At 37.5% G+C, this 144,179-nt stretch overlaps 6 protein-coding genes across 12 annotated transcripts in view; 2 read left to right on the forward strand and 4 right to left on the reverse strand.

The window, feature by feature from the left end:
* Positions 1-469: 469 nt before the first annotated feature.
* On the forward strand, positions 470-5,382 carry LOC310741942 (aquaporin-4). The gene is made up of 6 exons (XM_083570359.1): positions 470-514; positions 1,814-2,008; positions 2,103-2,264; positions 4,494-4,658; positions 4,896-4,976; positions 5,120-5,382. Exons 1-6 carry the CDS (start codon positions 500-502, stop codon positions 5,333-5,335), a joined length of 834 nt encoding a protein of 277 aa, XP_083426485.1. The 5' UTR covers positions 470-499; the 3' UTR covers positions 5,336-5,382.
* A 3,086-nt stretch (positions 5,383-8,468) lies between these two features.
* On the reverse strand, positions 8,469-45,159 carry baz2a (bromodomain adjacent to zinc finger domain, 2A). Its single transcript, XM_083521597.1, has 30 exons — positions 44,894-45,159; positions 40,945-41,745; positions 36,795-38,369; positions 36,000-36,137; positions 35,491-35,838; positions 34,853-34,913; positions 34,459-34,567; positions 34,100-34,207; positions 33,006-33,234; positions 32,779-32,840; positions 32,059-32,124; positions 29,872-30,207; positions 29,034-29,288; positions 28,523-28,737; positions 28,324-28,398; positions 28,039-28,210; positions 27,228-27,290; positions 26,522-26,666; positions 25,474-26,120; positions 25,098-25,245; positions 23,580-23,735; positions 19,926-20,086; positions 19,590-19,655; positions 18,795-19,081; positions 16,860-16,995; positions 14,674-14,820; positions 14,340-14,557; positions 14,033-14,176; positions 10,415-13,804; positions 8,469-10,265 (listed from the first exon to the last, which is right to left on the reverse strand). The coding sequence occupies exons 2-29, from the start codon at positions 41,729-41,731 to the stop codon at positions 13,645-13,647; spliced, it is 7,014 nt and encodes a 2,337-aa protein (XP_083377723.1). The 5' UTR covers positions 41,732-41,745; positions 44,894-45,159; the 3' UTR covers positions 8,469-10,265; positions 10,415-13,644.
* Positions 45,160-55,873: 10,714 nt separating this feature from the next.
* On the reverse strand, positions 55,874-69,634 carry edem2 (ER degradation enhancer, mannosidase alpha-like 2). Of its 2 annotated transcripts, none has more exons than XM_083521213.1 (11): positions 69,408-69,634; positions 66,145-66,255; positions 66,000-66,039; positions 65,786-65,891; positions 63,673-63,798; positions 62,303-62,514; positions 59,172-59,313; positions 58,914-59,038; positions 58,633-58,777; positions 58,315-58,436; positions 55,874-56,572 (listed from the first exon to the last, which is right to left on the reverse strand). In XM_083521213.1, the coding sequence occupies exons 1-11, from the start codon at positions 69,500-69,502 to the stop codon at positions 56,123-56,125; spliced, it is 1,674 nt and encodes a 557-aa protein (XP_083377339.1). In that variant the 5' UTR covers positions 69,503-69,634; the 3' UTR covers positions 55,874-56,122. The 2 variants fall into 2 exon arrangements, with proteins under 2 accessions (XP_083377339.1, XP_083377340.1); XM_083521214.1 differs by lacking the exon at positions 69,408-69,634 and adding an exon at positions 67,487-68,177 and having other exon boundaries at positions 66,145-66,620.
* A 3,471-nt stretch (positions 69,635-73,105) lies between these two features.
* The window catches only part of LOC310715085 (uncharacterized protein), a 401,686-nt gene continuing 330,612 nt past the window's right edge, over positions 73,106-144,179 (reverse strand). The window contains exons 1-5 of one of the 2 annotated variants that reach the window (XM_083521275.1): positions 76,180-76,320; positions 75,315-75,497; positions 74,948-75,004; positions 74,699-74,836; positions 73,106-74,538 (exon numbers count right to left, since the gene is read on the reverse strand). In XM_083521275.1, coding sequence (XP_083377401.1) covers positions 74,419-74,538; positions 74,699-74,836; positions 74,948-75,004; positions 75,315-75,497; positions 76,180-76,182 — 501 coding nt within the window. In that variant the 5' untranslated portion in view covers positions 76,183-76,320 and the 3' untranslated portion in view covers positions 73,106-74,418. Of the gene's footprint in view, positions 74,539-74,698; positions 74,837-74,947; positions 75,005-75,314; positions 75,670-76,179; positions 76,321-144,179 lie in introns of those variants that run through there. The other variant, XM_083521276.1, reaches the window with a different exon arrangement.
* Positions 76,878-94,897, reverse strand: prpf6 (PRP6 pre-mRNA processing factor 6 homolog). Its single transcript, XM_083570375.1, has 21 exons — positions 94,667-94,897; positions 92,372-92,537; positions 91,686-91,804; positions 91,430-91,508; positions 91,099-91,275; positions 90,406-90,546; positions 88,137-88,231; positions 87,794-87,950; positions 87,149-87,311; positions 84,902-85,020; positions 84,581-84,799; positions 82,900-83,022; positions 82,576-82,697; positions 82,038-82,176; positions 81,016-81,135; positions 79,689-79,865; positions 79,040-79,173; positions 78,847-78,938; positions 78,113-78,227; positions 77,776-77,902; positions 76,878-77,207 (listed from the first exon to the last, which is right to left on the reverse strand). Exons 1-21 carry the CDS (start codon positions 94,846-94,848, stop codon positions 77,055-77,057), a joined length of 2,919 nt encoding a protein of 972 aa, XP_083426501.1. The 5' UTR covers positions 94,849-94,897; the 3' UTR covers positions 76,878-77,054.
* The window catches only part of znf512b (zinc finger protein 512B), a 59,340-nt gene continuing 16,415 nt past the window's right edge, over positions 101,255-144,179 (forward strand). Inside the window, exons 1-5 of one of the 5 annotated variants that reach the window (XM_083570387.1) lie at positions 101,255-101,950; positions 105,066-105,191; positions 120,734-120,813; positions 127,181-127,286; positions 141,622-141,830. In XM_083570387.1, coding sequence (XP_083426513.1) covers positions 127,215-127,286; positions 141,622-141,830 — 281 coding nt within the window. In that variant the 5' untranslated portion in view covers positions 101,255-101,950; positions 105,066-105,191; positions 120,734-120,813; positions 127,181-127,214. The remainder of the gene's footprint in view (positions 101,951-105,065; positions 105,192-120,733; positions 120,814-127,180; positions 127,287-141,621; positions 141,831-144,179) is intronic. The other 4 variants (XM_083570385.1, XM_083570384.1, XM_083570386.1 and 1 more) reach the window with 4 other exon arrangements.

Consider the following 144,179-nt stretch of genomic DNA (forward strand, 5'->3'; position numbering starts at 1 on the left):
CAACCAAATCAGTCCAAAGAGGCTGTCTCCATGGCAGTAATGACAGGACCATACAAGTGGAATGATGAAAGGGAAGAGAGGGTGGAGTGTATTTGTGCTATGCAAATAGGAGTCTCAGTAGAATGTGCTCTAATCAGTTCACTATAATTCAATTATAGCACACTCATATTTTTATTTTTTTCACACATTTAATAGGTATCATCTATATACACATTTTACACACATTTTAGTTTTAATCAATTACTTTATTGAAGCTTTATTTTTTTTTGCTTGTACAAGTTAAATGCTACATTAACCCATCACTTTATGCTTGTTTGATGTTTGATGGTAATGGTTCTAGATGTAGAAATGGCGAGAGTGTGTTGGCACTGATAGAAATGGGGTGTGGCCTATGCATTCAGACAGACTTAAGGATGAGCCAATTTTTTTTTTTTTTGCTAACACACTTCATCTGTATCTGCCCACATACAGAGACAGGTAAACAAACCCTGGGAGCAGCATGACTATACAGGAGGTAAGGGCAATTTTAGCACAAAGGACTAACTAAGCCAACTAAATTTGAAATAAATGTTTTGCTGTTTGATGCAATTAAAAATAAGGCACTTAATGTCTAATACTATTATGCCATGTTAAGAAAAATAATATTTTTTACCTTATGTAAGAATATATATATATATATATATATATATATATATATATATAAAAAAAAATGCTGCCATTTTTATACATATTGCATGACAATCAGTGTTGATATTTAATTAAATATTGGAAATATTGAGCTCACAACTATGTTTATTTTGTGTCCAAGAAATGTAAAAAATAAAAAAATCTGTCAAATGAGATAAATGTAGCCATCTTTTAAGTTAATAAGTTATCTTTCTTTTTTCTCTAGTTTTTAATTCATCTTTCAAAGTAAAAAAAAACAAAAACTTTTCAGTTGCAAAATATTGGTCTGTATATATTCCGACTTGCATAATTCAGTAATATTTCTGCTTTTGTTAATGTAAGTCATTTAATACATAATTACTTTATTTCTGGCATATCACCACTGTGAAGAGTATGCATGTTTATCGATAGATCGCTCCCTCTTCAGTTTTTATTTGGAAAGTTTTACACGTGAAAATCAAATGACTTGATAGACTCTTACTGTCTATGAAAAATTCATCAGTATAGTTTTAGGTTTTTAGTACATGCGGTAGAACAAAAATGAGAAATAACATGTAATGCCACTTTACTTAGACATGGAGTAGTTATGTCACTATTGCATGCTGCCAGATATATACAGCATCTAAATTATAGCAGAAAAATTTACAATTCAGATAAATCAGTTCAGATATTGTTAATTGAAACTATAGTACTACATATACTGCTGCATATACAGATTATTTAATCACCTGATCAGTACTCCAGTTAGTCAGTACATAAGACAGTGTCTTTCAAGGAATGAAATCAGGCCACATGACCCTCATTTCTGCACACTGCTTATCCACCAAGCAAAGAAAAGTTTGTAGAGTACACAGCACCAAACTGCACACTATAATGCATTTTAATTAAACATAAATTTGAAAAAATTTTTTACAAAACTGTATTTAATTATATTAGATATTTATGTAAAGCACTTTCATATCCAATCCTTTATCTATTATCTAAAATAAATTATTGCTTATTATTATTATTATTATTATTATTATTATTATTATTATTATTATTATTATTATTATTATTACTAATATCAGGGTTGTACACCCCCCCCCCCCTTCCCCCCTCTTTTTTATTTTACTTTACTCTCTCCGCCACTCTAATACTGAATTAGGAAGTGAGAAATCCCAAATTTTGGCGGGGAATATTGGCAGAGATGATCGGCTCTCTGATCTTTGTATCAGTTGTATTGGGATCTTCAATATCAGGGCCTGAGGATGTCTCCTCTGGACCTTTGTACCCAGCTCTGGCAGCAGGTATGGCAGCAGTTAGTCTAGGACATTGCTTTAGCAAGATCTCAGGAGCTCAGGTGAGAATTTTGAAATATTTTTACCTATTATTTTTTAGTGACACTAAGTAAGAGTGTTCGGCCGTTTTCACTAATCATTCCATCATGGCTTTAGGTCAACCCAGCTTTAACTTTGGCCTTATTAGCTACACGGAAGCTGGATGCTTTAAAGGCCACGGTCTATGTGTTTGCCCAGTGTTTAGGAGCCACTGTGGGAGCTGGGATTCTCTACTTGGTTCTACCCCTAAAATCTACAGCTAATGTCTATGTCAACAAGGTAATGGATTTAAAGGTTTTTGTGATATAAAGCAAAAAATAATCATAGACATGTAGCTTCAATTATATTTACCAAGTAAAATTCTAATATGTTTTTTTTATATATATATATATTGCCTAACTAATTTCCTGCAGGTGAAACACACACACACACACAAAAACCTAAACCAGATCTCTTCCTTTACTAGTAGTGTTAATGTTTATTTTACACAAGAATAAGCACCTCTAAATCAAAATTTGTGTGATTTGTGACCATCCCATTCCAGATTTAGTCCCTCTTTAATATTACAAACCCAATTCCAAAATGCTGTGGGACGCTGTGTGAAATGTAAATTAAAAACCGAATACAATGATTAGCAAATCTCATAAACCCATACTTTTTCACAATAAAAAACATAAAATGTTAAAAGCGGGCGACAAAGGCTAAAAATAATTGTTACTAAAAAGAAAGAGTTGGAGAAACATTTTGCAACTTATAAGGTTAATTGGCAACAGATCAGTAACATGATTGGGTATAAAAAGTGTATTTTGGAGAGGCAGAATCTCTCAGAAGTAAAGAACAATTAAAAAGAATTTTCCTCCACATTAAATAATATCACATCATCTACAATTTATCATCAGAAGATTCCAAGAATCTGGAGAAATATATGAGCAAGGGCAAAAATCAATATTGGATGCTTGTGATGGTTGGGGTCTTTCGGACTGCATTAAAAGAGGTATGATTTTGTAATGAAATCACTGCATGGGTTCAGAAACACTTTAAAAAGTTATTGTCTTTGGACACAGCTTTCTGTGTCATTCACAAATGCATCATGCAAAGAAGAAGCCATTTATAAACATAATCCAGAAACACTATCGTCTTCTCATTGGATCATCTCATCATTTAAAATGGACTTAATCAATGTGGAAAACTGTTTTTTTTTTTAAACCATGGATGCCAGAGAGGACAGGAACCATCCAGTTTAGTTTAAAAGCATGCATCTCTGATTGTATTAAGGTGCATTAATACCACCATCAATGCTGAAAGGTATACACAGGTTTTAAAGCAACATATGCTTCCATCCAGATGTTTTTTTTTAGAGAAGGCATTGCATATTTCATCAAGACAATGTTACAAGACATACTGCATCTATTACTAAAGCATAGGTTCATACTTGTGTAGGGTGCTGAACTGTCCTGTCTAACATCATTTGGAAACACTGTGCATTGAAAAAAAACAAAAAATTATGACAAAAAAAAAAATGACCCAAGAATGTTGAACAGCTAGAATCCTATATCAGATACAGATGGGACAAAATTCCCCTCCCAAAGCTCCAGCAAATGGTCTCCTCAGTTCCCAGATATATATGTAAATATGTTGTTAAAAGAAGGGGGATCTACACAGTGGTAAACCTGACCTTGTCCCAACCTTTTGGAGATGCAGCAATTAAATCCAAATGGCCTGATTTTTAAACTTTAAAATGGTTTGCAGTTTGAAGATTGGATATGTTTCTATGTTCTATTATGAATAAAATATAGGCTTATGAGATTTGTAAATCATTGCATTGTTTTGATTTACATTTTACACAGCATCGGACGTATTTTGCAATTGGGTTATATTTTTTTGCATTTATAAATTAGCTGTTTCCAGAATTATTAATCATTATAACATACTAGACATAATACATTTACAACATACACTACTGTATTTCAAACCAATCTAATGTTATATAATTAAAAACAAAAATAATTTTCAAGGCCATTAAACTTTGATATATTAGGGCTTTGTTGACCACTTCTTTTAAAGTGCCAGGAATTCTGGAGTTGGTGGTATGTGTGGGGAAAAATGTAAGAGTACTATAAATATCATTTAGCCTTTATTACTGTAAAAATATAGTAATCTATTAAACATATAGTAAGTTCATGAATGGGCATTTTCAGCTTTAATTCTACTTGACTAGTCATCAAATTTCAAAGCATAAGACATTCATCTGATCCTTTTTTTTCTTTTAACTCTGACATACTGTGTTACCTGATCTAGTTAAATCTGGCTTTTTATCACAAATCTTAGAACTGTATGCATTGTGAGCTGAAATAAAGCTTCTTTTAGACAGACATTTTGGAAAGATTATTTTTCAGAATGTAATTTTCTAGAAGGTTCCTAATTAGGCCGTTAGGAAAATGTTGGAAATGTGTTAACAGGCTAGGATATTGAAATTGCTGTCCAAAAAAAAACACAAAAAAAACATAGGTACCAATGGAGGGAAACGCAGGACAGGCTCTGGGGATGGAGGTACTTGTCACCTTCCAATTGGTCTTTACCATCTTCTCAGTGGAGGATCAACGCAAGAGAGAGGAAGTTGAACCTGGCAACCTAGCTATTGGCTGCGCTCTCAGTGCGGGGATTTTTACTGCAGTAAGTATTTGTTCATATTTACAGCAGCCATGGCAACATTAATGCAGTATTACAAGACTGACAGTTGTAAACACAATAATAGAATAAATGAGGGCAACACAAAGTTTAAACATTTCCACATTTAATTGCTTTAGATAACAATTAGAATCTTTGTTTTATAAGTTCATACATTTTTACTCTATAACATCCATTATTCTCTCAATGTGTTTGTATGAAGATGTATTTATGTGGGCATAGGGTAGGATTTCTGGAGGCAGCATGAACCCTGCTAGGTCTCTTGGACCTGCAATTATAGTTGGATACTGGGAACACCATTGGGTAAGTTATCTTGTCAATATATTGTTAATTATTGTACATTTAGTGGACCTAAATTCATAAAAACTTTATAGTTTCTAAATATATATATATATATATATATATATATATATATATATATATATATAATTTCTTTCATATGTAAGGTATACTGGATTGGGCCAGTGTTGGGTGCCGTGTTAGCTGGCATGGCTCATGAATTCTTTTTCACTCCAAGTGCCTCGAGGCAAAAGCTGGTGTCTTGTCTCACCTGTAAGGACATTGAGATATTAGAGACAGCCAGTGTATCCCGTTCATCACTGTCGACTATCACGCAGGCAGCTGTGAGGGCCAAACAGAATGAAAAAACTGACCACAACTGAAGTCTTATTTCACTATATCATCTATATTATCTTTGATATTTATTTTACTGTACAACGTACACTGATTTTAAAAGAATATATTGTTAAAAAGAATGTTTTGCTGCATTTGCAGAATGATCCTTGAAGGGACAACACCTGTGTATGCACATGCAACTTTAATAAATCTGTTCGTCTTCAAGATTATGTTTGCTTGCATCTTTATTTAATAGAAAAGACTTCACAATCCTAAACAGTTGCATTGTCATAGGGATCTGATTTCTGCTCTGACATTATGTGGGGTATGGAGCATAGGATGATGTGAAAAATGATAATAAGAATAAACGCTGGGTTATGGTTTCTATACTAGTAATCTTTACTTCAGAAAGGTCTTCCAAAAATAAATCCAGAAGAATCTCAGATGAATCGTAAGCCGAAACAAGTAACCAGGCAAAAAGCACAAAAAATCACAAAAAGGCAAAAATCCTAAAATATTCCAAATGTCAAAAGACAGACAGCAAAGGATAGAATTTTTTTTTCTCCAGAAAATAGACTTACTAGAGGTAAAAAAATTTTTTTTAAAGGTTAACAATAAAGAATGTTTACAGGGATGTAACAAAAACACAGAATATCTCCATCTACTGTGCAAAATCTATACTGATCCAAGCAAAATCCTAACAATTATTATTATTTTTTTATTAAGATTATATATTCTTGGTTGTTCCATTAGTCAAATAATTAACCAAAAAGGATGGAAATAAAGGAATTGTTTTTAAAGCAGTATAAAATTAGGTCTTAAGGTAAAACTCCATGCTGTTTTTTAAGGACCTATAAGACACTTATTGATGTGCTGACTTTGGTTTAGAAGCCTAAATATTTCTTGGGAAAGTGCAGCAGAGGGCATGGGTTACTTGGCCTTAGTGCACATTTGCTTAGACACGAATGTCTTCCTCAAGATTCTTCCTCAAGATTCTTCCTCATACTGTCTCAGTGTGTTTTGCCTTTATACTGTGGGCATGGGCTTGCTCATTAGGGAAACATTTACAGGGACTAATTTATACATTTAAAATGTATATTTATAATCTAAAGATGCTTTGGGACACTGTCCATTGTTAAAAGTGCTAACAAATTAAATTAATAAAAAAAAAGAAAAGAAAAAGAAACTGGGATATATTTTAATAATCAATATGCAGCTTATATTGCAGTACAGATTTACTGTCCTCTAAAAAAAACAACATACAGCCATATTATCAAATAGCTGGCAACAAGTGAGTACACCCTAAGTGATAACTGCTGTATGGCGTGTAACTAAGCAAAAGCCACATGTCCTATTCATCATGTTCATGTTTTTTGTCTGATGACAGGATCATACAAATTGTGTATCTTGTATTTGAGCAGTTAAAAAGTGGTGCTTTGAGTACAATTCTCTCATACTGACCACTGGATGTGCAACATGGCACCTCACTGCAAATAATTGTTGCTCTACACAAAGATGACCGAGGCTATAAGAAGAACGGTAACACGCTGAAACTGAGTTGCAGTACAGTGGCCAGGATCATACAGACGTCATTTCCAAGACGGCTTCCACTCAGAAACAGGCCTCATAATGGTCCATTAAATAAGATGAGTCTTTGTGCTGTGTGTCAGATGCAGAAGCTGCTGTTTCAAAAAACAGACACGAGTGCTGCCAGCATTGCTTTAGAAGTTGCAGAAGCTGAAGGTCCGCTTGTCAGTGTTTAGATCATACGCTGCACACTGCAACAAGTCGGGTTTCATGGCCATCGTCCCAGAAGGAAGCCTCTTCTGAAGCTGGCTCAAAGGAAAGCAAACAGTTTGCTGAAGACAATCTGTCCAAGAGCATGGATTACTGGAACCATGTCCTGTTGTCTGTTGAGAACAAGATAAACTTGTTTGGCTCAGATGATGTTCAGCATGTGTGTTGATGCCCTGCTGAGGGGAGCCAAGAAAATTCTGCCTTGCCTACAGTCAAGTATGGTGGTGGTTTCAAGTGCTGCTTGTACTGAGGAGCTGCGGTTCATTAAGGAGAAACATAGATTCCAATATGTACTTTGACATTCTGAAGCAGAACATGACGCCCACCCTTCAGAAACTGGGCCGAATGGCAGTTTTCCAACATAATAACGACTCCACACACTGCAAAGATGACAACTGCCTTGCTGAGGAAGCTGAAGGCGATTGAGCTGCCAAGTATGTCTACAGACCTGAACCCTATTGAGCACCTGTGGGGCAACCTAGAGTGGAAAGTGGAGTAGCACCATGTGTCTAACATCTTGCAGCTCTGTGATGTCATTATTGAGTTGAATAGGATCCCAGAAACAACCTGTGCAGCTCTGGTGAATTCTATGCCCAGGAGGATTAAGTCAGTGGTAAATATTAATGGTGCACACACAAAATATTGACATTTTGGACACAGTTTTGACATGTTCACTTCGGGTGTACTCACTTTTGTTTTGTTTTTTTTTGTTGCCATTTTTATAATAATGGCTGTAAGTTGAGTTATTTTCAGAGGACAGTATTTTTTTTTTTACTGCTCTACAAGCTGCACTCTAAAAATATATCAGTTTCATTTCTATAACATTGTCCCTTGAGAAGATCTACTAAAACTATTGCTGAAATGTGAGGGGTGTACTCACTTTTGTGAGACACTAACATTGGAATGTGGTATTCGAAAATCATATAGGCAATATTCAGGTATCTATAGTTTTGCCCAAAATGTAATTCTCACATTCTTGTGTATATGTAGAATATTCACTATGCTCAACATATAAAATGATGTGATGAGATATTCATGGAGGTATGGTCAGTGTAGAGTAGCAAATAACTGTTGGGTATTAATGAATAAGCAGTGGTAACATTCATTTGGAGCTGAGCAGAACATCTGGAGGGTCACAGGTTAAAATCCTACCATCACTGAGCTGCTGCTGCTGCTGGGCCCCTGAGCAAGGCCCTTTACCCTCCCATGCTCAGTTGTTAGTCGCTCTGGATGAGGGCGTCTGCCAAATGCCATACATGTAAATGCAAAATGTACCACCAAAAAAAATAAATAATAATAAATAATAATAATAGAGTAGATCACAGTCACATTGAGTGAAATCTTTTCACATGCATAGCAAAAAAGGATAAACACAGAGTGAGGTAACGTCAAATAAGTATCGCTACTGATTTTATTTCTGCTTGCAGTACATTCTACAGATGCACGGTATATCACTTTAAAACAACATGATAACTTAATGCATTTTAAAAACGATATTTCTGTAAAAATATAGAAGGGAAAAAAGTCACAAAAACTGTACATTATTTAAAATTCACTAACACCACATCTGGGTTTATGGTTTAGCACTATATTACCTTATAACATCCAGCTCTTTTAGGGAAAATGCCCCTTGTGTGTCTCCATAAACAGATAGATATACAGAGTGAAATATGTTATATTACCCTGGACAATTTCAGTGTAAAAACTACATTTTGTTATCATAGTTATTTCTATTCTCACAATATCCTGTTTTCCCACTGAGGAAAACATACGTATATACAGTACAAGCTCAGTGTTCTACTTTCTACTTCAATGTAACATAAAAACCTTCTGCAAAGTTATAAAAGGAATATTGCATCTAACATTTCCTTGCATCCTATAATTTGAGGTCTTTAAGAAACAAAAGTACAACACGAAGTTTTCCCCACATGAACAAAGCCTAGCATTCATTAAACGTTGGCCATTAAATAAAACAATACTCCAGTAACAGTGATGAGAATTTTCAGTCACACAAATGTCATGAGGTACAGTTCAGATTTCATTTAGATCTCTCTATTCTGATTTATGTTGAAATAAACTAACCAAGATATTTTATTGTCTTTTCTGAAAACCCAAGAACCTGCTTATTTTAGTAAAGAACATGTATTACTCAACATATCTATACTTTTTTTTTTTTTTTTTTTTATTCCAAATGTATAAGCATAACTTTTAAATTGACCTTCTTACAACAATGACCAGCCAGTCTAGTATATTAGCTAGTCACAGACAGACACAAAGGCAAAACTGTCTAAATATCAAGCTAAAGCTTCCCGTGTTTCTCGGTGAGGGATTAGTTCATTGAAAATTCTCTCAAGAACAAAATGGTCCATGTCGATACTGGCTATTCCATGAATCTTCTCGACTGCTATACAATGTTGTCCAGACACGTTCCATATAGGCTATTGCTATTCAATAATCCCAGCTATTGACAGATTTTTTTTTCTCTCAAGTATAAACATATTCAGTAATATAGACTGAAAAAATAATTTAGATGTGAGAGCACACAATGCGGCATCCTGTAAGGTATAGTGAAGCAGAACGCTCAATTTGCTTGCAGTTAGACAGAGGTCCAAGAACTGATATAATGCTTAGTTTTTAAAATATGTTAAAGTGAAAGAAAACATACAAATACTTTAAGATGAGTGGAAACATGTACAGTGGAAATATCAGTGTATTTTACACTGCAATAGTTTAATTTAAAAATTGATTTATTGAAGTTCAAGGGAAGCGCCATATTGCCAGTTTGATGATGTTCGTTATATCAACCCATCCTGTCTGGTTCTTTTCTGAGTTATTAGCATGGAAGTTAAGTTAGCTAACACCTTAGGCCTGGTTTATACTTTTATGCTTGCTTATATGTGAACATGTGGTCATTTAGGGAGTGTGAGGGAGCTGTGTAATAGACTGGCCTGGTTGAAAATGTGGGGTAGGAGTACACGTATGAGATCATAGGTGACCTCCATTATACCTGCATACCTGTGAAAAGCTGAAGGCTATAATTGTTCAGAATGAATTGAAATGAAGATACATACAACATATTAGTTATTAAATATAACTAGAAGTAAGAGGTTTGGGATTTGTCAGATTTTAGAAAAATGCGAATGTGACACAAAAAGATAATAGTATAGAAAAATATTTTTACTAACATTTTCCCTAATGTTTATGTAACTACTTTTCTTTTCGGCTTCTCCCGTTAGGGGTCGCCACAGCGGATCCTCCGCACGTTTGATTTGGCACATGTTTTACGCTGGATGCCCTTCCTAACGCAACCCTCCCCAATTTATCCGGGCTTTTGGGCCCTAATGTTTATGTAAATTACCCTAAAATTTTAGCTAGATAATTTGAAGTTAAACTCTGTTTTTAGTTTTATTAATACTATTATTTCATTTTGCTGTGGACCACCATTATTGTTTTTTTTTTTGTTTTTTGTTTTTTTAACTACTGGGGTTTTAACATTTTAGTGCCAAGTACATATGCAAATTTAGCATTATCGAAAGACATCAACCTTGTGGTCATGGGCCCATTTAGTGGAATATAAAAAGTCCATGCTGCCATTCTCTTCCTTTTTCTGCTTGTAGCCTTGTTGGGGAAATATGCTAATTACAGTTTTCCAATTCATTCGATTTTCTATGCTAAATCTTCTCCTTTTGATGGTGTGTGCCGAGATACATTATTAGTCCGTTTTAATATTTGGCTTGTTAATACTTTATTATTGTTGCATTGCTGTACATCCAATATGGCTGGAAAAGTGTCAAATCAATTTAAAATCTTAGCTATTAAATGTGATTTTGCAGGCCATGTGAGCCTTTCTGATGGAAGAAAGTGGTGGTCATAAAAACAATCAATCTTTCAACGCCTGGCAAAAATTGTGTCAACAATTCAGTGGTAAAACTGTAAAACAATTTCATTATTTATCATTCGACTGCTTAATTAGTCTGAAGCATGAGGTATGGGCCAGGCTTGCATGTTCTGCATTGAGGTACATGCACTTAAGTGTTCTCCCCGTAAACTGGGAAACAGTAACCACAGATGCAGGAGGTGGGCTTTAAGGGGAAAAAATAAAAGGAGGATGGAAAAACATCCTTTAACAAATAAAATCTATGTGGCTAATACTGCAACACTTTTAGAAACCCTTTAGCCCATAGTAGCCCGTTGTAGTGCATAGACTAATGCACTGGAATGTTTTTTTCGTGTGAAACAGTTGGCATAAGCACCTTATGGAGTTGTTTATGAATCCCTGTATCAGCATTAAGATAAAACGATATAACAAAATGTTACATATGTGCCCAATTTGACAAAAATGGCACACAAACATGACATATCTGGGGCAAGCGTATGGGCTTCAAGATCACAAAGTGATCATTCTCTATTGGTACTGAACATGGAAACAATCAGATGGAAAAAACTACCCAATATATAAAGAGGAAAAAAAAAATCAAATAAAGATTCATGATTATATATAAAAGCTTCCATTACAATAATGGAATAATAAAATACAGTTATGTATTGGCATTTCATCAGCATTTGTCACAATGAAACACACAGCTGGACCATTAGAGGACTGCATTCGAGTCTGTCTGTATATATGTGCGCACTTCTGCTCTGCTTAAGCATAAACCCTTACTTTGTTTCATGATGCAAATATGCTTCAAACCATAAGAAAATGGTAATGTAACAACGAAAAAGTGTATGGATACTTATTGATGATGTGGATCCGACTGAATGTCCAAACAGAAATTACCTACATATTGTCCATTTCCTGAAATTGTTTAACATCTGGTATGTGGTTGAAATGCCTATTGTTTTGAACTTTTTGATCAATTTTAAGTACAGTGAATAAATGAATGGGTAAAGTATCTACAGAAAAGATAAAATTAAAGTTTTTAAACCCATGTTTTCTTCTAATGGTGCAGGTCTTTGTTATCCTTTTTAACAGCAATGTTCATGTTTGCTTTAATGTCATTGATATTTAAAGAAGCATGTACATTCGCATATAGTTATGCATTAAATATACATATGTGGTTCAAATGTTTAGAATGTTCACTGACTAGTTGGATTATCTGACAGATGACGAACACAGATATACTGGCAAATAGAGCAGATTAAGCAGAATCTGAAAGTTTAAAAAAAATTGTAGGTTCATTTACAATAGGATTTTTAATATTTAAAATAATAAAATCACGCAAGATTTTCCAGTGTCCAGTGGTGTTCCATCTGCAAATCAACACGAGCCAAACTGACAAACAAGGCATAATCCCAAAAGTCTTTAGATGAATGATCTTCCATTACATTTAATCTGAATAATCTGTATGGCTTTTGTTAACAATGAGGTCTTATTATTCTCACAATTATGCTGCTATGATAAATAGCATGTTATAGAGATGCTATGCATAATCAGTTTACTTTTCTATAGCTGAGGGTTCTTGCTTATGCATGGTCAGTAGTGTCTGTAAATATACGTACTCATTCTTAGCCTCGAGCAAATCTTAGAAATACAGAAGTTTGTGCATACAAGGTTTACACACAAAACTATGCACACAGTTAATAAACGAGGCCCCATATTTTGAATAATTTATGATCTCAACTTAATTTAAATTTACACAGAATATAAATTGTTGGACTGGGCCAGATTAGGACATTAAACAGGCTTGTCTCAGCCAATGGGCTGTATGTCTGATACAGCTCTACATTTGAAGCAGGCAAGCAGCAACATTTACAAACTGGTGGTTACTGCAAACATTTCACTTTTTGTGTTCAAAGGGTCACAAAATCAGGTTCAGATTCTGCTGATTCTGATTTCATTACACATTTATTATTTGCTGTTATTTAAATTGGTAAACCAAATTATGAACCCTTCTTGACTAATGGGATCCTGTCACTTAATTACACTTCAGCTTCATGACCGAGCATATGATAACCTAAGAAATAACTGCAGTGTTGCTATAAACATAGTAGTAAAAAATATAATAAAATAAGGTGTAGTATATATTAAGTATAGTACACAATATTTCCAAAGATCCAGGACATTTTAGACAAAAGTCCTTCATCATTTCCAAATAAACCAGGTGAGGTATAAGTGTAAATGAGGAAGTGGTGTTTGATTAGGCAATTTTCAACCATGGCGCAGCCCAGTGGTTTTTAATTGTAATGGCCACAAATTATTTTTTTTTAAATACACAGTATTATTTTCTTTGTAGTTTTACAGCATCATTGAATGTACATATACCTGCAGTGTGCTATATGTAAGCCCCAGTTCCTATGTTTTCTTTCTCTTTAAAAGACCTGAAATTAATAATTACATTTTCCTGCTATGCCCCCAAGCAACAATATATAAAAATAACAGGAGGGCACAAAATGAACAGAACAACATCAAACAAGTGTATATAAGTCCTCAAAATAAGTTTTGCTAACAAATTATAATTTTTTTCTTTTTTTTTTCTTTTTTTTTTTTTTTTGAGGAGTGATTTGGGTTGGGCAGTTTATTAAATATTATTTCCGTAAAAGCATCCTACTGGCAAGCCTACTTTTCACTGGGTGAATAGAATTCTGCCCAGCGGCTCTCAAAAAAGCGCCTCATGGAGTGTCCGGCCACGCCCACCTCTGATGTGTCTTCATTAAAGAGCTCACAGTTGTTAAAGACCAGCTGAGCGTCTGCAGCAAACTCCTCACAAGTACAATAGCTGCATTAAAAATAAGATCTATATTAACCACCTGGAAAACATGATGGCTCACAAAAGTAACCTGGTTAGTTGTATGAACAGAATTTCACTGAACACAATTAAAGCAAATAAATAAATAATCATCAAATAATATTTTAAATGATCATTGTTCATCTCAATCTAAATTTGTGGAACAAAAGAGACACAGACTCATTTTAACTTTACATACACAGCCACAAGTAATCTTACCCTCCTTGTAGAAGCCTTTCCCGCATTGTTAAAAAATCCATTGGGTTCTTAATGATTCGGCGGTATCCAGGCACAAGTCGGGGGTTGACTGGCTCTAAGAAGGGCCAAGCATCAGCATGGGCCTCCATCTCCATCAGAATAATCCTGAGAAACACAAGAAGATGATGAATACATTTACAATTATATGATTAATAAGATGTTAAAATGAGCTATTATTACGCCATGTTTATACCTGAATAGAATACAATGAATTATACGTTTTCCAAAAAATGAATAATAATGCCGAACAGTTTAATCTCTAACTCACTCGCAGTACGCAAGGTCAGGCTGGTTTCGCGTAGCCATCCGTCTGCGTTTGGAGGGCGAGAAGCCGGAAGGGACGGAACCATATTTTTGCCGTGTAGTCATATTCTGCTTAGGTCGTGGCTCCTCATTTGAGCTTTCTCCAACAGTAACAGGGCGCCGTTTCCGTGCCTTTTCTCTCTGTCGTGCGGATAGTTTCCTTTGAGAATCTTCAACAGTTTCCTGAGAAACCATGCAAATAAAAATAATTAATATTTAAAAAAAGAATTTTGAAATGTAAAAAAAAAAAGTTTTGCTTGCTTTTAGTTTGCAAGGGTTTGTATTTCATGCAACATTACCATAGAATTGCAGGTGGGACAGAACCAGTCCCCTTCTGGCACCTGAGTGACCTTTGGTCTGAGGCAGAACATGTGCCATCCACGATCACAGCCATCACAAAGCAGTAGACTCGCATCGTTATCACCCTTATGACACACCTGGCAGGTCTGTAGACACACAAGCTCCATGTATGTATGTATGTATGTATGTATGTATGTGCAAATATTTCTACAGACAAATTGTGTATCAATCATATACAATAGTTTGATCTTGACCTGACATTATTGGGTTCAGGCACAACAAATCAATTCACCCACACCAGTTTTTAAATGATTCTTTGAAAACATTCTAACCTGTACCTGTCAAAAGTTCAGAAACAGCTAGTCTTTTATCATATTTTGAGAGACACACGCAAGTTCCTTTTGTTTATATGCAATAACAGCTTTACACACTCTTGGCATCCGAACAGTTACTTTGCCCGTGCCTCTAGAAAAAAACTTGCCAAAAGTGTTCTTCACTAGTTGGACATTCCTTTTTTTGGCCTTGAGATCCAGGTCATCCTGGGGCAGTTCAATAGGACTGGTCAGGCCAAACCATGATGCAGAACACCGTTTGCTCTTTAAATGACGCTTACAAAGCTTGAATGTATGCTTCGGGTTATTGTCTTGTTAACCGAAGATCATACTTCTACAACCATGGCCAAAATTTTTTGAGAATGACACAAATATACATTTTCACAAAGTCAGTTTTTATGATGGCAATTTGCAAATACCTTCACTTATGAAGCGTAAGCAGATCAATTGTAAGTTCCCTCTTTGACATGAAAATGAACTTAATCCCCCAAAAAAACATTTCCACTGCATTTCAGCCCTCCCACAGAAGGACCAGCTGATATGAAGTCAGTGATTGTCTCGTTAACAGAGGTTAGAGTGTTGATGAAGACAAGGCTTAAGATCTCTTCCTCTTCCATGGTTGCCTGGAACAGGTGCAGTTATCATTGCTGCTAGTAATTTAGTAGCAGTTAGATTGCACCTAAATCAACCTTCTAGTGAATTATCAAAAACATCAAGGAGAGAGGTTCAATTGTTGTGAAGAAAAATTTAAGGCACCTGACAAAAATCCAGCAAGCACCAGGACCATTCTCCTAAAGTTGATTCATGTGTGGGATCTGGGCACCGCCAGTGTAGAGTTTGCTCAGGAAAAGCAGCAGGCAGGTGTAAGAGTATCTGCATGCACAGTGAGGAAAAGCCTTTTGGAGGACGGCCTAGTGACAAGAAGGGCAGCAAAGAAGTCACTTCTCTCCAGGAACAAAACTTCAGGGACAGACTGGTATTTGGCAAAAGGTTCAGGGATTGGACTGCTGAGGACTGAGGTAAAGTAATTTTCTTAGATAAATCCTCTTTCCCATTGTTTTTGGGGAATCTGGGGAAAAAGCTTGTCCGGAGAAAAAAAAGGTGTGCCATGCCAATGGGAAAGCATCCTAAGACAATTCATGTGTGGGGTTGTTTTTCAGCCAAGGGAAGGGAGTGGGCTCACTCTCAGTTTTGCCTAAGATGCAACTGTTCCCAAAATCCAAGAGCAGTTTGGTGATGATCAATGCCCTTCCAGCATGTTGGAGCACCTTAGGCAAAAGTAATAACTAAGTGGCCCAGGGAACAAATATTTGGTTCATGGCCAAAAAAACCCCAGACCTTGATTATGCAAGATTGGGCTGCCATCAGTCAGGATGTTGCCCAGATGTTGATTGACAGCATGCCAGGGCAAACTGTAAAGGTCTGGAAAAATAGGGGTTAACACTGCAACTATTGACGCTTTGCATAAACTTAACTGTCAATAAAAGCCATTAACACTTATTAAATGCTTATAATTATACTTCAGTATACCATAGTAACACCTGACAAAAAGATCTAAAAACTCTGAAAGAGCAGACTTTGTGAAAATTTATATTTGTGTCATTCTCAAAACTTGGCCACAGCTGTAAGCCATGAAATTCCATTATGACTGTGACTAACTGGAACCAACTTCACCAACTAACAGGACAATAAAACTGCTCTGGGATGAACTACATTACAAAAAAATAAATAAATAAATAAATAAATAAATAAATATGCAACTAGTGAAGAACACCTTTGGCTGGTTTTACAGTATTGCATGTGTCCATGCATGTGTCTCACAAAAATTATAAATGCCTGGGTTATAATCTTACCAGTTTGATGATAGATTTCTCCCAAGCAATGGCTTTTTCTAGCTGTAACAGACACAGGGAGAGCTGGGATGCACTTCGGCAGCGGTCCAGGGCTTGCCTCCAAGTCCTCAATCTGGGCGTGATCTCATTCTCCATGCTACAAAGAGGCAGAATTTTATATAATTTAACTTCAGTTAATGTGAATTCCTGCCCCAGCATTCTTAAAAAACAATCTGTTCTAGTAAAATGAGTTTTTTTTTTCCCCTCTAACTTTACATACAAAATCTGTATGATTACTATTCAATATACATATAAATGCCATATGAGGATCCTGTATATTAAATCAGAAATGTCTTCAGAGAATTCTGAGAATCTCTACACCAGGGGTCCACAGTATGGCCTGCGGGCCAAATATGGTTCGCAACCACATTTAGAATGACCCTTTGAACAATGCCAGAGACGTATTAAAAAAAATTAATTGTTAAATAGGTTTTGCTCATATCATATCTGTATTTCCTTAATAAGGTTAAGATAAGATAAGATAAACCTTTATTCGTCCCACAGTGGGGAAATTTCTATGTTACAGCAGCATGAAAAAAATAGAAATAAATGCAAATATATAAAAGAATAGACGAATAAGACATACTATAATATACAAGTATATACACAACACAATGTATAAATACAGATGAGGGAAAGTACGTATTGCAGGTGGTATTGCACGTATTGCAGGTAATATTGCACACAGGTAGTATTATTAAATAGTAAAACAGGCTTTCAATCTAAAATTTCCTTAGTTAATAATAAAGGTCAAGGCACTGATAATTGCTGAAACTATCTGCAAAAATCCATACCAGCTTACAGTCCGCTGTTATTGCGAGAGCGACCCCTAGAGGCAAATCACTGACACCATCATGTCCTGTTTGTTTTTACACGTGAAATGGCGTGCTGCACAGGGAGCTCTATGTTATATTAATTATTTATAATTTATTAATTATGTAATTATATTTATTAATGCATTTATTTATTTTATTTCCTTTAGCACATTTACATGATTTTATGTTTGCAATAAAGTTCAGTACTATTTTACATGGAATGTTATGTTTGGTTTTATCCAGTATCCATTTTAAAAACGATCCTTGATTAATCAGTTATTTTCAAAGTACTATCCAGCCTAGCTATCGCTATCGGTAAACTTAACCATCGGTCGATCTCTAGTTATTAACCTAGCCTAATTATTTGTTAGATTTCTGACTAACCATGTGTACATACATGTTTTGATTCCAATAGCAATAAATATGAAAAATGTTCATTATGATAGTAATAATACTCTTTTAATAGGCTTTATATCTTTAAAAAAAAAAAAGTAATGCTCATTTGTCTGTACAGTGCATAACAAAATTATAAACTAATCTAGCATTCAGAGGCACAATAAATAAAAATCACAAAGTCTTCAGGATAATACTTGTAGTCACTAATTTTCTGTTACAGATCGACCTGCCCCCATTAAAGAAAATAAAAAATGATGTGGCTCTCACAGAAAACAGTTTGGGACCTCTAATCTTAAAATGCATTAACGATTAAAATGAAAAGATTTTACTTGGGAAGTGGAACTAATAAAACATGTATTATCGAACATGATCATTTTTTTTAAATGAAAGGGCAAGCACTAAGGGAGTAGTAAAATATGTGAAACATATTTAGACAGAATAGAAATTCAATAGCAATGAATCTGAACATTTTGGCTTGATCAGGCCACCGAGCTTTTTTAATTACAATTTGTAAACAGCTAATTTCATTAAAAATAAATAAATACAGATGTTAATGAAACAGGAAAATGTAATAAGTCAATTATGTTGTAAAATAGTCAAACAATTGTTTGAGTCTGGTTTTTAAAAGAAAATGGGACTAAAAAACACAAAAACTAAACATTCTATGCTGTTATTTGTAACTAACCTGATGGTGTCCATTGCAATCTCCTCTTCTCCAGGTGTGGATGTGAGAGGAGCTAAGCGCATAACCTCAGCTAGATTCCACAGTGGCCCCTTAAGGTAGCGTCGCTCAATATTTCTCTCCAGGTTGGTGAGGCGCATCACAGCCAGATCCAGTGGGTTGGTGGGTACACGCAAGAGGTCCCACCACTCTTTTTTGCTCCTCACCATCCAGTCTTCTTTGGGGTCCACCTCATGTTCATAATATTGCAGGTCTTCCCTGGTGGAATCAGGCTCTGGAGCAGTGAAAACCTAAACAAAAAATAGGAACAGCAAAGGGTTTAGACCAGTGGGGTCCAATCTTTTCCACAAAAAACTAGTGTGGGTGCAGGTTTTCATTCCAACCAATCAAGGGAACACCTGAAAGTGAAAATCATAGAATTTAAAAAAGGTAGAATTTGGTCTTGCTCGCTCTTGGAATGAAAAGCTGCACCCCTGGTTTAGACAAAAGAGAAATCTCAGCAAGCATAAGATACAATTTGAAGTTTTTTTCTACTTACGAAAAAAAAAAAAGAATGAATAATATAGCCTTAGTCATATAGAGAAACAGAAAGATTTTAGAGAATGTTTCTGGTGTCTAAGCACTGTGGGAGGTTAGAACTGGGGCAGTAGGAGAGGGGCTCAATCAACAAAAGATTGGTTAGTTTTTCATGGGGAGCGAACAAAAATATTTTAGTGTTTTCTTTATAATTGTTAAGGCAGTATAATATTTGTCAGATTCGTTAAAGCCTAGCATTGCTAGACATCAATATTTCCATACCTGAAATCCTGCAGATGATGATTCGGCGGCACCATCAGTGTCGCTTGGTCCAATCAGGGGAGCCATCTTTGAATATAAAGTGTGGATATTAAATGCAGTGAGCTATAAGCACACAGCTCCTACTGCTGCTCAGTATCAGCACCCCACTGTACCAAGAGCATATTGATTTAATGATGCCAATCAAATGGGGTTGGTAATAATCTATAGGTCAAAAACTCTACATTCAACTTTCAAACTTAGACTCACCATTGGGCCTCCTGGAGAAATGCTGGCTGCCAGCAACAAGCGGAAATGTGTTTTTCTCTGCCTTTTTTCTAATACCCATTTATGCCTCACCTTAAGCTGCAGATCAGCTCCCACCACTCTTTGCTCCAGATCCTCTACCATCTCCAAGATGCTAATGTCAATCTGCATAGCACGCTTCTGCTCCACCCATGGCTGGTTCACCACCTCCTGCAAAAGTTTGTCATCCTCCAACTTCAGATGAAAGACGGGATCTGACGGGGGGGAATGGATGATGTAGAAATGTGGGATCAAACTCTTCCAACTTAAAATAATTTGTTATGACTATTTTCATATCAGTAATATCAGGTTAACAATTCTAGAATTTCATCTTTTCTCAGAAGTAAAAAAATAATGTGTGATTTTTTTACCATCATATTAGCAAGACAATCCATTGTCACTATGATTTGGATATTCCCTATAATTATGGTTCTGATCAGCTTTACATACACACATCAATGGCAGTAACACATTACTTAGTTCTAATGGATTTTGAATATAATGGAACATTCCAAGCAAACTGAATTCAACAAAATAAAGAAATAATAGGATTCTAAATCATCAAAAACTCAGGAGAAAAAAAAAGCAAACTCCAGAGGAATCGAACAATACATAAAACAATACATAATACTTATACATGAGGAACCAGAGACAGAAGATAATATCAATATCTATTTTCCAAAATTAACTGAAGAACAGACAAATGCTTTGAATAAACAGAACCCAAAGAGACAAATAACACCTTTAAACATATGGCCATAGCAGGTTGCCTGATTAATTTTATAAAAAATCTGGACTATTTTAGGACAGCTATTTAATTGATTCCCCATCAAAATTAGTCTACTTATGTATTTACACTTTCAGTAACTGCCGTAACCAGAGTATAGCCAAGATGAGTCATGTATTAAACACACAGTGTAACCCTGAAATTGATGGGGTGAAGGTTGTGAGTTCAGGACAGATGTGTTTCTGTTTTAGTGTATTGTTTTCAGTTTTGGAAGGGCACTTAAACAGCCAAAATAAATGGGAGTGCAGTGCCATTTTGAGGTTTCTCCAAAATCTCTTTCACATTGTGTAGATCTAGATTGCCTCTTATCACTCAAAAGACTTCAGCTACATTTGAAATCGTCATTCCTTTACTCATCTACCCAAATTAAACAGCCTTTATAAAAGGCAAGTAATCAACTACTAACTTACTCAGACTTTTCAAATTGCACTATACATCACACAACTAAAAAGCATTGAACATAGTGAGCTGAAAATTTCCACTTCCCACACTAAATTTGGTTTTGAGAAATAATTTGATAGGATTCAAATTATCTACACATCACACAAGTTATTACTGACTGATATTACAAAGCTCCTCCCAGCTATTAGCAATACACTAAACAATTTTTACCCATTACTTCTATAATGTTCTTGTTCTAAAAGTATTGCTTCCAATGCATATTTAACTGGGAAACAAACTGTAGAATATTAATTTCCCTGTATTCCTACAACTCGAAAGTATCACATGGTCTAAAATCAATTTGAATTACATTAGACCACCCCTTGTTTGAAGCCGAACATATGCTAAAGTCTTATATTGCAAACATATATAAATGTAACAATGCAAAGATGCAATCATACCCAGTGATTAGTTTTGGCCACAGATATTAGAGAACATATCCTACAAAACTAATAACACCAATTCATAGGACTCACACCACCAGTGGATAAATTGGGTAACATAAACAAAAGCAATGCAATATGCACACAGTATAAACCAGACGATAAAATATTCATCTGTTCAACACTCCTGAAAAACAAAGCACTATAGAATTGCAACATCCTTCCACATTATTCTGCTTACTCTGCAATGTGTTTAAACTTAACATCGCTAACCAAGACACCTGTTATTCTTACAGCATTAACCACTGCCAAGAAAACCTACTTAAAAAATCAGAAAACAAAAAACAATCTCACATATATACAGTCATTATTTCAGTTGTTACTACAATCAATTATAATTGACATTTTTTCTTTCTGTCGATGGGATCTTTGTTTCCATCTTTCTTTTTTCAATAGTTCAATGGGAATTCAGAAAGGTTTCACTAACCCAATGTTTCTTGGGTTTTGAGGTACAGGCATCAACTTTTCCTTTACACTGATCAATGCCATCATTTTTCTCCTCTTTGGAAAAGCACTATCTTGATCCACAGGGATGCGGGCCCACTTGTGCATCATCTACCTACCTTTTACAGAAGAGGCTGCAAACACCTTGGCCAGTTCAAGTGTAACAGAGAGGTGCTTGAACAAAAGGGGTTTGACACCTCAATTTAGCTGCTTGAACACATTGCTTGACATCTCGATTTAGCTGGATAACCAACTCAATGCAAGATAAATGGAACACAGTGTTTCAGCTCTTCCCCTCAGAGTTAAGTCCTGTACTTTGCCTTTTCACTTTATCAAAGGAGATAATGCAGTTGGGATGTATGTGAACCTACCAGGCTGAGAGGAATTGGCACATGTGAAAGAAGTGTTGCCTTTACTGTGGTAAAAAAGTGTTCACTTCCACTCACAGATCCACTTGCCTCGAGTCATTGGTAAAAGCCCAGTCCTCTCCAGAGCCATAAGTCTTCTCCAGTTGAGGTCCTTCATTCAAGCACACTTCATCTGGTGGCCTCTGGCACTGCCAGCAATTTCATTGATGTGTGCCTGCCTAAAAATCTTCAAATCCTATGGAGATGGTTCTTGGCAGCAAGCCAAGAATCTAAAACCTCTCCAGAATCTAAAAAAATGTTTTTATTGGTACAGACTCTGTTTCTTTTGTGTTAGGGAGTTCAACCCTTGCCAGCTGGGCTGAGTTTAAAACTTAATTTCTAATCAGCATGGTCTTAGGGCGATATATTGACTATTCTCTTTCTAATTACAATCATTCTCCATAGTTCAGTAATTGGGCATCTTCTCATAAGCTGTCAATCTTTTGATCCCTAACAAAAAAACATTCATACAATGATATTCCACCTACATTTCTTCAGTTATTTTCTCATCTGAAAATAATTAAACAAACAAAAACGCTTACCAAAGACTATTACTAACAGTGATCAATCATAATAATGTATGCTACAAGTAATAGTGGCTTTGTGACTATACTCTTCAAGTACAAAATAATACATGGATATGATTGCAGTTGTATGTATTATATACATAGACTTTTCCCCTTTAGATCAAATGCAGCGTTCCCCTGTAGGCTATACATGTAAGTCCTCATATACTGAGCAGCCGGCTCTTCCCTGAGGCCCTCCTTTAGTAATTTAGGCTCCTCCTTGATCTTAGGCTCTCAGGTTCACACCAAAGTGTTCTTGTGTCTTGTCTCTTCATCCAGCCATTAGACCCAGGTTCAATTCTTTCCAGGGTGATTTGATATTTTGATATTTGGCATTTGATATCACTTAGTCATGTGTTTAAAAAAACAGAAAAACAGATTTTACCAAAATAATGCAAAGAGAAGTAATGGATTTTTCCAGGCTACCTCAAACATAAAAGCATGCCCTTGTGTAATTGGACAGGGTTTCATATAAAAAAAAAATTAAAAAAAACCCTGGATGACCAAGTTGTCCACAGTTACTTATTTTCAGCAAAGCTGCTAAAACATGTATTTGTAGAAACAGCAAACAGCAGAAAATATGCACATAACTGGATATGATCTTTTTAAAGACAGCTCACCTGTAATGGGTTGTGTGCAACACTCAGTCAGGAACTCCATGTGTTTGGTAAGGTTTTTGCGAAGGACCTTTTCTCTGATACCACGGGGATGAAGAGCAGATAAAATTGCTGCAAGTTCCTCAGGCTCTCTGATCCACCACCAACCTTTTACCATACCTGGATATAGGTAGTATTGTTTTATTTACTGGGGACTTACATTCTGAAGCAACAGTCACTATATGATTATGCCAGTATAATAGAAATAACAGTATAACGGAATAATAATATATTAGCCTGCATCAAGCAATGAAAACAACTAGGGATATTGCTGAAACTAGTAAAATTGAGTTTAAAATCGTCCAAAGCATTATTAATACATAAAAGAATAATGGAACCATAATCTTTAAAGAAGAAATGTAGCTGGAAAAAAATCCTGAATAATGGCAATTGGAGATGTTTGGTGAAATCAAATCAACAGGACTCAATGCTGTGTATCGTACTATGCGATAACACATCTGTATCTATCTATTTATATTAAGGGCCCCGAGTTACCACTGCCCCTGGGGTTTAGGCAGTCTCCACCTGTTTCAAACTCCAACTGGTAAAAACCAGTTACACACACACACACACATACACACACACACACACACACACACACACACACACACACATTTTCTTCATAAAAATGTATATTGATGCCAATATTTATTGTTGGTTTTTATATGGTTTCATAAAAATAAACACTTATGTGAAATACATTTTAATACATTTACTTAAAAGTTTAGATTTCTCAGATATTCAGTGTGAGATTAAGTTTGTGTAAACACAAACTATATTTTCCATTTGCTCAGAATATTCAGGCCATGCATGTACATAGAAGTTTTCAATGTGACAAGCTTTTTTTTTTTTGCTTAAACCACAAACCAGATTTATGCATGTTCAGAACATAAGCTAGCACAGTCATTTACTTATTATTATTATTATTATTATTATTATTATTATTATTAATAAACTGTACCCACCAAATACAGACCCCAATTTGAACTCGGACTACAGTAAATGATGACATACAATAAAATAGTGAGAATTGGTGACAATCACACCAATGTCTGGGCCTTTCCCAGACTGTTGACATTTAATAATTTAATAATTGTCTTTGTATAGTTTATCAATAGTTTCCCTTAACTGAAATTGAGTGGGCCCAATCATGTTCTAGCATGACAAAAATGCACACGGTCAAGATGTAAAGACATGGCTGGTCAAAGTGTGGAAGATTTGGCACGGCCTGCACAAAGCCCTAATGGAGGCCTAAACTCAAAGCTAATTTAAATGCCGACTGAACCCCAGGTCTTGCCACCTAACATCATGCCTGACTGAACGAGCAAATCCACACAACCACATACAAAAAACTAGTGCAAAGCGTTCCTAGAAAAATGGACAAAAACAGGAAGCTGGAATAAGATGTTGTCCGAATAATATATGTTGATAAATTACAATAAGATTTATTTGGTATTAAACAAAATTTAAAAACAGACTAACCTTGTGGAACAGGCTTGACCACTAGCTGAGAGAAATACTTCTGTTCAAGTTCCTGAAAGGGGGAGGAGGGGGGTCTGCCCCTGCGTTTCACTGTATTCCTGCACCCACCGCGACTGCCTTTCCTGCCCCTCCTGCCAGGTCTGGAAACCTGAATAGAGTACACAAATCAAAAGCTGTAAAGGCACAATTATATACACTTATTCTAAATGAAAATACATGAAAATCACAAACAACAATGGTTTAGAATTGTAATTATTCTTAATAATTTCTGATTGTTAAACATTAGAGAAAATAAATAACAAAACACACTATTTATCCAGACCATGTCATATCATAATTCCATTTAAAAAATCAGTCAGACCTGAATATCACTGACCTGTGGTATTGTGACTGGTCTAAGGTGAGGACTAATACCAGGAGCAATGGGAGTCTCTTTAGTAGAAGACATGGATGAACATGGACATGGTGTTTCCTCTTTGCATGACTCATTAGTCAACATTTGATTTCTATCACTGTGCTCCTTCATGAAGTCTTCTGACTGGCCACTATCCTTGCTATTCTCAGCCCCTGATGCAAAGGAATCGCATGACCCATACGTCACAGAGCACTGAGATGGGTGCCATACTGAATGCAAGGCAGACTGGGTGAGATCTTGAACTTCAGAATTTTGCCCTTCCCCACGCACTACATCACTGCTACCTGATCTACTGTGGCGGCGGCGGCGATTCTTGACTGTGCGTAAATGGAGCTCAACTTCTGGCCTGATTTTGCGGGGTCGCCCCCCCCCTCGAGGACTGCTCATAAGAGAAGCCTCACCTGGTAGAGGGTCTGCGTCTGAAGGAGACGAAATAGAGGGGGGAGGGGCGACATTGGAAGGGTGAGGGCAAAAAGGTTGGTGTGTTTTGGTAGCATTGCACACTGGAGATAGTTGTGGCTCCACTATGTTATCCACCTTCCAAGAAGAATTAACCTCATTCTCAACAGAAGGCATGGGTTCATCCTTGAGCAGAACGTCTTCTGAAGCTACCAAAAGACAAATAGCAGTGAAGTGGTGTTAATTTTAACACTTATATTTAGCTGTAACTCTTGTTTCCAAAATGTACAATAGTCTTTGCTATATTTTTGTTGGCGAAACTACCAAACTAGCAGAACAAACTACAATAACAGTAAAACAGATCAGTTTTAAATAAAAAAATAATAATATATTAATTCAGTTCTTTTTTTAATTCCTTAAATCACTTAAATTATTTTTAGTATTTCATATAGTATTTTCCTGCAAAGCAAATGATTCATCACTGTTTTTTTTTTTATTAGAAGATTTAATACCATCAATAATCGCAAATTGTTGACATGCACAAAATTATGGTATGATGTGTCCAACCAAGACAATCAAATCAACAAAATATGAAATGCACATGGCTCACCTAAAAGCTCTTCTGGCCCTTCTACCAGCACACCACCAATATTTGGCAACAGCCAGTACCTCCGGTGGTAGCGGTCCTGACCCAGTAACATTGCCCGCATACAATGTGACGACTGGAGCAGCTTCTTACGAAAAAACTCTTGGCGCTGAAAAACAGGATTCTTCCATGACTTCATAAAGATGCATCAGCACCATACCAGACAACATTGTTTTTCCACAATTTAATTTAGTTTCAGCTCCCAGTAATCAATCACAACATGATATTTGTGAACATGCCTGCCTCATAACGCATCACCATTCTAAGCACAGCAATGATACTGACTTTTCAGTGTGTTTTTGGTACAGCAGCAATGCTGCACACACATTACTTAACAATGCAGCTTTAAGTGAATACACTATAAAGGTTATGCGTCACATAAATAAATTTTCTGAAACAATATAAATTTACTAAAAATGTTTAAGAATGTAAAGTTTTACATATAATTATAAAACATACCACAACAGAATAAAGCATTTAATAAGGAAAAGGTAGAAAAGTAATCAAATAGATTTTAATATCTTGCTAGTTACTTGCAACAATAAATAACAAGAAAATTGCCTTAGAACCCAAAAAAACTCCAATAGCTATGTCATGATGTCAAAATGTTGTGATATGATATTGAATAATGTCATATTATCTGGTCCCTTCAGGAATTTGAAAGTCCTACCTTGGTTAGCTTATCGATCTGTCGCTCCAGCTCAGGAACACTTGCATTGTTTGAACTTTCAGCCTGTAAGAAAATACAGTACATGTTATAGACGACATTTTAAACTCATTGGCTCTTTTTTATTTGTGAATAGTTCTGGTAAGATTGGAAAGACATAGAGTAGACCTGGGTGTGAATATTGACTCCAGACTTATATTTGATTGTTTTAAAAGTAATATTAAATCAGCTTTCTTTTATCTCAGACAGATTGTTGTGAAATATTCTAGGCCTGTTTCTTACTTTCTTGTTTTTTATTGATCTTTTTCTAAATTTCAAAATGATTTATGTAAAAAAAATGAGCAGTAAAAATGTTTTTTTTTTTTTTTACTATATTTTATGCAAAAACAGATTGTAATTGTTTTTAAAAAAAAATGTATCTACTATATTAGCACAATCTACTATATTAAACGTGTTAACATTATTTCATTACATGGATATAGGATTTGTAAACTAGCAGTAAAATGACAGGCCTTATGAATTTTTATTTAGGTTAATCTATGCATTTGTTTCTTTCTTTCTTTCGGCTTCTCCCGTTAGGGGTCGCCACAGCGGACCATCCGCATGTTTGATTTGGCACATATTTTTACGCTGGATGCCCTTCCTAACACAACCCTCCCCATTTATCTGGGCTTGGGGCCGGCACTAAGGCTTGTGCAACCCTAATGGCTGGGGTTGGTTGACTGACCAGGGATCGAACCCAGGCCGCAGCGGTGAGAGCGCCGCATCCTAACCACTAGACCACTAGGGAACCTTGGGTTAATCTATGCATTACCTCACAAAATTTGAGCTCGTCTTTACGCTGGCGAGAGCTGCCATTCTCCAGAAAGCTGCTCTCTGCGAAGCTCTCATCTTCAGCCACACAAGCACGGGTACTGCGCCTCCGCTCCTCAAAACACAGCTCGTCCTCAGAGCGACCGGTTTTACGTGCTAAAGCAGCTTTCATTCTGTCACACATGCATTAAAAAAAAAAAAAAAAAAAAAAAAAAAAAAAAGATTAGCACTGAGAATCTTAAATTTTAAGATTTAAAATGCTTTCATTCATTGATAAATGCCTTACTTGCGCAGTTTGGCCTCAATAATCCACTTGTTCTTCTTGTAGGTAGTCATGTTCTCCAGTGTCTTGTCAATATCACTGTAGAATCAAAACAATTAAGCTTTTAAGCCGAAAACCAAAATGTCATGTATAGCTAAAAAAAATATTATTTAATCATTACAAAAAAAAAAAAGAAAATTTAAAATAATTGATTATATCTTACTTAATGACTGTGTTGCTGGCATTGAGTTCCTCTACCAAGAAAGCCAGGATAGAGGCTTTGAATTCAGGGCTCAGGTTTTGGAAGCTTTTAGTGCGAAGACTATTGCATATATCCCTCTCAAAGCCATGAGATTCCAGAAAGATCCTGAGTACCTCAGATACTGTGCTGTGGCACAGTTCCAAATCCACCAGCTTTTCACCAAGGATCTTCAATGACTACAAAAAAATGGTTTGACTTTTAGTGCACAAGCTTATTTAGGCAAACATACTCTTCAGATAAAGAGTAGTAATAATAATAATAATAATAAAAAAAAAACATTTAACAAAATCCATTTACTGGTAAAACTGTGATAATAATAACGGCCACAATACCACGAAGTGCCACAAACAGTGTGCATGCTGAGCATTAATAAAAGTTTAAAGCTTAATCAGGGTCCTCAGAAAACACAAATATTAGATAACTCACTTTGAGGTTTTTAACAAAATCATTACAGTATACACAATCAACACACCTGGTAGTATGATGGCAAACCAGGATCATGCAACACAGCATTGACCAGATTTATTAGCAGGTCAAGAAGGTCACTCTGGCTTTTGCCTAGACCCAGTAGACCCTCCTGTAGCATGGACAGACTCGGGGTATCCTTGGGCAACTGAAGACCCAACACCTTTCCATAGCTGTGTAAGAACTCGATTACTGTGATACAGTGCGCGAAGACGACACCTGAAAGCATCAGTCCTGGGATGCGAGACAACTCTGGAAGAGGCTTGATTGACAACAGACAATACAATCATTAATTAACAAGCCACAATTCAAATACAATTACATGCACTTTGATTGTTAAACGTTAGAGCTGTCAATCAAATAATATATTTAATATATTTGTCATGAGTCTATGTCATCTGTTCTAAATGCACCTTACTTTGATACTTTTTAATACTCTAATCAACACGAGAATGGACACGTGCAAATATGTGCAAATATGCAAATACCTGAGCTTTATGCAAATGTATGTTTATTATTAGTGAAACCATACTCGGAGCATGAAGACAAAATATTCTTGTATGTTTAAAATGATGTAACTCATCAGGACACCAAAACTGAACTTTTGCTATGTTTCCACCCAGATGGTTTTAATTGACGGTTGTTTGCATCATGGCAGTTTATGGTGCTTGTTTTGAGACTTGGGGCATCAGTAAAACAAATGTTTATTGATTATAAAAATTTTTTTTTTTAAATGCATGCCGTGTTGATCGCACGTTAATGAAATTAGTGCCACTAAAATGAATTTGCGTTGACAGCCCTATTGAAAATACAACACCATAACACACATTCTGTTATGCACTCACTATGTGGTCAGTGAGGCACATGTCCTCAGTGGGCTTTTTCAACTCCTCTAGGATCTTCTGCTGCCTCTTCCTCTCCTCCAAGCGTCTTTTGGCCTGTGCCCTTCGTTCCGCCTGCCTCTTAGCTGCCAGTGCTGCTTGCGCTTGAGCCTCTGCTTCAGCCTGAGCCTTAGCAAGAGCTTTAGCTTTGCTTCGGGCTCCTGCCATCCTCTTCATGGGACTGATGTCCTCATCATTCTGCTCTTCAGAAACCTTCCTTCTACTGCCTGGCTTTTTCGGTTGATCATTAGCAGACTGGTTGCTAACTTTTTCCAAAGATTGAGATTGGTCTTCCTGCAACTGTTCACAAAAAAAATACTAGATTAGTTGTTTTGTTTCTTCTATTCAAATTTGGAAAACCAGCCAATTAACACTAATCAGATAGGTCTTCCCCCATCATTCAAAACCTACCCACCAGAGAAGGAAAAGGGGAACTTGGTTTCACCAAGATATGAGATGGTATCTAGATGTATAATTTCGAACTGCTGGTTTACATGGCAGATTAAATTGGAGGAAAGCATTATCTGCCCTTTCTCCCATACATGAGCTCATAGACACCCATTATTAGTGCATCTGTGACTGACAGAATGGAGTCTGCAACAATATAGAAGTTTCTTTTCGGCTTCTCCCGTTAGGGGTCGCCACAGCGGATCCTCTGCACGTTTGATTTGGCATATGTTTTTACGCTGGATGCCCTTCCTAACGCAACCCTCCCCAATTTATCCGGGCTTGGGACCGGCACTAAGAGTGGCTGGGGATGGTTCCCTGACCGGGAATCGAACCCGGGTCGCAGCGGTGAGAGTGCTGCATCTTAACCACTAGACCACCAGGGGACTGAGTCTGCAACAATATAATGTTTTAAAATCCTCATACTAGTGACATTTTTTTTTTTATCTAGTTTTGCTTTGGGTTTATTTATTTGTTTGAATAAAAATAAATAAATGAATATCCTGCACTCTGGTGCTCATCTTGTAGTATGGCAGGACATCTCTATAAGTCTGTTTTTGAATGGTTTAATGTGTTATTTTTAACCCCTGCCTGTTACTACTTAATATCGCCTCTGACTTGATCATCAGGATCTAAATCTAAATTGATATTCATATTTCTGTAAAGCTGTTTGTGAGAATGATCATTGTTAAAAAAAACAAAAAAAAACCAACACATATGTCCAAAAATAATTTGTGGGAATATTTTAACTTGGTGCGGTGTTTCTGTGCAGCAAATGAATTTACATGACAAATCGTTTCAGTCAGTAGTGATAATATTAGTAGTTTTGAGACATTTAGTGTTAGCCATGCTACAAGTTGAAGAAAAAAAAAATCACAATAAGAGTTCTTCCAGCTGCTTTGTCAAAGGCAAATAGTCTTCTTTGGGGACATGTATCATTTGGACAAAGATATACCGTATTTTCCGAACACACTTTGAACCCCAAGGCTTAAACAACGAAGCGGCTAATTTGTGGATTTTTCCTGGGTTTTTCCCGGTTTTACAAGCTTCAAAACAAAAACCCCATAACATTAGACCAATGAAATTGCCGAACGGGTTCAGGTGAACCAATGATATTCTTCATATCAAATCAGATGCGCTCCCACTGAATCGGGCAGCAACACATCATAAATATGGATAAAATATAGAGGGCATAAAAAATAACGCACTTCACCTGTGTTCTGAGCTGCACGGCATCGGGAGAAAAGCTTCACCGATGGTGATTTTTAAACGCACGACGATGCAAAAGATAAACTCCCGAGAGAAATTGTTGTGAAAGGCGGGAGGAAGACAGTGAACAATGACTTTCTTGGTAGGCTACTGTTTAGATACAAGCCGTGTAACAGGCACTGTCTTTCGTTAAAGCCTGTGTAAAGTTAATTAGTTTAATGTAGACACCTGCGGCTTTTAGACAAGTGCGGCGTATTTATGTTCAAAATATAAATCTTTGTCAAATTCAGTGGGTGCGGCTTATATATGGGTGCGCTTAGTAGTCCGGATATTACAGTACTATAAAATAAAAATATATACAGAATAAATGCATAATATAGGGATTTCTGGCTTTAAATGAATAAATATATACATGTGAACAGTATTTGAATTTGTTGTTTAATCTGAATTTCTTTTGCCCTAAACATTTAGTGTGTCTTCTCTGGATCACATTACCTTAGTTTTTTGTTTCTTCTGCCTGATCTTCTTGTTTTTAGCATCTTCCATCCTTTTCATTCTTGCCTAAGTAAAGAAATTAAAATATGAATTACAGGGTGACACACTTTGTACAAGGTAACCAGGATGAACTTCAGAAATCCCCAACATACAGAGACAAATAAAAATCTTCATATAATGACTAATAAAACAATGTAGATTGATCTCTGTTCTGAGGAGACATTAAGAAAGCTTGGAGTCATAGGGAGGGGAAGGCAATTTAAGGAGTCAGCAAGGGAGTCTGTAAAGCAAGAAAAAGAGCTGGAGAAGGAAGAGAGGGAATGACCAATTACATTGCTTTTTTTTTTTTTATTTAATTCTTGCATACGAATATTTTTTGGGTTTCAGTCTGCTCCACCTTTAATACATAATTTTAGACTATTTTTTTACATTCTGAGACAAGCTTCTTGTGTTTCTATTTAAATAGTTTGTATCCTGATAAGATTTTAACCACAGACTTACAGGTGGTTGCATGCTCTCTGGCCATACAGACAGATCAGATAGCTTTATTCAATGTTATATGATAGATATGACATCAAATGTCAGTCTTTGTAATACATCCATATTCTTTATCCCTAAAAAAAAACTTTACATATACAGTATGTAAACCATGTCATCTCAAGCAGAATAAAACACTGGAACAGGACACGATCATTTATTAAGACCCAAAAGCTAATTTACCTTTTTTTTTATTTTCTTCTTGATCTTGGCCAGTTTGACTTTATCTTCCTCTGTTAACTCATCTGAAAAAAAAAAAGTTCTCTAGTGATTTGGTAATTAAGCCAGTTAATCAGCAACGGTCATTAATTTATGTTAAAAACAAAGGTTCCGATTAGATGTATTTATATTTTTCTTTCTTTTTTTTTTTTTTAAACAGGATATTCAAGCCTTAAATCTTTGATTCTCACCCTTTGCCTCCAGTCTCTTCAGCAGCCTGGCATCTATTTTGCTCAGCAGATCAACCCCTTTCAATTTGGGAGGCCTGCCTGGGCGCCTACGTTGGGCCCGCTTGGCCCGAGGAGCTCTAGATTGAGGCTTGACCTCCTTGTCAGGGTTTGGAGGGCGACCGCGTCTGCCGGTTATTGTCATAATCATGGATGGGACCTCTTCATTGGCCAGGAGAAACCATTTCTTTCCCTGCAATTATAAAGACAAGCCAATAACAAATTTCTTTCATAAAAAAAATCAAAACATAAAAACAATATTTTAAGAAATGTCATTTATGTGAACTAGACTCTCAGTGGATTCCGGTAGTACCAACAAATCACACTTCTCTATAAACAACTAGACTTAAGTTAATACTGCTGATTTACTGATTCATTTTTAATTCAACATCTCTCACTAGTATCTGATCCTGCATTACAAAGAAGGCCACCACTGGCCGTAATTGTTTGACTATATTCTGTTTTAAAAGGTCGGATCAAGTATCAGCATTGCTCAAGAGTTAAATTCCTTGCAAACTATGGAAACTACTCCTTTATAAAAGCACTTTGTATTGAGCAAAATACTCCCCATCTTTTAAGGTTTTAACTGTTACTTGCTTATCCTGCCAGTAAGTACATCCCACAAGGCTGCAACACTTTTCAAATTCAAAACATTCATTAACTTCCTCAAAATTTCACCAGAATCTTTAACCAAAACTTATAAACAATAATTTTTTTTATCAATTTTTTTTAATTATTGTTTTATTTAATAATTAAGAAAAGATTTTTTTGCTGTGCATTCAGACATGCTTTTCTGCTCACCACAGTTGTACAAGGTGGTAATCAGAGTTACCATAACCTCTGTCAGCTTGAACCTAGATATTTTTCCATTGACCTCCACTCAACTACAAGGTGTTTATATCAACAGAACTGCACCTCTCGCATGTCTGCATGACTTTATGTGCTGTACTGCTACCACATGATTGGCTGATGAGACAACTGCATGAATGAGTAGGTGTGCAGGTGCTCCTAATAAAGTGCTCAATGAGTGTATGGATGAGAAATAAATGCCCACAGACCTCAGGTGTGTCTCTCTCCTCATAGAAGTCCCCTACAGGCATACGGGGGCTAAAACTGAAGTTCTCCCTAGTCACCCCTTTTAGATTTTCTTCATGCCTCTCCAGGTACTAAAAAAACATATACCAACGCTGGATTAAAAAAAGGTTAACAAACTACAGTAACAACAAATCGGGAAAAAAAAAAAAAAGACATATCCGGCATATATACAAAGATTTTTATCACTGACAATTCTACAAAAGTCTGTCAATCCAAACTGAAAAAAGTGCAAAAGAATACAATAGCTGTTTTTTTTTAAGCTGTGACTAACCGTTTAGCTATGTTTATATCTATCAGAAGTGTAGAAAGGATTAACCCTTACCTTAATGACCTCAGGGAACTGTTTCATTCTTCTTCCACAGGGAGTGTAGTACCAAGTTTCTCCTTTTAGGCGGTCACCAAGGTTCCGCACACGGATCTCTCGCCTCCAGCTGAAAATCAAAAATAAAAAGTTTACAAAAGCTAATTAAACACTACAATAACTTAAAACAGGAATACTGCTAGAGTATCATAGTATAGTTTGCACGATTCATTATATTAAGTTGAAAAACAGGTGATACAATTCAGTGATACAAATCCTCTGATTAAAAAAATAAAATAAATGCACTATTTTGCATCATTTCAATTGTTATTTAAATCAAGTCTTACTGATATGGATAACAATAGTTTGGGTTAAAATTTGGAATTTTAACAAAATAATAATTTATGATTTTTACCCTTGAAGAAGAGGGAAGATGACTTGCTCTTCTGTAGCAATTCGCCGCCTTGGGGTGTCTCCTAAAAAAAAAAAAAAAAAAACCCAGACTTTAGCCGAAGAAGCCCAACCCACACACCATGGTGGTAGATTTGTAACAAGTAAATATTAGAAAAAATTATTCTATAACTATTAAAATCATCAGATCTATCCTTATTTAAAAAAAATTACTTGGGTGTTAATTAAAAAAAAAATTCTCAATACTGAACGTTCTGAAATTATTGACATTTAAAAAAAAAAAAAACTATTGTTCCTTTTCTGTTACCAGGTTCACTGATGTTGCTTTTATCAGTGTTTCAGTTCACTGAGGTGTAAATATGATCTATATGTTCTATACACAAATAATCACTTTGTCAGATACCATTTAGCACAATTAAGGTCAAATCAAGGTTGTTGTTTTTTTTAATCAAAGGAATTCTGGCTTTTTATATCTTAGGAGCAGTATGAGACATTTCATGAAATCAGAAAATGTAAAAAGTTTGAGCTTGTCCATGTATTTGATATAATGCTGCAAATTGCCATGTGATCCAGTGTGAAACCTCTCAGGCCGACCCACCCTTCTACAATGCACTTGAAGCAAATAGGTAAATTATTTGTAACCTGTTATCAATTCGCTGTCATCGTTGTCATCCTTTGCCTTTTCATCTAAAACAACTTTGATTTTGGGAGACTTTACAGCCTTTTCTTTTGTTCTGGCCTTCTGCAGATTCTCAGATTTTGAAACTGAGTGATCATCATGGTTCAGTTGTAAATCGCCGATAAAGTCTTCTTTGAGCAGAAGTGATGAAGCTCCATCAGGAAGAGTGCTAGCAGAGGCAATGGTCATTTTGGTAGTTTTGCTCTTCTTTGTTGCAGATGGTAATTTCTCTTTATTTTTCTTGTTCTCCTTCACTTTGACCTCTTTGGGGGCTTTAGAAATTCTCTTTCTTTTTACGGCTCTTAATGAACCTAAGAAACAAAATGTACACATTTAATAAAGAATAAAAATGGTTTTTTAATCATCAAACAATATATAAGCTTACTAACAATTAGTTTCTTTCTTTTACTATTCTAAATATTAAATAGAAACAGCATTTAATTGGCCAATGGACAAAAGACAGCTGCTTTACTTTGAGCAGGAGAAGCTGAATCCTTTCCACTTTTGCGTGCCTTTGTCTTTGTCGCTGAACACGGGGTGTTAGGCAATGGAAGGCAGGTGTCAGATGTACCAGATGTTCCAATGCTTTCCTTCCTTTCTGTGTCTGCTACTGCAAAGACGGTAAAATTGATGCTTAATAAAAATGCTTAAAATTAAAAATGCTTTTTCACTTTACCTTTCGTTTTGCTTGATATAAAAAAATATATAAATATATATTTTTAAACAATGACCAAACACATAGAATCGTACTAATATAGTATGGTCAAAATACTTTCTATAAGGTTTTATTTCATTCTTCCTCATTATGTAATCCTACTCTCTCAGACTGCATTATCCCAGTTCAAGAATCTTTTGACTTGCTTCACTGTGGGTTGAGTTTAATCTGTTCTGTCAATATGTAAATAAACAAGATATTGCGTGACCATGAAATATCTGTTGCATATTTATCCTGAATGATTAGATATAACGTAGAGCCTTATAGGTTTATCAGTTTTTCTGGGGACACAACTATCGTACAGATATCACACCAAAAGCCTTGCAATACTATATGACCAATGAAGCCTATGTAGTTAAATACCAGGCAGAGTTTTTTCATACAAATATATACTAAACTCAGTAACTTATGATTTACTAATGTCAAATATAAAAATACTACTTCAATAAACAATAAATCATTTCTGAGCATGCCGTTAGAAAAACTAATAACCCAATTTGTTATTAATAATGTATTTCTAAGTGTTCATTCAAACGTTTTGAAAACACTCACCATTATAAAACTTAACAGGGAAGTCATTTAAAGATGAAAAATGCTGTGAGGTGTCAGTCTGTAGAGTGCCATCGAAGGAATTATAAATCTGATCATTGTGCTTGAGTGGCATCGTTTCATTAGAGTTCTTAGTGGTCAGATCTTTTGAATCACTTTCACAAGAGTTTTTATCTTTCAGATCATTTTCTGACGCATCTTTCAAGTCTTTGTTGATGGGCCCATCTGCAAACATGAAGGAACTTGCGTCCTGTTTGGGCTCACAACAATCCACTGGTTCAGACTTATTAACATACATTATCTCAGCCAAAGATATGTAATTCTTAGTCTCAGAATCCCATATTTTATTTAAGGTGTTATTTCCTTTCGCATAACTGGTTTGGTCCTTGCTGGTGCATATATCCTTTTTAACTACAGGTAAAATATTCTTCTCTGGTTCTTTTGTACCAGGGATAGTTGATGATGACTCTGGTATTTTCTCAAGAGCTTTACTGGGGGGATCTGTTTGGCCTTTCTGTTTACACACTAAACTTGCCACGTTGACTTTATGGTGAGTCAAGCTATCTTCAGATGCAGTGTTGGTTTTCAATGGAGAAGATGACACGTCAATGGTCTGCTGCTCTGACTCATGAGAAGAGGCATGGCCTTTTCCCTGACAAAACGCTAATACATTTGTATTAGTTACAACAAGGGAAGGCTGAGAGAACTGCTGGAGAGGTAAACTCTTTTGAGAAGAAACAGAAGAGGAAAAAGTAGAGGTAACAGCATTTGTTGTAGGGAATGTACATAGAAGAGAATTATCAACAGATGTATCTGTTAAAAAATTGGTTTGAGGGCCTTGGAATTTAGCATGCGATTGTGCCAATGAGAAAGTAGGCCTAGGAAGAGCAGAAAGATGTGTACTTTGAGACAAAGTTGACTGAGAAACCTGTAGAACCATAGAATCTTGGTTTTCTGATTTAGGTGAAAGGGCTATACGCCGAACTGCAGAGGACTTGGAAGGTGATGCCAAAGACTGGCTCTGAGATAAAGTTACAGGTGATGTAGATATAGGAGGGGAAGATGCTTTAAAGCCTTCACTCATTTGAGGACTAGCAGACATTGAAGTCGAAAGTGCTACAGGCTCTGTAACAAAAGATGGAGACAAACTGACCACAGGAGGTCTTAGTGTTTGGACATTTAAGGGAGGTGTGGAGAGTAATTGAGAAGTAGAAGCCAATGCTGATGTAGTACTTATTGCTGGCTTTGGTAAAGCTGAAGCATGTACTGGCATTGGTTGAGGAGATACCAAAATAGGCTCAGAAATAGTTAGAGGAAAAGTTGTAGCCATTGATGGAGGTGTGACAGAGATGGAAGTTGGACTCAAATGCTTGAAAGTGGTTTCATGACACAGTTTTCCAGGTTCCGCTTCCATGGCTGACTGCCGAACTTGCAACGTGTGGTCATTATTGGACACTAGAGAAGTTCCTGAGGCCTTCATGGGTAAATTTTCATTTGTGGACAGCAGCTGGAGAGCAGATGTCTTCTTAGTCCCACTGCACTCTTGATCCACTTCTTGATAGGAATCATTTCTACAGACTGAAACCAACAATAGAAAATAAAAAAATGTTAACTAAACCAATCAGGGTAATAAAAATGTATGTGTTTGAACAAGTTTGGCATTTTAGGTGCTTGTGAAGTAGCAAAATTCAGCATATGTTGTGCAATGCTGATCAAAACTAAAAAACAATCCTACTGACATCCAGACACAAACAAATCAGTGATGGCAGGCTGTGGTTATAACATTTTTGCAGCGTAACCAATATGAAATGCAGCCTAGTAATTTATATTGGTTATGTGAACAAAATGTGGAAAAAAAGTGCTGTTAAATGCAAAAAATTTGCACAAAAATTAACAGGGACTTAAACAATATAATTCAAATCACATGAATATAATAAGTCATCTATTTCTGCTGCTGCTCACCATAGATCACATTAACGTACAGTTTATACAGCTTTATTGAAATTGTAAAATAAACGTATCCTCTATCCTCTATAATTACATAATGTGCACATGAAACACATTGTTGTCAGTCATCAACAGCGGGGGGCATGATGTAGGATTTTATTCATTTCAATTTTATTGATATAGCACTCCAATACAAAGACTCATATAGAGGAATTTCTGTACAGGACACTTAGCTTAGTAAAGGGCAGGGAAAATTGAATGACTTCGCAATAAGCTCTCCCTGCTTGTGCACATGGAGCTTAAATGAATTGTTATTGAAGTAATAATTCTTAAAGCTATCTGATGAGCTAATGTGTCTAATTTGCCTTAAAGATAAATGTTTGGACAGTTTGAAAACCACAAATCAGCTGTAAAAGGACGAGCACTTTCTTAGAGGACTACGCCTGTGATCATTAAAGTAACATCAACGAGAAAATAAAACTAAAATGGCCTCGAAACTTCGGCCGAGAAAACTGACAGCCAAGAATTAATTATTACGTTCAATTCAAATGGCGATGATACTGCAAATAAAAGATGATATATTGGCGGTAACAAGTAATCGGTAATCGTGCCAGCTGCAGCTTGTGCAACCTGTCTGTGTATGAGATTCTAATGAAGAAATCAAAACAAATGGGTGCAACAGCTTACAAAAAATCAAATAAAGCTGAAAAAAGATGTCTGAAAAGCCCAAGATAAAATAATTAATAAAACCAAAATATTTTGATAATCGTGTGTGTGTGTGTGTGTGTGTGTGTGTGTGTGTGTGTGTGTGTGTGCATAAAATTTTTCTATTGCTATAAAAAAATAAAACTGCATTCAAGGTAAAATTCTCAGTCCCACATTCCCCATTCAAGGTGAAACTTTGAGATTTAATGCTTGAAATATGCCATTCATTAAGACTTTTATATTAGAAACCATATTTTCATTTAAATTAAATTAGCAAATGTTCCCAAAAAGTAATTAAATGTCTATGGGCATGATAAGTATATTTATGTTTTAAAGATGTATAGACTAACACAGCCTGTGTATCTACTTCCCTTTCTAAAGTTTTTATTTTTTTTTTTTTTTTTATGATCCAAGGGTATGATCCAATTTGGAATATACATCTTTTACCAGCCCCCAAAGTTTTCAAATTCAACTAGATTTGTAGAGCAAGAAAATGCAAACGCCTCAGCAATCGCATGCAAAAGTTTGTCTGCATGTTCAATCCAAAAAAGCTTTGTGAACATGCAGTTCAGTGCATAAAATCACTGATTTAGATCATTTCCTGTTCACATTTTTTCTATTTTAAAATATAAAAAAATTATTTGATTAAGAAGTGCTAGTCTAAAAAAGACAGAGAAACAAAAATTTACACCATTTCAGGTTTTAGGGGAAGTATGCATGTTACGCATGTTCTTATCTATTATTACCTATATCAAACATACTTAAAAAAGAAATCTCACTTATCCTGATCTAAAGCAAAGCTCGCTTACACAAGACATTCTGGTAACATCCACAATCGCTTAGGCTGCCCATCCTTGCACTCTATTAATATTATTGTTTTTACTAAAAAAGAGTTTTTACGTTTCTGCTTATTACATTTATATGTTAATGAGATATGTTACTTTTTTGTCCCATGTAGCATATCTTGTTTCAAAATGACTAAAAAGTAAACTACTCTATTATAAAAAAACATGCAGTCAAAAGAGAGCGTTGTCTTGAATTAAAGCCGAGCTTATGTACTATGTGCAGCTGGGGATGATTTCACATCTACGGCCTGGAGATCCATGAGATTACGGAGTAACACAAGAGCTTTAAGGATGGATTGGACTGTAGTTAATGTCAACAGTCTGCTACACTGACTCAGGACTACAGTTTGCATTTGATCATCACTGCACACCTCAACATCGTTTAGCTGTAATAAATGAACATTCGGTGCAACCCAGATGAGGATGGGTTCCCTCTTGAGTCTGGTTCCTCTCAATATTTCTTTCTTATGCCATCACAGAGTTTTTCCTTGCCACAGTCGCCACCGGCTCACTCATCAGGGACAAACTTACTTATAAAGAACATATTCATTTTTATCCACACATTATCTGTGTAAAGCTGCTTTGAGATAATGTTCATTGTTAAAAGCGCTATACAAATAAATATGAATTGAATTGAACTGTAAATTCAAATTCACCTTGAATTCCAGAGGAATGGGCCACACTGCCTTTCACTGGACTCTGCTTTTTCTGGGGTGAACCATTATCCTGCTTTGCAGCTGGTGACATCATTGATACCTGCTTCGACACGGAACTGTCAATACTGCCATGGCCCATGTGATGGTGCTGCGGACTTCCTCGTAAAGGGGTAAACATCTGTGCAACAGGCATCAGTGGAGTCAGGGGGTCAGAGGGTTCAGAAGACAGAAGTGCATGCTGAGACTGATAACAGGGTACGCCGTTTGGCACCATGCCATAATGCTGCTGTTGTTGCTGCAAATGCTGAGGTGGGGGTTGCTGCTGGTGCTGTTGGTGATGAAGCACCGTTGAAGGCTGCCGCTGCATTGGTGCAGGCTGCTGCTGATGCTGCATTGGTGAGATGCCCGTATGCACCTGGTTTGGATAAGCATCGTACATGCCATGAGAGTATCGGATTGTCATAGATGATCCCCCTTGCTGCTGACCAGGAGTTCCCAGTCCCCAGTACTGCTCCCTTGTCACTGGGGGTTGCTGAGAACTCCCCATGGTCCTGGTGACTGGATAGTGTCCCTGAAATGCATGAGAGGGTTGCTGCTGTTTCTGAGCTGGTCCATGGCCAGTGACACAGCCAAAGCCAGAGCCCATGGCAGTATTATAATGGTTTGGGGCCCACAAGTAGTCATATTCCATGATGGACTGATGGTGTTGATGGGGATAAGAGGAAGGAGGAGGGTGGGGGCCAGATTGACTGCCCTCATCTGCAGTAGTGATGCCATTCACATTCATATCACTATTCAGATCTGTACATAGATCAGAAAAAAAAATCAAATACCAGAACAATAACAAGGTGTACATTGATTAAACAATTAAGAGAAGTTTCATCTCTAATAATCTTGTTGTCAAATACAAATTATAGCACACATTTTAGTGCATAACATCCAGTATGCTTTACTTTTTTTTATCACTGCAAATATCCCAGAAATGTCCCATCTCTTTACTACTCTAGCTCTGTCCTTTGGCTCATATTGTGCTTTGCTCATCAGGTTTGCTACCAGTACTTGTGCACTGCAATGTGACAACCCAAAATATTTGTCATGTTTGGTATACCTCTTAACATAGCATAGGGAAACCCCCTGAGGAAGGCTCCAATCATGAGTTTAGGGTTTCAGAACCAGGTTCATCATTACAAAATACAAATCTGTGTCAATTCTTTGTTTGTTTGTTTGTTTGTTTTATTTTTGCTATACACCAAAAAAATTGATGAGATAAAAAGATAAGATAAGTACACAAAGTGCCACGACATTTCATTTTGCTGTACGGGCTATGACCAATGCTTTTGCACTTCAGACCACAGTTTTGGTCAGTTGTTAATTTTCCTGTTTTTCCTCAGCTTTAAAACAGCTTTTCTCCACAAAAAAAAAAGCTCCTCCCGCCATCACGACCCCCAGAATTTCCATCCAGCCATTAGGCAGCTCTCACCTATAACTCAATAACTACCAATGGAGTTTCTTTAAAGAACCACATGGAGCCAGTCAAACATCTAATCAAACTACTGTGCATGCAACAGCCACAGGGGGCATAAAACATAGAAGAAAGCGCTTTTTGTCTTCTTTAGGTCTCACACACACACACACACACACACACACACACTTATGATTGGCTAGTCACTGTGAATAATAGGGGACAAACAGTATGCCACCCCCACACCCCACTAACATCAACAAGATGCAAATCTTCCAAGCTCCAGATAATAGAACAAATGCTGGTGCTGCTCAGGAGCCCATTGTTCCAATCATTTATCACTTAAAACCATATGGTTTCAAACAAAATGTTCCATTTACCAAGTTGTTTAACACTTTGAAATGCATACAGCATATCAGCAAATGAGTGGTACAACCAGGTTCAGAGGCAAAAACTACCACCCTTCTAAACTCTATACTACACTGATAGAACACTGATTATATGGCCAGTAATCACTATGCACTTCCCCAGCACTGTGTACATTCTGAATACATCCCAATAGATAATGTGATAATGTGTGTATATTATATATATATATATATATATATATATATATATATATATATATATATATATATATATACACACACACACACACACACACACACACTTTGTATTATCCTGGTACCTTTGTCCATACAATGTACATATTTTGTATATCTTTTATTTCTGTGCATATATTGTGCCTTATTCTAAATGTTTGTTTGTTTTTTTTTTTACTTATAGATGATTATATGCATATATATTCTTACTGTACTTTCTCAACTGTGCTTCTGCGCATGTTCACTGCTGATAGCCTTTATATTTCTTTGCTGTACATACATTTACGTTTACATTTACGTCTGCACTTGTAAGTTTGCACAATGCCACTATTTGATGGACGCCAAACTGCATTGCTTTGCACCTGTATTATGTGATGGTAATACAGTTGCATCCATCCATCCATCCATCCATCCATCTATCTATCTATCTATGATGTCTAATCTATAGAAAAACCAAAAACACCCGGCCTTGCCCTTCCAGTACTTTCCATGGGACTGGTTTTACAAAATATGAAATGACAGACATGAAGGTTTTTAAATTCACCTAAATGACTGCACAAGAAAACTTTTGCTGGTTAGAAAGACTGGGGGGGTTTGTTTCGTTTTTTTTCAGACAATCTACGAAGTTTTTTAAGAATATGAACAACAACAACATTTGCATGTTTGGAACTTGTTTCTGAAGTGCACTGAGATACAGCTATTACAATGCGCGGTGCGGGGATCGATGAACACGAGTTAGTCGCAGTGACCGGAAACACCGTGCTTCCCCCAATTCCGCCTCTAATGTCACGAATAAACACACAAGATACCCGACTCTTCTTGCACATACACAAAAAAAAATATATATATATATTTTAATACGCTGACATCCTCACATTTACACACGAACTGTAATTGAACCATTTGTGACTAATCGAATCGAGTCAAACGTAGTGGATGAAATAAAATCTGATTTAAATCATATGAAATGAGCTTTACTGGAATATTCGGGACATTAGAACCTATAACAACATATTATATTCTATATATGTCTATACATATCTTTATATAAATATATATAATGACCCCACACTATAATTCTATAATTTCATAAACGTGTGATTTTGGATCGCCGAGTCCTATTCGTTTCAACACGACAAATGCATTCATGATCCGATGGAAACGTCCAGGCCCTGCTTAGGTGCCATTAATTACGGAACTAACGTGTGTCGCCGTACAAATAAAACGAAAGAAAAATACTTTAGATTTTAGATTGGCATCAAGTAATAAGATGTGCACAGAAAACAAAATTAATGCACAGGGTAATTTTAGATTTGATATGGCAATCAAACGGAAACTACAGTTAATCAGATGACCTCAAATATTTCCCAGTCACTTTTATTTCGTTGTATGAAGACAGATCACAGAAACACAGATCGCCAATTCAACGTCTGTTTCCTTTAAGCCCTCGTCATTGGCCTGTAGAACAGTAGTACTGTTGTGTTTCATTTTGCCCGGTTTTATTTTCCTCCGACGTACTTTAAACGCCTACATGCGTAGTGTGTTCCTTCCCAGTGCATGGAGTGAAATATGAATAAGACATGCGTTAGACAGAGAGATCATCTTTATGTTTAATTAAAGAATGTTAAATCTATCGACACATTAACAGGGTAAAAGGAAACACCAAAAGTCAAAGATGATTCGCAAGTGATTCGAGATTGGTGTCTAACCCATTTTTGAGGAATCCCACATTATACGCATGCTATGCTGGTAAGTGCAGATGTCTAGCCTTTGTTGGTGCCACACATTGTTTTGCTGAGATACGGTAAAAGGGGAAAACATTAAGACAGCATCACCCACAAAGTACAAAGTTTTTACTGGAAAAAATAATTGTAAAAATCCTAACCTCGTATTCCTACGATTAAATAGGCACCACTGCCTTCGGGTCCCGGGTTTAGAATCTATGAGGAGATGATACAAGTGATGTTAATCATAAACAGGATTGCTTTAGGTTTCAAATTAGCAAACATGGCTGCTATTTTCCGAACGCAGCTATGATCACAGACCAACTCAAGCCCAAAGAGGAAGTGCCTAGCGCGTTACGCACTACGGAAAGCCGTACAGCCCAAATTCTTAGCGCTTCGCGGATGTAGAAAAATGCCTAAAACACCCAGAGGGATTGGTTGTGAACAAAAGATGATTCAATGCAATTAAATTCCGTTTTATTTGTATAGCGCTTTTAACAATGGCAATTGTAACAAACCGGTTTACAAAGATAAATAGGTTATTAAATTCGAATGTATATATTAGTGCCTATAAGTGTTTTCCTTATAAGTTTACCTCTAATGAGTGAGCCAGTGCTGAAAATCTCTCTTCAGATGTTATGAAAAAGAAACCTTGAGATTCAAAAGGGAACCCATCCCCAATTTGGTGGCACTCAATGTACATTCATTATTGTTGCATCATCGTTGAAGTGTACTGTTCAGTGATAGCCAGTTATGCAGAACTAGCCGTGCATACTGCAATCCTCAGCCATTGTAGCCTACTGTTGAAATTATATACAGTCCATATCATAGTTTTTGAGTTGCTCAGTAACTTCATGGATCTTTAGGCTGTTCAGGTGGAACCGTCCAGAGCTGCACAGAGTGACTGAGTAACTCATATCTGAATAGAAAATAGGGACAGGATCACTAGTCACTGTACCTGAAGAGCATGTTTAACTCAACAGAAAAGAGTAAACGAAATAGAGAAAGTAGACGGGCGACAGGGAGCGAGAAATTAGGATTTTTAAGTATCCCCATTGTTACATGCAAGTTAAGTATACTGTATGGCATAATCAGAGTCTCTGGCAAGACTAGCGATGGCAGCATAACTAAAAGGGAGAGCCAGAAGGTAACACAAATATGAGGGATCTCTGGGATAAGAAACGCCCAGGCACATCACTGTCAACAAACCTAAGTAAACCCATGAGAGTATGAGCAATAGAGCATCAGAGCATCCAAATATCCCAGTTCAATAAAACACCACTGGTGGGCTATGCATTTCACACCTAGGCCTTCAGTGCTGTCATATCTGACTCAATCCACCTCTTAATAGCATTTTAACCACGGCTATAGAAACCATCAATATACAGAAACACAGTATAACGGGGTGCTGCTTCACAGACAGATATGCAGAGTAAATGGCATTACTAAAGCAAAAAACACAATTAACACTATTCAACAAGTCTCTCTTTACTGCAGTCATGGCTGCACCACCTGCATACATTATCTCGAGCAGAAGCATCAATATTACCCTCTTAATATCGCCCGCGTTTCCGTGCATTTTCTTCTGTGCATTATGGTTTTCCTGGGGATTTGAAATGAAGGCTAAATGTATTTTTTAATGCAAATTCTACAGGAAAGAAATGCAAAAGTGTAGAATTTTCATGAAAAATTGTAACACATGTTTTTAACTGTTTTGGCCAACCTTTGCCCAGAATGTCCAGCTTTCAGTGAAAAGTCTGTCTTGTAAATGTCCTTGTAAATATATCTGCAAACAAATAAATTTCTTCTCCTCTGTCAGCCATTGTGGAATGAAAAATTAAATTCACTATTAAATCCAGGTTATTAAATCCACACAAATATATTTTAGCTTCTGGAGTTTGTACAGAAAGCTCTGACTAGCTCTGACCATCCAATCAAAGGATGTGAATATGCAGACATGGTTGGATGCCTTCTAGGGGGCCTTGGAGTGAGCAAATCATAATCTGATTAGTTAAAGCAACAGCTTTAAGACACATGGATTAGAATCTATAGGACGACTGCAGTGTTCACAGTGATGGCCTTGAAGCAGATGGCTAAATTCTGATTGGATAAAAACTTAAACCAAAGCCTACATTCGAGAGAAATGCTATGAAATAAAGAGAATAGTGACTACTGAGAAAAAATAAATAGATATTCATGAACAAAAATGTATTAAAATACAAGTAGTAATGCAGAGTTTAGGCCAGCAGAGGACACATTATAACCAAGGTCTTCCCAGATCTGCTCCTTTACCTAAGAAAAGTCTACTGACAAAAGACTTGAAGAAATAAATGTTTTTATTTTTTTAAATAGACTTGAAGACTAAGACTGTATCTGAGTCCCAAACATTCATTGGAAAGTTTTTCCATAGTTGTGGGGCAATGTAAGAGTGGCACCAACAAGATACAGGTCAATTGAGGCTCTGGACCGCAAACATTTTATGCCTTAAACTGAGTAATTGCATTACTGAGTACATTTAAAGAGTGGACATTAAGAGCTATTTAAATTGTTTAAATAGTCAATCTCACAGAACATATCTTGGCACTGGGAAACACCTGTCAACCACAGTTTCATGTATTTTTGATCACTTGAAAATTAGGTGGTTTACCACAAAGGTATATTTGGTATAATTGTCTTCAGTGTACAGCAAATACAAAAAATAATTGAATTACCATTCCAGTATATTAAACCCCCATGACCCTTGCCAATTGTTTAGTATGATATGCCGCACACACACGTTAACAACCATCCTTGTTATTCAAGCTTCTTACTTTTCAGCACGCTTGAACCCACACAAAACAGTAACCGCACAGTCTACTGGTGTGATTATATGGTGTCAAAATATATTTTTGGACAACAAACCTTTATACCTAGATCTTCCCCAAACTGTTGCCACAAAGCAGAAGCAGTCAAATGTATTGAAAGTCTTTGTATGTTGTAGTATTTATTATTTGACACAGAATTAAGCACCTAGAGCAAATATGTTGGAGTAATGCAATGCTCCTGTGTACAAAGGAAAGCCCATATAGAGATCGTATGTGGGATGGAGTGAAAGATAACAGTGGATAAACTAGAATGCCAACTGTGCCCTGGGCCAACTCACCTGACCTTACAGCTGAATGTGAAAAAATATATATGTCCATAACGTTACTGCAGCTGTCTTCAGTTCCTGCTTGTTCTTTTTGCCTTCATCCAGGTGTAATGCATGTTCAATTGAATTCAGGTCAGGTGACTGACATTCCGCTTATGATTATCATTAGAGCAACAAAAAAAAATGTGAAAATGGTAAATGTTGCAGTAGAATGAAATCAGTGTGTGTGTGTGTGTGTGTGTGTGTGTGTGTGTGTGTGTGTGTGTGTGTGTGTGTGTATATATATATATATAAGTATTTGAACACCCTGCTATTTTGCAAGTTTTCCCACTTAGAAATCATGGAGGGGTCTGAAATTGTCATCGTAGGTGCATGTCCACTGTGAGAGACATAATCTAAAAAAAAAAATCCAGAAATCACAATATATGATTTTTAAACTATTTATTTGTATGATACAGCTGCAAATAAGTATTTGAACACCTGTCTATCAGCTAGAATTCTGACCCTCAAAGACCTGTTAGTCTGCCTTTAAAATGTCCACCTCCACTACATTTATTATCCTAAATTAGATGCACCTGTTTGAGGTCGTTAGCTGCATAAAGACACCTGTCCACCCCATACAATCAGTAAGAATCCAACTACTAATATGGCCAAGACCAAAGAGCTGTCCAAAGACACTAGAGACAAAATTGTACACCTCCACAAGGCTGGAAAGGGCTACGGGGAAATTGCCAAGCAGCTTGGTGAAAAAGCTCTACTGTTGGAGCAATCATTAGAAAATGGAAGAAGCTAAACATGACTGTCAATCTCCCTCGGACTGGGGCTCCATGCAAGATCTCACCTCGTGGGGGTCTCAATGATCCTAAGGAAGGTGAGAAATCAGCCCAGAACTACACGGGAGGAGCTGGTCAATGACCTAAAAAAGAGCTGGGACCACCGTTTCCAAGGTTACTGTTGGTAATACACTAAGACGTCATGGTTTGAAATCATGCATGGCACGGAAGGTTCCCCTGCTTAAACCAGCACATGTCCAGGCACGTCTTAAGTTTGCCAATGACCATTTGGATGATCCAGAGGAGTCATGGGAGAAAGTCATGTGGTCAGATGAGACCAAAATAGAACTTTTGGGTCATAATTCCACTAAACATGTTTAAAGGAAGAAGAATGATGACTACCATCCCAAGAACACCATCCCTACTGTGAAGCATGGGGGTGGTAGAATCATGCTTTGGGGGTGTTTTTCTGCACATGGGACAGGGCGACTGCACTGTATTAAGGAGAGGATGACCAGGGCCATGTATTGCGAGATTTTGGGGAACAACTTCCTTCCCTCAGTTAGAGCATTAAAGATGGGTCGAGGCTGGGTCTTCCAACATGACAATTACCCGAAGCACACAGCCAGGATAACCAAGGAGTGGCTCTGTAAGAAGCATATCAAGGTTCTGGCGTGGCCTAGCCAGTCTCCAGACCTAAACCCAATAGAGAATCTTTGGAGGGAGCTCAAACTCCGTGTTTCTCAGCGACAGGCCAGAAATCTGACTGATCTAGAGAAGATCTGTGTGAAGGAGTGGGCCAAAATCCCTCCTGCAGTGTGTGCAAACCTGGTGAAAAACTACAGGAAACGTTTGACCTCTGTAAAGGCTACTGTACCAAATATTAACATTGACTTTCTCAGGTGTTCAAATACTTATTTGCAGCTGTATCATACAAATAAATAGTTTAAAAATCATATATTGTGATTTCTGGATTTTTTTTTAGATTGTGTCTCTCACAGTGGACATGCACCTACGATGAAAATTTCAGACCCCTACATGATTTCTAAGTGGGAAAATAGCAGGGTGTTCAAATACTTATTTTCCTCACTGTATATATATATATATATATATATATATAAAAACTTTCTTTTCGGCTTCTCCCGTTAGGGGTCGCCACAGCGGATCCTCCGCACGTTTGATTTGGCACATGTTTTACGCTGGATGCCCTTCCTAACGCAACCCTCCCCAATTTATCCGGGCTTGGGACCGGCACTAAGAGTGGCTGGGGATGGTTCCCTGACCGGGAATCGAACCCGGGTCGCAGCAGTGGGAGCGCTGCATCTTAACCACTAGGGGACCTATATATATATATATATATATATATATATATATATATATATATATATATATATATATATATATATATATATATATATATATATATATAAAAGAGATATGAAAGGAATAGATATACTTCAATGAAATGCATGATGTCTCAACGTAAATGGACGTCAACTTTTTTTTTTTTTTTAGAATTCACAGCAGAAACATGTTTAAAGCAGCATGCTGAATTTGTTTCGCATGAATATAAGGTAATATATATGTGTAGGAAATTAGGAAATGGAGCAGTAGCTCCTTTAATAAAACATGTCATTAAATTAAGGGAATTAATAATAGAGTTTGAGGTGTGAACTGTGGAGTTAAAGTATAGCAATTATTAGTGTCATCTGTTTTTTTTTCTGCAATTAAATCAGCAAAGAGAGTCTTGAAAATAGAGGGAGATGATAATAAAGATGGACACTATTTAAATTTTTCTCAATCGTTTGTCAGGGCCTAAATATACATTGTGTGGTCCTCAACAACTTTTCTAAATAAACAAATAACCTAATTTAACGAAAATTTCAATATGTAGTCATTTAAAAAATAATTCATAATTAAATAAAAAACAAGATATAAGAACGCTGTACAATTAAGAGCTAAACGACCTTTAGCAATCTTCACTTGACCAAAAAATTTTTTGGAAACATTTGGCCCACTCTTCTTTATAAAATTGCTTCAGTTTATTTATGTTGCAGGGAATTCATGTTTGTACAGCTCCAACCACAGCTTCTCAATGAAGTAGAGATTTGGAATTTGACTTAGGGATTCCAATACATTTTTTCAGATGTCAGTGCATTGATGTACTTTGGATACTTTTGTGTGACTTAATTTCAGCTGCTGGAGGCCTCACATTCTTCTGAAGAATTCATTTTTGACTTAGTCATTAAATGTTTACCAGGTTTTGTGACTGCAAAACGAGCCCACATCATCAATCTTTAAGCACTACACTTGACAGTTTTTATAAGACCTTTGTGGTGACATTTCGCATTTTGCTTTTGCTAAACAATGTGCTGGGCCATCTCCACTTTGGTTCTCATTGGTGTAAAGAACATTGTGGTTTGTTTACATGCCATCTTGGACACTTAAGTTATGTTAACCTGTTCATTTAAAAAAGAAAGGGCTTTTTCATAGCCACACTTTGAGAAAAGCCATACTTTTCTTTTTCTGATTGTGCTGTCATTTATATAAACTTTTATCATGAGTAGAAGTGCCTGTAAGTCACATGTAACTTTTGTTTGTTTGTTTGTGTGTGTGTGTGTGTGTGTGTGTGTGTGTGTGTGTGTGTGTGTGTGTATATATATATATATATATATACAGTGAGGAAAATAAGTATTTGAACACTCTGCTATTTTGCAAGTTCTCCCACTTAAAAATCATGCAGGGGTCTGAAATTTCATCGTAGGTGCATGTCCACTGTGAGAGACATAATCTAAAAAAAAATGTTACTATTTATTTGTATGATACAGCTGCAAATAAGTATTTGAACACCTGAGAAAGTCATTGTTAATATTTGTTTGTTTGCAATTACAGAGGTCAAACGTTTCCTGTAGTTTTTCACCAGGTTTGCACACACTGCAGGAGGGATTTTGGCCCACTCCTCCACACAGATCTTCTCTAGATCAGTCAGGTTTCTGGCCTGTCACTGAGAAACACGGAGTTTGAGCTCCCTCCAAAGATTCTCTATTGGGTTTAGGTCTGGAGACTGGCTAGGCCACACCAGAACCTTGATATGCTTCTTACAGAGCCACTCCCTGGTTATCCTGGCTGTGTGCTTCGGGTCATTGTCATGTTGGAAGACCCAGCCTCGACCCATCTTCAATGCTTTAACTGAGGGAAGGAGGTTGTTCCCCAAAATCTCGCAATACATGGCCCTGGTCATCCTCTCCTTAATACAGTGCAGTCGCCCTGTCCCATTTGCAGAAAAACACCCCCAAAGCATGATGCTACCACCCCCATGCTTCACAGTAGGGATGGTGTTCTTGGAAAGGTACTCATCAGTCTTCTTCCTTCAAACACGTTTAGTGGAATTATGACCCAAAAGTTCTATTTTGGTCTCATCTGACCACATGACTTTCTCCCATGACTTCTCTGGATCATCCAAATGGTCATTGGCAAACTTAAGACGTGCCTGGACATGTGCTGGTTTTAACAGGGGAACCTTCCGTGCCATGCATGATTTCAAACCATGACATCTTAGTGTATTACCAACAGTAACCTTGAAACGGTGGTCCCAGCTCTTTTCAGGTCATTGACCAGCTTCTCCCGTGTAGTTCTGGGCTGATTTCTCACTTTCCTTAGAATCATTGAGACCCCACGAGGTGAGATCTTGCATGGAGCCCCAGTCCGAGGGAGATTGACAGTCATGTTTAGCTTCTTCCATTTTCTAATGATTGCTCCAACAGTGGACCTTTTTTCACCAAGCTGCTTGGCAATTTCCCCGTAGCCCTTTCCAGCCTTGTGGAGGTGTACAATTTTGTCTCTAGTGTCTTTGGACAGCTCTTTGGTCTTGGCCATATTAGTAGTTGGATTCTTACTGATTGTATGGGGTGGACAGGTGTCTTTATGCAGCTAACGACCTCAAACAGGTGCATCTAATTTAGGATAATAAATGTAGTGGAGGTGGACATTTTAAAGGCAGACTAACAGGTCTTTGAGGGTCAGAATTCTAGCTGATAGACAGGTGTTCAAATACTTATTTGTAGCTGTACCATACAAATAAATTGTTAAAAAATCATACATTCTGATTTCTGGATTTTTTTTTTAGATTATGTCTCTCACAGTGGACATGCACCTACGATGACAATTTCAGACCCCTCCATGATTTCTAAGTGGGAGAACTTGCAAAATAGCAGGGTGTTCAAATACTTATTTTCCTCACTGTATATATATATATATATATATATATATATATATATATATATATATATATATATATATATATATATATATATATATATATACATACAGTCATGGCTAAAATTGTTGGCAGTATTTCTCACAGAAAAGTATTGCATTAACACATGTTTTGCTATACACATGTTTATTCCCTTTGCGTGTATTGGAACAAAACAAAAAAATGGAGAAAAAAAAAGCAAATTTGACATAATGTCACACAAAACCCCAAAAATGGGCTGGCAAACCCAGCTTTCTGACACTGGGCCCTACACTACGCCTCAAAATCCTTTGGTAATCCTTAGATTTCATGATGCCTTGCACACACTCAAGGCACCCAGTGCCAGAGGCAGCAAAACAACCCCAAAACATCTTTGAACCTCCACTATATTTGACTGTAGGTACTGTGTTCAAGACATTTTCCAAGAAGGATTTTGGCTTACTCAAGTACATTTTGGCAAACTGTAGTCTTTCTTTTTTATGTCTCTGTGTCAGCAGTGGGGTCCTCCATAGCGTTTTATTTCATTTAAATGTCGACAGATAGTTTGCGCTGACACGGATGCTCCCTGAGCCTGCAGGACAGCTTGAATTTCTTTGGAACTTGTTTGGGGCTGCTTATCCACCATCCGGACTATCCTGCGTTGCAACCTTTCATCAATTTTTCTCTTTCGTCCATGCCCAGGGAGATTAGCTACAGTGCCATGGGTTGCAAACTTCTTGATAATGTTGCGCACTGTGGACACAGGCAAATCTAGATCTCTGGAGATGGACTTGTAACCTTGAGATTGTTGATATTTTTCCACAGTTTTGGTTCTCAAGTCCTCACACAGTTCTCTTCTGCTCTTTCTGTTGTCCATGCTTAGTGTGGCACCCACATTGCAAGACAAAGTGAACTTCTCTCCTTTTTCAGGTGTGATGTTTATATTGCCCACAATTGTTACTTGCCCCAGGTGCGTTTATTGGAACATCACATCCTTGAAACAATCTTATTTATCCACATTTTTTAAAGGGTGCCAACAATTTTGTCCAGCCCATTTTTGGAGTTATGTGTGACATTATGTCAAATTTGCTTTTTTTTCTCCCTTTTTTTGTTTTGTTCCAATACACGCAAAGGGAAGAAACATGTGTATAGCAAAACATGTGTTAATGCAATACTTTTCTGTGAGAAATACTTGATTTTCTGGAAAAATTCCAGGGGTGCCAACAATTTTGGCCATAACTGTATATATATATATATATATATATATATATATATATATATATATATATATATATATATATATATATATAAATCTTTAAATGGAGTTGGCCTTCCCACATTGATGAGCAGCAGCAATTGTTTCTCAGAGGTCATGGTCGAGGTCTTTCTTCCTTGCATGAGGTTTCACACATCTGAATGCTCCAAAACCCCAAACTGACAAAAGTTCTGTTTTTATAGAGGTAGTCGCACTTTTCTTGAACCACACACATCACATTTATAAAAGCTCCCTGCTAATTACTGTGTGAATTATTTTGGCAGGAGAAAAGGTGTACTTATTTTTCCCCACAACTACATTCTGAATGTTGGTTTACGTTTTGGGACTAAGTTTATATATAGAGTACATAAAGAATACTCAATATGTAATATGACATATATTAAGCACATATTTAATTTTGATGTTCATATAACATTGTAAAGACCACACAAATGTTATTAGCTCCAGATGAACAAAAATATACTGAAGAAGGGAATGCAGAGGTGTTTCAAGGCATACATTGGTAAGATTCCTTAATCTTTAATAGTAATAATAAATTCTACTACTTCTGTAGACATATTTGAATGTGTTAATAACTTCCCACACTAGTCAGCCGTTTCAAAGTGAGGCGACGCCATTTTTGTGTTCAGTTGCATGTGTTTTCGGTGAGTTTTTGGTGAGTAGTAAATTGTAAAAGTTTTTGTCATTTTTGTTTTTATTTTTTTTACCAAGAGGCTGTTTGTGAGTACTGAAAAACATTTCAATGTTTCAAGTAGTGTTTCGCTATTTTTGCTAATGCGCGTGTCCCACTTGAACACCTAACAGGCGAATTCAGCAGACATAATTTGCCATGACATCACTTGTCAATTTGGTTTATTCTCTTTTTCTTTTGAAAGTAAGAGCATTTCCACATGCACGATGTGAAGAAAATTAAAGGGATTGGGACTGAACAGCTGCATAGCTTTAAGAAAACCTCTTATCAGTGAGGCTAAATGAAAAAATGAAATGCTAAGGAGCATAAAGATTGGACTTTGAAGCAATGGTAAAAGTTCATGTGGTCTGCTGAGACCAAATTTACCCTATTACATAGTGGGGGAATCAGAGTAAGAAGAGATGTGGATTCAGTGATGCCTCCATTATGCCTAGTGCCTACCATACAACCCATTGGGGGCATTTTTGATCTGAGGCTGTTTCAGTTGGTCAAGTCTTGGTTCAGCAACATTATGTGCCCAAAAAATGAGGTCAGCTAACTACCTGAATTACCATATTTGCAATGTACTGTTTTTCTTCCATGATGGAATGGGCATATTCCAAGATGACAAAGCTAGGATTTATCAAGCTCGAATTTGTTTAGCGCACATGTAATATCATTTTCACACATTAATTGGCCGCCACAGAGTCCAAACCTTTGAGTCCCATTGAATTTCTTTTCACAGCGGTCTGACTCCCCTTTCTAACAAGATCTTGGCAAGAAATTATTGCAACTCTAGATGGAAATAAATATTGTGACATTGCATCAGCTTAACATAATATCATAGGGTATGTGTGGCGTAATCAAAGCTTAATATGGTAGCTTTGGCGTGTACCTATATTTTGCCAGGCTGCATGTGCATGTGTTATATTTGCTATGTTTACTAGCAGCTGATATTTTCTGTATAACTAGTTAGCTGTAGCTAATAACTAGTTGTCTACAGTAGATGCATCTCAAGGATATCAAGGTAATTGAAAAGGCAATGTAATACCAAAAGCTTGAAACATGCTGGCATTGTTTTACTTAAAACTCTCTAAAGCAATAATTTTATTCATTTATTACTTACATTTCATAATTAAAATTGTTTGAATTATTATTTATTTATCACCTTTTCTTAGTAACACCTGACAGGTTGTCCAAGGCTGCAACAATAATTTCAGTTTTAAAAATAACATGGGAACATTTCACATTTTCAGTGAATATACAAAAATACTGAATATTCTACATCTTTACCTCAAAATAATTTTTCATGTACTGTCAGAAAAGACTTGACCCAAGACTGAAAATCGTGAACTAAAGCTTTGCACTGGGCAGGAGAGCTGAGGCGATTTTCTTCTTTCTACAGGACGTGTTATTTTTTCTGAATTTCTGTCTACCCAAGTCTCCTGTGATTGGTCCTTTGAAGGCTTATTGTGCTCTGTTAAGATCAAGAGGATGTCCTGTAGCTCTGTGCGCTCATCTTGGTCCTTGCGGCAGCAATGCAGAGCAGCTGGATCAAGTGGATGAGCTTCTGTATTAAAGATATAACCCCCTGCCCCCAAAATGCAGTCCCCATGTGCCCCACCAAGTTCAAATGTTGTGCCTGTGTTGTGAATAAAGTTGTCAGGATCGAACAGCAAGTAAAGGTACTTGATAGTTTCAGCCAAGAAGAACGACTCCATGCGGTTGTCCAACTTGTGGTCTCTTACATCCTTCACCTTTGCAAGATGAAAAAAAAAAGAAAGTATGAGGACAACAAGAATTAATAGCGTAAGAATTAATATCATTTTCTAATGAATGCAATTCTAATAAAAAAATTATAAAATCTGATTAATTATTTACTACAATATTTAAAACTGTGCACTAGGTGGTTCTCCTCGAACAAGGTCTATTTGTGCACAAAATGGGATGATAATTTTTTTTATTATTTTGCTCTCATTTGACACAAAATCTCACCTCAGGACAGAGGTAGCATCTATTTCTACTCAAACCAGCTGACACCCGATGATGTCACAGTGGGTTTTCACTATCACTTAACAGGTCATTTCCTAAAACTAATATGACCTTTTGTTTACTTTGCCATTTTTATACTGTTTTTTCATGGCACACACAGATTACACATTTCACCTGAACCTGGATTTGTATGCTAGTTATGATGCAGAAATTATGTTATGAATAACTATAGCAGGCATTTTATCCACAAAAGGCCAATGTAGCTGTAGGCCTCCACTGAAGCCAAATAGTGGTTTCGAGATCAAACAACTTTGTGAAAAATGTGGAACTGGGCATGACTGCTGCTGGGTTGGAATTAAAACCTGCAATCACACTGAGCCCTCTGTGGACATTGATTAAAGACACCCTGCAATACATGCTCACCCACTACTACCTCTTTTACCTTTCTCTTATTAGTTTTTTGCCGAACATTTATTTTTCATGTGCATTTGAGATTTTTTGCAACAAACTAAAATGCCTTGTTTTAATAATTCCTAGATGTGTGGTAGTACTACCCCCCACCAACACACACACACACACACACACACACACACACACACACACACACACACACACACACACACACACACACACACACACACACACAGAGAGTAGATGTAGCTGGTAGTTAGCTTGTCCTGGCTTATCACTGAATGGCTCATATGAATCGTGGCACATAACATGAAAATCAAAGAAGAAATTTTCACAAATTGGTATGCTTTTTATTTTAATATTCTGTGCGTATTTTTGTGTGTACCGTAATTTCCGGACTATAAAGTGCACCCATATATAAGCCACACCCACTGAATCTACACTAATGAACTTTACACAGGCTTTAATAAAAGACATGTTACACACTGTGTAACGGGTTAAATATGTTGCGCTTCCTTTAGGAGCATAGCGGTATTTTGGGAATAGCATGCCACTGCATTTTTCCGCTATTACTGCATGTGTGGAGACTGAGGAATATGTCCTTATTATTTTCTGATGCTCAAGTTTCTTTGACTAACCCATAACGCTGTTGCCAATAAAAATAAAAAAGCACGAGTTTTGGAAACCTGTCTGTGCTTATATGATTTCTGTTGCAACTGAAGTTAGCGAGCTCTCCCTTCACCCAGACTCAACGCGTTACAACAGCTTGTATCTAAACAGTATCCTACCAAGTAAGTCATTGTTCACTGTCTTCCTCCTTCCTTTCACAACTATTTCTCTCGAGATTTTTTCTTTTGGCATCGTTGTACATAATGTATAATTTCTACTTAAATGACAAAAACATCACAACATGACAACAATAAATGATCCTATTTTGACTGGACATTAAAATATTTCTTTATTTACTTTATTTTAAAAGAATGGTCAGAGACAGAAAACTAGTGATAAAGTAAAGTAACTGTAAAAATGTATTCTTATTGTTTCCTGGGTTTGTTTTCTTGTTTGGAGAAAACTGGGTTAGTATTCAAATACTTACACTTGCAAATCCACATTTAACATGGCTTATCTTCTCTATGGACTCTACTGCATCCCGGCCTAGCTGCAGAAATGTTGGGTTACCTGTGGCCTTATACAGGTACATTGCACTCTCTATCAACTCTGGAATAAAAAATAAAAAAAATCACATTTTTTTTTTTTTTATTGTTGCTAAAGCTAGCCTAAAACAACTAAATATCTATCTTCAGTTTACTGCCAAAGATGATGTATTATTACCTAATCTTACATGTAGAAAAATATATAGTGTTTTACTTTTAAAATCCTGACAATCACACCCTAATCTGTAACATTCAAGTACCTGGTCTTAGAGGATATCCTTCTCGCTTATCCACAGTATAACCCTGAGGAATGCTGTAGAACTCTGGAAGACCACCAAACTGACGCCACACTGTACAGTAGTTATGGAAAGTCCTTGTTGCACTCTCAATATCCCCTATAAGACTCTAAATTTGTTTCATAAACAAAAACAAATATGCACATTGGGTTAACAAGTTCATCAAGGAATTGTTAAATGATGCAAATGTAAAGCAAAAAGAGATCTATTTCTCCTGATCTAGTGGACACAATCTGTGCTCTCACCTGCAGACCAGGCCAGAATGCCTCCAGTGACTGAAATATAGGCATGGAAACAGTACCCTTATGCATTTGCACCCATAAGTACCAGTCATCAAACTTGGTGTAGTTCTTTATAGACTTATTAAACTCTGAAACACAAAAAGTTATAAAACAAATAGTACTTAATATGCCATGAGAAACATTTCTCAATTGTCAGGGTAAATTGAGAAAATGTGGCATAATACACAATTATGGTAAATTTTAAGTACCATATCTGCATACCATGAAACATGTTCAGAAGTTCCTCATCTTGCAGCATGATTGCACCCTTTAACAGGTATTCAAAGTATGAATCAATTCCTGCACCGATCCCTGCATCTTGAGCGACCCATTTTGAGGTAATTACATCAATGTGGTTTCCAACCTGAAAAGAAGTTGATTATATTATTATTTTTTTATAAATAACACTTCATTATTTTTTCTAATTGCAAGTAAAGGGGTAATGGTGATTTTACTTGTCACATGTACATTACAGCACAGTGAAATTCTTTCTTTGCATACACCAGTGTGGTTAGGAAGCTGTGGTCAGAGTACAGGAAGTACAGCGCCTCTGGAGCACAAAGGGTTAAGGGCCAAAGAATGACAGCTTGGTGATACCGGGGCCTGAACCCAGACCTTCCCATCAATAACTCAGAGCTTTAACCACTGAGCTACCATGCCCCAGTTTTTCCCATATATGACAGCTTGTCAGGAAGCTGAGGCCGGAGCGCAGAGTCGGCCATGGTACGCCACCACGGGAGCAGATAGGGTTAGGTAACTTGCTCAGGGGCCCAAAAGTGGCAGATTAGTGGTGCTGGGGCTTGAAACCCTGACCTTATGATCAGTAACCCAGAGCTTAAACATCAGAGAATATTGCTAAATCCCCAATTACATGAGGAAATTACACAATGTCATTAACTGAAGAGCAACAGTGATGCCGGTATCTAATCAGCTAATCATTTGGCAACAGTACAATAAAAAAACATTGAAAGACAAAAACACTGAGTAAGAAAAAGTTCTGTAGCTGAACACACATTGCTAATAATAAAAGTCAGTAAAAAAAGTCAGTAAAAACTTTTTTTTTAGCTGACACTATACAGAAATTTCATATACAGAAATATTCTTTCTATACAGAAGTATAGAGAAACCTTGAGGTGTATGGGCTACAACATGAATACCACTTTAGGTTCAAAACCCATTAGACAAGAACAGAAATCTGAGGCTATCGTGGCAATAGGCTGAGAAAAAAAAGTCAGTGCCAATGATAGCCTTTTTAACCTTAAAAAAAATCCCACTTTTTTATGCTTGTTTCTTAGCTGTTCAGCTGTCTTTGTCATACCAACATGAGGTTTACTCTCAAGCATTAAGTTTTCATTTAGTGTTGCCACTAATAGTTGACAGATTTTCAAATGTCTGTGTGTATCCTCCACCTACAGTTTTTAAATCAGGCATGCCAAATCAACTCTATGTCTAGTCTGACCCTGAATTCTGGCCATATGAACTCCTATAGTGCTCAGTGGGAGAGCACTTTAGCAGTGATGTCCCACTTTGCAGCTCATTCTAGAGTGGGACATCACTGCTAAAGTGCTCCACCACTTCAAATAGACAGAATTGACTGTTTTACATAATGATGCATAATTTTCAACTAAAATCTGTGCATTTTCTCTTGCCACAATACAAATACCATTTATCAGTAGACAAACAATAAATGATTGCCTCCTGATTTATTTTGGCCCACCAGGAACGTTTCCTCATCAAGAAGAGTGTCCTGTGTTCTTGTTTCCTTGCCAAGCAGTAATTAGCAAAATCATCACCATGTGACTATGTTCTCAATTGTGCAGCTCATAAAAGGCTCATGCAATGATACAATTATCATCGTTCCCCAGTTTCTTTGTTGAGGGGATCAGGAATTATATTAAAGACTCTAAATACAGCATTGAATATGCCATTCTTCTTTATTTCACCACAATTTAATGTGTTGCTGAACAAGACGTGGCATATTGTTTAAGTTGGCTGTACAGCAAATTAGCTTTCTTGGCAAGTGGCCTGTTCCACCAAGACCTGATAGACATAATCAATGCCCAATGCTTTGGACCTTGAGTTAGATTTAAACTAAATATCTTAAAGATCCTTTCACTTACTGCAACATAACTCCATTAGTAAAACTCGATACAAACTACAGCTGATGCGGATATTGCTTTCTATTCAACACTGTGTAGCCAAAGTACTGAAGCAATCAGCAGATAAGGCACCAGATCTAGCACGAATAAAAGACAATATCCTTTGCAAAAGCAAAAGTGGGGAAATTATACAAGTGCAACAGAAAATGAAAAGAGAAAAGAGTCCCTTTAGTAAGTTGCATTTGGCCCACATCCATGCTGTTCAAGACTGCGTCAACATATTAAAGTGTATCGCCTGGTAGGATGGAGACGCCAGGAAGGAGGAAAAGAGGAAGGCCAAGGAGGGGGTTTATGGATGTGGTGAGGGAAGACATGCAGGTAGTGGGTTTGAAAAAAGAAGAAGAAGACACCAACCTTCTACACAGAAAATGGCCCTGATGTGCTATAAGGGTCCTATAGGGTCCACATTAAGAAGCTCAGTTTAAAACAGAAGCACAAGAAAAGAGACCAATGCTCTAAAGGCAAGTCGTATACTCCATAAAAAATGCCCTTTTATCTGGCTAATGTTTAGAGGAGCATTGCCTTTATTTTCCGGTGTATTGTGTTTCTTGAGAACTGAGAACTTTAAAATATTGGAATAAACAAAAGATGAGTGTGATGAATTGCTAGCTTCTATGGGTTGCACATGTTAGCTCATATTTCACAATCAATCAATGACAATGTTGCTATTAACACGCACAAATAAACCACCCTGGTGGTCTGCTGCTCAGTCAGGATATCCAAGATGTGTAAGATAAGAAACAACCAATGGAATCACACTGTAGCAGAGAAAGAGACATGTTTTCTTTTGTGGATCCAAGCCAAATCAATTTGAGAATTTCAACCAATATAACACAAATCAAATAAAAAGTTCCAAACTAATAGAAAACTTATAGTGCCCATAGTTTTGTTGTTTTGGTGGTTCACATAATTCAGGCAGAAAAGAGAGTATTTAGATACTGAAAACTAATGACATAACCTTAATGTCTATGAAAAGAACTCATAGCTGAGTACGAATTTCACTCAAGAACATTCTGAACACATACCTTGATAGCAAATATCTTCCTCAATTCATCTAATTGGGGATTTCACTTTAAATGATATGGGAAAACATTTGAACCACAAATGGCTGAAATTTTATATAATAAGTAGATAATATGAATAGGATAGAACACTCAAATATTGCTAAAACAGCTTTAAGGGAATAGTTTTTACCAAGCCGATATCCGACCGGGTTTTCCAGAGGGCAGTGAGAGCCTTTCGGGCCACGTCTTCAAACACAGGATCCCCAGTGAGATGGCTCAGGGTGGAAAACTCCAGGATGAATGTGCCCACGCCAGCTGTGCAGGTAATAGGAGTCTCGGTGGGGTTTACACCCCTTAGCAGGTTGACTGTGCCATAGGGCATACCAGTGGGGGTGTGGAATGCTAGAAATATATTGACCATTAACATTGGATTGGATTACACCTTAAATGATTAGAACTAAGAACTAATTCTGATTTATTTCTTCATCAGAAACATCAGCTTGTGAACCTGAGCCTTTACCTGAAAGTTTCTTCAAACAAATAATTCAGGAAACAATCAAACACTTCAAAATAATAATAAATTCTTCCCTTGCCATGTACCGGCTATGTACCTACATCATCTGAACTAGGATTCATCAAACCCTGACCACTTATCAGGCTGATTTCTCCTTGATTGCATTACTGGAAATGAGTACAGCTTTTTCACACCACTGATGATGCCATTTTTCTTGATAGATTGGAAAATGTTGTTGGGGTTAAAGAAACAGCTTTTGGCTCCTAGTTCAGTATTATTTGGTATTATTTATGTATTATTATATCAGGCAAATAGGTTTTATCTGATTGTCAGTAGAGGCCCACTGCTTTTTTCCTTTATATAGTGTTACTCTCTGTAAATGTTGAATGCATGGTATTTGCTTCCACTGTGACAATGTTGTATGTTTGAGTGAAGCCAGAGAGACACCAGCTTAATAAAATTGAGGAATGTGCAAAGAACAGTAATTAGACATGCTTGTTAGACAGTGGACGCTTATTAACTTACTTTTACTCAATTCTGACATGCCAGAATGAAGAAAAAGACAGAAAAATACTATTTTCTGATCATTAGTATTATCATGGGGCATGTAGTGGGAATTTCCTTTATGAAATTCTGATTTGTAATATTCAACATAGTATTTCTGTTATGTATGAGGAAAATAGATCGTGAAATTGCTCATGATCAGGAAATGTCTTGCGATTTTTCATAACCTGTAACTGGCAAGTACATTGGTCAGTATGGGGCAGTGCCAGAAAGAGGAATGTGTTAAAATTAAACAAATGAATTGTAATAACGCAGAAAAATGGGCATAAATATATCATATTTAGGTTTGCTACTTGTACATGATTTATGAACATGAAAAACAATGAAAACGTCATCTGACCAGAGTATCAACACTGTTGCATTAGATTTTAATTGTATGCTGTACGTTACCAAACATTATAATTATAGTTTACATTTAGAAAACAATGAATGCAGAATTTTTATTATGTAACATGTGTTTGTGCTGCAAGTAGTTTTCACACCTGGGAGAAGTTTGCGTGCCGCATCCTCAGCCAATCGGAGCAGAGGGCCAGAGCATGGCCAGCCCTCCTCTACAGTTATTCCAGCCTGCTTGGACAACAGGTGAGCTGAGAGGAGACCTCCAACCACTGCAGAAGTCCAAACACAGTTTCAAATAATCATAAGCAAGTGAAGTACATTGTTAATAATTTTAGCAATTAGTATGGCCAAATTGTCAAGGAATTAAAAAAATTAATATGACCACATGTTTTTTTTCCATAACCACGAAGTGGCTAAATTGCATTGCATTATTTGTCACATTATATGTACAACATAAGTGAAGGTCAGATCACCTCAGAAAAATCTAATCAAAGTTAAATGTCAATCATTTTAGATGTCTGTTTCCAATTTACCATCTTATTAGAGACAAAACAAGCCTGCTCATTTTTTTAACCACCATACACTGATGTCAAATTAGCTCCTATGCAGAAGTTGTAAATGTTTGCTAGTCTGCATTGTAAAAATGTCCCCCCATTGGCGGTCACTCTTTTGGGGAAGGTTTACCACTAACTTTGGAACTTTTGGACCAAATAAGGTGGATCATTCTCACTGGGGCTGAGGTCAGGTCTCTGTACAGGCCACTCGTCTTGTTCTATATCAGCCATCTTGTTTAAACAGCATTTGATTACGCCCCATAACTCAACTTAAAGTGAAATCTTGAACTACATGATACAAAGACAACTGGGTTCTTTCAACACTGTGGTAACAGATTAGGAAAATCCTGTAAATGGTGGTCAGACATCCACTTACTTTTCGACATATCATGCAAGAAACACAGTGACTCATCAGCATGAGCTTTAGATTTTTGCTTGGCATTGCAGTTCCCAAAACATGTACAGTAGTCTGAAATCAACAATTTAATGTTTTATTCAAATCCTGCACCTGAGGTAAACAGTTAGCCTGAATGTAGGGCTGAAACGATTCCTCGAGTAATTCGAATATAAACAAATCATCAAATAATGTGCCTCGATGCTTTGTTTACTTTATTGAACTACACACAGAGCACTGTATTTTATTCTAAACTCTGGAGCGCTCTGGACAGGTAAACACAGAAAACGCTGCTGAATGATAAAATGGAAAAACAGGGAGAAAACCCGAATAGAGGCACGGAGAAGATTCATATGGAAGTCCGTTTTCCGCCACATGAAAAAAGCTTGCCTAATTCCGCCTTTATTTCGCGCAATTCTGACTTTCTTTTTAGCCAATCGGGCAGCGTCACCTCCTTTGTAGTGCCAGAAAGCTTTCCTATTCTTTCGTTGCTCCCGTTTGGGTTCACCACAGCGGCTCATCCGTCTCCATACTACTCTGTTCTCTACATCTGAATCTTTCTATAAATCAATAGAATCGCATGGTATCAAACTAAGCCTCCGATTCCTGAAGAGAACTCTGTCTAACCATCAGCTCTGGAGGAGACGGAACAAGACAGATGAAGCAGAGGAGCCTCGTTTACACACCAACAGCTTTAAACTTCAGGTTCACAACATGGTTCCAGAAATGCTGTATGTTGACGGGAAATAAAGGCAGAATTGCGAGGAAAAAAGTCAGACTTACAAGAAATAAACACAGAATTGTGACAAAAACAAACTTTTTTTTATTGAAGAAATAAATTCTATAGGATTCAGGCGGAAGCAAACGGAGAATGTTTAAAACGTTTGTGATCATTTCAAACTAAAACATAAAGAAAACACCGTACAGTGTGTTTACTTTTTTTTTTATCTTGAGGAATCGGATATGATTTTTTATATTCTTATATATGATTTTTGTTAAATATATTTTTATTTGCAATTGATGCAATATGGCAAATCTGTTTACACAGATATTCTTGTATGAAATTCAGCAACAAAACGTTAATTTTTCTAAAACGGAAACAAAATACTTGTTCGTTTTAAGAGACCCGTCTTATTTCCTCTTGTATATTTAGTATTGCTCGGTAATAAAGAAAGAGTACTTCCTATCCGATTACTTAAATAATCGTTGGAATAATCGTTAGAAAATATTACTAAAATAATCGACAGCCCTACATGAATAGATTAAAATAAAAAAAAGTCTGTGCTGATAGTTGTGTTGGAAAGTCACCTCGTATGTTTGTCTCAAACACTGAGGCATTTACATCAATGTCAAAATTCACATTTTCCTGTAGAAGAGCTGCCACCCGTTGAAACTCTGTGTGGTTCCCTAAGATCTGAGATAATAGGAAAAGTGTCAAACGTGACAATTAACCAAGAAACAAATTAAATAATAAATAAATACACACATACATACATAAACAAATTTCTAAACAAATTCATACCAGCAAGGTATCCAGGGCATCAATAAGAGTAAGTGAAAAACTGTGGTATTGGAAAAGGAAATGTTGAAAAATGGAAATATTAGATTTAGGTCATGATTATCTTTTAACAAGAAAACCGTGAAAAATCAACGTTGGATATTTTTACCTGCCCCATGTATCCTGTCCATCGCATGTTAATGGCCGCAGCTCATCGTATGGATATGCATTTTCCAAATAGTTGTTGTATGCATGGTAAAACATGGACTTTATTCTGTCTCTGATAAGAGAATGAATAAAAAAAAATAAATCACTTGCAAGTCTGAAAACATACAAATGCCAGGAAACAGCAGAAAAATGTCAAAGCTTCAAATGTTTAATTATAGAGATGAATGTGAGAGATAGTAAACACCAATAATTTGAATTATGTACATAATCTGGGTACGCTTATTTTGTTAGGTATACACCAAAGTGCTAAAAAAGAACTATAAATTGATATAATTATAAGATTTTGGATGAAAAATTGTTCATTCCACACTGTCCAGTTTGGTTGAACCTGTGCTCACGGTCATCTTAGCTTTCTATCTTTGGCCCATCCACCATGTTTTATGCGTGCTGAGATTTTACTGCTCACCGTAATAAAAACTGATTACCGTAATTTCCAGATTATTTTGCAATATGTTGCGCTTCTATTAGGAGCATGGCGGTATTTTGGGAAAAGCACGTTACTGCATTCTTCCGGTATTACTGCGTGTGTGTGCGTGTGATACTGAGGATTATGTGTTTATTATTTTCTGATGCTCATTTCTAAGTTTCTTTGACTAACCCGTAACGCTGTTGCCAAGAATAATAAAAAAGCACGAGTTTTGGAAACCTGTCTGTGCTTATATGATTTCTGTTGTAACTGGAGTTAGTGAGCTCTCCCTTCACCCTGACTCAACGCATTACAACGGTTTGTATCTTAACAGTAGCCTACCAAGAAAGTCATTGTTCACTGTCTTCCTCCTTCCTTTCACAACTACTGTATTTCTCTGGGGAGTTTATCTTTTGTCACCGTCGTGGTGGAATGGTGAGGTGTGTGCGTGAGGTGAGGTGCGTTTTTTTTTTCGTTTCCGTTTGAAAATTTCATTGGTCTAATGTTATGTCGCTCTGGTCCCCTGGTGGTCTAGTGGTTAAGATGCAGCGCTCTCACCGCTGCGACCCGGGTTCGAGCCCCGGTCAGGGAACCATCCCCACCCACTCTTAGTGCCGGTCCCAAGCCCGGATAAATTGGGGAGGGTTGCGTTAGGAAGGGCATCCAGCGTAAAACGTGCCAAATCAAACGTGCGGAGGATCCACTGTGGCGACCCCTAACGGGAGAAGCCGAAAGAAAGTTTAATGTTATGTCGCTCAGTATTTTGGCTTGAAGTTTGTGAAACCGGGATAAAATCCATAAATAAGCCGCTTCGTTGTTTAAGACGCGGGGTTCAAAACGTGGGGAAAAAAGTAGCGGCTTATAGTCCGAAAAATACGGTATTATTTCATTCTTTGCAACTCAAACCAGTCTGGTCATTTTCCTAAGCAATAATGTGTTTCCACCAGTATAAATGTCACAATTTTTTACAATATTCTGTGCAAACTCTAGTAACTCTAATAACAATGGTCAGCAGAAAGAGTTTCATCACACCTTTTGTTCATACTGATGTTTGATACAAACATTTACTAAAGCACCTGAGCTGTATCTATAGCTTTATCTATCTTTTTAATGCTGCCATATGATCAGATAAATAATGAATGTGTAGATGGTGAGGGTGTCCTTACTGTATATGTATATCAGGTGAGTAAAATTTCATGTAAGGGGAGAAAAATACATTTGCATGATTCTTAATCAAGTTAGTCTGGAGCCCTGTAGTGTGGGCACCTTGCAAGCAAGCGTTTATGTAGTATGTAGTAGGATTTTTTATTTTGACAGGTTTTGAATGAAAATGTGGCTTCTGCTATGAATCACTACAAAATATAGTTAATAGGGAAAATGTGGCTTTACGTTTATGCCCATTTAGTATTTTTCAGAATTTGAAAAAAGGGTCACGTGTTAACAATTGTCTTGCAAATGATATGCCACTCCTGCTCACATTCCAGCTAGATGAGGTGAATACTGCAGGGCAGTAAATAAACACTTCTGTACATGAATGAATATAAATGGAATAAATATCATCTCATAAATAAGCCTACAACCTAAACCTAAAGTCATTAGATAGTAAAGCAAATCTACGAAAATATGAAGTGCAAACTGATATTTTAAACCACACTGAATTGCTCTGAAATATAAAAATATGCATTGAAATATTTAAAACCAATGTAAAATGAGTACAATTATTTCAGATATATTCCAATAAAAAAATTCGAAGTCGGCTATACTAATGCTTTTATTGACTTTTGCTTAACTCACTGAAAGGTGCATGATATAAAAATACACATATTTCACTTTTTTCTTTTTTGGGACAAATGCAATTTGAGACTGAAAATCTGTAACAAAAATAAAATCTGATTGACAGTGTCTCCTACTACTAGTCATGTCCACCGTCTGTTCAGGCTGCAGCTTAATATACTGTTCAATTCAAGTCTCGAAACCGTTTTGCACAGATAATGTGGTGATAAAAATTAATAAGATGTTCTTTATAAGTGTAAGTTTGTCCCTTATGAACGAGCCGGTGGCGACTATGGCAAGGAAAAACTCCCCGAGATGGCGTAACTAAGAAACCTTGAGAGGAAGCAGACTCAGGAGGGAACCCATCCTCATCCTCATCAGCAATATACTATGCTGGTTATGCATGTAATGAGAGCAGGATTTTTTTTGTATTCTATTTTGACATTAGTTCTTTATTATGTTGTGTGCATTAGTGTGTGTTTTGGTGTCATATGTTCTGTGACATGAGTTAAAGGGCAGTGGTAGCTCAGTGGTAAAAGGCTCTGGGGTCCCGATCATGAGGTCTGTGATTTAAAGCTGTCACTGTTGGGCCCTTGAGCGAGGCCCTTTACCCTCTCTGTTCCAGGTGTGCTGTATAAGGGCTGTTCCTGCTTCCTAACAAGCTGAGATATGAAAAATTTATTTCACTGTGTTGTAATGTGTATGTGACAAATAAAGACCTCTCTTCCTTTCTTTTTTTCTTTCTCTCTCTCTCTCTCTCTCTCTCTCTCTCTCTCTCTCTCTCTCTCTCTCCCAATTCACTTGAACTATTTCACAGTCATGCATATGGCTTTGCTTACTGTGCATACAATGAATCATCTTGACTCACTGCCAGTGTTAAAGCCAGTGTGAGCGATAGTAGTGACCTAACAGTGGCCTATTATAAGGTAATGTATGAAATTATGCATTACCTTTTTAAAGGTCTTGTCGAGTTAATCATGCGCTGTAATTGTATTTATTAGATAGGTATTTATCATTTTCCTTACCTGTAATGAGACATTTCACGCTTAGTGAAATCATGGCTGTGAATCGGAGACAGGTATGTTGCGCAGAAAATGGCGTTAAGCAGGAAAGTAAGCATGAAGCTATGATATGTTTAAAAAATTAAGCGATATAATAATAATTCGAATGTGCATCTGTTACGAGACAGTTAATGCTCAGTCAGTTGATACAGGAAGTAGACCTACTGCGCATGCTCGCAGCGTAAGCCGGCAAATAGGACGCTACCTCGGAAGTAGTCATCATGGTTATCATGGTCATCATGGTTACTCTATCTGCGTCCTCAACGACGAACATAAATATGGACAAAAATGCAATATGCTGTATTAATACCGAGTATGTGGACTATAAATATGTAGAAACAGCGCAATGGTATAAAAAATGTATGGCAAATTTCCAGGCTAATAAGAACTTTTCATACAAAAGATCAACATAAGATATATATATATATATATATATATATATATATATATATATATATATATATATATATATATATATATATATATATATATATATATATTTTTTTTTTATATATATTGAAAATGTGGATATATAAAAGGCAATTTGTTTACTTTAATTCACAAGCCAGGAAAGAACAAAGCATTTCTTGATTAAACGAGACCAGTGCTGTGGACATATGGCCAGTGTGGTGCTACTCGACTCCAGCACCATGGTATCCAAGATCATTGCTGTGGTACCCAAGATCATTTCTGTGGTACACAAGATCATGATCTGGAAAGAACACAGAAGGTACACAGAAGGTACACAGAAATGATCTGTGGTACCCAAGATCATTTCTGTGGTACACAAGATAATTTCTGTGGTACACAAGATCAGTGCTGTGGTACACAAGTTCAGTGCTGTGGTACACAAGATCAGTGCTGTGGTACACAAGATAATTTCTGTGGTACACAAGATCAGTGCTGTGGTACACAAGTTCAGTGCTGTGGTACACAAGATCAGTGCTGTGGTACGCAAGATAATTTCTGTGGTACGCAAGATCAGTGCTGTGGTACACAAGTTCAGTGCTGTGGTACACAAGATCAGTGCTGTGGTACACAAGTTCAGTGCTGTGGTACACAAGATCATTTCTGTGGTCCCCAAGACCAGTGCTGTTGTATTCTAGACAGGTGCTGCGGTACTTGGTTTTGAGACCAGTTTAAGATTATACTTTTATGGAGGTGTCATAAACTCTTGTGAAGATTTACTCATTGGTACATGCAGCAGAGCTATATTTATCTGAAGACAGTTTCGATTTACAGAGAAAGGACTGTAAAAAAAAAAACAGTGAGCGTTGGGTTGGGTTCTACTTTTGTCTTGCAAGAACAGGAATCTAAAGCTAACATAGACACAGGCTCACCCACACTGGACAGCTGACACTTTTCCAGTCTGAGATTTCAGATCTGCAGATTCAGTGCTATCATTATGCAGTCTAAAGAGGTGTTGATACAAGAGCTAGAACAAGGAATGACCAAATAAAAATTTGGTAAAGTTTATTCTAAAATTCTAAATAATTTAGAAACAGATCAAGACATCCTGGTAATGTATGTATCAAATATCAGAAAGGGAAAAAAAAGGGTTTTTTTTATGTGACTTTAATCATGGTGTGGAGGTTGATACTATGGGTCTGAATATTTTTTGAACTGCTGATCTCAATAATAATAATAATAATAATAATAATAATAAATCATCATCATCATCATAATGGTCATAATTAATAATAATGGTACTTATTTTTACTGAATATTATTAGAAGAATATCTGTATTTCTAGTTTTAAATTATTTATTTCACAGGTAAAAAAAATCCTATTATTTTGTTACTGAGGTGTTCAGAGCAGCATTAGATTGATACTCTTGATAAAACCTGTAAAAGAAGGGTCACAGCATCTTGACACAGGGTTTTAAACTTGATGAACATACCCCCCCCCCACCAATTATTCACAGCACCATAGATGTGCAATTAGGTTCTCAGATAACTGAACAACACAGAAGTTTAAATCTGACTTTCACCATATCCACAGTTCTCCAGATGTAATCATTGTGGTCAAGTCATTTCCTTACCTGACTCGAAGTGATAAAACAACTTATCTTCATCTTAGCACTGCCAGTGTTACTAGTGTTCTTTATATTCATTCAATTTAACTTTAATTACTAAATATGCCAAAATATTTTTTGATAACTGTGCCTAGTCAGCAATTTTTATTATTATTCTGAGCATCTGCAGGTTTTTGAGTAATTTTGTTAGATATTTAAAGTCAGTTGGTGTCTTATTATGGAATTCTATGCATAATGCATACTTGTGCTTTTGCTTGATTTGGCTTACAAACTTCTACTTAAACATAATAAAGGCTGAACAGATTTACTTGCTGAGAGTAATGATTAAAAATAGGACATCATCACTGATCTGTTCAGTTCTAAAACCTGACAAAGGTTTTACTGATTATGCTAATTGAGTTCAAAGATGGATAAGTTGACAATGGCTCACCTTTTCCAATTTGTGCAAGAAGAGAGCCACTGTATTTTTTGTATTTATTTATTTTTTGAGCTATTTGAATTGTAAATGAAATTGTGTTAATAGCATCTCTAATTTGCTGCTCCTTTCCCCTAGGATTTAATCAGTTACCTTGAAATTTTTGTAAAATTTTTAATTTAGAATATAATTCAGCCATTAACACTTCCAATTTCACATATGAAATGTTTTTCTCTTTAATCTCTTTAATGTTAACATGTTAACATTAAATTGAATGTTAATTTCTCTACCATAAGCCATCTCCAAAAGCATTTCAGAGAATTTGACAGTACATCCAACCAGTCTTGCAACCGCAGACCACGTGTAAGCCCGGCCCAGGACCTCCATATCCAGCATCTTAACCTCAAGATTGTCTGAGACCAGCCACCTGGTCTCAAACTGTCAGAAACCGTCACAGGGAAGTTCATCTGCATGCTCATCGTCCTCATTGGGGTTTTGATCTGACTGCAGTTTGTTGCTGTAACCGACTTGAGTGGTCAAATGCTCACATTCTATGGCGTCTAGCACTTCAGGGAGGTGTTCTCTTTACGGATGGAACCTGGTTTCACTGTAGAAGGCAAAATGCATGAGGAAAATGATGGCCACACCAGACTGGTTTTTAGATTTACTAATTTAGATTTAGACCTTTTTTACATTTGAGAGTGGCCTTTTATTGTGGTCAGCCTAAGGCACAAATGTACAAAAATCATGCTGCCTAATCAGCATCTTGATTTGCCACACCTGTGAGGTGGATGGATTATCTCGGCAAAGGAAAAGTGCTCACTAACACAGATTTAGACAGAGCTGTGAACAATATTTGAGAAAAATAGGCCTTAGATCTTTGAGTTCAGCTCATGTAAAAAAGGCCAGAAACAAGTGTTGCACTTTTATAATTTTGTTCAGTGTGTGTGTAAATAGTCCTTAGTTGCAGATTATAGGCAGGGATTATGTTTGTGAATGAGTGTGATCCCACCCTAATGATTGGAATCCATCAACATAAAACACATTCAACGAACAAATCTGAGGATTATGAAGAGGTTGTGAAATCCGAGGAGGGTTTTTCTGAATTTGCTGTTTATGAACATTTCATGAAAGTGTCCTAAAAATGCTTATGTAAACACATTAGTGTGATCTTTTTTTGTATGTGTCTAACACAATAATTAGTCACAGAGTAAATATTTAAAGTTTTAATTTTATAAATGTTACACTGGTATATAATTTGTATTCTATATTATTATAAAATAAAAAAAAACACTGATGCACATCAAGTTTGTTTTCATTTAACATGCACTTAATTATAAACCAATATGTTAATTCAGCTGTTTTACATAACAGTATGTTAACTTTACAATTGCTAAACATGTACGTTACAACATTCTACTGCAACTCATTTATTATACTTTATAAAGTGATGAGTTTTTACAAAAACATTCACAGATTATAAAACTATTCTCTGCCAAACACTGTCAAACCAGTCTTGTTTAAAATTAGACTAACAACAACTTAACTTGTTCTTATGTATACCAACATGTTCTGTTACAAACAGAAATATTCTTATGAACTACAGACTCTATGGAAGTACATATGTGCCAAAGGTCATGTCACTTTTCAAGAAAGGAACAAAATCTACAATGAGGAAGAAGAAATGCACTCTGAAAATGAAAACAATGTACTCCGAGGCAAAACATGGTCTTCAAATAAACACCATTCTCTGTTAACTATTTTGCTTCAGCATGATTTAATGAAAATGATCATGGTTTATGAATGATCTGCCTGAGATTTTATTTATGCGCTGCAAGATTTATATTAGCAACAATGACCAATACTATGGGTGTGCTCAACAGTGCTTTATTCTTGTTGGCTCGAGAGCTACCGGAAGTAGAATTTATTTTTATAATTATAGTGTCTGCACTTTGAAGTGGAAATTACAAACATTATCAATGTAATAAAACCCATTCTCACACAAATGTATAACCGAACCCATTTGATTTGTGATTGGATAGGCACAGTGAACAGTGTAGAGCACTTGTTTATACAGACAGAAGGGAGCACTCAACATTTTTGACAGATCTGTACACACGGGAAGTACAGAGGTGCCATTTAAACCACCATGCTACAAAAAGCCAAACAGTACTTTGCTGAGTTGTAGTTTGTGCAATACCATGACTCAACATTTAATACGCATGGGCATAACATTTGCATGGCACCATACTAGAAAGTCATCAGTTAAAGTGAAATGGTGGACAGATCTAAGGAATATAAAAAGTTTGTAAACACATCCATCTCTGTACTTGGAACCTTTTCTGAACTTTCAGAATTTAACATTAGCTTTGATGGTTCCTCAGACAGAAGCTTTTATTTCCTTAGCATATACAAAACATCCATCATAGTACCTGTTGCTTCACACATTAACAACACCAAAATTCAAACCCCGTACAGATGTTAAGGATTTGGCTTTCACTGAACTTCATGTATGGTTTGCATACTAAGCATGCACACTTTGTAACTTCTGCCAGCAATATACAAGCATTTTGACCATTTTCATGCGTTGACGTCTTTGTTTTTTCTGCCGACCAGTCTTACAGAATGGCTTTTGTCTGGTTACCTGCAGGAAATACAATAGCATCCCCTCATATCAAACAAATACTTCAAAATGACCATTTAAATAATAATTTCATTGCAGCTTAGATTTTGTATTTCAGAATGATACAATCCAACTTGAAATTGCACAGAAAGACAGAATAAAAAAAAAGTGAATTCCTTGCCAGAATCTTTCTACAGTTCTGTCTGATGAACAGGCCCATTCTGGCCACAACTTCAGTCACACCATCCTTTTGTTGGCCCTTACTGAAACATGCAAACACCTGAGTAAGGTTGTAGATGGACCGCAAAATGTGAGGCACCTGGAAGCACAAAGAGAACACACACATTTTTTAAAGACCCTTATCATGATGGTAGATAGGTGAGCGGAAAAAGTCACATGAAAACTATGATGGAGCATAAAATTCTCTTACCTTCTTCGAAGGGCAACGGTTCTTTTCTTTTGGTGCATCAAATGGTCCTGTTAGATTCTGAGGTGTAGAATTAAGCACAATTACAAAAGCCTTATTTAGCTAAAGTAAAAAAGGTTCGTGTATATGCGTGTGTGTTACTCTTGCACGTGCTTTACTATCATTTTGTACAGTACTCCAGCAGATGGCAGCACTCGATCACTCGCCCAATATTTAATGGTTACACCCAAAACAGCAGAGTATATTAATACAAATAAAAAAATAGAAAGAAAAGAAAAAGAAAGTAAGAAATTGAAAAAACTGACTGTCTCATAGTTCATATGTCGCTAAAATTTCAAAATAGACGAGCTATGCAGAACTAACCACGTACCAAACTTTTGAGCTCAACTAAGGTCAGGGTCCTGTAGTTGGAGAGGATCACGGAGTAGTTGCACCTGCGTTTGGCGCAAACAACTCCGAGCAGAAGCATGACGGAGAGCCAGAAAACAGGCCTGTAAACACACTGCAGGAAGATGTCCTGTCTGTGAACTAATGAACGACTCCGCCTGTAAAACTAGAATATATATGCACAAAAAGTCAGGACACAATAGACCACGACACCATGACACCACAAATGTAGAAATAAAAATAATAACATGCGCGCGACCTAGTATTTAATACTTAAAATTCAAGAAAGCGTTAACTTGAGAAGTTCAAGTTGTGATTAAACAACACCAGAAGAAACACTGAAGAGTCACACGGTTACTAGGCTTTAGAATAGAATAGCGAAATGCATCCGCTTGGGTCCCTCGCAAAACTTCACTGGCGCAGCTGCAGCTACAGCAAACCATCGTGCAACCATAATACACAAGCTGTACTGGTTTAATAAGCATTGAAACGGAATGGCAGGTTATTAAATCACCTGATGTGATTACCGTCACTCCTGACCTACTGGGAATGTTAACAGTCCACAGACACTTCGCACATTGATCACTGAAATTATTGTAACGGTTTTTATACTTTTATGCTAAAAGAAAAAAAGATTAAAAGCCTGCTGAATGGTCGGTTTGAATAGTAATAAACCGATCATAAAACGATTTCACAAAAAAACAGTTTTCTAACGACATTGTCAAACCAACCGTGATCTTCAAGTCGTGTAAATACCGCACACAGCGTACCTCAAGTACCAAGAGGCACATGAATGTTTATATGGGGCTAAAATCCACAGTAACGCAGAAATCAGTGTGGTTACCTACCATTGGTCATTGTTTTCTGTAGGACCTGCTGGATGTACGGATTGCATGGTTCGCGTCGCTGCAGCTCGGCTGTGTGCTCATGGTTCTCGGTGGGCTCGTGCGCGAGTCCCGTTCTCACTTCCTACGCGTCGAATCCTGAAGCGTGAACCGAAGCCCGTAGAAACACTGCACCCATGCACAAGGGCGCTTTTTTTTTGCGTGTGCTCGGCTGCCTTCATGTGTCAACTCCGCAAAATTCCCCAACGCGCCTCGGGTTTCTGCAGCCGTCACGGATTAGTGGCAGAGCGCTTAGCGTTACACCAGGATGCCAGTCTGATCAAGTCGAGTAAACTTCCGCGATCAGTTCTTTCAGTTTCAGTGACATTTAAGGACAAGCGGTTGTGGAGACGATGCTCCTGACTCAATCTCTACAGTCTTCTGCGTCGTCTCACCAAAAACTTAACAGACTTTTATATAAAACATTTTATAAATGTTATATTTACTTTACTTTCCAAACAGCACGCTATCGCACTAGAACATTTCGGCTAGGAAGAGTTACACGGTGAAAATACACAATGGACAAGAGTTAATCTGATCTTTTTCAAAGTTAGGATAATACACCACACTCGGGTCATAAAATAATTGAAACAAGCTGTACAAATTTGCTCAATTACTTAACCTAAAATCTGGTAAGATAACAAATACAGTGACATCAGAGCTGCACTTCACCCGATGTTTTATTGGGCAACTTGTTAGAAATACACAAAGAACAAAAGCAAGAGTGACTGAAGTCAGCCAAAAAAAATGACAGACAACCCTTTAAGCTCACACATGAAAAATACAGCTCCAAGTTGTTCATTAAAACACAAATGACATAAAAATGCACAGATTAGATTTTAGAAAGTGTTCTTGATTTTGGCAGCAACAAGACACAGTATCTCTCCAATCTTTTTCTGCCAGTTTAGAATGTGCTTGGATTCAGTACACCACAACTCTCCATGCCGGGGTTCTGCGTTTTCACACCGTTTCTTCACTTCCTCCTGTTGTTCCTGTAAGAGGGGGTGAGACAGCAGAGATTTCAAGACACCTGTATTAGTTAGGACTCGTTCACATAATTCCATGCCTTCCTGGCATGTCCTGATCATGAGAAAAGAAATATGAGAGTATTTACAGGAATCAGAATGAAGTTTTGAGCCAGTCTCATTCTAGCCATAAGGTTAAATTGAAAACCCTGGATATTAATCCAATATTCATTAGAGTTCACGAATTTGATGCAAAACAATGGGGTTGTAAATAAAGTTTGTACAAATTATTTTTAATATAAGGAGAAAAAGCATTTGAATTCTATATCTCTATCAGTGTATACCTGTTTAGGAAAAAAAAAAAAAGATTGCACTGGAAGTATATCAGAGTTTTTATACAGTGAAACATTAAATTATGAATATATTCCAATAAGTAAGCAAACTGTTGAGCATTCTATATACAATTTTTTTGAAAAATGCATATAGCTCTGTATTCTTATTCTGCAAATACAGGTTATGTTCTTTTTGCATTTGCAATACACACAAATACTGCATTTCTAATCAGGCACATGTATAAAAATCTACAAGGACTTACCTCTGTACCATGCTGTAGTTCAAATTTGTAGAAAAATGCCCAGGCATCACCCAGGTCTGGCTCAATCTTCACTGTGCGCAGGAACCATTCTCTAGCTTTGGTTATCTTTCTCTCACTCCAGAATAGCCTATGGATCACAGTGTGTGTGTGTGTTTAAAATTAAGCATAAAATGAAGCAAAACCGGTTATAATCTATCTAAAAGTATAATCTATCTAAAGTATTGGTACCATTTATATCATCTACACTGATCACGCAGGTGTCTCTATTCGGTGCAATTATTATAGTGTAATTTTAGGATTCATGGGAATCAGTCAGACAGGATATATTGAGTCGTACTTTGCAACAGCCAGTAAAACATGGGGATCATGCTCGCATTTCTTCAGGGCATCAACACTCTTCGTCTTTCTCTGTGGTCTAGCTTCTAAGAACACAGCCTCAGCCCAAAGGATTCCTGTTCAAAGCAAGTAAAAGGTGCTGTTAGTTACACAAAACATAATGTGTGCATAATGTACAGAGAAGTAAGGGCAGAATTATTGCACTTAGGTACAAACTAAAACAGACAGTGGGAGTCTGGGAGAGTTTTTTTCAGTCTGGTTCAAATTGACCTTGAAGTTTTTTGATTAATTTAAGAAAGGACCCAACTGCAAGATATCAAACAAACATGTGTATTTTGGAAATCAGGCAGCCTTTTTGTGCAGATGCAAGCTGTTAAACTAAGTTGCACGACTTCTGCTGTGTTCTAAACATTTGGACTGACAAAAAAAAAAAAAAAAAAGTTGGCTGCACACATTAAATCTGACTAGTTATTTTGCCAGTTGTATTAATAATTATGCACTGTTTTTGACTTCCCTGCCATTTGCATAATGAAACATATTTAAATAAAAATGTTCCACTTTATCCTTATTTATATATTAATACAGATACAGTAAGTATATAGTACAGTGCTAGTTTGTTTACATGACACTAAAACAAAATAGAATTTTATGTGAAAGCATCATTAGAGAACTTAACGGTCACAAAAGCAGTTCCAGTAATAGAAATGAGGGGGGAAAAAGATGGTCACAGCAAACCTGAGTTGGGACATTCCTGTAAGGCTTTAGCCATGAGCGTGTTGGCGATGTTTTTTAAGCCTGCTCTGTATTCCAGCCGAACTGATTCTAACCTAGAGGATGAAAATAGAGACTAATCATTATACAGTGCTACAGCCATGTGTAAAGATTTAAACAGATTTTCTGACAAGTGTAGACACAACAGACGTCATACCATAATTCAGCGGTCTGTGGGTTCTTGAGTCGTGATTTCTCCAAAATAGCACGGGCACGTGTGAGCTGGCCCACTTTCTCCTCCAGACGTGACAGCAATAACCACAGAGGCATAGAGTGGGGACACTTCTTCAGCTGACCAACAGACAGACAAACATTTGGTTAATTGGCCAACACTGCTAAACACTAAATGTAACCAATAGAAGCCTTTACTAAAACACAAACGACACAGCTGATACTGCACCATACATACAGGTCACACATTTTTGTTGGGAAGTGACTCAAGGCCTGTCATATGATGAAGGAATGGCCGAATGGTGGGTGGAATGCCATGCAATGTTTGATTTTTTTTTTTTTTTTTTAAAGAGTTAAAATACTTTCATCCAACACATAGTTGGCAGGCAGGATGGCCAATATGATAGACCTGTGTGTACAACATTGAGTGTTCTATTGATCTCACTTATGGCATGATTAAATTCCATTCACTTGCTCACAAAAGCTTCTGAGTCACAGTCTTGAGCTTTGTTTAACCAATTGTGCAAGCTGCATTTATTTTCTTGGTAACTGAAATGTTGACTGATCACACAACTTTAATTACTATATTAAGGAATTGCCTATTATTGCTACAAGTTCCCCATTCCAATAATTACCCCTTGGTTGTAGGCATCTCGGGCTTTGTCGATGTTTTCAGACTGCTCCTCAATCTGGCCTTTCATCATCCAGAGCTTTGGGAAATCTTCATAGTGCTTCAAGGCTTCAGAACACAGTTCCTGGGCTTCTGCAATGTTCCCCAGTACCCACTCCAACTTGACAGACTTCATAAAGACCTGCAGAATGAGTCACAGAAGCTCTGCTTATAAGACACCTGCGCCCTTATATATATCCATGGAGTGTACACAATGTGCATGTCAAACAAATTTCTGATAGAAACCTTTCAAGTCTATCGCTAGAATACCCGAGGGGCACAATGTACATTGTGATTCTTATTCAGACCATGGGGCAATTCTTTTCTAATCAATCCACATATGGTCACAGTTTTTGAAAGAACCTGGAAGTAACCCATGTGGATAGGTGGGGGAAAAAATTATTTGCCTTTTTATACTTTATGGTTTTAGGAACAGGGAAAAAATTAAACCTTCTGTGTGCTTACATAAAACTATACACCAGAAAAATGTTCCTGATGGTTCACACAAGAGTTTAAATTCTTTGGTTTGAACTAGTTTCCATGGAAACATTGGAAAGAAAAATAAACACGGCACAGATTTGAATATATATTAATCTTTTCAAACTGCTGCCAAGCACTCAAGTTAGACTCTTATAGGGTGTAAACTGGCATGATACGGAGAGTATTACCTGGAGCAAAGATGGAAGACAAGTTCAGACAAAGAACTATTCGAGCACTTTGGCACTATCATCATAAGAAGAGGAACTAATGCTCTCTATCATTTCACTAGAAATTAGAAAAGCTTAAATTGTCTACTAAGCAAATTGCACAAAAAAAACTCTGAACAGTGACGTAAGCATCTAAACAATTATTAAAGATCCATGTTGATGCTTTAATTTTTAAATGGGCAGATTTACAATAATAAGCATCAATAACTTTTAGTTTAATTCATTTTAATTAAATAAGCCATACCTGCTCACATTCTGGAGTTCAATCAGTCTCACTGAGATTTGAATCCCATCAATGTGGTAAGAATGTGTTTTATTAATAGTGCTTTAATAGCTGCGTATAACCTATGAGTACTTAAGTTAAAGATGAGATTTAGTTATACAGGCTGAAAGATAAATCACAGATTGGCAAACCACCAAAGCACAGTACAGTGCAAATCTCTTAAAATTACACTAGTAAAAAAAATAGTTAGGGAAAAATAAAGTATGGGTGAATAACCTGAGGGGGAAGCCCTTAACATAGCTTCTCAAATTCATAACCTCGCTGGGCCTGGCAAAAATTGAAATGAGTTCTTGGTCACTCACCCTAGCAGTGGGAGCACTGCTACGAGCTTTTGCAAGCAGTCTGCGCGCTCTCTCATACTCATTATTCTCAGACTCCAGCTTTACAGCAGCCAGCCAAATCTCTTCACTGTTCGGGTTGGCCTGGGACAAAAAAAGACAAGGGTATATGTTCATAGCAAGGACAAAAATTTACAATGGAATTAAGAGCAGCTCATCTGGGGAAAAGAGAACGCTGAAATCAATCTACAATATTATAACATGGATGTCTAGAGTGGATATAAAAATCTAAAATGTCTAAAATGGCTGTTAAAATGGCAGGAATACGTAATGAATATGTAATGTAAAAAATGTCTTCTTAAGGGACAATACTATAGATATGAAACTTGGATACGTTTCAGTAGTCAATGTGCAGGATGTATAGCAGTACATATTTACTGTCCTCTACAAATAACTCAACATACAGCCATTACTGTCAAACTAGAGAGTACAACCCAAGTGATAACAGCGGTATGTTGCTAAACCATGCAAATGTGATGTTATTGTGGAGGAGTGGAAGAGGATCCCATCAACAACCTGTGCAGCTCTGGTGAATTCTTTGCCCAGGAGGTTTAAGCCAGTGCTAGATAACAATGGTGCTCAATACTGACATGTTTTGACATGTTCACCTATGGTGTTGGTCAGCTATTTTGACAATAATGGCTGTACGTTGAGTTATTTTTAAAGGACAGTAAATATGTAGAGCTATACAAGCTGCACATTGACTACTCTAAAATATATTCAAGTTTCATTTCTATAGTATTGTCATTTAAAAAGATATACTAAAACTATTGCTGAAACACGACTGTCTCTGTGTGATACTGTATATTATATAAATACATATAAATATTTCACTTTGCAACAACCAAAGACAAGTTTTAGTGGGAAAAGGGAAAAAAAAAACATGCCAATAATCAGAATCAACAGGTCATATTCAAACTCGGGTTCGACTCCAATTATTATAAACCTGTGACATTACATATAGTTAACTACAGGACACCCTTTACCTGGAATGCCAGTGCAAGAATGCTTCTGGCTGCAGGGACGTCTCCAGCCAGCCACTTGGACTTGGCCCCCATAAGCCACAACACTTCAGCCTTGGGACAATGAGCTACTGCTCTCTGCAGAAGAGCCTCCAGAGACTCTCTTAGAGAATAATAAAGAGAAGCAAATAAATTAGTCATGCTAAGCAGCAAAAATCTGTTGAGGTGGCAAAAAAAAAAATGATACACCCAATTTTATAAATTAATTCAGTCATTTTAAAATTGCAAATGTATGGAACTTTGAAGATTCATGAACTTCATTAAATAATGTCTAACTGGATAACTAGATGTGTGGCCTGCAATGTTCCTACAATGTTAATATTATTAGAACAACAAATTAACTTTGAAAATCTACTTTAAATCATAGCCTCTATGTTTTTGTGGTTTTGCAGTGTTACAAATTTAGGCACAAAACTTGAGACTTATGATTACACAGCAGAACAAACCTGAAACTTGTTCAGCACTGCATTTTATTTGCATTTGTTATAAGTTATTGTCTTACCTTGTGCCATTACTCTTCTCAAAGTAAGCTGCTCGTAGCCATACACTCTTTTTGCTGGGAAAGACCTGTAACGCGTGGGCATAGATGGCACGGGCACATTCCAATGCACCATGAGCTACACACTGGAAAACACATGAAACACACAAATTATTAAGTTCCAAAAAGTCAAACATCTATGAGTTAGGCATTAGATTTTTATCCACATAAACCTAATCATCAACTTAGTTATATTGCACATCACGCCTCAACAAAGTCATTAGAAAACCTTGGGGAAAGGCAACTTCAGACCTTCAGTACAAAAACGGTAATAAAGTAGTTTCTTACACTATCTGCATCCTCCATCCATGTGTGTTTGCAGTCTTCCTCCTCAATGCCAATACCAATGACTGCTCTGATCACAGCCTGACAAGTGGCCACACTACCAGCTTTATCACACTCCTCAGCATCCTGTGAGGACATTAAAGAAAGATAACCGTCTTCAGTTCATTTGGGAAAAGTAGAGCATATTTTTGTATGCAAATGTTTGGGAAGCCTCAGCCAAATTATATATTTAATTAACTTTTTAATTAACAACTAACAGCAAGCAATTAAATGATCAGAATAAAATAATGCACAGTTACTTAATATACATTTAAACAGAAATAGAGATTAATGCCTTTGGATACCCTTCTCCATTTTAGAAACGAACTCAGTAGGTCTCAACTGATCTATCTGAACCCATGAGAGATTTTAGTGACTATTTTTCTACTGTGTGATTATAATGGTCCTCTCTGGCAGGCTTTCTAAACAAGCTAAACTTGATGCCTTTGCAAAGTCTGAATTTTCTTATTACTACTTTGTATTTCAGAAACACACTAAAATACACTTTTCTAGTAGATGCAGCTTTTGAAAACATTCGGTTTCTTACCATCAGCAGCTTAGTTCATCTGTTGGTACATTAAAAATCAGGAATGTGGGTCAGACAGACCATTGTTAAGATAAACCTGGTAAGCTTAAACATTCTGTAGGGTCTATTTAGGGTCAATCAATCCTGTATCTCATGGTGAACAGTGTGGAAACATCTTAAATATCAATGAACTTTAGGAAACAGTATTACAGATACCGTGGTGGACAGTAATGAAGCAAAAGTAATTCATTACTATAATTAAATAGCTTTTCCCCTCATATTTGTACAAAACATTTTGCAAAATCAGTTCCTTTTTTTTTTTTTTGGAGTGGAAGCCACTAATCAGGGTAGAGAGCGTAGCCTTGTGGACATATTTGCGTGATTTATTTGAAGTAGTTGAAAAGGTGGTTTTGGGCTCATGATAATTTTAATGGAAATCAATCAGTTTTGACTAATATCATTCTATTAATAGATCGGTGTGCTAAGTCTTTTCACATAAACCGAGTTGATTAAGCAAAGAGTCTTGTGACAAAAATGACAACAGGATATAATAAAGCCATAATAAAGCATAGTACTCTGGATACTCAAGTACATTTAAAGACAAATATTTTTGTAGTTTTACTCAAGTTAAAGTTTAAAGTGTGCAATTTTACTGGAGTCATATTATACCTACTGCATCTCTAATTTAACTCAACTACATGGTTTGTGTACTTCATCCCCCACTAAAAGGTTCTCACACAAACCTACACATTTGCATAATGGGACCCCATGATCTGCATCAGGTACCTTTTGTGCATGTTTTTACCAAGTAACCAGGACAATAGGACATTTTTCTATAAGCTCTTAAACACAACAGCATGCTTTCTTAATCATCTGGCATCCAATTGCAGTGATGCTGAGCACGATTCACCAAATTCATTGAAGTATTGCCTACAAACATTGAACTTGCAATCTTGGAAACATGACTGTATAAATAATAATAATATTTTTTTTTGCAATGACAAAACCAATGTAAATAAATGGTTTCTTTCTGGTCATGCATCAATGAAGAGTCATTTTAAGGTGGCAACTAAAAAGCAAATCACATTAGAAATTAATACTCAATCATTTGTGGCTGACCTGAATCCACTGCTCACGATTGATCTCTACCCCATTGGCCCTCAGCGAGGTGATTGCTCGGTCAATGATCTTTTCCACCATCTGCGTGTTGCCGTTGGCCTCCTCCAGCTTGGCGGCCGTGATCCAGATGTGCCGATCAGTTGGAATGTTCTCACGGGCCTTGTTTAGAACACGCCTTGCATTTTCATAAGTCTCTAACCTTGCCAAGGCAAGCCAGAGCTGAGAGCACAGTCAATTGGGAAATAAGATGGATTAAAATCAAAACAAAAACAAATCTAAACCCACATTAAAAGTTGAAGAGCGGTTTAAGAGTTTGAGTACCTCTACACTAGTTGGGCAGCACTCCACAGCTCGGCTCAGCATAATTCTGGCATCCTCGGGCTCCTCAAGTTCCACAGCTGTCTTCCACAGGCGCACTGATTTGGACACATTCTCCAGAGCTGCAGGTGTAGATTACATATAATTGTACTTATAACACAAAGAAAGAAAACAAAACATTTCATTTTTTAAAAGAAAAAAGTATTTAATCACAGCGTAAACTTTCACAAAGATTCTGAAAACTTAATGACTGCCATAAAAGCCACTTGAAATTGAGCAATGTGTTCATAAGGTTAAGTATTATGTATATTGCATTAAAAAGGCTGCCCTCCTCCCTCTGGCATCACCAACACCTCATATACCACTGAGCCTTTAAGGTTTCTCTGCCGATATTGTTAAGTTGATGCACAAAGTTAATTCCTTAATATAAATTGGCATTTTTAGATAATTTAAGTGCACAGGTCTGAAACTCTTGACTGTGAACACGTATAGTGTTGAAGAAATGTGGGAATTGAATAAGCTGGAATATTGACAAAGGGCAGAACTAACTGCATAGTTCAATAGTTTCTAAAATAAATAAATAATGGGGAAAAGAAACCTTCCCATGACTGCCATTGCATGTTCTCACCATTAAGCAAAAAAGCAAAGGAGAAAGTGGGCAAACCTAAAAAAATCCCACAGCTCTTTGAAACCAGAAGAGTTAACACTGTTGGTTTGAATAACAGTCACTAGATGTATGTATAGCATATGTACCCACTCCAAAAGCTTCCAATGCTGAAAACTAATAAGGCTGTTTGATACAATTAAAAGCATTCATGGCAACAAAGTGCACAGCAGCAGTTGGACTGCTATTAGTAATAACTGCTCACATAATACTAATGAACAACACTAAAAAGATAACATTTACAAATACTTCAAAAAATGTTTGCAAATGTCTTCATTGAAATTGATCAAATCGATAATAAAATTTGATGTCAGCGAATGCCATTATCGATTAGTTGGACTGCTCAAGTTACGGGTTAGCGTTACTAAGAGAACACAGCAGCTTGCGAAATGACGCAGAGAACAGGGTCAACCGGCAGTAGAAAAAAGTGTGCGTCCCAAGTCGTCAAAGGCCCGGGAGCATTTTATATTAAACGCAACAAAAAACTAGCCGTGAAAGTGCCACAGTGATGCACGAGCACATGGAAAAAAAAAAACAAAAAAAACACTGGTGTCACGGATGAAGGCGAACAAAAACAGAGATCACATTTTTTGTCACTGTTGTGGTTTTCAGCAAATGATTATGGACTTGTACACCAATGCATATTTCTTTTTTTTTTTTTTTAAATCAAGCCTGTTAGTTTGCTGTGTTTCTTTGTCCTATTCTCTTTTTATAGCACTTGTCTACTACAACAGTAACTTCTGTTTTCAAACGTGATTTACTGCAGCTTTACTGCCAGTAAATCAAATTATTGTTTTCAATGTTTGTATATTTTTATTTTATGCATATATCATTTAATTATTATACAAAATGTAATTAATTATACATTCTAGATGCTTATATCTTCACAAATTACCAAAATGCCTCTTTTTTTACATAAAATATTTTATATAAATTTTTTTTTAAGCATGGTTGTCAACTTCCCTCTGCAAAATACAATACAAATGTAGATTTACACAAATTGCTTCTCCTTTCATACTCAAGTGCGTTTGTTTTTTTTTTACAGAAAGTTACAACCCAGCATGGGAGAATTTGTAACTTTGAATTTGAGTAAAAGAAGAAATCCTTTATGCACTCAACAAGCAGCTACTATAAACTTTAAAATGGCTAAATTAAAACAAAGTTAAACACTATATGTGGCTTTTGCAATATCAAGTACATTTTTATACATAAACATTGTACATTATAAATAAGAAAATTATCCGATTATCAAAATAATTGTTAGTTGCAGCTCTAAATTGATCTGATATAAATGAGAACTTTTCAGGGCTGCTTTAAAAAAAATTATATATATATATATATAAATAAAAAGCTTTAACAACCTGAGTGAGTGAGTCATTAGGAAAAGGGAAACAAAACTGACTGCAATATTGCTACTGGAATTGCACATCACAACACTGCTGGGAAGAGCAGTTGTACATATTAAAAACAAGTTAAGGGAAAGTAGAAATGAAAAGACAAAAACAGAACTCAAACTGAAAAATAAAATTTCAAAACTGTAGGGAAAAAGTGGCATTTTCTTAAATGAGGCCATTGAAATCACAGACCTTTGCGCAGGACTCGCTTTTTGGCCCTGATGTCCGTTTCAAGCTCAGCTGCTCGAATGTAGATGCGCACAGACTGAGGAAGGTGGCGCACGGCCTGAGCAACTACGGCCTTTGCAGTGTCTCCTGGCTGGAGCCGTGCAGCCTCTAACCACACATCTTCACTCTGCCAAAAGATTAAAAAAATAAAAAATAAAAAAACCACTTGTAAAAGCAATACTGATGTTTTATTTTTCAGACATCACACAGGATTCCAGGTGATCTCTCAATAAAATCCTTTGTAATACTTAGAAGAATGTTTTCTTTGCAATAATTTTTAATACTTAAAAACCCTATAAAATGTATCTTTAAAAAAAAAAAAAAAAAAAAAAAGAAAAAAACATTCCATACCAGAAGGAAGTAAAATAAATAAATGAATAAAGTAATAGAAAAGTAATTACAACTCCACATGCATGGTAGAGAACTCTTTCAGTACAGTTTAGTTGTTTGAATGAAAGGTGCCGGGATTAAATAAATATTTATTCAATAATCATAATGTGATACATTCATGTGATACAAAAAAAAAAAAAAAAAAACTCTTAAAATGTTGTACAGAATTACATGAACACGTGGGTATGCGACTGCATATGAGCAAAAAGTTCAGCTGACCTTAGGACACATCTCGGTTCCTTTCATTATAAGGTTTCTGGCCACCTGCAACTTGCCAGTAACTTCCTCCAAACGTGCTGAAGCAATCCAGGCAGGAGGGTGGTGAGGGTTTGTCTCCCTTACAGACTTCAACAACAAACGAGCCTTCTTAATGTCGCTGCAAAAAGCACACACGTTACCAATCAAATATAGCATGACAGATCAGAGAATCAATTATGACTAGAAATATAATAACAGACAAACAATAACTAGAAAAAATCATTTTATATATATAAAAACACATCCTGGTAAATCTGTGCAATATGAAGAATTGTCTGTTTAAAACTAAGTAGGAGGAAATTACCTAATATCGCCACCATGTGTCGGAATCATGGAGTTGAGGTCTGTCAGATAGCCTTTAGGGTCCACCACAGTCTGCCCACTCACAGAATCAGAAACCTGCAGAAAGAAGGAATGGGCTTGTATATAACTAATACCCAATAAAAAAATAACTCAACTGTAATTAAAACATTAAACTGTTAAACAGAGCTGGACAAAGACCATCCAAAGTCAGCATATTCAATAAACCCAAAAATATCATCAAATCACAGGTGACATTTTAAAAAGGTTGATAATAGGCAGGTCACAAGTACACCTGGGTATGATTTACAAAAGCAAGCAATATCCCAACTTTGAAACCATTATAAAAATAAGCGATCATTCTACATGCACCAGTGCTCTGCTCTCTTTAGTATTAGGAGAAATATTACACAGTCACTGCCCAGAATTTGTCTATAACAAAGATTCTTACACTGTACTTCACACATTGGCAACCTTTTTCTTCTACTCATGTGGGGAAGAAATCATCAATCAAGATGTGCTTCAAGCAAACTGGACACAATTCTGCATTGTCCTGTTGTATGTACAAGCGCAGTTCAAACAATATTGGGATGCAGTATGCACCATTTTGCACAGAACAGATTTGTCAGTCTGTTTGAAATGAGCTTTGGCCCAGAGATGATGGTGGTGTTTGCATATGGCTTCTTCTTTGCACGACAGAACTCCAATCTGCATTTGAGGATGGCATAGCAAACTGTGCACAGACAGTGATTTCTGGACGTCTTTGAGCCCATGAAGTGTGGTCCTTATAGAAGCATGCCTGGTTTTAATGCAGTGCCACATGTTGGATGATTACAAACTTCCAACATTGATTTTTGCCCTCGTCTCTTGTACACTGATTCTCCAGATTCTTGGAGTCTTTTGATATTATACACTGTAGATGATATACTCAAAATCTTATTTTTATGTTGAGTAACAATATGTAGACGCAGGCTGGTGAACCTCTGCCTATCTATACTTCTCTAAGATCTTGGTATGCTCAATCATGTTACTGAACTGTTGCCAATTCCAAAAAGCTGCACATTTCTCCTCTACCTGTTTATTTTTACTAACTACTTTTCCTCCTTTTGCTGCCCCATTGTTGCAGAGATCAAATTCAAAATTACTATAAATTTTTCTTAAATGGTCCACAGCTTAAATGATTGATATGCTTTCTAATGTGTAGTATGAATATAATATGGGCTTGAGATTTGCAAATCGCTGCATTCTATAATCATTTTATACAGCACCCTAACTTTTTTGGAATTGGGGTTATACCATGTTGGGTAGCGGTACACACATTAGGGTCAGTACAATTTCGCTACAGTTAGGGGGAAGAAATGCAAAACAAATTTGTTTGTCGTTTTTTTTATTAATGCAGTTTATTATTAACATTTGTTAACATTAACGCTATATTTTTTTAACAATTTAAAATAAAGTGCTTGCTTGGTTAAATTATATACAAAATATTGTATATAAATTCAATACATTTTATTTATGTAATACACTTTATTATATTGATTAAATTGAATGGCACAAAATTGGGACAAATTAAATTGAGTAAATTAAATTAATAGGAAAAAATTAATTAAATAGTTTACATTTGGTGGTACATCATTTAATATGTTTGTAAGGGGATTTTACCATATGTTATGCCAAGTTTAGAACACAAGAACTGAAACTGCCTGTGCAGAGCTCTCACCTCAACCACAGGCTCCAAGCTCAACACCAATAATTGACCTTAGATTTACTTATTGTTCAAACACACTTGTGTTCTTATGCTGTGAAAGATAATGAGAAATATGCAAGTCAAATTGCATTTTAGTTAGTGATCTGGTATTTAATTATGCCTAGTTCTTAAGTAGCATTAATTGGATGAAATGCTACAAAAGATTCATGTTTAATGTAATTCCTTGCCTAATAATAGATGAATTCCATTGCCTGAAAATAGTCATATTTTGACAGGAAAATAAATAGACTAGTTAGGTGATTTGCTTAGAAGTCTGATACCTTAAATATTAAAGATCAATCATAAATTAAGTAGACTTTTTCCATTCAGGGCCACAGGCAAATATAAAAATTTTGCCTAAAAACAAATCTTTCCTAGCACAGGAGAAAATAATTACAGCTAATTTAAAAACAGTTGTTGCTAGTAAATTAGCAAAACCTCAACAGGTTCTCTTATGCCTGCTAAGGAGGCAAAACAGAAGTTATTTTGAACGTCACAGAGTTCTCGTTATTAGCCTCCAGTGTACCTGACTTAGCCTCATGTCCATCAGAGTGTTTCTGGCCTGGCCGATCTTTCTCATGTCCAGCTCTCCAGCCCCTGGCGTCATGCCACCAGGGTATGGGGTGTTTAATCCTCCAGGGAAAGGTGTGTTCAAACCACTAAATTGCTAGGTATAACAAGATATAACACAATTAGAGAGACAATACAATACATGTTAGATGTCTAATACTCTCTATAGCATTGATTTCAACTAATCTTTTAAGTAATCTTTAAAATTTACAAACATGAAGTGATGGCACTCTGAATTCTGCATAACTAGGTCTAAAAAATAATTTTAATGAAAAAATTATGAGCGAAAATTGGTGGAACTAATTATTTCACTGTCATAGAAGCATTGCTGAATACTCTCCTCGATAATGTTGCATCTCTATTTGCTTCTCTGATATACAATTTACATAGAAATGGTATAGAAGGGGAGGCCTGTAAGGTCCAGGTTAGATGAGCTAAAATTTGTATCGATTTTTGAGTGTTGATCCTACCAATTCGTTTAAAAATATTTACAGGACAGTTGTATTTTCATTCCTTATAATATTCTTAATTAGCTAGATAGGTTTTATCAAATGTGCTATTGCTACCACTAATTGTTATCTGAATTGCTATGTACATTCCATTTGTATTAACTAAATTAACATAACTGAAAGAAAGATTAAATGGATACCGCTTGTCGAGGGTCAACAGTGTTGTGGTTTTCTCCAGTCTGTAGATGTTGAGCAAAGAAGCTGTCTGGTACTGGAGTAAGTTTCTCATAACGTGGGTTTCTTTGTCTCTTGTTTCTGGCATCACCCACATCTGGAATACTTAACCACTCTTCTTCTGTCACCTCAGCTAATTTCCTCTAAACAAATCACAAATGGGAAATGTAACATTTAATTGGCTTCATATGCATGCTGCTTTACCACACACAACATATAAAGTATGTGAATGATTATTTACAAAAAATAAAGATGTTAATCGTCCACAAACACGACGGTACACGACAGAAAATATACCTTCAGATCTGAGAACTGCTGCTGGATTTTTGGCCGCTCCATACGATACTTTTCTATCTCCTCCTTTTCTCTCAACTCTCTATGCAAAAGTAAATGTTAAAATGTTTAACACTATTCGGGAATATGTAGAAGAAAAAACAAACCATTTATAGCGAAATACAATTGTGCACCTCAATAAACAGAAAACAATGCCGACTAAAGTCTAACAAGTCTGTCTAATTTAAGTCTACAGTCTTTTAAAAGGGGGGTCTCTGACCTTCTTTCCTTTCGTCTCTCATCCATCCGCTTATCCAGTGCTGCATAAATGGCATCTGCTTCTTCGTCATCCTTCTCATAAGGTCCACTCGAGAACAAGCTACCAGCATACCCATTAAACTAGCGGGCATAAAAAAAAAAAAAAAAAAAACTTTTTTTTTTTTTTGCATGAACAAATCCAAGATCACATGATCTACATGCAGTTCATGTCATGGCTCTAAATTGTCCTCTTCTTTCAGATAGGGAACAAACTTATAAATAGCAAACATAAAATTACCAGAAAAAATAATCCAACGTAATATATTCTTGTTGGTAAAAAGTCATACGTTTTATATACACACAGTACCTCACAAAAGTGAGTACACCTCTGACATTTCAGCAACCGTTTAATTACAGGTTCTCGCATAAAAATTCAATAGAAATAAAACTTTATATATTTTCGAGTAGTCAATGTGCAGCTGATATAGAAGTACAGATTTACTGTCTTCTAAAAATAACTAAACATACACACAAATCAGATTTGCTAAACACACAAAAAGCATTAATGTATATGATTCTACAGTTTATATTATGATTTACATATATTGAAATTATGATCAAAGCTGGTCAGTGTAAGCAGCTTTAATGGAAAAGGTGTAAACAGTCCATGTAAGCATTTTTTTTATTTTCAAATAAGAAGCTTTTTACCTCATCATAGTTGGTGTCGTTAAGGTCCTCGTCATCGTCGTCCTGGTTACTCTTTTTCATTTGATCACCCACTGTCCTCTTTCCTGGAGGTGCATGTCGGTCATCGACAGGATCATTTGCGTCTCGAGCAGGACCAATATCAGATCGTGTGGTGAAACCTGTGGCTCTGCAAGAGACAACAAAAGAATTTGCAACATGCTGAAACGTGGTGTAAAATCAGTGGCTGTGTTTCATGGAATCAAAGTTATGTCAAAATCCACAGCAACATTATAAGGCACTCATAAAAATCAGCAATAAAAATGCCAAATTATTAAATATACAGATGATGATGCTCCAGAGGTTAATATTACTGCACAGATTATGAGAAAACATGAATGAAACATTAGAAATGCCCACCTAACACTGATTTACTGCATCTGTCAAAAATGAACTAAGGCTTTTTTCATGGCAGACGACCTTTCAAAACTGAACAATTGTACAGTTCCATATTGCTACAGATGAACCTGTAGATCAGTCCATCGCAAAGTGTTGCCCATTTATCTTGCAGTTTTTTATCTAAGTGTGCAGTGTTTGGAAGAAGCACGGGCTGAATAATGAAGAAATATAGAACATTCATTTAATTAATTTTTGTTTGAACAGGAAAATTGCAATATGTGGCATGCAGTTCAGGGGGATGTCAGACAAGATTTTACTGAAGAGTGGAAAGACAGATCTCTGCAGGGAAATGTTTTTAAATGTATTGTGCATAAGACCAATTTGAACACCAATGAGGCAGCCTAGAAAATCTGACAGGCATCTCAAAACTCCTCCAATATTATAAACTCCAAGTTGTTTAAGATTTACACCCAACTAGACATGCACCATTGTAAAATACATTAGAAGTCATTTGAACACATCTCCTCCAGTTTTTCAATTTTATTATTCTTAACAATGCACATTAATACTGAATACATCCAAAATATGAAAGAACATGCACATAATTATGAAGTAAAAAAAAATGTGTTAAAAAAATGTAAAACAGAATAATTTTGATATTTTAGCTCTATTAGCTTTAATGACAGATTGGCAAACTTATGGCATTCCCTGATCCATGATTCCCCAGATTCATGAGGTAGTCACCTGGAATGGGGTTCAATTTACAGGTGTGCCTTTTTTTAACAGTTTATTTGTGAAATTTCTTGCCATCCTAATGTGCTTTAGACAATCTGTTATCTTGTGCAGAGGAAAGGGTGAGTAAAGTCAATAGCCCATGCATACTTTTGCAAGAATTTGGCATATTTTCTACTGCAAAGGATCATTTTATTAGAATTAACAGCCTCAGAAACCACCAGAAATCACATAAATGAATCTCGTATTTTATATTTTCTATATTTCTGAAATTTACATTTGTTACATTGAATGTAAAAAAAAAAAAAAAAAAAGGTCTTATTTTGTTTAGATCACAGTCGTGGCAACCGAAAAGAACCTCCAGGTGTAACAAGAGAAATCCTGTGAAGATAAAACACGGACAAAGGCGCAAAACTCCTTCCAGAACAAGGCTGGATGTGCACATTCCCAGAACAGATGATTATAGATTAGAATTATAGAAAGAACATTAAGGATCAATGTGCGGAAATATATTTCATGATAAAGCTCGGTAAGATAGAAGTGATCAAGTATTTTAAACGATCTCATTGGTAATCAAACATTTAGAAGAGAGAATCTACATTTTGATGCGTTCGCGGTGCATAATAAGCGGGAGGTTGATGTGACGTCATTTCCGGTCTAGACGCGAAGTCGAAAGACGTCCAAACCGGGACGAAAGCGTGTCGTTTAAACTCACTTGGTCGGAAAACATCAAGCTTTACTTTTAATTGAAGTTTGCGGTTACAACAACAGAGCCAGCGGACGCAAAACATAACCTTAACAGAAACTACCTGGCTAACATGACTGAAGCTCTAATGTTGATTACATTTTTAAAATAGCGATCAACGTGTTACATATTTAACAAAGTAGTGTACATGAACCCGTCTATACAATAACACACAAAACCCATATATTAGGGGCAATATCTTTATTAAATTTTTATAGGTAGAGAAAGGAGGCGTTACGTTGCTCAGTGTGCACGGACATGAAGACTTACACGTTCATCTCCGTAAACAGAGATGAAACTAATAAAGTTGTCTTCAATAGAGCCGAGCAATTTAATTTTCGAACTTGTAAGGACATTTCGGTTGCTAAACGCGTCTGCATACAGAATTACACGGTAAAAATTGGGCACAAATGCGTCATACAGCTAGTTGGTTATATCCTTACCCTCTGCCCAGCCCGGGAACATAGCCGAGCGGGGCTGGCATTCCAAGAAATGGCTTCTTCTTTTTCCCCATGAGAGGGGATGCCAAAGGAAGAGCGGGGCCTGTCGGAACATTTCCTCCACCGGGCCCAGAAGAGCTTTTAGTGGGGTTTTTAGAAGGCTGTTTTACTGCAGCAGCCGCCATCACTCTACCGTCACAATTACTACAACCGGAATTTCCACCATCGTACTTCCTTTTAACCTTTGACCGCTTGCAAATGCTTTCTAGCGCCCCTACAGGTGTGGCGCATCTACTGCATAAAGTTATGTTAATATCTTTACATAAATAGTACAGGTTCTTCCTCTTCTTCTTCTTCTTCTTTCTGCTGCTCCCATTAGGGGTCGCCACAGCGGACCATCCGTTTCCATACCTCCTGTCTTCTACATCTGCCTATTTTACACCATTTACCTGCATGTCTTCCCTCACCACATCCATAAATCTCCTCATTGGCCTTCCTCTTTTCCTCCTTCCTGTTGGCTCCATCCTCAGGATTCTCTTAATGATGTACCCCATGTCCCTCCTCTGCACATGTCCAAACCATCTCAATCGTGCCTCCCTCACCTTGTCTCCAAAACGTCTTGCATGTGCTGTCCCTCGGTCCTTCCTTATCACTTCCAACGAAAACCTCAGCATCTTCAGCTCTGCTACCTCCAGCTCCACCTAATGTCTTTTACTCAATGCCACTGTCTAAACCATACAACGTTGCAGGTCTCACCACAGTCCTATAAACTTTCCTTTTCACTCTTGCAGATACCCTTCTATATCAAATCACTCCTTCCACTCTTCTCCACCCACTTCACCTTGCCTGCACTCTTTTCTTCACTTCTCTAACACACTCTCCATTACTTTGCACTGTTGACCCCAGGTACCTAAACTCCTCCACATTCGCCACCTCTTCTCCCTGCAACCGCACCACTCCACTGCCCTCCTGCTCATTCACACACATGTACTCTGTCTTACTCCTACTGAATTTCATTCTCCTTCTCTCCAGCACGTACCTTCACCTCTCCAAGCTTTTCTTAACCTGCTTCCTACTCTCACCACAAATCACAATATCATCCACAAACATCATAGTCCACGGAGACCTCTGTCTGATCTCGTCCGTCAACCTGTCCATCACCACTGGAAACAGAAAAGGGTTTAGAGCCAATACTTGATGCAGTCCAACCTGGTTCAAGGTGGAGACCTTGAACCAGTCTGTCGTTCCTACTGCACACTTCACTGCTGTCACACTGTCCTTATACATGTCCGGCACCACCCTCAAACAATTCTCTGACACACCTGACTTCCTCATACAATACCACAACTCCTCAAGATCAGTAACACACTGAAACTGAGTTACAGTACAGTGACCAGGGTCATACAGAGGTAAGAGAAACATCATTCATTCATGTATATATATATATATATATATATATATATATATATATATATATATATATATATATATATATATATATATATATATGTGTGTGTGTGTGTGTGTGTGTGTGTGTGTGTGTGTGTGTGTGTGTGTGTATATACGTATATGTGTGTGTCTGTGTGGTTTTAAATTAAATTAAATATATCTTTTAAATAATAATAATATTGAATAATCACAGAATAAGGGTAATGTTTTTTTTATTCAATGTTAATTGCAATTACACAACAGGATTAACATACATTTTTTTAAAGTTATTTCAAGGTTAATGCAAATGTATTTAATACTAGAAAATCAAGTGGCAATCAACCAAGTAATGTATTCAATCCTGAGGATTTCTTCCAGAGCTCTGATATTTTAATGACAAGCACAAAGAAGAGACTGAATAATTTACTTCTCCTACAGTTACATTTATGCATTTGGCAGATCTACATCTTAAGCACAAGACTTAACAAAATACTCTCTAGTGTTGAGTGTATCAATGTTGAATAATCATATGAGCAAATTTTCCATTAATATCTATGTGACACTAGTTTCACATATTAACTAATTCCATAACTGAACATTAGGTATCTCAAATATTATGTTGTTTTTTTAATGTATCATGGAAGGTATTACACAATATATTAAAGTATATATATATACAGTGTTGTGAAAAAGATTTCCTTTTTTTGCATGTTTGTCATACTTGAATGTTTCAGATCATCAAACTAATTTAAATATTAGTAACAGAACACAACATGCAGTTTTTAAATGAAAGTTGTTATCACTGAGGAAAAACAAACTGACTGCTTCTAACTGTCTTATAAACCAAACTGTATACATTTACATTGATTTGCAGCATTTAGCAGACACCCTCGTCCAGAGAGACGTACAGAAGTTTTTTGATTCTCTAGCAATGAATAAATCTACACTGCCTGTTAATTGCCCTAAAGTCCAAAAAATAATATTCCTTCAATTAATAATAACCTTCAATTACGCCAAAGCTCTAAAAATAATTGCCCCAATAACTGCTAAATTCCCCTACACACATAAAAACTATTAAACATTTAACTTTCACAAAAACGTATATAATTTCTAATAGCTAAAATAAATAAATGGAAATATACAGTACAGGGGTTAGACTGAAACTATGAAATATGAAATTAAATTAAATGAAACCGAAACTATACTGTATTAAAGGTTACACACCAATATATGTGTGGCCTCATGGCCAATCTTTAGCAACTGCACATTACAAGTAAGAGCAAATTGTGAATGTTTAAATAGCAGCTATACATTTAATATTGCAATCCACATAGCATAATTGGAGATGTATCAGAGTTCAAAAGAAAAAAAAGTTTGGTATGCATCTCATTGGTGCATCTGTGACCAGAATAGCAAGTCTTTGTGGTGTATTGAGCAGGTATACAGGGTGATGTTTGACAGTCCAACAGGGGTACTGTCAAAACAAACAGAAGTTACTAGCCCAAATTATATCCAAAATACATAAAACCACAGCTGCCCAACTCACTACAGAATTATTGCACACTTCAACAATCCTGTTTCCACCAAAACTGTTTGTCGCATGCTCCACAGGGTCATGGTCAAACTTCATCTGAATGTGGTATGGCAGCTCTACAGTGTGTAAATGGAAAGCCACGCAAAGGTTGGTGAAAACAGCCCATATTGATATATAATGTAACTACCTGTCACTGAGCATCTTTTCTTCATCTAGGAATCTTCCCAACCCAGTCACAAACTGTTTAATCTCCTTCTATCCAGGAGAATATTTACACCAGAAACAGTAGTTTCAGAGCCATCTTATTTCCAACCATCATCCCACTGATCTCTGCTTTGAGACAATGTCTGCTGTGAAAAACGCTATAGAAATAAACTTGATCTCTACACTACACCATTAGCATATCAGTGTCTCATTAATACTTTACTGTCTGTAATTATCATGCAGTTCTGTACCACTCTATAAATTATTTACTGTCTTTATAATTATAACTGTATATAATTGTAAATTCATAGAATATCCTAGTTTATCATATATTCCATCTGTACATACAGTACATAGTGTATTTGCTTCAATACTGTTGTACATACTATGTAGCCATCTCATATATTGGTTTTTGTTTTTTAATATATTTCATTACATTTGACTTTTTTCATATTTAATTTATAGTTTTATATATGTTGGGCCTTACATATACATCTTGCACATATTTTAACTTTAACATTTTAATTTTTTCATTCATATTATATACACACCGACCAGACAAAATATTATGACATTATGACCACTGAGTAAATAACATTGATTGTCTCTTCATCATGGCACCTGTTAGTGGGTGGGTTATATTAAGAAGCAAGTGAACATTTAGTCACTTATAAGGATGGCAGCAGCAGGAAAACCCTGGTACTGTAAACCATGTGAAACATGGGCTCCCTAATGAGCCAATTTTACTGTTTTTCCCTCATCCAGTGTGAAGAAGCACCCAAAGAAGATTAGCACCCATTGATCTTTTAGCTCTCTTTCATGACTGACACCAAATGAGTGCAAGTGAACATCTCTAGTTGTAGAGAGCACAAGACTGTACGTGTGTTTATGGTCCTCATGCAAAAAAAATATTTTATTTAGTTTGAATTTTCAAAAAGTATAGCAAAAGAGAACAGACAGTACCAAACGTTTATTTGGTTCTAAATAATTTACAATTGGTTTTCATTTTAACCAGATACAGGGGTCATCCCTAATTGTTACAGACATTTCTATTACTCTTTTCAGCTAGACATTGATGTCTATATGTTTTCTGTCTAACCAAAGAGAAATTGGAAATATGGATACCAACTAGAGAGTGTTTTGCCATTATTAAAACTCAGTGGGCACTTCTTTCCTATAGACATGCCTGTTTCAGTTTAGTCTGTAACATCCCTAATTGTTACAGACATTTCTATTACTCTTTTCAGCTAGACATTGATGTCTATATGTTTTCTGTCTAACCAAAGAGAAATTGGAAATATGGATACCAACTAGAGAGTGTTTTGCCATTATTAAAACTCAGTGGGCACTTCTTTCCTATAGACATGCCTGTTTCAGTTTACCCTTTTACAGTGGCAGGCTATGCATTTCAAACATAGGCCTTCAGTGGTGTCCTGCCTGAATCAATCCACCTCTTAATCCCATCATTATGACACAAGGGCTAAAGAAGCAATCAATACTATACAGAAACACAGTATAACAGAGTGCTGAATCAGAGACAGGAATGTCATGCAGTGAGAATGTCATTACTAAAGCAGGAAACCCAATTAACACTATTCAACAAGTCTCATTTCACTGGAGACACAACTGCATCACATACATTATCTCTTGCAGAAAAAGAAACAGCATGGTTTCATTTGTTCTCAAAGTCAATGTGTTAGAAGCAGGAAAAGTGTTCCCTGCAGTGGTCAGTATCTATCAAAAGTGGTCCAAGGAAGGAACAGTGGTGAACCGGTGATAGGGTCATGGGTGGCCAAGGATCACTGATGCCTGTGGGGAGCGAAGGCTGAGGCGTGTTGTTCGATATAAACAGACAAGCTACTGTATCTCCAATTACTAAAGAAGTTTGTGCTGTTAATGCTCGACTATTCAGGATTGTTTCTGCAGCAAAAGAAGGACCAACACAATATTAGACAGGTGGTCATAATGTTATGCCTGGTCGGTGTATATTTAAATATTTTTCCATGCATTATGGTTTTCCTGGGGATTTGAAATTAAGGCAAATTGTGTGTTTTTGTGCAAATTCTATGGAAAAGAAAATGCTAAAGTATAAACGGTTAATGAAAAAAGCGTAACAACTGTTTTGGCCGACCTTTCCACACAATGTCCAGCTTTTCTTGTGAGGTCCCTCTTGTAAATGTCCTTGTAAGTATATCTGTGACCAAATCAATTTGTCAGCCAATGTGGAATGAAAAAACTGCTATTAAATCCATACAAATATATTTGAGCTGCTACAGATGGTTTGCCAGCTCTGACTGGTATGCTTTCTGTGCATCCAATCAAAGGATTTAATCAACAGCTTCAAGCAGCATGTATTTTAAGCTACAGGCGCCTGCACTGCTGATTCTTAAGCAGATTTCTTTCCTTTGATGCTGGCATGTAATGTGATGGCTACAATCTGAATTCTTGGATAAAAGCTCAAATGTAAACAGACATTACTTGAATCAGCACACCTGAAAGAAATGCTACTGGAAATAAGTTAATACATATTCATGGACAAAAAACATATTAAACGTAAGTCAGTGATTCTGATAGAGTTTGAGGCAGCAGAGAGACGGCCTTGCTGGCCCTGACGGCTCACCACTGGTGGTGTGGATGCATTATGAATCCTGGTCCAACACAACTTTCTGATTTTTTTCACTGTAAAATGTGAGCTTTTAGTTTACCTACGATGAAAAGAGAAAGTTTAATTGAAAATACACAGTTATTGTTATTACATATGCAAGTTTAGGATTTTCAATTCTGCAGTGTTTTACAAGTGATTACAATAAACTCGGCGTGTTTTACTGGATTTGACAGTTTGCCAATTTAATTTGTGGACTGTTAACAGCATGCTTATGAACTGTTGGCAAAGCATGATCAGCAATTTTTTAATCTATTACCAAAATTATTTATAATTATTTAAAAATAATTATAAATAATTTTGGTAATAGATAAAAAAAATATATATACATATATATATATATATATATATATATATATATATATATATATATATATATATATAAAATAAAATAAAAAATATTATATAATAATCAATTGATTCCACATTTATATCATACTAAACATACACTTTTGATTATGCCACTGGTTTTAAATCAGTTCAGTGTTCCCCCCCCCCCCCCCTCTCTCTCTCTCTCTCTCGCTATATATATATATATATATATATATATATATATATATATATATATATATATATATATATATATATATATATATATATATATATATATACTGTAGACAACACTGACAGAAACCTGTGCTACAGCATGGAGACCACTTATGATCTGACTGAACCAGATGCAACATGGCTGAAAGGATGCCAGGAAATTTCATTACTTCCCACTTCAGGGCACCAATAATCACTAATAAACTGTTGCAGCTGAACCTGAAAAGAAACATTTCATTCGTTTAAACCCACCAAATTTCCATATTAATGTCATAAATACCGACTTTGTATTGACATCAAGCAAAACAGTACAGGGGATTACTATTATAGCTGAACAGTGTATAACTGTGTCCTTAGATACAGATATAAAGAAGGTTTATACAATGATATAATAAAGTGACCTCTCATTACAAGGGGGTTTCTTCATTTCGTTTTAATCTGTAATATTATTTACTACTACTAAAGAGAAGAACAAAACACTATGTACATGCATTTGCCTTTATTTAAGTTGACACTACGTGTATTGGGTGTTTTGTATTGGACACTTTTCTAGAACCAACGTACAGTATAATGCGTGTGTTTTTAATGTAAGTACAGTATAGCCAGCTAGCTGGTCCCACATTAGCCTAGCCCTTTCCCTTTTCGTCATGAGCTGACGGCATTACGTCGAGTCGCATCAAACGCCTGCATTCAGAGCAGGCTTTTATTATGCACAAACACGATTTTTTTAATTTTCCTGATGAAACACGACCGAAGAATATCAACGCGAGTGTTTGCGAGTTGCCTCCGGTTTTGCAGCTTCAACTGCCAAAAGGTGGAGCGGACAGACGCATGAGGCAGCAGCTGTACGGGAGACTCGTACGGTACGCGGCCACTAAGAGAATATCCGTAGAAAAACAGGCACAATTCGGAGGTAAGGACGCGCACACGGCATCGTCACTATCGTGTGCAATCGCTCGAATGTATTTTTACCATCGCGTGCACTCTCACACACCCCGTACATTACTGCAAGAAAACCCTCTTCTCATGATGGCCTTTCGCTACAGCGCGAGTTTTTTTTTTCTCTTTACTCATCCGTTGTATTCGCCATTTTGCTTCCCTGCTTGTAAAAGCTCACTGTTTTGTAATATTTTGTAATTAAATGTAAGCTCCTAATTGATATTTTTCAGCATGCGATTAAATCCGTTTTGAAAATGTGGGCGTGAAAAGCGCGACTTCTCACTTTACATATTCAGACTGGGCCATAAAGTAACTGCGTTCTGCTCGGTTAACTTGGGCTTCCTTTTCCATTCCTCTCTCTCTCTCTCTCTCTCTCTCTCTCTCTCTCTCTCTCTCTCTCTCTCTCTCTCTGATTCTTTATCCCTGCTGTTCATTCTCCTATTCCTCGAAATCAGACCTGGGTTAGCTGAACCAGACCAACGCAAAACTCATGTAAAACTTCCATGGTAACCCAGACAAGAAACGCGTGACCCCCGCCCACTTACTTACTTACATACATACTTTCACACACACACACACGCACGCACGCGCGCGCACGAACGAACGAACGAAGCAATACAGATCACTAGCTTTATTAACTCGCTGGTGAAATAAAATAAAATGTATATAAAAGTGAGTGTAAAATAAAATTGGAAGATTTAGCTGCTTTTAAATGTGAAAGAAAATCACGTCATATCTTTCTCCACTTTTAATGTGAACAGAAAATGAATTTAGAAAAGGATGAAAGTAGCTTGGTTGCATAAGTGACAAAATAACTGCTCTGTATCTTTAAGAAGTAATTATGTCATACTTAATGTCATGTGTATGACGTCACCTGCAGACGATGATATAGCGGGACAAGGGTGACACAGATGAAGATACTGGATCCAGCTCTGCTATTTTGTTATTATTATCTGGAATCGGTAACATACCTGGGTATAGTTTTATGAAGAAGCATTAGTTGGGTCCAGAGTTATAACACTGTTGAGAGTTGGACTATCATGCTAAACATGGCAAAAGTTTGAAAAACGATTTTTGACATATCACGGAGCATTTCTGTGCCAAATACACTCCTTGCGAGCTCGTATAAGTTACAGAAAGTTTTTTTCCCGAGTATGGCGTTTCATGATGTCATGAAGGCTGGAATTCCTTGCTCCAGAAGAATGTCTGCAAAGAAGTGCATTTTTAATGTTAATGCCAAGTGCAAAAGCAGCCATAGAAACTAAGCCACATTAGAGGGACTCTTACAGCAGTTTCTCTGGAACAGAGCCCCCACGTTTGCTGGTGATGATAAGGTACCGCCTGACAAGTGGCTCCAGTTGGTGAATATACACTGCCAAGCCTGTAAATAAGTTTCTTGACTTCACTGATGCACTGAAATCTCCAAAATAATGGAGCATTTGTGAGTATGTATGTATTGCATTTGAAAATAATGTATTTTGTGTTAAAATTAAATTTTTTATTCTAATGCTAAAGCTAGAATATAGAAACATCATCATCTATAACAACTAGGGTAAACAATCTATATTTAAAATTAAGGATATTTAAATCAATAATATTTAAAAGAAAATCCCTTGCAATGATTGCTGCAGACAGTGCTGTTACTATTTTTGCACATTTAAATGAATCCTTCTGAATCAACAGAGTAAATGGGCACCATAACATTTGCACTTTGAAATGCCTTCACCTTCAATCGAGCTACTGGAAGAAGGTACTTAGCTGGACCTGACAGTTACAGTAGTGACATGACTAGGATTTGAAATTCACAGTCTATGTGCAGTTTTAATGACATGACTGCCATTCAGGACACTTGGTACACAGGAGTAGTGTTTTTAAAACCAGTGCCTTTTTTGTTCACCCCACCACTAGACTGAGTAAATCAGTTGTAGACATGTTTCTGTGATACATCAGGGTGATTGGTAAATTTTTATTACAGCAAAAAATGGATATTTCATGTATATTTCAACATATTTCATGTTGGAGAATTTCCTTGTGAAAGAAGACATCCTGGACAGGGCTGTGTGAGCAACAGAAGCTTGATTAGGGTGACTGAATTAATCTGTAACAACCATTTCCCACTCTACCTTTCATTCCAAAGGATGTTGCTATCTGCCTCTAAGACCTTCTAAGGACATTGCTCGTCCCCCTTGCCTTGCTTTTCTACTCAGGTGAGGATGTCACTCTGCCCACCTAACAGGCAAAGATGTCGCTCTGGTTCCTTGCGATGCATCAGGACAGAACCTGGCTATAATATAGTCGTTACTATATAATCCCTCTATAATCCATGCTCCACACTGGACATTATTACACCTCCAGGCTTCACTTTGAATATTAGTCTACCACCCTGCTGGTTGAGGAGGTCGCTCTGCCAACCTGCCTGGCTAAGGATGTAGTTTTGCTTCCCATCAATGCACTGTAGCTTCGCCATGACCATCACTCTATGTCCTTGTCCCACCCTAGTTGAGGAAGTCAGTCATTATCAATCTATTAGAGGTCAGTTGATTTTTTTTAAGAAAATTGGTATTGGAAAATACTGTTTTGTTTTCTAACAAATGTTAAAATTATCCCCAAAGACTTCTTTATCAGTCTTGGACCTTAACATAATTTGCCGTGATTTAGTACTTGTTGATTTTTTTAGTGTTTAGCTTTTAGTGTTTCTTGGTACATTTAAAGTTTTGGAAATTCAGTCATACCCCTCTCCATTTAACATAATCTAAAAAAAACAGTTCAAGTTAATTTCTATAGCGCTTTTTACAATAGACATTGTCTCAAAGCAGTTTTACTGAACGTAAGAATTATAGAACAAAGAATTGTAATATTAATGAATTACGGGTATTGTTCCCAGTTGAGCAATCCTCAAAAACTCCTTTGGATGGTATGAGGAAGAATCCTCTCACAGGCTCAAACATATTTTTTCTTTAATTTACTTGTTGGTTGCTTTATCACATTAATGGTGAAAAGAATCTGACACGATCGATTACAAAGACAGCAATTCTTATCATGTAATATACCTTACCGTATACTGAAATGTGTGGTGTTTAACTTTGCAGGTATGGAACCCTCCAGTGTTTCCCGTTTGGTTAAGCCACCCTCAGGGACGTTTAAAGGACGACTACCTAAACACTCTCAACTCCTGGAGACAGTACAGAGGGACAACACTGAAAATGACAATCATGGTGAATATGATGTGTAACTTATGGCATTCATAACTGAGCCAGTGGTTAGAAATCTTACGATGAAGTGTCAATTTAATCAATGTCTTTAAGTGTATTTAAAACAGTAAAGGGGTATAGTTACAAAAACAAAGGAATCCTAGTATGAAAATGTAAATGTAATAAAAGAAAGTGAGTGATTTTCTTAATCTAAAATTATTTTTGCACACCAGTTACAGCCTTAAAACGAACCAGGGTGTGATCACACTTAGTATTCCAATGAAGTGAAGGATGAAGTGTTTAGTGAAAAATAAGTATCTAGAAGTATCTAGAATAAATGCACATCTTTAGCCATAACACTTGTACAGATTTAAAGTTTTCTGGGTCTGTGTTCTTGCTGTTGCTTGGCACAAATTTGTGAATAAACCCAAATTAACAAATTAGTTAATTAGTTAATACTTTCATGATGTCTTTTATGGCAGTAGGTAAGATCAAGAAATATAGCTGCTGAAATATAGCAAAGAGCTGCTAAACATCAATAAATTGAAAGTGACACACTCTGGACCATCAAATGGGATCAGGTTCTATGGTCAGATGAAATAAAAATAGAGCTTTTTGGCATTAAACACCAGAGCTGGGTTTGGCGCACACCAATTCAATTAAATTTATTTTTATTTGTATACTGCTTTTAACAATGGACATTGTCTCAAAACAGCTTTATATAGATAATGTGGTAAAAAAGAATAAATAAGATTGTTCTTTATAAGTATTAGTTTGTCCCTAATGAGCAAGCCTTTGGTTACTGTGGCAAGGAAAAACTCTGAGATGGCATAAGGAAGAAACCTTGAGAGGAATCAGACTCGAAAGGGAACCCATCCTCATTTGAGTTGCACCGAATGTCCATTTATTACAGATAAACAATGTTGAGGTGTGCAGAGATGGTGATCATATGCAAACTGTAGTCCTGAGTCAGTGTAGCAGACTGTTGACATTAAGTGCAGTCTGAATCCATCCTCAAAGCTCCTGTGCTACACCATAATGTCATGGATCCCCAGGCCCCAGCTGCACAGAGTGGCCTCCAATCGGAGAGAACACTATCCAGAGGCAGGCCAGGACGAAGTGGGCAGATCCGAGTAAAGGTGGTCACTGGTACCTCAGGAACATGTTTAACTCAACAGAGAGAGAGAAAAAAAGAGAGAGAGAGAAAGATATGGATTATTCGGTATCCTTATTGTGTATAAAAGTTAAGGACACTGTGCAGTTGGGGACTCCAGCAAGACTTGCTGTGGCAGCATAAATTAAAGGGAGAGCCAGAAGGTGACACAGAAATGAGGGATCTCTGGCATAAAAGACGGCCCACCAACACACTATCAACAAGAAATGTGAGTGAACGCGTGAGAGCGAGGGGATGACAGCATACAAATATCCCAGTTCACCAAACACTCTTTATCCATGATCCCTCCAGATCTGCACCTTTACTTAAGAAAAATCTACTAATAAAAGACTTAATAAATAAATGTTTTCAGCCTTGACTTGAAAACTGAGACTGTGTCTGAGTCCCGAACACTGATTGGAAGGCTGTTCCATAACTGTGGGGCTTTATAAGAGAAAGATCTGCCCCCTGCTGTAGTCTTCATTATTTAAGATACTAACAAATAGCCTGCACCTTTGGATTTAAGTAGGTGCGGGGGATTATAGGGGTACTGAAGTTCACTCAGATACTGTGGTGCGAGACTGTTAAGTGCTTTATACGTCAGTAGTAGTAAGTTATAATCAATGCGAGATTTGATTGGGAGCAGTGTAGACTGATTAAAACAGGGGTGATGTGGTCATATTTCCTAGATCTAGTGAGGACTCTTGCTGCTGCATTCTGAACTAACTGAAGCTTATTTATGCACTTACTCACACACCCAGACAGTAAAGCGTTACAGTAGTCTAATCTAGAAGTAACAAAAGCATGACCTATTTTTTCTGCATCCTGTAACGACATCATATTGCTAATTTTAGCAATATTTCTAAGGTGAAAGAAGGCGATCCCTGTAATATTATTCACGTGAGCCTCAAAGGAAAGTCTAGGGTCCATAATCACAACAAAGTTTTTGACTGCTGTACACACTGAGACAAAAACACCATCCAGAGATGCTACATAATCGGAAAGTTTACTTCTAGCTGCATGTGGTCCTAGTAAAAGTACTTCCATCTTATCTGAGTTGAGCAGAAGAAAGTTATCAATGGATCATTATGGACATCAACAAATATCAAAAGATATTAAGTAAAACCCTGACAACTATAAAGCTTAAAATAGGCTGTCCATTAAAATCAACAAAAACTTTTTGATGACCACAAAAACAAGGTCCTGCCATGGCCATCCCAGTCCCTTGTCCTGAACCCCATAGAAAACTTCTACTACAACATAGAAAACTATTAGAGCACATAGCAACTATTTTTTGCGTGGTGGAACTAGTGAAATTATTCTGCACACTGACCAGGCGTTTGTTTTGGGCACATGAAGGGGGCAGAAATTGAGTAATTAGAAGAAAAAAATTTATACTATTATATTAATTCTATTATAATACAAAATACATCATGCAGATGCAATGGGACACATCATCAGTGATGTATCGTGGGGTCATTGGTTGTTTCGGGTCTTTCAACATCAGACACCCTCGTTGAGGCGACCCAGCAGAAGTAAGAATATTATATTTGTGATAGTACAGGAAGACTTTTGTTTAAAAAGATGGAGAATGTTAATTTTAAAGGTGACAAGAGATATTTTGTACACAGAGGATCTGTGTGAACTATATGGATTGACAGATCAATAAAAGAAATATAATTTTATTAAATATTTTATTTTATTAAATATTTTTCTTTTTTTTCATGTACAGTGAAAAAATTTAAATAAAGGGTTGTGATATATGTGAAAGTTGTGATGGAAATAAATTTTACTTATAACCCACAAAACAAATCTTTTGCAACAGAAATCTCTATCATTCTATCATTGTAGTGTGAGTATTTTAGTTTATTTTAATGCAGTTTTATTATATTGCTTATGTTGTCTATTGGAAGAAAGAGAAGGGCAGCAATCACTGAAAGTGAGATGTAGAAGTGATCCAGTCATTAAGAGTGAGATGGACAAATGTTGCAATCAAAGAGCATGTGGGAAAGAAGGGTTATGATCATGTAAAAATCACTGATGCAAGACATAGACCACAGCTTTAGTGCAGAGAAGATTATTGTGCTGGAATAAATGGGTGAATAAATGTAGAAAAAAACCTGGGTGGGGACACTGCTGAGAAATCATTTTTGGATAAAGGCAATGAAGTAATGTAGGCAGGAAAAAGGAGCAGCTGGAAGTGGAAATTTGGCGTCCAGACTAGCAGAGGGATAATGCTGTTGATATCAGTGGCATGAAACATTTTTTAGATTTCATCTAGTTCTCTTTTAATAAAACAGATTCATTAATAAGTGGATATAACAAGGTCTTATTAAATAATTATTACTTAAGGTCTTAGCGTTAATGGATAAACCAATGTATTTCAAGGAAATTATTTTAAGCTGTAAGTTACTAAACTCAGCATGGCTGTAAATGTAGAAATTTTTGTTCCACTGACCTGCTTAGTGTGTTTGGTTGGGAAATACAAAATACTCTGAACCATGCAGCTGGAAAGCTGCCTCAGTTTGAGTGCATGATTGTCTGACTGTGTGTGCATAACTGTATAAAATGAAATTGTAAGTTGCAAGTTGATAAGGGCATCTGAAAGTTGTAAGTTGTATACTGATAAGGGCATCTGCCATATGCTATAAATGTTGAATGCTTTAATTTGGATGGTTGTGAATTCAAATCTCTGCCTCTGAGCTGCCACTGCTGGGCCCTTGAGCACCCTTAACCCTCAACTCTCATTTGTTGTCCGGATAAGTTGGTCTGGATAAGGGAGTCTGCCAAATGCCATTAATGTGATTTTACATGGAATTAATGAGGTTCCCACAGGTTTTAAAGTGCTTGAAATCAATTGTTTGGTGCTCGATGCCAGAAATCTGATACAGAAAATGCCCTGTTTTATCACACCGACGTGGACAGTAATGGACAGGAATTCTTCGAGGTTCCCAACCCGTGGAGCTGCAGCGAATGGAAGCATCACCTCAAGTATTTGGTTAAAGTTCTGTGGGACAGCCCTCTTGGTGCTGGAATACTCCAGCTGTTTACATGACACAAGTAGCTGGGCTTCCCTTGATAGCCCCTAGCATATTTATTTCAGTTCAATCCTTTCAATTTTATTTGTGTAGTGCATTTAACAATAGACATTATTACAAACCAATTTTAGAATATGATTCTATGGCCATTTCTATGCAGCTGCCACAAACTCAAAAAGCTTCAAGAATGTCCCTGGACCATTCATAGAGTGGTCACACATTTAATACTTCCATTTATGAATAAGAGTGTAAGAAGTTCTGATAAAAACGTGTTCATTGTTGGAAGTTCATTAATATTCTCACGCTTAAAGTAAAAAAAAAAAATTTTTCTACAAGAGTGTATTAAAGCCAAATTTTCTCAGCGACATAAATCTAACTGCACCCCTATACATTATTTTCCAGAAAACACTTATTTAGCAAAGCATTATTATGATGGCAGTATTTGAGAAAAGCTGCTGATGATAAAAGCTGCATTGAAGAACACAATTATTACTATTCTTCAACAATCAATGGAACTAGTGCAAATCAACCAAACGTTTCATATTAAGTTCTGTAAGAATCCATATTAAGGTGGTCCACGTTTTACACTTTAGTTTTATAACCTTACACATGAGGACAAAAGCAGAAAGCAGTCTCCTTAATGCATTGGTGGAATATTTGGCAGGCTCAGGAAAGAGAAGATTTCAAAAGAAATATGATGGGCCGTTGTTGGACCACAAGCTGGCCTTCCCTGGGGAGCAGTGGCAACAGGAGTCTAGCCTGCCCTAGTCTTTAGAAGCACCTTCAAAAACTAGGGATGCACCGAATATTCGGCCACCGAAAATTTAAAAGACTTTGATCACCGAAAAAACACGTCCGAAACAGTTTGTTGTGATGACGCAAACAGAAACCACGCCCTGCACGTGCATGTCTGAAGCAACATGTCTGCGGTGTGGACGTGTTTCAGTACAGTATATCTGAGGAAGACCCACGGATAGCGATTTGCAAAACATGTACCGCCGAAAGTTCGTCTGCAAATACTTTTTCCACGTCGGGTTTAATTTATCACCTGGAATCCAAACATCCTGATCGCTATGCTGAATATGAGAGAAACGCGGCACAGAAAAGCAAAACCCCTCTGAGCATGCGCACTCCGTCTGTGGTGGACGTTTTTGAAAAGGCAGGAAGTTTCCCAGTGATAGTGTTGTATTGTATCTTTAAGCAGTTGCACTTGTTCTGAATGCACTTTTTTTTATTAAAGAACATATTTAATTTTACAACCTTTCAGGAAGCCAGAGGGCCTGTACATTATTATTTAATGTACACTGCATCTAAGTTAAACATTTAAGTTAGAATTTTTATTTATTTTATCCTGTGCATTGTTACTATGTGCTATAAATAAATATTTTCATAATTTGTAATTGATTTATTCTTTGAAACTTTAATATTAATTTATGCAATTGAAATGCCTTGATTTTAGTAAGGTTAGTACACAGTCATAGCAATAAATGCAATGGTAATAATAATTGGCATAATTTCTTTCGGTGTTTCGGTTTTCGGCCTTGCTTTCCTCTTTTTCGGTTTTCGGTTTCGGCCAAGAATTTTCATTTCGGTGCATCCCTATCAAAAACATTTCTGTGTCATGTGGCATAATGAGCATATTGATCGTGGCTGCTAGGGCTGCAGTTGAAGTACCCTCTGGTTAAACAAAGCTGTGGAGCACATGCTGGTTTTCAGCTTGGGCTTGGAGCAGGCCTTAAAAGTCCCTCTCCTGTTCTGTCTGCAGTTAGAGGAGAACCTTATGTTAAGTTTGGTGAAGGCAGGCAAGGGTCTTAACATTTTTGACAGAAATAAAATCATTGGGACAAAACACTACCTGATATGGATTGCATTAGGATTGTGACATTTCTAACCCAGTACTGTATATATTTGCTACAAACAGTAAATAAGGTAATGTTCTTTTAAATTCATTATGCTGAGTAAATATTTTAAAAGCATTTTTGTTCCTTTACTCACAAACTATAGTGCCTTTATACAGAAAATAAAAAATAATACACAATCTTCAATGTAATCTAAAATTTAATTTCTACTGGAACAAAAAGGGCAATGATTCCGATTTTTCCTAAACATCAGACACATTTGGGTTTGAGTTCAAAAGCTGAATAAAGGTGATCAGAATTTCAGCTTTCATTCATGATATTTACATTCAGATCAATTTAGAAACCCAAACCGAATTTGTGGGTAGTAAAAGTATTTGAACAGTCGGCCAAACTTTCAAGTCAAAATAAATAACACTTTTCTAGTTATATACTGTATTTATTGTGATAACTGCATTCCCTTTAGTATCTTTTTCATGAGGTGAATTATTTTCATGAAGCTAATTTTTGCTTAGTTTGATAACTTAGCCAGTCTAAAGCCTTTCACTTTTTTTCATTAATAAAGTCTTTTATTGTTTTTTACAATCTTGCTGCATTATATATCTTAATGAATTCGCAAGTTTACAGAATGTAAAAAAATTTTTTTTCCATCATTAGTTTTATCATCTATAAAGATCAGTGAGCCTATTGCCTTCACCATGCTTGACTGATGAGTTTGTATGATTTGTATAATGAGCAGATACATTTTGAACATTCCATCACTTTTATAAAGAATAATATTTGATTCAGAACTTTTGTGGCTTTACAATTCTTAATGATGGAAAGTGGTTTGCAACATTGTGGTATGGTTTCTATATTTTTGCTCTGAAAGTCTTCTATAAGTGGTGGATTGTGAGATCTTTATCCCCAAACAAGTGAAAGTTGTGGTGATGCCATTGACAGTTGTTTCTGTTTTACTTCCCAGGTCTGATGATGTTTGTCATCAACTGCCGTTCTTTTACTTAATTGACATATTTGATGTCAGTGGCTCTGACAGCTTTTCACTAGTGGATAGCTTTTTATTTTCAGAATCAGAATCAGGTTTATTGGCCAAGTGGGCTGACACATACACAAGGAATTTGGTTCCAGCTGATAGTGACTCTCAATGTACAGACCTAAATAACACTATACATTCAGCTTGGAGTATACAAGACAAAACAGACAAGACAAGACAAGACAAAAACAGAATATACAAGACAATACAGACAAAGTGAGACAATATAAACAGTAAGAGTATTAAAAAGGGATACAGAATATATGACATATCAGTAAGTACATAAAGTGTGAGAGTGCATGGTAGTGCAAATGAACAGTATTGTGTGTCAGGTGGTAGACAGAGTTCTGTAGCACCTGCCAGAAAGGAGGAGCTGAAAGATGATGTGTCCATGGTGCGAAGGGTCAGTAGTGATTTTTTCCTGCCTGGTTTCTGGTTCTTGTATGGTACAAGTCCTTGAGAGAGGAGTGCCAATGTTTTTTTTTCTGTACTGTTTTGTTGCTGCTCTTAACCAGATGGTGATTGATGAGCACAGGACAGATTCAATGACTGTTGTGTAGAACTGCATCAACATCTCCCGTGGCAGACCGTACTTCCTTAATTGGCATAAAAAGTACATCCTCTGCTGGGCCTTTTTAAGAATGGAGTTTATGTTGGACTCCCATTTCAGGTCTTGGGAAATGGTAGCAGTGGAAAGGTATAATTTTCATATTATACTAACATTAGTGCACTAAAATCTGCAATTGTAAAATCACGTGCTTAAACCAAGTGTAGGTATTAATTTAAGTGAGCTCTTATTAAAGTCTTTTGTATAATAGAAGTAAATGACAATTCATAAAAAAAGTTAATCTAACACTTTTTCCACTTTGACAAACTTTTGTAATGTCCCAATAATGCAGAAGTGATCAAATAAACATCTTAGATACAGTTTGAATAACAAACTGGATGCACAATACTTGAACAATACTTGATTTTTTAAGCAGTTTTTTATATAGGGCCACATTCTTGACTGGAAAATTGGCAGTGATTTTTTGTTGTTGTCAACAAACAGCTAAACATCGGTAACAGTGCTCATGTAAGGATTTTACAGACAGATGTTGTCTCAGGTTTGGCACTTCTAATAAAAGTTTAAAGCAATACAAATTTTTTTTTACCAGATCAGGGCAAAAAAAGGCAATGCAGAATACAACCTCAGTTCCAAAAATAATGAAGAAAATGTAAATCAAAACAGAATGCAATGATTTGTGGATCCCACAAACCTATATATTTTATTCACAATAGAACATAGTAAAGACTTCAAACTAAGGAAATGTACCATTTAAAAAAAATAATAATACAAAAGTAGTTTTGAATTTGATGGCTGCAACATGTCTCAAAGAAAGTTGGGACAGGGCATTGTTTACCACTTTGGGCCACCAGTACTTCTCTGAGCAGTAAAAAGGTGCCTTGCATAACCAGATGCCCAGTAGCAATGGCATAGTTAGCCACTCTGCAGGTACTTTGAGAATATGTGGGAAGATGCTGTCTGACTTTATTTAACATTTAGTAGATTATAAATTCTAATCCACGGCCATGTCATGGTGAACTTGATGGTGTGGTTTGAGCTCAGTGTGGTGGTATTGAAAATGCTATTCCCAATTTGAAATGACTGGGGTCACTGAGGTCACTGACTGAGGTCATCAGGAAGCCATATATTTGTTTTTGCAATAATTTACAAATCTCATAAACTCACAATAGAATATAGCTAACATATTAAATGTTGAAAGTGAGACATTTTAAAATGTCATGCCAAATATTGGATCATGAGAGCTACACATTCCAAAAAAAGTTGGGACAGGTAGCAATAAGAGGCTGGAAAAGTTAAATGTACATATAAGAAACAGCTGGAGGACCAATTTGCAACTTATTAGGTTAACTGGCAACATGATTGGGTATAAAAAGAGCCTTTCAGTGTGGCAGTGTCTCTCAGAACTCAAGATGGGCAGAGATGGGCCCTTAGACGGCACTGCATCACATACAGGAATGCTACTGTAATGGAATTCACAACATGGGCTCAGGAATACTTCCAGAAAACATTGTAGGTGAACACAATCCACCGTGCCATTTTTTTGGTTTTCCACTGGTTCTGTGCCAGGGACCACAATTCTGACTAACAAGTAATCCGCGGCCCACTATTGTGTGTGTGTGTGTGTGTGTGTGGGGTACTCCTTACCTGTTAGTGGGATTTCTGGGCGTGGTGACTTCCACACAGTCTGTCTATTCGTGGTGATATAGTGGTACATAGTGACAGCCTCATATCATTCTCTGGTTGTAGCCTTGCCCTGTACTTGTTCTTTAGATATGCCAGTGTGGAAAAACCGCTCTCACAAAGGTATGTAGTTGGAAAGGGTAAAAGACACCTCAATGCTTTTACTGTAAGCTCTGGAAATTCTGTCTGGCAGCTTATCCAGAACTTCATAAGGGGTTGTGTATCATACATATGCCTCCTGACAGAGTCTGTGGACATCTCTATGAAATTTTAATTCACCAAAACTATTAAGCGTCTATTCAATAAAACCTGAATGTGTTTTCTTAACTCCGAGATGCTGCGCAAGATGAATGTGTACGTATATGACGCAAAACACAATGTTAGCAAAGCATAGGCCTGATAGGTGCAAAGCTAGCCTGTGTCAGTTTGAATATTTTAGATATTTTCATTAAATTCAGTTTTTCCACTAATGTGCAAATATTCTGGAAATGTTTGAAAAAAAAAATTATGGAAAAAAAGTGATTTTTTTTATAGTTAAATTATGTAGACTGTCACGGACCACATGCAGTGCCGCCGCGGACCACCGGTTGAAAACCCCTGCTATAGGTCAAAAAAGAAGCCTAAACATGATCCAACCCCTGCTGGAAAACCCCTGCTATAGGTCAAAAAAGAAGCCTAAACATGATCCAGACACGCAGGCGTTTTCTCTGGGCTGAGGCTGATTTAAAATGGACTGTGGCAAAGTGGAAAACTGTCAGACAAATCAAAATGTGTAGTTCTTTTTGGAAAACTGGGACGCCATGTCATCCGGGCTAAAGAGGATAAGGACAACCCAAGTTGTTATCAGCACTCAGTTCAGAAGCCTGCATCTCTGATGGTATGGGGTTGCAGGAGTGAGTGTGGCATGGGCAGCTTACACATCTGGAAAGGCACCATCAATGCTGAAATGTATATCCAAGTTCTAGAACAACATATGCTCCGATCCTGACGTCGTCTCTTTCAGGGAAGACCTTGCATTTTCCAACATGACAATGCCAGACCACATACTGCATCAATTACAACATCATGGCTGCATAGAAGAAGGATCTGGGTACTGAAATGGCCAGCCTGCAGTACAGATCTTTTACCCATAGAAAACATTTGGTGCATCATAAAGCGGAAGATGTGACAAAGAAGACCTAAGACAGTTGAGCAACCAGAAGGCTGTATTAGACAAGAATGGGACAGAATTCCTATTCCTAAACTTGAGCAACTTGTCTCCTCAGTCCCCAGTCCCAAATTTTTTGAGATGTGTTGATGCCATGAAATTAAAAATCAACTTCTTTTTCCCTTAAAATTATACATTTTCTCAGTTTAAACATTTGATATGTCATCAAATCAAAAATCAAATCAAATCAAATTTTATTTGTGACATACACATACAACCCCAAATCAGAATAAGTTGGGACAGTATTCATTTATTCATTTTCTCCCGCTTATCCGTAATTCGTGTCGCGGGGGCAGCAGTCTAAGCAGGCCCCCGCCTTGGACTGCTGCCCAATCGGGAAGTTGGGACAGTATGGAAAACGCAAATGAAAAAAGAAAGTAGTTATTTGTGAATTTACTTTGACTTGTATTTCATCGCAGACAATATGAACACAAAATATTTCATGTTTTGTTTGGTCAACTTCATGTCATTTGTGAATATACATACTTTCCTGTCATTCAGACCTGCAACACATTCCAAAAAAAGTTGGGACAGGAGCAATTTAGGGCTAGTAATGACTAATGAGTTGATGTGATTGTCTTTAAAGTAACCGTGTGCGGTGTGGTGTGGTATAAAGTGCACTGTGCTGTGCAAGTCCACAGTTAAAGTGACAGTCCAGAGTTTAAAGTGTTGTAGTGTGAAAAGAAAAATATTTGCAGAAGTGTGATGATGGAGAGAGTGACCAGCTTTTAGATCCTGGGTGTTTCTTGGTTTAAACTCCGAATGGCCTGGGGGAAGAAGCTCCTCCTCATTCTCTCTGTGTTTGCTTTCAGGGAGCGGAAGCGTTTTCCTGAACGCAACAGAGAAAAGAGTCCATTGTTGGGATGGCTGAGGTCCTTCATAATCTTCCTGGCTCTGGTCCGGCACCGCATGCTGTAGATATCCTGCAGGTTAGGGAGCTCGATGTGGATGGTACGTTCAGCTGAACGCACCACCCTCTGCAGGGCTCGCCTGTCCTGCATGGTGCTGTTCTCGAATCAGAAAGTGTTTCTACCAGTCAGAAAGCTCTCAATGGTACAAGTGTAAAAAGTTTTTAGCACCTGAGAGGGTAGTTTAAAGTTCTTTAATTGTCTCAGATGGTACAGACGCTGCCAGGCCTTCTTCACCAGGGTGTTGGTGTGACAAGGTCCTTTGTGATGTGAACACCAAGGTACCGGAAACTGTCCACTCTCTCCACTGCGGTCACGTTGATGTTTTGCGGTTGGTATGACTGCTCCTGCTATATGCTGAAGTCCACTATCAACTCCTTAGTATTGCTGACGTTCAGGAGAAGGTTGTTCTCCTGGCACCATCTCTCCAGGTTTTTAACCTCCTGTAGGTAGGCAGTCTTGTCGTTGTTGAATATCAGACCCACCACAACAGTGTCATCAGCAAACTTGATGATGGTGGTGGAGTTGAAAGTGGCAACACAGTCGTATGTGTACAGTGAGGCTCAGAACACAACCCTGGGGAGCTCTAGTGCTGAGGGTGAGGGTGGATAAGGTGTGTTTTCCCACCCGTACGGCTTGTGGTTTGTCGGTCAGGAAGTAAAAGATCCATTGGCACAGTGGCAGGCTGAGTCCCAGGACCTCCAACTTATAGGTGAGTGTGGAGGGAATTATGATGTTAAAAGCTGAACTGTAGTCCACAAACAGCATCTTTGTATAATTCTCTTTTCTGTAGTCCAGGTGGCTCATTGTAGTGTGGAGGAGATGAGCAATTGTGTCCTCAGTAGAACGGTTCTGGCGGTACGCGAACTGTAGAGGATTCACTGTGTCTGGTAGTGAGGCAGTGATGAAGTCTCTGACCAGTCTCTCAAAGCACTTCATCACTACTGAGGTCAAGGCTACAGGGTGATAGTCGTTAGCCTATCGTCATCTATGTTTTATTCTGAATAAAATACAAAATATAGAAACCTTTACATCATTGCATTCTGTTTTTATTCACAATTTGTACAGTGTCCCAACTTGTTTATATACAGTGCAACCTCGATACTCTCGGGGGTTACGTTCTATGACCCCTCGAGAGTAATTTGACTCTCTCCTTTTGATGGTTCCTTTGCATTTACATATTCATGTAAATTTAATTGCAGTTTTCTCTTTTCACAATGGCTGACAGAGGGCAAGATATTGATTTGGTTGCATTTACAGGGACATTTACATGATGGACTTTTCAAGAAAAGCTGAAAAACACAAGAACACACAATTTGCCTTGATTTCAAATCCCAGGAAAACCGTAGTGCAACGGAAAATAGGTTAATATTGATGGCTCTGCTAGAGATGATGTAAACAAGTGGCACAGCTGTGGCTGCAGTGAAAGGAGATTGTTGAATTTTGTTAATTGGGTTTTCTTTTTTAAATAATGGCATTCATTCTTACTGCATGAGCTACCTGTCTGTGATGCAGCACTTTATTAAACTGCGTTTCTGTATAATATGAATCTTTTTTGTAACAATGGCATCATCATGATGTTGTTAAGAGGTGGACTGATTTAGTTAGGACACCACTGAAGGCCTAGATGTAAAATGCATGGCCCCCCCACTAGCTTCCACTATAGTTGAATGTCCTCCAATACTTACAAAATACGACTTTCAAATTTGAGAACTAGTTAAAAAAGTGCTGGTTACTCCAGAATGACACCAGGATGGCACCTTCGTGTACTTTGTTGGCCCTGTCTGCCTGCCCATTGGTTTGGGGGTGGAAACCTGAGGACGGACTGTAGCATCAAGTGCATTACAAAAGCTCTTGCACCGTTGATATGAATTCAGGACCTAGGTCAGTGACTCTGTCACAGTGCAATGCAGCTGGAACACATGCTAAGCCATGAGGTCAGCAGTCTCACAAGCTGTGGGGGGTTTGTGGAGAGCTACAAAATACACTGCCTTTAGATACTGGTTTACAAGGGTGATGTTTGTACAAACCCTAACCCTAACTCCTTGTTCTTCTCTATGTTGAAGATAGTTCTTAATGATATTGGCTGTATGTTTGTGGTCATTGTCCTGCTGCAGAATAAATCAGAGCTGATGCTATTACATGACGGATAAGTAGCTGCCTGTATTTCTCAGCATTGATGACATGATTAATCCTGACCAAATCTCCAAGTCCATTTGCAACTTGTTTTTTGCTTTACCTAAATACTTCAGATTCTGACTCATCGTTCCAGAGCACTTGCTGCCATTTTTCCACACCCAAGTTCCTATGTTTTTGTGCATAGCTCATTGAGTCGGAGGTATGGATCTTTGGCTGCAATTCTTCCATAAAGACTGTTTCAAGCAACATATGAAATTGATGATCATTAGCGCCTGTTTGGTATAATCGATTAATCATACACCTGACACAAATCCTAAAAAAATTGTTGAATTGTGGATGTATACAAAGTGTGCAAAAGTAAGAGCCAAATAATATTCACACTACATATTGATTTGATTTGAAAAGTTTTCTTTAAATAGAACACAACACAATCAGGCAAACATGTTTCCTCAAGTAAAACACCTCCTGCGAAGTCATTAGCTTTACTTGCAGTGCACTATATGTCCCACAAGGTCTCCCTTTTCCCTTGCAAACTACAGTATACAAATATCTGGCAGTTTCTTAAGATTTCCAAAACGTAATGAGAAAGGATCAGAGCAAAAGAAATAAAGAGAAACATACAAAAAGCAATAGTGACACATAACACACCCCTTTGGCCACAGTTGGCAGACAGCAAAGAAATTTTGGTTAATTAATCCCAATAAATTGATTCATCTGCCTACAAGCTAGTGTCATGTTCTGTAGGGCTTCTCTGGGGGTAGACAAAGGCTCAAGGGGACTCAAAGCTTTGGTAGTTGTTAGACGACATGGTCGGAAGTGTGATCAACGGAGGGCTTGAGGCGTGAGGGACCAGTTGGAGCCCTCTTTATGCTGTATTCACATGCAATTGCTGAGCCAAAAATCAATCGACTCCTCTTTAAGGACCATTTTATCCTTCAACTGTTGTTAAAGCCATCCAAAAACACCCCTTGGCGAGTTGCATAATCTGATGAACCAAATGTAACAGAGATTGAGTGGAGTATAACCTTACAGCACGAGGGGTGGGAGTGGGAATTAGTGTTATGTATTCATGTATGTTGCTTGTAAGTATTATTTTTATCCAAGTGCATTTAGATAATAAAAAAATGACATGAGGCCAGCTAGTTTAAAAGTTGCATAATCCTCAGTATGCCCAGAGATGTTAGTGGCTTTTTTGTATCCATTGTGGTAAATGTGCATTAATTTGTTCGGTGTAAAAAAAGACAATGACAAACATATTTTCTACATTAAAGATTGAAATCTCTCTTTCAGATATTCAGATTATTTATTCAGTTACTTTACTCAATAGAACAGAGAACATTGAATGGTGTGAAAGCGCTCAACATTAACCTTCTTCTGGTGTCTCCAATTTGCAGCAACGGAAATAATCATGACATGCGATGATGCATGAGGATGACACTTAAGAGGATTTTAGTGGCTATATTAATTAATTTGTATTTGGAATTGTATCTAGAATGGTTGAATGCAAGAATGCTGCAGGTTCTGACCTTTTTTTATGAGTGACTTAAATAAGAAGAGGTGCCATAAAAAGGAAGCTGTCTCTAGTTTGTCATGGGAAGTTATTAAGTATAATCACTGATAATGATTTATCAAGGTAGGTGAGCACCAAGAGATTCAGTTGTTACAATGACATTAATTGACAATGGCACAATCTGTGTCGTTCTTAGGAAATCTGAATTGGTTTTAAAAATCACCCTTTTTGTACTGTATTTTCGGTCTAAATTCTTTCTTCTTACTGCAAATATGTTTACAGTGTATGACAATTGAACAAGAAATTTTAACCCTTACATCTTCCTGTAAATCTAGAATTTTTTGAGAAATCATTGAGCTGTGTTACAATCAAATACAAAAGAATGGAGAAAAGTGATTTGTTTTATTGGACCATAACAGTATATCCTATATCCTTAAAAGGAAAGTTACTATTCCAATGTGTACTTTCCCTCAGGTCCCTCCACTAATGAGAGAACAGACAATAAGAAAAAAGGACGCTGCTGTGTGGACGTGCCGGATCTTTGCACAATCCCTGTGAGTCCGAACAATAATTCAAATTTTGTCATTTACACAACCATACACAGTCTGACATGCAGTAAAATATTTGTAACAACATTAAATCGAATAATAATAATAATAGTAGAAGTAATAATAATAATATTAGTTATAATAATAAATTAATAAGATATAAACTAAATCTACATTTTTTATTTAACCCTGACTCATAATATAAATATAAAATAACATCAAATATCATTGCAATAATATACAAAATAATAATTCACAGTAAAACAAATAATTTAATTAAAAGAAATAGAATAGATGGGAAGAAATAAAAACATTTACTTTGTTTTTCATTCCAAAAACATGATGGTATAATTTATATGAATTCTTTTAAAATAATTTATAATTTATATAATTTTTTTTACACAAATAGCCTATAAAATAGAAATTTTTTTATCTGACAAGTTTGATAAGTAACTGTTTATTAAGGACTTTGTCGCAATTTACTTTAGTAATATATTTAGGGTAATGCACTCACATATGATGGCTCAGTGGAAAGAGCGATGTAAGAGTTATAGTGGAATTTGAAGTTAAAGTGTACACTTGTTATTAATAATAATAATAATTATTATTATTATTATAATGATCATGATAATAATAATATAAAGTGTAATAGTGAGGAATATTGTTAATATTGTTGAGGGCCGCTTACATAATGTAAAATTAAAAGCCCTTATTTTCCTACTTTATTTGGTAAGAAATTAATAGTGCATATTTACACAGTGTTACACAGTTACACAGACCATAATTCAAAGCTTACATAATACACAGTTTGAACATAATGACATAAAAAGGGAATAGAACCCAAGCGACTTTTTCCTTACTTTTATTGTGGTGCCCATACCGTTTGCATTTCAATTAAATTGAATAGAAACAAAATTAAGTTAACATAGGCAATTGTTAACAAAAAAACACTTGACTACAAATAGTCTTGCAACAGTAATTGCAACTCACAAACCACCCAACATTATTTCCCTAACTGATACAGAAAAACTCACTCATAACAAAATTAGTCGAGCAAAAATTAGAAGAAACAATTTTCAAAATGGCAGACCAGAACTCCAGATTATTTAAACACAAGGATTACAATGATTTACCAAATGTTTGTGTTTCTTTTGTCTTACTGATGATCAAGATGAAGTCTTGATCAATCTCTTACAGAGATTTCCTTAAACCTTTCAGTACCATGCCATATGAGCGTTGATTATTCACCACTGCTGTATAATCTAAAAAAGATGTGCGCCTGTCTTTCTTTTAATACATTCAAAAATGCAGTTCAGTCACTGGCCCATTTTTTTTTTACATGATGCAGTCATGCTGCAAATTTAAAATAGGATAGGATAGGACATGATCTCTCCTTTTTTGTAGACACTGACCTGTGAAATGGATCAATTTCAGACAAGTTTAGAAAAAGCCATGGGTTGACCCTATTTATTTATGTTTTAGTATTCCCACAAATTTCAGATTTATCCAAGATCATTTACATTAGCACATTATTGGCAAAACACATGCTATTTCACATATTTTTTCCATATCTTTCTGGAGTGAATCACAAGCAGTCATGGCTAAATCGAAGTTCTCAACTTCTTTCTTAACAGACACTTGATTGTACAATTGTCAGCATGGGAGTTTTTGTTTCCTCTGTTAACAGTCTCAAATCCATGACTTGTGTCTTACTGGCATATTCAATAAGATTATAATGGTGTGAGAAGCCAGAACTACTACCTCTTCTTTTGTCTGCTCCTGTTAGGAGCGTATCGTCTGTCTCCGTCTCTCTCTGTTCTCTACATCCACCTCTTTCATGTCTTTCCTCACCATATCCATAAACCTCCTCCATGGCCTTCCTACTTTTCTCCTGCCTGGTGGCTCCATCCTCAGCCTTATCCTCTACACATGACCAATTCATCTCAATCGTGCCTCCTTCACCTTGTCTCCAAAACGTCCCACCTCCCTTTAATAAAATAATTTCTAATCCTCTCCATCCTCGACACTCCCAATGCAAATCACAGCATCGTCAGCTCTGCCACCTACAGCCCTGCTCTCTCTTATCTTTTTGTCAATGACAAGGTCTCAAAACCATACATTATATCAGGTTTTACCACAGTCTTATAAACTTCCCTTTTCACACTTGCATATATTTTTCTATCAAAAATCACTTTGGACACTCTTCTCCACCCACCCCACTCAGCCTGTACTCTTCTGTTCACTTCTTTAACACACACTCCATTATTTTGCACAGTTGACCTTTATTTAAACTCATCCACCTTAATCACCTGTACTCTCTGCAACCACACCACTACACTGCCCTCCCTCTGATTGACACACTTGTACTCTGTTTTGCTTCTACTGACTTTCATTCTCCTTCTCTCCAGTGCGTACCTCCTCTTCCAGGCTCGTCTCAACTTGCTCCCTACTCTCGGCACAAATCACAATACCATCCGTAAAACATCAAAGTCCTCAGTGACTACTGTCTGTCAAATTTCTCCATCACCACTGTAAACAGAAAAGGGCTCAGCGCCAGTTCTTGGTGCAGTACCACCTCCACTTTGAACCAGTCTGTCATTCCTACTGCACACCTCATTGCTGTCACACTGTCCTCATACATGTTCTTTACCACCCTCACTTTTCTGCTACACCTGACTTCCTCATGCAATACCAGAACTCCTCTTTTGCCCACCCTGTAGTACACTGTCACTAGATCCACACACAGACAATGCAACTCCTACTGACCATCTCTATACTTCTCCCTCAATTTTTCAAATCAAATAGTGCTTTTCTCTGCATGAAACCATACTGTTGCTCACAGTTGGCCACATCTCCTCTTAGCCTGGATTTCACTACTCTTTCCAATAACTTCATGGTGTGACTAATCAACTTTATTCCTCTGTAGTTACTGCAGGTCTGCACATCTTCCTATTCTTAAAAGTCAGTACCAGCACACTCCACAATTCCTCAGACATCCTCTTAACTTAAACATTTTTGTTAAACAATCCAATGCCATCTTTCCTAAACATCCCAATGCCTCAACCAGTATGCCATCTGGACCAACCGACTTTCTATTTTGCTCTCACTTCCTCCTCACTAATACTATCCACTTCCTGTCTCACTATCTCCACTATGATTAAATTTTCTTTCTCCTTTTCTTTATTTTTTATCAGCTTCTCAAAATGCTCTATTCACCTTCTCAACACACTCTTCTTACTTGTCAGCACATTTCAATCTGCATCTTTTATTGCCCTAAATGCAGCTGATGAACAAATTACCTAACCTAAATCTCACACATGTCTTCCTCCTTCAGTTTCCACCATTTTATTCTTGATTCAGTCAACACTCTCCTCTTTTTCTTTTTTACTTCCAAAGCCACCCTACAGACCACCTTCTGATGCTGTCTAGCTACACTATCCCCTTTCAACACCTCACAGTCTCCATTACATCTCCTGAATACAGTACAATTTAGTCCCACCGTGTGCACCTTCCTACATTCTTATACGTCACCCTATGCTCCTCCTTCTTTTTAAAATATGCATTCACCACTGCCATTTCCATCCTTTTAAAAAAAATCAACCACAATCTACCCTTCCACATTCTTCTCCTTGAGGCCATACCTACCCATCCCCTCCTCATCACCTCTGTTTTCACTCATTCTTTCTTAGGTACATTCTCCACCGCTTCATCTAATTCACTCCAGAAGTTTTCTTTCTGCTCTATCTCACAACCTACTTGCGGAGCAAAGGCACTGATTACTTTTATCATCATCCCTTCAACTTCCAGCTTCACATTCATCACATTCATCAGTGAAGACAGACGTCTTCACTTCCACTACATTCTTCCTCTAGGATTACCATTTATCTTTCCGTTCACAAAATGGTAGAAAAATTTTAATTCACCCTCAATATTCCTGGCCGTACCTTCTTTTTGCTTGGTCTCTTGAACACTTTTCTACCTTTCTCCGCTCTATAATATCAGTTAACACTCTCCCTTTGCCAGTCACAGTTGAAGAAAACATTTAAAGTACCAACCCTAACCTCCACACATCTACGCTGCCGTTAGACATCTTCCCTTTCTCCTTCTCCTCCTTTGGCCAACAGAAGCTTAATTTTCACCAGTACCCTGTTTGCTAAGCAATACTTGTGGTGGTCATTGGAAACCTGAGCCTTGACCAGTCCCGTATGGAATTTAGGTTTGTGCCCCACATATTTGAGTTGGCACATTTTATGCTGGATGCCCTTCCTAATGCAACCCTTCTCATTTTGCAATCCTAATGTCTAGTATTTGGGAGAAGCAGAACAAGTAGGAAAACTGCCTGCAATTTCGAAACCTTGGAGTGATTTGAGTTGTTAAGAGATGGTCTTCACAATGGACCGAGGTGGAATGCACTGCTGTTTTTAGATTCACCCCTGGTCCTAACTTTTACCTCTTTAGAAGAGACACCAAGCACAGCAGAGCAGAAAGGTCTCTGAACTGTGACAGAGCGCAGGCGGATGCTGAGAGAAAGACGTGGTGGTCCGCAAGTGTGCTCAGGCGGAGGTTGAGAAGAGCACGTGCTGGTTCGCAAAGGAGCTCGGTGGGCGCTAAAGAGAGTGAAATCATGCTGATCCGTGAGTGAGACGGGTAGATACCGAAGAAAGACGGGCCTATCCATGATTGGGTTTGGGTGGATGCCGAGGAATGATGTCTGGAACCGTGAGAGTGTGAAACTGCATGAAAATAAAGAACGCTACAGGACCCATCAACACATTGCCCTTAACAAGGTCTGAAATGCTGGCCAGTTTCTTTCCAAAATCAGTGAATGGTTGAGGCAACCAATTGTTGCTTGTATTCTATGATTTTGTCCTGTCAAAAAATCATTTGACATCATGATCTCTATCATGATGGCCACTAGGGTACCTTTGATACTTTTTTAAGCATCATGCTCCTCAACCAGCAGTCACTTCCAACAGGTGTCTCTGAGCTAATGGATGAATGTGAATGTACAGTTGAAAATCAGCATGCTTATAGTGCTGTTTGGTGTTGTGCAGCCAACTCATTGCAAAATACCTTGCTTTCCTTGACTGTGGCTCTCAGTCCTTTATGAGTCTGGCCTGCCCCATGCATATGTGACACATTTAGAGAGAATCTTCAGGTCATCCTGCATTCCCTTCTTTAAAAGTGTTATGTGAGGCATGACTGCATGAGTTCCCACCAAGTATACCAGCCTCTGTAGCACCTGCCATTTTTTTCCCTGTGTTTTTCGAACGACCTGCAAAATGCTGCTTCTTCTTTGTGTGCTCTAGGAGGGCCTAATGTTCTGTGAAGTGGATACTTTGTGTGAAACATCTCAGCGATTGGTAATGAGGCAATGACAGCAAATCTTTCTAAATCCCGGGTTTCTGCATCAGTGTAACACTTTGTGGTGTGGAATAAAATGAGGAAACAGGAAGCATGTTGAGCTTTCTAGAGTGGTGCTTGCCCCTTTCCACTTTATCCTTGATACTGCTCACTGAAAAATATAACACATTGAGTAATCTCACTCAAATGTAGTTCTTTACCACCAACTTCTCCCATCTCTCTCGTCCAGGCACAAACTAGTGCCCGACCAATCCCAAATCTCCAAAATGGCAGCTTTAGTGGTCCATAGATCTACCAATTAATTAATTAACTAATCCAATTAAAATGGATTTACCTATTAGTGTCCTGTCCAAGGTGTCCAAGATGCACTGTAAGAAAAGCAAGATGATTTTCCCAAACTAGAGACCCATAGATAAATATTCACAGACATCACCTTTTCTAGGTGGTACAAAATGTTTCTTAGGATGGGAGAAGCCATCTTTTTCTTTATTTGTCATTTAGCCAGTTTCAAGAGAACAAGCAATGTAACATTTTTGTTCTTGTTGAGGCTTGATGGATTCTGATGGATGAATGGATGATATGCCTAATTTGAAAATCTTGGTTGATACATCCAACAATTTTCTTTACCCTCAGTAAAATTGATAAAGTTGGGTAATTTATTGTGATTCCTTCAAAGCCTCAGAGTAATAATTTATGCAACCCTAAATGATAAATACAACATTTTACCAAATTATTGGTGAGGAAAACATAAAGATGTTGTACTCTGGAATGGGTCTTACAAACCATCTGTTTGATATAACCCTTTAAACAATTTCCCTTTAACACTCTTTTAATTTCATACGGTAATATATTTTAATATTTAACAATATATTTTCCTTTAACAAGAGACATTGTCTTTACTCCACCCTGAGCATGACTAAATTAGTCATGGTGATGCCTGCTCATTCAGATTATACATTCCTGTACGTTTCCTATCAGTGGGAGCAATGACTCCATGTTTCTCTCTTAGACAACCGGACATTGGAGGCAGTGGTTAGGATTACATGCCATGGCTTCTGCTACCTGGGTTGGTTCCACCATTTCCTCTTGATGTCCGTCACCACCAACCAATTGGGGTAACCACAGACAATCAATTGTCCTTTTCCTCTCACATTTCTCTCACATCTGATCTTCAGCTTTTTTTACAGAAAATATATCCATTTCTGTCTACACATTCCATTCAATTGCTTGTTTAGTCTCTTGTTGTTTTAAGACTTCTGCCACTCACCCCTGGCAAGTCAGCTGATCCAGAATGCAGCTTCACAACTTGTTTTTATCCTTCAAATTCTTTTACATCACCCCATTGCTACCTTATTCGTTCTACCGACTACCTTTAGCTCCCACATTAGATTTAAAACACTAATGCATGCCTACAAAACCAAAACGGACCAGCACCCACTTACCTAAAACACCTATAGCAACCTGCACTGCACCACACTCTCTCTGATCCTGAACTGGTTCCACCTCTGCTTGCTTCTCTGTTTTGCCAACTAGGTTTGTGGAATGAGCTTCTCATAGAATCCCAAACAGCGGTGTCAGTCTTTAAAAGATGTTTAAAAACCTAGTTTTTAGTTTGTGTACTTTTTTATTTATTACCTCCCCAGTAGGGTATTTTTTTTTTCTGATGAGCGAACAAACAACTCAATTTGCCAGCGAATCCTTCAGCCATCTAACATGACCACATTTCCCACTCTTTGCAGTGGTCCCATTTACCCAGTTTATGATTGAGCACTATTATTCACTCACACTATTGACATTACCAAGCCTTGTTGTTTTGCTCCCAGTTAGTATTTAAACAGTTTTTTTATACAATGTTCATGTTCAATGTTCATGCTTGCCAATGGTCTGAGTTCCTGAATCATCTGATTAAGGGACATTAGCACCAAAGCTGAACTTCCTCCTCTTTGAACTCTCCTGCCCATCTTGCCAGTGGGTTGAACCAGGGATATTAGCCATTCAGCAGGGTTTTTGGTTGTTCTCATGAAGGTTTTTGGACAAGGAGAGCATAATAAAAGCAGCTTGCACAAGGCCCAGGTCAACCATTACCATACTGATCACCCAAGCTATCAGCCTGGAGGTAAAGTCTGGCTTGCTACCAGAGAAATCTAGCAATGAGGACCTATACATCTAGAGTTGTGTGTAGAGGATTAGTGTAGTTACATATAGACTGAACCTACTACAAGATTGCTGCAATTGACTATCATTCTCAACTGCATTTAGATTGGTGATTATGGAACACCCCTTCTTGAACAAATAGCTTTTACATATCTGAGAGGTGTGTTTGTGGTCATTGTCCAGTTTGAAAACAAATTATAGTCTCACTAATTGCAGATCAGGATAGCATGCCGGGATAGCATGTCACTGCAAAATGCTGTGGTGACCATGCTGGAAAAGTGTGCCCTTAATTTTGACTAATTCACCAACAGTGTCACCAGCAAATCACACCCACACCATCACACCTCCAACTCCATGCTTCCCATTGGAAACCACATATTCAAGAACTATCAGTTCTCCCTCTGTACATATAACAATTGCATGGTGGTTAGAACCAGAAATCTCACATTTGGATTAATCAGAACAAAAGGCAATTTTCTACTGATTTAATGACCATTTCTTGTTTTTATTGACCCAAGCTAGTCTCTTCTGCTTGTTGTTTTTCCAAATTTTCTTTGCCACAATTTGGCCATTAAGGCCTGACTCTCGCACAACTGTTCCTGTTTTTGAAGCTCTTGTGCACAGTACATGGTAGTGTCATACACTCCACTGCTGTACAGTTAATAAAGAATGGGTAGAGGAGCACAAATAAGTTTCTCAGCAGTCTGGGCTGTAGTCTAGCCATGCAGGTAGGTTTCTCCTGAAGACCTTTATCATCTCCACTGTTTTGAGCATGTTGAGCTCTAGGTTGTTTTGACTGCAACAGGTAGACAGCCGTTAAACCTCTTGCCAGTATATGCAGATTCATCACCATCGTGGATGAGGCTTATGACCGTGGTGTCACTTGCAAACTGCTTGGGCGAGGATGCATCAGTACCTTTTTCCAGATTGCAGGAGAGTGACTATTGGGTGTAAGAGTTGTTGTGATCAGCCACAATGCCTTTGTGGTCATGTTGTGCAAATGTCCATGATGCAAAGAAAAGAGACCCTGATAATCCTTTGAGCTGTTCTTTAAACCCCCCCCCCCCCCCCTTAACCTATGGACAATTCCCAAACCAGGCAGCGATGTTCAGGATGCCCCTGATAGTCCTTCTGTAGAACTGGTACAATGGGAGGCTGGGTGGGGATGCTGGGATTTATTCATAATGAAGCTCATGGTGACATTGGCAAAGAAAACTCACTTAGATGGTTTAATAAAGAAACCTTGAGAAGAATCAGACACAAAGGGGATCCAATTCTCATCTGGCTTACACCAAATGTCTATTCATTGTAGTTTTATCATTTTTAGGTTAACAACTGATTACTGATGGACATTTGAATGTAAGACAGTTCACCCTACTAAATGGCAGGGGAAAAAAAATTATTGCAGATCTGTTATAATTATATTGTAATCTACATGGTTATTTATTAAATTGTCTGGCTTAAATTAATCTTTTTATTTATTTATTTTTTTTTAATTGAAAATTGAAAATTTTCATTAAATTATTGCTGCTATCCGTGATGCGCTCACTGAAATGCAACTAATTTAGTTTGGCACAACTTACATTCTAATTTGTGAGTGACCTGTTTTTAGGTTTGTGTATGAAAGCTTTACTACAGTGCCATTATTTTTCTCATATTTTTCTTTTAAAATGCAGCATTATATTATCTAGAGTGTAACTGTCAGAAATTCCCCTGCCACGCCCCCTTCGGCGGCTGTCAAACTTCGGCATTCCCCAAAGCACCTCGGTGCCCCGCCCGCACGGAGCTGCTCACAATCGGGCTTTATGGGGAACACCTGGGGCTCGTTTCACTCGCTCATCCCCAGCTCCTATAAAAACCCGACATTCACCCACACTCCCTGTCCGTTATTGTAGGTTCATGGTGGTACGTGTCAGTGTGTATGCTTCTTCCGCTACATACCTTCTTCTCCCGGACTCCTCGCTCTCTCCACGGCTGCATTTACCTTCCCTACCTCGGACTACTAACACTTCTCCGTCGCTGCCTCCGCGCCGCGCTTTCTCCATAACTCACTGTGGATATTATTAACGGACTGCCTTTTGCCGGATTACCCCGATCTCTGTATTTTGTGTTGGCTCTGCCTTTTGTTTGATAAACACTTATATTCCGGCTTCCGCCTCCATATCCGCCACGTAACAGTAACAGAATGTTCATTCTAGGCAGGGTCTGCACTAGCTATGGGCTGAGCAAGCAATTGCCTTGGGCCTCAGGCTTGAAGGGGGGCCTCCATAACCGTAACAAACCTATACACTAGTTCACCAATCAAGATGGGCAGTGTAAGATTAGGCTCTTTGTCTATTGAATATACAGTATCTCACAAAAGTGAGTACACTCCTCAGATTTCAGCAACCATTTTAGTTTATGCTCTCAAGGAAAAATGAAAATTTGATTTTCTTTAGAGTAGTCAATGGACAGCTGGTATAGCAGTACAGATTTACAATATCTGTACAGCTCTGGCGAATTCCATGCCCTGAAGGATTAAGGCAGTGCTAGATAACATTGGTGCTCACACAAAATATTGACACTTTGGACATAGTTTTGACATGTTCACATAGGGTGTATCATCTCCAGGTTATGTATGTAACCATGGTTCCCCTTCAGGAACTCGAGCTGCATCAGAAACTTTGGGAACACCTCAACGTTGGCCACGCTCTGAATCACATGTATAATTAGTTCATTGGAATGTGCAGCATCACCGGCGGGGTGACGTCACGGCCAGGAAGCTTAAACGCACATGGAGTGAAACCAGTGTAACTCACAAAAGTGAGTATCTCACAGAAGACATGAACAGGCACAGCTAGGGTGAAGGTCATTGGGGTGGACCAGATCACAGCGTTGCATGTCCTGGAGGGAAACTCCAGAGGACAAGGCCTTAGAGGCAGCCACACTTTGAGTGGAGTATACTCTGATCTTGAAAGGAGTGGGGAGACAAGAGGAAGAAATAGCATCCACAATCCATCTGCTGAGCATCTGCTTATTCACAGGCAGACCTCGGAGGGCCATAGCAGACGAACAGCTGATCTGTGGATGTATATGTCAAATGTTAAGTCCCATGCATTTACATTTACATTTACATTTGCAGCATTTAGCCGATGCCCTTATCCAGAGCCATGTACAAAAGTGCTTTGAGTGTCTAGCACTGAATAAATCTACACTGGTATGCCAAATTACAAACTCAATATAAATATAACTCTTGAATTCTACAAGGCAAACTTGGCAAGTGCTAATTTAAGTGTTTCAGGAAGAGGTAGGTCTTCAGTCATCGCTTGAAGATAGTCAGGGACTCCTCTGTACGGACATCTAGGGGAAGCTCATTCCACCACCTCAGTGCCAGAACAGAGAAGAGCCTTGAAGTATACTTACCTCTCATTCTGAGAGAAGGTGGTACCAGTTGAGCAGTGCTGGAGGATCTCAGACAGCGTGGTGCAGTGTGAGATGTGATGAGGTCACTGAGGTAAGTTGGCGCTGGTCCATTTTTGGCCTTGTAGGCAAGAATCAGTGTTTTGAATCTGATACATGCAGCAACTGGAAGCCAGTGAAGGGAGCACAGCAGTGGGGTGGGGTGGGAGAACTTGGGCTGATTGAACACAAGCCGTGCAGCTGCGTTTTGGATCATTTGCAGTGGAATCTCTGCCAGCAGAGAGTTGCAGTAGTCGAGTCTTGAAATGACAAGAGACTGTACAAGCACCTGGGCAGCCTGTGTGGACAGAAATGGTCGAATGCTTTGGATGTTGTAGAGAAGAGATCGACAATAACGAGCCACATTAGCGACATGTGGGAAGGACAGTTCATTGTCCATGGTTACCCCAAGGTTACGAGCAGTGGCTGAAGGGGAGAGCAGAGAGTCATGAAGAGATATTCAGAGATCTTGACCTGGAGATAATTCACCTGGGATGACCAGCAGTTCTGTTTTGCTGGGGTTGAGGTTAATTTGGTGAGCACTCATCCATGAAGATATGTCTGTCAAGCATGCTGAGATCCAAGCAGAAACTGTGGAATCTGATGGAGGGAAAGAAAAGATTAGTTGAGTGTCATCTGCATAGCAGTGATAAGAAAACCCATGTGAGGATATGACTTCACCAATGAAGTGGGTATAGAGGGAGAAAAGGAGGGGACCAGTGGTGAGTCTGCAAGGGGGAAGAGGTGGATCCCTTCCATGTTACCTGGTATGAGTGACCTTCCAGGTAGAAAGAAAACCCTTGCTGTTCCGTGGATACCGAGGCTTTTGAGGGTTGACAAAAGTGTCTTGTGGTTCACTGTGTCAAATGCTGCTGAAAGGTCCAGGAAGATAATTACAGATGACAGCTTGGCTGACCGAGCAGCATGCAGTTTCTTAGAAACAGCCAAAAGGGCCGTCTCTGTCGAATGTGCTGCTTTGAACCCAGACTTGTTAGGATCATGGAGGTTGTTCTGTGAGAGATAGAGAGACAGTACGTTAAAAATAGTGCGTTCCAGAGATTTAGAAAGAAAGGAGAGAAGTGATACCGGTCTGTAGTTGTTGATGTCTGATGGATCCAGAGCAGGTTTCTTTAAGATGGGGATGACCCTTGCTTGCTTGAAGGTAGTTGGTACATAGCCAGATGTTAATAACCCGTTGATGATTTTGGAGATGAAGGGCAGGAGATCTTGTGTGATGGTCTGAAGTATAGTTGAGGGATTGGATCCAGAGGACAGGTGGTGGGATTGCAAGATTTGATGACTTGCAGTATCTTATCTTCTGTTAAGTTTGAGAAGCTTGACAGAGACCTAGTGGATTGTCAGCTGTGTTGTGTAGTCATTGTTAGGGGAAGGTCTGGCAGATTTCCTTAATCTTCTCATCATAGAAGGAGGCAAAGTCATTAGCAGTCAGGGAGGATGGAGCAGGTGCAGCAGGGGGGTTGAGTAGTGAAGAAAAGATGTTGTGGAGCTTACGAGGAGCTTGTGCAGAGGCCTCAAGCTTTTCCTTGTAGAAGGCAGTTTTGGCAGAAGTCAACTCAAAAGAAAATATGGTCAGGAGTGCGAGATGCGAGGTCTACATCGAGGTATGAGTTTTTTCACTTTCTCTCTGCAGATCTAAGTTCTCGTCGATTGCTGCGCAAAACTTCTGACAGCCACGGTGTGGGACAAGAAGTCTTCTTGGGTTTTGTAGTCAAGGGGCAAAGGAGGTCCATGCTTGAGGAAAGAGATAAAAGGAAGGAGTCAGTAGCAACGCCCAAGGGTAGAGAGGAAAAGGAGTCAGGGTCAGGAAGAGATGAAAGAGTACAGGAAGCTACAGAGGAGGTAGAGATGGAGTGAAGGTTAAGAAGGATAAGAGAGACATGTAAATTATTTTTAGGTTGAATAGGAAGAGTGATTGAAAAAAAGTGATTGAACAGAGATTGAAAGTGCAGTGGCAGTCATGTCTGTAGCTGGGGTAGGGCGGGTGAAAACCAGGTACATTTCGTCCCTTGTGTGTTGGAGCGCAGCGGTTAAATGTCAAGGAGAAGGTATTCAGAAAAGGCAAAAGGCACTGAAGTTTGTCGGATGGGAGGTTGAAGTCACCAAGAACTGTCAGAGGAGCGCTGTCAGAAGGGAAAGTACTGAGGAGTGTGTCCATCTCTTCTAGGAAGTCTTCAATGGGACCAGGTAGATGACAATAATGAAGAGGTTGATTGGAGAGGTAACTGAAACTGCATGGAATTCCAAAGATGACAAGGTTAGATGAGACAAAGGGAGAGGTGTAAAACACCATCTCCATTATAAAAGTAGACCTGTACCACCACCTCTACCGGTTTCTCATGATGAGTAAGAGAAAGCATAGGCAGAAGACAGAGCAGCTGGTGCAGCATTGTTCTGTAAGGATATCCAGGTCTCAGTAAGCGCCAGAAAGTCGAATGTGTAGTGGGAAGCCAAGCCTGTGATGAAGTCAGCTTTCCTTACAGCAGACTGGCAATTCCAGAGCCCACCTACCACCACTGTTTGAGATTGAGACAACAGGGGAGGGTAGATGATGTTACTGGCAATGTGACACCTGTTCTGTGGATGGGAATGTCTGTGTCTGTAAGAGATAATTGATCTCCCAATTTGAGATCAATGTGTTTTAAAAAGAAAAATAAGAAATTCCAAATAAACACTAAGCATTACTGGCCTTAGGGCGGCTACCTACTATGTCTGTAGCGCAGCACCTTCAATATAAGTGAGTAAGCCCTGCCCACAATTCACACCTCAAGTGAGACTGAAACTACCCTTGATTACCCATGCAGGCACTCTAGGTCGCACCAGAGGCCTCAGACTTCGGGTGCCGCGTGTCACCAGCCTTGCGAGGGGGGCATGACAGGCTGCAATGGCAGACACGTGAAGGGGGCTCTGGATTGGAGAATGGTCTCTACCACCTCGGTGGAGAGACCAGCAGCTACGAGCTGTGCCTGCTCAGGGACCCCCAGCCATAGCCTTCATTGCTCTGGGTGTGGGTGTATTATTGTGCCCCTGCCTAAGATAGAAGATCCCTCCTGAAAGCGGCTCCTAGGGAAGGTGTTCGAGAAAGGGCTACCAGGTCCGCAAACCATGGCCTGCTTGGCCACTGTGGGGCCACCAGGAGTAGACAGACTCTGTCCCGGCAAACTCTCGCCAGAACTCTCCAGAACGCAGCCTCTGTCACGCCTGTACCATGGCATCCAGCCCTAGAGGGGCTGGGGGTGTTATTGAAAACCAGAGGGTGGGAGCAGTGCGATGTCCCACAAATGGGTCCACCTAAACCGAGTGAAATTCTTCCATCATTATTTGTTTTATTTCAAGTTCAAAACAGCATGAGTGTCATGACAACTATAAAAATACTAAAGACATAGTAAAAGTTTGTAAATAATAACAACAATCGCAGCTAGGCTAGAGAATTGATTATTATTTCAAAAAAGTACCTCAACTGTCTGTATATCTTATAAATTCTGGTGATGCTTACATTATCAAAATAGCCTACTTTATACTTAATCATTACTTTTTCAAATAAATTGTGATGTATTTACTGAATAAATTCAATTGAAGCACACAAATACAATTGCAGAAGTGAACAATCTTTTCTGCCTAGTAGTTTGTCTCTCACTTCCACTGCTGATTTGGTAATATAGTGAGTCAAATTGTGAGTTAATGTGTTACTGTAAATAAATTGCTAAACAAATGACAAAAAGCCTGTGTGATCTAGTCAGTGTGTCTATGTGAGTAATTTCCATAAAAATTTTAATCTTAAACTTATTACGGTTAGCATTTTAATTTAATAATAATATTTATGGAGATCTTAAAAAAAGATAGCTGCCTACGAGGAAGATGTCTGCACTACTTGACACTGGTAGGGCACATAAATGGACATTGTCTTCTATATGAAATAATATTGAATTGCAAGCTTCTGGATTTGTAATTAAATCATCCTGCACAATCCTGCACAATTTGAAACACCAACCAATTTGTTTCCAGATTTAGCAGATGGGTAAGGCAGGGACTAACTGCTGCCTTAATAATATGGTTTTCTTCTTAAATTGAATAGTAATGGACACTAATGGCTATTCACATATATCCCCATGCACACACCTCACCTTCTCTTTATGTGCTGTATTTAAAGTTTCACACTGAACCAGCCTTAAGTGGATGGTGGTCCAATCGCATGCTAATCCACCAAAGCATGATATGTAACCCCTTGGATATGGTATATTCCAGCTCGATCAGGGGTGGCCTGTGTCACATCAGGGGATCTAAACCACTGCCCCCACCTTCATTTTAGGGGCAGTGGTTCTGGAAATACCCAGGTGGCAGCATTACCTACTTGTTGGGTAAAGAAGGGATGGTAGAGGTGGAACCTGCAGACAGATGATCGATTTTTATATATATATAAAAAAATAAGGAAAATAAGTATTTGAACACCCTGCTATTTTGCAAGTTCTCCCACTTAGAAATCATGGGGGGGGGGTGTTTGAAATTGTCATCGTAGGTGCATGTCCACTGTGAGAGACATGATCTGAAAAAATAAATCCAGAAATCACAATGTATGATTTTTTAACTATTTATTTGTATGATACAGCTGCAAATAAGTATTTGAACACCTGAGAAAGTCAATGTTAATATTTGGTACAGTAGCCTTTGTTTGCAATTACAGAGGTCAAATGTTTCCTGTAGTTTTTCACCAGGTTTGCACACACTGCAGGAGGGATTTTGGCCCACTCCCCCACACAGATCTTCTCTAAATCAGTCAGCTTTCTGGCCTGTCGCTGAGAAACACGGAGTTTGAGCTCCCTCCAAAGATTCTCTATTGGGTTTAGGTCTGGAGACTGGCTAGGCCATGCCAGAACCTTGATATGCTTCTTACAGAGCCACACCTTGGTTATCCTGGCTGTGTGCTTCGGGTCATTGTCATGTTAAAAGACCCAGCCTCGACCCATCTTCAATGCTCTAACTGAGGGAAGGAGGTTGTTCCCCAAAATCTGGCAATACATGGCCCTGGTCATCCTCTCCTTAATACAGTGCAGTCGCCCTGTCCCATGTGTAAAAAAACGCCCCAAAGCATGATGCTACCACTTCCATGCTTCACAGTAGGGATGGTGTTCTTGGGATGGTACTCATCATTCTTCTTCCTCCAAACACGTTTGTGACCCAAAAGTTCTATTTGGTCTCATCTGACCACATGACTTTCTCCCATGACTCCTCTGGATCATCCAAATTGTCATTGGCAAACTTAAGACGTGCCTGGACGTGTGCTGGTTTAAGCAGGGGAACCTTCCGTGCCATGCATGATTCCAAACCATGACGTCTTAGTGTATTACCAACAGTAACCTTGGAAACAGTGGTCCCAGCTCTTTTCAGGTCATTGACCAGCTCCTCACGTGTAGTTCTGGGCTGATTTCTCACCTTTCTTAGGATCATTAAGACCCCACGAGGTGAGATCTTGCATGGAGCCCCTGTCCGAGGGAGATTGACAGTCATGTTTTAGCTACTTCCATTTTCTAATGATTGCTCCAACAGTGGACCTTTTTTCACCAAGCTGCTTGGCAATTTCCTCGTAGCCCTTTCCAGCCTTGTGGAGGTGTACAATTTTGTCTCTAGTGTCTTTGGACAGCTCTTTGGTCTTGGCCATGTTAGTAGTTGGATTCTTACTGATTGTATGGGGTGGACATATGTCTTTATGCAGCTAACGACCTCAAACAGGTGCATCTAATTTAGGATAATAAATGTAGTGGAGGTGGACATTTTAAAGGCAGACTAACAGGTCTTTAAGGGTCAGAATTCTAGCTGATAGACAGGTGTTCAAATACTTATTTGCAGATGTATCATACAAATGAATAGTTTAAAAATCATATTTTGTGATTTCTGGATTATGTCTCTCACAGTGGACATGCACCTACGAGGACAATTTCAGACCCCTCCATGATTTCTAAGTGGGAGAACTTGCAAAATAGCAGGGTGTTCAAATACTTATTATCCTCACTGTATGTATGTATATATATATATATATATATATATATATATATATATATATATATATATATATATATATATATATATATATATATATACAGTGGGTACGGAAAGTATTCAGACCCCCTTAAATTTTTCACTCTTTGTTATATTGCAGCCATTTGCTAAAATCATTTAAGTTCGTTCTTCTTCCTCATGAATGTACACACAGCACCCCATACTGACAGAAAAACAGAATTGTTGACATTGTTGCAGATTTATTAAAAAAGAAAAACTGAAATATCACATGGTCCTAAGTATTCAGACCCTTTGCTCAGTATTTAGTAGAAGCCCCCTTTTGATCTAATACAGCCAGGAGTCTTTATGGGAAAGATGCAACAAGTCTTTCACACCTGGATTTGGGGATCCTCTGCCATTCCTCCTTGCAGGTCCTCTCCAGTTCTGTCAGGTTGGATGGTAAACGTTGGTGGACAGCCATTTTTAGGTCTCTCCAGAGATGCTCAATTGGGTTTAAGTCAGGGCTCTGGCTGGGCCATTCAAGAACAGTCACGGAGTTGTTGTGAAGCCACTCCTTCGTTATTTTATCTGTGTGCTTAGGGTCATTGTCTTGTTGAAAGGTAAACCTTCGGCCCAGTCTGAGGTCCAGAGCACTCTGGAGAAGGTTTTTGTCCAGGATATCCCTGTACTTGGCCGCATTCATCTTTCCCTCGATTGCAACCAGTCGTCCTGTCTCTGCAGCTAAAAAACACCCCCACAGCATGATGCTGCCACCACCATGCTTCACTGTTGGGACTGTATTGGACAGTTGATGAGCAGTGCCTGGTTTTCTTCACACATACCACTTAGAATTAAGGCCAAAAAGTTCTATTTTGGTCTCATCAGACCAGAGAATCTTATTTCTCACCATCTTGGAGTCCTTCAGGTGTTTTTTAGCAAACTCCATGCAGGCTTTCATGTGTCTTACACTGAGGAGAGGCTTCCGTCGGGCCACTCTGCCATAAAGCCCCGACTGGTGGAGGGCTGCAGTGATGGTTGACTTTCTACAACTTTCTCCCATCTCCTAACTGCATCTCTGGAGCTCAGCCACAGTGATCTTTGGGTTCTTCTTTACCTCTCTCACCAAGGCTCTTCTCCCCCGATAGCTCAGTTTGGCCGGACGGCCAGCTCTAGAAAGGGTTCTGGTCGTCCCAAACGTCTTCCATTTGAGGATTATGGAGGCCACTGTGCTCTTAGGAACCTTAAGTGCAGCAGAAATCTTTTTGTAACCTTGGCCAGATCTGTGCCTTGCCACAATTCTGTCTCTGAGCTCTTCAGGCAGTTCCTTTGACCTCATGATTCTCATTTGCTCTGACATGCATTGTGATCTGGAAGGTCTTATATAGACAGGTGTGTGGCTTTCCTAATCAAGTCCAATCAGTATAATCAAACACAGCTGGACTCAAATGAAGGTGTAGAACCATCTCAAGGATGATCAGAAGAAATGGAAAGCACCTGAGTTAAATATATGAGTGTCACAGCAAAGGGTCTGAATACTTAGGACCATGTGATATTTCAGTTTTTCTTTTTTAATAAATCTGCAACAATGTCAACAATTCTGTGTTTTTCTGTCAATATGGGGTGCTGTGTGTACATTCATGAGGAAGAAGAATGAACTTAAATGATTTTAGCAAATGGCTGCAATATAACAAAGAGTGAAAAATTTAAAGGGGGTCTGAATACTTTCCGTACCCACTGTATATATATTTACAGTTGGAAATATTAAAAGAGATGGACTTCAGCTGGACTACAGTTGGACTGCCTGATCAATTAATGCTGGGTGCTGTCACTAAAACCAATCTGCCATCATCCCACCTTAGAATTCAGGTGGCAAACTGTGGCCATGTTCTTGAACAGCTTGATAAAGTTCCTTGTGTCATCATCACTGTGGTCCCGTATTATTGAGCAGGGCTTGGGCAGTGGCTGCCTTTTCGATTATGCGGCCCTCCACATGTTAATGGAGCCTGTTCCATGCACAGAAGATTGCCTGGTGCTGCAACTGCTGTGGGTTGAAATGTGCTTTGACCAGTTTACCCAGCAGTGGACTTCATGGTAGTACCACTCCCTTCCTAATCAGCATTCTATGAACATATTAAACGGAAGTTAAATCTCCTTCTGTTCTTCTAGAAATGTGTCTTATAAGTTCTTGTATGAATTCATCTATCTTTTGCTCTGTGAAGTTTCCTGACTGGAAGTAGTCATAAGGTTTGGCTTCCTTTTTCTTCCTTAATGAGTGTAGTGTGTATGCACACTAGTTATTATATCGAGACTTCTGTATTTTGGCATAGTTGGTTTTTTTCTTACTCTCTTAGCTAAATGTCTAAATGGAAGGCTTTTTTTGCCATATGCCTCACTTAACCTTGGTCATCCATGACCCTTTCACTGCTTCACTGGTTGCCTTTCCTTGGACCACTTTCGATAAGTACTAACTGCAAAGCAAGCATCCTGAATTTCATTGATCAGGTATGGATTGTCACATTGTTTGTCTCTTTGCCAAGTATCATTGCTGCTCATTCTGATTTTTATTATGTAATGAAACATTTTTCTAAGGAGAGTTTGGTGCATCAGATAAGAGGAAATTGGAGGTAGGCATTAGTACAACAGAGTGCCTTTCTTTTTTGCCACATTTGATAAATGAACATTTTAAGTAACATCTAAAGGTAAACTCATTAAATGGATTCTTAAATATAAAATGAACTGTACCAAACCGTACTCTGATCTCAATGACCATGATATGAGTTAATTTTTTCAGGGAGAATGCTGCAATTACTAAAAAGAGAAGTTTCAGGTGATTTTCATTCCTCTTTTCCTGCAACTTACTGCCTTAGCTCCATTTCATTCCAACATAGGGCACAGATCCTGTTCTTCACTTTCATTCACATCTTTGTTAAATGGGCTGGGAACTATGTATTGTGGTGCATGTGCAATTGACAGGAGGTACTATTAATAGTACTATACTGTATTCACAGGTGTTACTATGTATTGGCAGTTATAATGTGGACCTCAAAAGTTATGACATAAACATGGATTAACTAAAACATGAACTAACATATTACATTAATGAATAATAATGAGTTCATGATTATTGGTCCCTTAAAATTATGACAAATATACATTATCAGATCACGCTGGTGAAACAGCGTGATCTGAAGTATAATATGCAAATGGAATCCATTTAATTTACCCTAATACAATAACCAAGGTAAAAGTTAAACGGAAATACAAAGCAAAATGCTTATGAACTATAAAAGTATTGCATGACATTTGTTAAAACTCCCACAAAGTTTCTACACATTTAAATTTCACATGCTAAAAGGTAACAGCACTTCTACTGTTCACATATTCTTGATTTATAAACATGAACATAATTACATTGACATTAACATAATTATCAAAAGGTATATTTTCACATAAATATTGCATTAACTAACAAACGTGTTAAAAGGTAAAGTTGGCTGTTGATATGGATCATCATGAATCCAGCCTTAGTCAAGGTTTATGCATTATTAGTTCCTAATTAGTATATTGCTTATTTCATCATTAGTTTATGATGAACTACCTATTAATCCAGACATTAAAACATTTGGTCTAAAATTAATTATTTTCTATACATGTTTCTATGTAGTTACAGTGACCATTTTAAATTGAACAGATAAAAAAAACAAGTATTTAATTACATTTAAATGATTTGGCACTGAAAAAACAATTAAGATGACAACTAAAGTTTTAGTCTAAAACTGGGCTACATAATACAATGCATTAAAATATACAGAAATTTCAATATCTGTGTCGGCTTATGTGTATCAGGAAACTGTGGCGGGGAAGTTCAGTTATGGCTGCCCATACTGCAAGGCTGTGTTCGTCACAAAAGTTCACCTGCAGAAGCACAAGCTGTGGAATCATGCAGAGAGGGTCAGCATGGAGCGTAAGATATCAGTAACCACAGAGCCAATGGCTGAACTGAAAGCCAAGACCAAACTGCAAAAAAATCATGTAAAGGAAACTTCTAAAAAGAGGTGAGAGACGCACTATAACAGCTAAACATTTCACATTTGATACAAATATCCAAATTGTTTGGATCCCTGACAAAACTAAAATAAAACTGGCTCCTCCACTTATCTAGCTTAATGTTCAGGATGTAAATGATTTAGGATTGCTTCAACAAATATTTTGTACTTGTGTGCATTTAATATTCCTCTAGTTACAGGTATTTAGAAGTAGCAGTAAAAGTTAGCTGTAATAAAGTATGCAATATTTCAGCACAAATAGATTTTGCTGTTAGAATGTAGCTCTGATACAATGCTTCATATCATGCCATGGACACATTTTGAAAACAGCTAAAATAAAGACAATAGAAAGGAATAAAGGTGGATTTTCATTAACTGTCAACGTTTTCATTAGTTTTGACTGGTCATCAATCATAATTATCATTATTGGTTAAATTGTTCTGTTTATGAAGCAAGCACTGATAATGCAAGATACCATACCATCCACATAGATTCTTCATTGCAAATATAACTGCTCAACCTCATTAAATTATCAGTCATATAAGTCAGGGGTTGGATGCATTTGTGTGTAATCAAGGGAAAGAGAGAGTGTGCTGTGGCTGTGATTAGGTTATATATAAAAAAAAACCTGGTAGAAAACAAAGAGAACAAAGGGGAAATATAGTTATTACAGGGGTTTAACATACTTGCATATAGTGGATCTCCAAGAATAGAAACAATAAAATTTTTTTAAAAATGTATATATATACAGTGGGTACGGAAAGTATTCAGACCCCCTTACATTTTTCACTCTTTGTTATATTGCAGCCATTTGCTTAAATCATTTAGGTTCATTCTTCTTCCTCATGAATGTACACATAGCACCCCATACTGACAGAAAAACACAGAATTGTTGACATTGTTGCAGATTTATTAAAAAAGAAAAACTGAAATATCACATGGTCCTAAGTATTCAGACCCTTTGCTCAGTATTTAGTAGATGCCCCCTTTTGATCTAATACAGCCAGGAGTCTTTTTGGGAAAGATGCAAAAGGTTTTTCACATCTGGATTTGGGGATCCTCTGCCATTCCTCCTTGCAGATCCTCTCCAGTTCTGTCAGGTTGGATGGTAAACGTTGGTGGACAGCCATTTTTAGGTCTCTCCAGAGATGCTCAATTGGGTTTAAGTCAGGGCTCTGGCTGGGCCATTCAAGAACAGTCACGGAGTTGTTGTAAGGCCACTCCTTCGTTATTTTAGCTGTGTGCTTAGGGTCATTGTCTTGTTGGAAGGTAAACCTTCGGCCCAGTCTGAGGTCCAGAGCACTCTGGAGAAGGTTTTTGTCCAGGATATCCCTGTACTTGGCCGCATTCATCTTTCCCTCGATTGCAACCAGTCGTCCTGTCCCTGCAGCTGAAATACACCCCCACAGCATGATGCTGCCACCACCATGCTTCACTGTTGGGACTGTATTGGACAGTTGATGAGCAGTGCCTGGTTTTCTCCACACATACCGCTTAGAATTAAAGCCAAAAAGTTCTATTTTGGTCTCATCAGACCAGAGAATCTTATTTCTCACCATCTTGGAGTCCTTCAGGTGTTTTTTTAGCAAACTCCATGCAGGCTTTCATGTGTCTTACACTGAGGAGAGGCTTCCGTCGGGCCACTCTGCCATAAAGCCCCGACTGGTGGAGGGCTGCAGTGATGGTTGACTTTCTACAACTTTCTCCCATCTCCTGACTGCATCTCTGGAGCTCAGCCACAGTGATCTTTGGGTTCTTCTTTACCTCTCTCACCAAGGCTCTTCTCCCCCGATAGCTCAGTTTGGCCGGACGGCCAGCTCTAGGAAGGGTTCTGGTCGTCCCAAACGTCTTCCATTTGAGGATTATGGAGGCCACTGTGCTCTTAGGAACCTTAAGTGCAGCAGAAATCTTTTTGTAACCTTGGCCAGATCTGTGCCTTGCCACAATTCTGTCTCTGAGCTCTTCAGGCAGTTCCTTTGACCTCATGATTCTCATTTGCTCTGACATGCATTGTGATCTGGAAGGTCTTATATAGACAGGTGTGTGGCTTTCCTAATCAAGTCCAATCAGTATAATCAAACACAGCTGGACTCAAATGAAGGTGTAGAACCATCTCAAGGATGATCAGAAGAAATGGAAAGCACCTAAATTAAATATATGAGTGTCACAGCAAAGGGTCTGAATACTTAGGACCATGTGATATTTCAGTTTTTCTTTTTTAATAAATCTGCAACAATGTCAACAATTCTGTGTTTTTCTGTCAATATGGGAAGCTGTGTGTACATTCATGAGGAAGAAGAATGAACCTAAATGATTTTAGCAAATGGCTGCAATATAACAAAGAGTGAAAAATTTAAG

This window comes from Silurus aristotelis (assembly GCF_946808225.1).
Source record: "Silurus aristotelis genome assembly, chromosome: 19".
Taxonomy (NCBI): Eukaryota; Metazoa; Chordata; class Actinopteri; order Siluriformes; family Siluridae; genus Silurus; species Silurus aristotelis.

Bases quoted from the DNA above. Each gene is read 5' to 3' on its own strand.
- prpf6 (XM_083570375.1), bottom strand. From the start codon at position 94,848: ATGGCGGCTGCTGCAGTAAAACAGCCTTCTAAAAACCCCACTAAAAGC. The intron at 87,312-87,793 runs GTCAGCTGAACT...ATCTTTTGGCAG, and splicing joins GAACCGAGATGTGTCCTAAG to AGTGAAGATGTGTGGTTAGA. The intron at 78,228-78,846 runs GTTTGCTGTGAC...TGCTTTGAACAG, and splicing joins ACAGGAATGTCCCAACTCAG to GAATCCTTTGGGCTGAGGCT.
- edem2 (XM_083521213.1), bottom strand. From the start codon at position 69,502: ATGCTTACTTTCCTGCTTAACGCCATTTTCTGCGCAACATACCTGTCT. The intron at 59,314-62,302 runs GTAAAAACTATT...ACTTCTTTTCAG, and splicing joins CCCGGTCGGATATCGGCTTG to GTTGGAAACCACATTGATGT. The intron at 58,778-58,913 runs GTGAGAGCACAG...AAACAAATTTAG, and splicing joins CATTCTGGCCTGGTCTGCAG to AGTCTTATAGGGGATATTGA.
- baz2a (XM_083521597.1), bottom strand. From the start codon at position 41,731: ATGAATGTGAATGGCATCACTACTGCAGATGAGGGCAGTCAATCTGGC. The intron at 34,914-35,490 runs GTTACAAATAAT...TTTTTTTTTTAG, and splicing joins TGACAGCGAATTGATAACAG to GAGACACCCCAAGGCGGCGA. The intron at 28,211-28,323 runs GTAAGGCATTTA...CATGTGTGACAG, and splicing joins ATTGAGGCCAAACTGCGCAA to AATGAAAGCTGCTTTAGCAC.
- LOC310741942 (XM_083570359.1), top strand. The intron at 4,659-4,895 runs GTAAGTATTTGT...ATGTGGGCATAG, and splicing joins GTGCGGGGATTTTTACTGCA to GGTAGGATTTCTGGAGGCAG. The intron at 4,977-5,119 runs GTAAGTTATCTT...TTCATATGTAAG, and splicing joins GATACTGGGAACACCATTGG to GTATACTGGATTGGGCCAGT.